At 43.6% G+C, this 144179-nt stretch overlaps 2 protein-coding genes across 4 annotated transcripts; both read left to right on the top strand.

Moving 5' to 3' along the window:
• Positions 1-14059: 14059 nt before the first annotated feature.
• On the top strand, positions 14060-23874 carry mfsd6l (major facilitator superfamily domain containing 6-like). Of its 3 annotated transcripts, none has more exons than XM_078225436.1 (2): positions 14060-14261; positions 18156-23874. In XM_078225436.1, exon 2 carries the CDS (start codon positions 18199-18201, stop codon positions 20110-20112), a length of 1914 nt encoding a protein of 637 aa, XP_078081562.1. In that variant the 5' UTR covers positions 14060-14261; positions 18156-18198; the 3' UTR covers positions 20113-23874. The 3 variants fall into 3 exon arrangements, with proteins under 3 accessions (XP_078081562.1, XP_078081564.1, XP_078081563.1); XM_078225438.1 differs by having other exon boundaries at positions 14061-14167; XM_078225437.1 differs by having other exon boundaries at positions 14080-14113.
• Positions 23875-43480: 19606 nt separating this feature from the next.
• LOC144501954 (bMERB domain-containing protein 1-like) lies at positions 43481-108654 on the top strand. Its single transcript, XM_078225983.1, has 6 exons — positions 43481-43694; positions 56666-56786; positions 89225-89298; positions 90807-90921; positions 92107-92180; positions 106117-108654. The coding sequence occupies exons 1-6, from the start codon at positions 43619-43621 to the stop codon at positions 106233-106235; spliced, it is 579 nt and encodes a 192-aa protein (XP_078082109.1). The 5' UTR covers positions 43481-43618; the 3' UTR covers positions 106236-108654.
• The last annotated feature ends 35525 nt before the right edge of the window (positions 108655-144179 follow it).

Raw genomic sequence — 144179 nt, 5'->3', positions numbered from 1 at the left:
CCCCCTGCACACAGGATCTGTGGGGTTTACAAGTCCCACACATCTCCCCTGTATACCGCTTTTATATTTGCCAATTTGTCCCTTACAGGGTGCATCTGATGTATCTACTGTATATAAGTCATGAGGGATCCACCCAGGGGTGGCTACAAATAGGGCTTCTACCGATTGTGCTAACGGGTAACATATAGTTCGCTTCCCGTGTAACTGTATGTGAGCTTTGTAAAACAAGTTATCCTCCAATCCAGTCAAATTTACAGTCGCGACAAGGCAAAGTTACATACGCGATTACATACATATTCGCAACGATCAAATATCAAACCTAACACTATAATTCATATAATCTTTACAAGTTATATTATCTATTCACCCGCGCACGCCATCGTTCTTGCTTGCAGTCTATGCCTGTGTTGAGGAAAGCAGTTCTGTTAGTTACATTTAACTACATTTCCCCTTCCATAGAAAGCTGAGTGTGAATTAAATAACACTTTGTGCTGGCCTTTTTTAGCTGCAGCTGGACATCCATTCATTTGTATGTAATCTTATCAAAAGACATCGCTTTCCCCATTAAAATCACATGCCATACAGCTCCGATCTTTACATGATGTACTCTTACATTATCTCTAATTTGATCATTTGTTTGCGTGCAAGCGCCGCACCACAGTACTTCACAAAATTATTATGTCTTTATCAATACACAATATATAGTATACAAATATATCATACAAAGTTGGTTCAGGCTTTTCAGGATTTGATTTTATTCTCGGATCTATTTGGCAATGCTATACTGTATAATAAAAATAATCAAGCGGCAGCTGTATCATACCACTTTACACATCGTAACCGTGATATCCAAACCCCTTTAATTCAAGCCGTTTCCATTTTTAAACTGAGCTCCAGATCAAAACCCCCGCACTCTAGGAAAATAACAGGTGCCGAATCAAAATCAAAGTTATTTGATTAGAAACGTTTTGGTTTGATTTTTAACTGACTAGATTTTAAGCTTTGCAGTGTTTTTATATTTGGCAAACCTTGAACAATAGATGGCACATGAAATTCCGACGGCAGTATATAATTTTAACTGGTTACAGAATACTAAACTATCAGACGTTCATAAATCGCGATATCCTGCAGACCTTAACACTGTATTTCACTGACTTGATATATTTTAAACTGACTCAGACAATATATTTACCTTTATTCTTTTGTACCTGCTTTTCTACCTTTCCACAAAAGTACTTATTTTCTTCTCTTAAATTCTCAACTAACTCTTACAATTTCTACTTCAAGACAAAGGAAAGAGCACATGGTTCCTTCCAAGGTTTAAATCCTTTCTTAAATTTCAATTTACTTTCCAATTTTATTTAAACTCTTTATCAAACCCACTGTTGTAAAATCACAATTAGGGTAAGAACATTAACGCAAGCAAAACATCCACGCAACCACTTTGTTTAAACACACACAAACACACATGGAAGCTTCCAACAATCATTCCACAGCACATCCTTTTTCATTCAAACTGGGATGTAAGTAAAACATTTAAAGAGAATACAGAACGTTGATTAAGACAGTCCCTTTTATTCTTCTTTCTTCCAAACTGTGAACAGAAGTAAATTCAAGAAATCTTATCACTTTAATCTTTAACAGTCTTGACACTTCCCTCAGCCTCCCTGAGGCTAAATCGAAGTGCAAAGCACTGCACCCACTGCCTACAACAAACACTCCACAGGAACAAACAGGCTTCAGCTCCTGTTCTCAATCTAATACAGCAACAACCACCTACATTCGACAAGCTACCAGATCACACAAACACACTGAAATACAGAAACTAAGATCTCTCCTATCCACCTCCAGGTACGCCACTAGCCCACTCTACCAACTCATCGTAATCTTGGGACATAATCACTCCCATTTTTAGGATGACCTGGTGAGCACTCGAGAGTCCATCCTTAAAAGCCTGGATGAACGCTCAATCCCCTCGACCTGGGTTCCCTTGTCCTGAGCACCCTTGGTATATCTGGAACAATCGTTCCCCGTATTCAGAAGCTCCTTCCCCTTTTAACTGTTTTGTTGTGGTAATTCTGCTCCAGTTAGTGGGAGCATTCCTTAATACCCTCTGAATCTCTGCTTTAAACTGGGTGAAGGGTGCCTGTTGGGCATCTATCTCCGATGTTAGGGCGACTGCATGTGTCCACCGTCCCCCATTATAATTCTGTGCTGGAGGAGCGGCGGGTCCACCTGCTACCTACCTCCACTTATCTGCTGGACAGGCTGCCCTGACCAGCTGGTGTATGTCTCTCAGGTGTAATTGGTGTCCTACCCAGATTGTGTCTAATTCTTCCCAGAATTTAGTGTTTGCGCTTCTAGGTTGTCATTTACCCAGGGAAGCCATTATCTGCTGTCTCTCACTTGGGGTGAATGGTTTATAAGTTGCTTTTGGTCGCGCATCTGTTCCCCCTCGAGTTACTGGTGCTAAGTTGTGTTCTAGCGTTTCCCACTCCTCTGGGGGAGCGGTTGGTCCCTGCTGTGTGGATTCATAAGGAGGTAGAGGAACAGTTTCCCCTCTCCATTGCTTTTCTTCTACTACCTGGTTTTGCTTCTCCAGTTCCCTCACTCGGGATTCTAATTCTCTAATACTTTCTTTATCTTCTCTCCACTTCTTAGTAGAGGTGACTACTTGCTCAATTAGACCAGCTAACTGATGTGTTAACATTACTCCTATCTTCTTTGTCTTGTTTCTCTTTTCTTTATCTATCCACTCTCTCTGCTGCTCTAAGGTGTGAGAAGTATCCCAGCCATTCTTTTGCATTCTCTTTATTAACTCTTTCCTGTCTGTCATGTAAATTTCAATGAGGGATCCTGCAAATCCCCTTTTAACTTCATTATCTGCCATTTTGCAGACTTCACTAACCCCGGCCACGATTACTCGCTAGTAAAATGTGCTCTCTACTGTAGGGACTTCACTACCCCTGGCCACTATTACTACTCAAGTACAGTGTTTCACTACCGTTACAGGGTTTCAAGTTATACTCACGGCTTCCACTATTACCACCTCGGCAATGTGCTTCTCCACTGGAGTCCGGTTTAGGTCAGAGTTGATCAAGCTCCTTTTCCGCCCCGCTTTTCACAACATTGACAGTACAGTTCCCAACTTTTCAAACTTTCATGCAATCAGATGGCAACTCTGCGTTTGTTCGCCACTGCAGAGTTTGATGTTAACCGACCTCTGCCACTTGTGCTTCACAATCCTAAGTGCCCTTGGTGTCTCTTTCCCCACTTCAATCTCCTGACCTTCGCGTGGGAGGTTCCTCCTCTTAACAACCGGTCTAAGGCAGGGTTTTGAGACGGGCACTACCTTGTCCTCTTTGTCGGTCAGCACAAGCAACAGTTACTTATCACTATCAGCAGTTAGTACTTATCACTATATCATATACAACAATACTTATTACTACAAATACCCCTTAAGTTTAACCCCTTGCAAACTGTATTCTTGACCTTGTCTGACTTCACAGATTCAGTGATCTCTACCCCGGCTCCGATCGTGGCCAATCGATCTCACCAGTAATAGGATCCTAGCCGACTATGCCAATTGTTGTGGGAAAAATGCCACTTGTGAGTCAGGCTTGAAGATTTCAACAATAGTTTTATTTTAATGAAGCTTCGTGGAGAAAAGGGGGGCGGGTTATGTTGGGGGGGGCAGGTTATGTTGGGGGGGGGCAGGTTATGTTGGGGGGGGCGGGTTATGTTGGGGGGGGCGGGTTATGTTGGGGGGGGCGGGTTATGTTGGGGGGGCGGGTTATGTTGGGGGGGGCAGGTTATGTTGGGGGGGCAGGTTATGTTGGGGGGGGCAGGTTATGTTGGGGGGGGCAGGTTATGTTGGGGGGGGCAGGTTATGTTGGGGGGGGCAGGTTATGTTGGGGGGGGCAGGTTATGTGGAGGGGGGCAGGTTATGTGGGGGGGGCAGGTTATGTTGGGGGGGCAGGTTATGTCGGGGGAGGGGCGGGGCAGGTTATGTCGGGGGAGGGGGGGTCAGGTTACCGGGGGGAGGGGGGGTCAGGTTACCGGGGGGAGGGGGGAGGGGGGGCAGGTTATGTTGGGGGGAGGGGGAGGCATGTTACCGGGGGGATGGGGGGGCAGGTTACCGGGGGGCAGGTTACCGGGGGGAGGGGGGGGGTGCAGGTTACCGGGGGGAGGGGGGGGGCAGGTTACCGGGGGGAGGGGGGGCAGGTTACCGGGGGGAGGGGGGGGGCAGGTTACCGGGGGGAGGGGGGGGCAGGTTACCGGGGGGAGGGGGGGGGGTAGGTTAACGGGGGGGGGGGCAGGTTACAGGGGGCAGGTTGGCGGGGGTGGGTGGCAGGTTACCGGTGGGGGGCAAGTTAGGGGGGGCACCATGCTACGGGGGGGGGGGGGGGGCGGGGGGGGGGGAAGGGCAAGGTTATGGGGGTTGGATGTGGGGGGGGCAGGTTAAGGGGGAGGGGTGTGGGGGGGCGGGTTAAGGGGGAGGGGTGTGGTGGGGGGGGCCGGGTTAAGAGGGAGGGGTGTGGGGGGGCCAGGTTAAGGGGGAGTGTCGTGGAGGGGCCACGTTAAGGGGGTGGGGTGTGGTGGGGGGGCTGGGTTAAGGGGGAGGGGTGTGGGGGGGGGCAGGTTAAGGGGGAGGGGTGTGGGGGGGGCAGGTTAAGGGGGAGGGGTGTGGGTGGGGCCAGGTTAAGGGGGAGGGGTGTGGTGGGGGGGGCAGGTTAAGGGGGAGGGGTGTTGGGGAAAAAATGCCACTTTGAGAGTCAGGCTTGAAGGTTTCAACAGTACAGTTTTATTTTGATGAAGCTTCGTGGAGAAAAGGCACTGGCACTCCGCAGTGCTTCTAGACAGCTACCTTCTCTCAATGAGACAATAGGAGCGGTCCATCTTTATACCTTTTACACAATAGATAGACCGGACATCTCACCATTATCACATCATTGTAATCAAGTAGGTGATCGATCGTTAAACACATCGTTATAGACAAATACAGACAGATACAGACATAAGCATGTTAACATCGCATTGTTCTATGAATGGATACATTTCCTACGTCAGTGACTATCAATGACTTTAGTTTCGATCTATTCATACAGTAGTTTACAGTAATTGGTTTTCCTGCATTTTGTATTCCCGATCCCACCTGTAGCTAATCTCTTTACCAGACCCTTTTGTCCCTATTTCCACTGGCTTCCTGCAGTATCTAATTCCTGCATATTTTAATTTACAAGTAGTTGTCTGAGTGTCTTTAATCCTAAATAATTGTCTAGGCTAAGAGTCAGTGCCTGTTTGTGGTCTTAACTCTTTATGTGCCAGGCAGTCATTTTTAAAGTGTACTCTTCTGTATATTTTTCCCACTTCAGGGGGTCAGTTTAAGGGGGAGGGGTGTGGGGGGGCAGGTTAGGGGGAGGGCCAGGTTATGGGGGAGGGCCAGGTTATGGGGGGGGGTGGGGGGCCAGGTTAAGGGGAGGGGTGTGGGGGGGGCCAGGTTAGGGGGAGGGGTGTGGGGGGCCAGGTTAGGGGGAGGGTGTGGGGGGGGGGGGCAGGTTAGGGGGAGGGTGTGGGGGGGGGGCAGGTTAGGGGGAGGGTGTGGGGGGGGGGCAGGTTAGGGGGAGGGTGTGGGGGGGGCAGGTTAGGGGGAGGGCCAGATTTTGGGGGGGGAGGGTGGGGGGGCCAGGTTATGGGGGGGTGGGGGGGCCAGGTTATGGGGGGGTGGGGGGGCAGGTTATGGGAGGGTGGGGGGCCTGGTTAGGGGAGGGGGGCTAGCTCGTGGGGGGCTAGATTATGGGGGGAGGGGGGCTAGGTTCTGGGGGGAGTGGGTGGCTAGATTATTGGGGAGTGTGCTAGGTTATTGGGGAATATGTTATGGGGAAATGATTAGATCATGGGGGGGGCGACTAGGTTATGGGGAGACGTCTAGGTTATGGGGGAGTTAAACTGGGTTTGGGGGAGGGAGTAGGTAAACTGGGAGAGGGGGTAGGTAAACTGGGTGTGGGGGAGGGGGGAGGTAAACTGGGTAAGGGGAGGGGGCAGGTAAACTGGGTGGGAGGGACGGAGGAAGGGGGCAGGTAAACTGGGATATTAGAGAGTGGGTAAAATTGACTTAGAGGGGCTTTCACTGATTAGGGAGAAGGGGGTGAAACTGGGTTATGGGAGGGTAGACTAAGTTATGAGAGAGGAGTTAGACTAGGTTAATAGAGAGGGTGAGTGAAGGAGTTTTACAGGGTTTGTAGGGAGAGGGAGTTGGACTGAGTTATTCGGGGTAGACTTTTTTATTGGGGGGGCAGATTATTAGGTAGAAGAGTGGGGAGGTTGATACTGGATTACTAGAGAGAGAGAGAGAGTGCGGGGTGGGGGGGGGCCAGAGTAGGCTGGGCTATTAGGAGAGAATGAGGGGGTTAGACTGGGTTATAAGGGAGGGGGGAATTGACTGGGTTATTAGGGAGAATTAGAGGGGGGCGTTGGGGTTAGACCGAGTTATTAGAGAGAGAATGGGGGTTAGACTGGATTATTAGAGAGACAGAGGGTAGTCTTGGTTATTAGGAGAGAAGAGTATGAGGGTGTCAGACTGGGTTATTAGGTGGGGGTTTGAGTGGGTTATTAGGGAAAAAGGGGGAGTTAGACTTATTTATTAGATACAGTGAGAGAAAATGAGGGGGTTGGACTGTGTTATTAGAGAGAAGGGGGGGTTAGACTGGATTATTAGTGAGAGAGAATGAGGGGTTAGACAAGGCTATTAGAGAGAGGGAGGGTAAGATGTGGCTATTAGAGAGACAGACGGGTTAGACAGGGCTATTGGAAAGAGGTGAGACAGGCTATTGGAGAGAGGGAGGGTGAGAGGGGGCTATTGGAGAGAGGGTGGATCACGGTGGCACAGTGGTTAGCACTGCAACCTCACAGCGCCAGGGACCTGGGTTCGATTCCCGGCTTGGGTCACTGTCTGTGTGGAGTTTATACATTCTCCCCATGTCTGCGTGGGTTTCCTCTGGGTGCTCCGGTTTCCTCCCACAATCCAAAGATGTGTGGGTTAGGTGGATTAGCCATGCTAAATTGCCCCTTAGTGTCGGGGGGTGGGAGTGCTAGCTGGGGTAAATGCATCGGGTTATGGGGATAGGGCCTGGGTGGGATTGTGGTCGGTGCAGACTCGATAGGCCGAATGGCCTCCTTCTGCACTGTAGGGATTCTATGAGATGGGGCTATTGGAGAGAGGGAGGGAGGGTGAGGTGGGGCTATTGGAGAGGGGGAGGGTGAGGTGGGGCTTTTGGAGAGAGAGGGAGGGTGAGGTGGGGCTATTGGAGAGCGGGGGTCAGATGGGATCATTAGAATGAGTGAGAGAGTTGGACTTAGTTATTAAAGAGAGAAAGGAGAGGGTTAGACATAGTTATTGGAGAGATGGGGGTTTGACTGGTTTATTAGAGAGGGAGAGAGAGGTTTAGACTTGGCTATCAGAGAGGGGGGGTTCAATTTGATTTATTGTCTCATATATGTATTAAAATACAGTCAAATAACTGGGCTTTTAAAGAGGAGTTTATCGCACTGTTCTTACAGAGGGAGAGAGGGTGTTGGCCTGAGTTATCACAGTGAGAAATGATAAACAGTCAGATGGCATCTCAATTTAATATCTTGTACGCAAGGAAGCACCTCCACAGTCTCGCAGTCTATCGGTGCTCCACAGGAATACCTGCTTGATTTTTGTGGTCAATCTGTGGAGTTGGTCTTCATTGCACCCCTTTCTACCTTAGAGATGGTAAGAAGTCTCACAACACCAGGTTAAAGTCCAACAGGTTTATTTGGTAGCAAATACCATAAGCTTTCAGAGCGCTGCTCCTTCGTCAGATGGAGTGAATATCTGTTCTCCAACAGTGCACAGACACAGAAATCAAGTTACAGAATACTAATTAGAATGCAAATCTCTACAGCCAGCCAGGTCTTAAAGGTACAGATAATGTGGGTGGAGGGAGCATTCAACACAGGTTTAAGAGATGTGTATTGTCTCCAGACAGAACAGCTAGTGAGATTCTACAAGCCCAGGAGGCAAGCTGTGGGGGTTACTGATAATATGACATAAATCCAACATCCCGGTTTAGGCCGTCCTCATGTGTGCGGAACTTGGCTATCAGTTTCTGCTCAGCGACTCTGCGCTGTCGTGTGTTGTGAAGGCCGCCTTGGAGAACGCTTACCTGAAGATCCAAGGCTGAATGCCCGTGACTGCTGAAGTGCTCCCCCACAGGAAGAGAACAGTTTTGCCTGGTGATTGTCGAGCGGTGTTCATTCATCCGCTGTCGTAGCGTCTGCATGGTTTCCCCAATGTACCATGCCTCGGGACATCCTTTCCTGCAGCGTATCAGGTAGACAATGTTGGCCGAGTTGCAAGAGTAGGTACCGTGTACCTGGTAGATGGTGTTCTCACGTGAGATGATGGCATCTGTGTCGATGATCCGGCACGTCTTGCAGAGGTTGCTGTGGCAGGGTTGTGTGGTGTCGTGGTCACTGTTCTCCTGAAGGCTGGGTAGTTTGCTGCGGACAATGGTCTGTTTGAGGTTGCGTGGTTGTTTGAAGGCAAGAAGTGGGGGTGGGGGGATGGCCTTGGCGAGATGTTCATCTTCATCAATGACATGTTGAAGGCTCCGGAGGAGATGCCGTAGCTTCTCCGCTCCGGGGAAGTACTGGACGACCAAGGGTACTCTGTCCACCGTGTCCCGTGTTTGTCTTCTGAGGAGGTCGGTGCGGTTTTTCGCTGTGGCGCGTCGGAACTGTTGATCGATGAGTCGAGCGCCATATCCTGTTCTTATGAGGGATATGGCGAACACGAAATGGCGCTCGACTCATCGATCAACAGTTCTGACGCGCCACAGCGAAAAACCGCACCGACCTCCTCAGAAGACAAACACGGGACACGGTGGACAGAGTACCCTTGGTCGTCCAGTACTTCCCCGGAGCGGAGAAGCTACGGCATCTCCTCCAGAGCCTTCAACATGTCATTGATGAAGACGAACATCTCGCCAAGGCCATCCCCACACCCCCACTTCTTGCCTTCAAACAACCACACAACCTCAAACAGACCATTGTCCGCAGCAAACTACCCAGCCTTCAGGAGAACAGTGACCACGACACCACACAACCCTGCCACAGCAACCTCTGCAAGACGTGCCGGATCATCGACTCGGATGCCATCATCTCACGTGAGAACACCATCTACCAGGTGCACGGTACCTACTCTTGCAACTCGGCCAACGTTGTCTACCTGATACGCTGCAGGAAAGGATGTCCCGAGGCATGGTACATTGGGGAAACCATGCAGACGCTACGACAACGGATGAATGAACACCGCTCGACAATCACCAGGCAAAACTGTTCTCTTCCTGTGGGGGAGCACTTCAGCAGTCACGGGCATTCAGCCTTGGATCTTCAGGTAAGCGTTCTCCAAGGCGGCCTTCACAACACACGACAGCGCAGAGTCGCTGAGCAGAAACTGATGGCCAAGTTCCGCACACATGAGGACGGCCTAAACCGGGATATTGGATTTATGTCACATTATCAGTAACCCCCACAGCTTGCCTCCTGGGCTTGTAGAATCTCACTAGCTGTTCTGTCTGGAGACAATACACATCTCTTTAACCTGTGTTGAATGCTCCCTCCACCCACATTATCTGTACCTTTAAGACCTGCTGGCTGTAGAGATTTGCATTCTAATTAGTATTCTGTAACTTGATTTCTGTGTCTGTGCACTGTTGGAGAACAGATATTCACTCCATCTGACGAAGGAGCTGTGCTCCGAAAGCTTATGGTATTTGCTACCAAATAAACCTGTTGGACTTTAACCTGGTGTTGTGAGACTTCTTACTGTGCTTACCCCAGACTAACGCCGGCATCTCCACATCATACCTTAGAGATGACAATGCTACTAATTAGGGCAATGCTGATACTTGGTTTTCTGATTCTTCCATAACATCTCTCCTCATCTCTGTTAGCTTCTGCTGCCCCACCATCCTCCAACATAACTGTGCTCCTCTAATTCTGGTCTTTTGAGCATCCCCAATTGTAAACCAATCCAGCATTAGTCACTTGCCCTCGACTGCCAAGGCCCTCAGCTCTGGAATTCCCTCCCTAAATCTCTCTCCCTCTTTTCCTCCTTAAAACCTATCTCTTTGACCAAGCTTTTGATCTATGACCCTAACATTGCCTAATGAGGTTTAGGATCAAATTTTTTTATCATAATGCTCCCGTGAAGCTTCTTTGGATGTCTTATTGTGTTGAAGCTACTCTATAAATACAAGCTGTGTTCAAGATGGAGTTGCTAGCACATCTTTGCTTAATCACGTAAAAAACAAAAATTATAGAACTACTCAGCGGCATGTTTAGGGAGAGAAAGGCTGAGTGAATGTTTCGGCTCAGTGACCTTTCCTCAATCCTCGTCGCTATCTCTCGATTCAAAGATGATGTCCACTTGGCCTCTTTTAGGGCCAAACAAATAAAACCAACTCAGATTAACTCAGGGATAAAGTAAAAGGGGCAGCTCCCCAAAAAGGAGGGCCTGAACAGAACAGAAACACAAAGGAAACTTAAAACATCAAATTATAATGTGATTATTAGAGTCAATAAAGCACCCCAACCCCTGCGGTGCCCAACGGGCGCAGAAGGCGTCAACTGCGCCCATGGACACCGCATGCTCCCTCTCCAGGGACACCTGGCCGCGAACGTAGCTGCGGTAGAGGGGCAGACAGTCAGGATGGACGGCCCCCTCGATCGCCCGCTGCCTGGACCTGTAAATGGTGCGTTTCGCCAGGCCCAGGAGCAGGTTCACGAGGAGATCGCCATCCCGACCCTCTCCGCACCAGGTGTCCGTAGATCAGGAGCATGGGACTGAAGTGCAAACAAAACATCAACAAAAGGTTCTTCAGGAAATCAAAAAGGGAGTGCAACCTAAGACCCAAAACATAGACATAGTCCACGGACTCCACATGGCCACAGAAAGGGCAAGCTTCGGAGCCCGTGAACCAGTGAATCCTACGATTGTGCGGAATTGCTGCATGCATCACCCTCCACCCCAGGTCCCCGATGTAATTGGGGGAGATCCCTCCGTAGAGGGACCTCCACTGGGGACCTCCGCCGCCCGGCGGCAACAAGGCCCGCCAAGTGTATCCGGGCGACAGGCGAGGATGTGGTAGTGGAAGGTGTGCAGCAGAAGCCCGTACAGGAAACGCCTCCGTGCGGTGGAAAAAGGCATGGAGGACATTTCCGTGAGGCGGCACATGCTGTGGGGCACCTGACCCGGGAGGGGGGGCCATAGGCTTTGGGCCAATGTGGAATTCCGTCTGAACAGGGGAACGCTCGGACGGGATCCCACCGCACGCCTGCACCGCCTCGAGACCACGCGCACATTCGGGGCCGAGCACGACCTTCCTAAGGTCTTGGATGGCCTTGGCCACGCGCCAGATGGGCACCCCCACGTGCTCAGCCAGCACGTGGGGGCTCATCCAGCCCGCTCCTCCGCCATCCAGCACGTCCCCAATCCTGGTCACCCCCATCTCCACATCATCACTCCGGCATCCACAGCCCTCCACTCCGTCAGCCACCTGAAGTTATACGGCTGGAGGAGCGGATTCCTGAGCAGCGGCTCTCGCACGAGAGCCGCCACTCCTGATGGGGGAGAGCTGCGTCGCGAGGCGACTGTGTTCCAGACAGTGAAGATATCCTTGTAAAAGACAGGCAACCCTGCAAGGAGGTCGAATTGCGCCTCAGGTTTATATGCAGGAGCTGCACGTTGTAATTCAGGCCGTGCAACTGGTGGAAGAAATACGTCGCCAGTGCACACCATCGTGGAGGAGGCTCGACGTAAAGGTACCTCTACAGGGTCTGGAGGCGGAAGCTCGCCACCTGTGTGCGAAGGCACACGAGACTTTGACCGCCCTCCGCAAGCGGGAGATGCAAAACCGCGGCAGAGACCCAGTGCAGTCGGTTGTCCTAGAAGAACCGCCCAAGGGTTTTCTGGAGATTTGTGACAAAGCCAGGGGGAGGGGGTCAAAGGGACCATCCGGTACCACAGCATAGAGGCGAGCAGCTGGTTTATGATGAGAACTCGTGCCCTGTAGGACAGCACTCGGAGCAGCCCTGTCCAGCGATTCAAGTGGTCGGAGACTTTGGCCTCCAACTCCTGCCAGGATTCCTCGGCTGGGCAGAGATGGGCCCTCAAGTGGAGGAGGTTGGTCCTGCTCCAGGTGAAAGGCCTGAGCTCCTCCGGAAGGGGTCTGTCTCCCATGGACCGACCAGAAGTCCGGAGCACTTGGCCCAGTTGATCCTGGCGGAGGACGCGGCGGAGTACACCGCCTGGCATTCTCGCATCCTCCGCAGGTTAGCCGGGTCCGTGAACATGAGGAGCACGTCATCGGCGTAAGCCGACAGGACCACCCCTACGTCCGGGCCGCGCAGAGCCAAACCCAACAACCTCCTCCGCAAGAGGCGCAAGAATGGCTCCACGCATATAGAATACAGTTGGCCGGACAAGGGGCAGCCCTGCCGTACTCCTCTCCCAAAGCGAAGAGGCGCCGTCAGGGACCAAATGATGTCCACTTGGGGCTGCCAGTTGCGACTTCAAGTGACTGAACAGGCCATTTCTTGACTGCAGATCCTTCGGGACATGGTGCAGGTTGTCCTACAAGGTAGTGGTATCCGGAATACAGGATCTGATTCCATTATCGCTAGTCTGGATTATTGGTAGCGAGTTCCTCTCATTCATTCATGCCAATGTTGCCACACTTCAATTAGAGCTTCAGAATGTCTTCGAATCATTTTCTTTGACCTCCCCTGAATTCTTAGCCATCTGGGAGAACAGGACCTGATGTGGAGATGCCGGCGTTGGACTGGGGTAAATATAGTAAGAGTTTTAACAACACCAGGTTAAAGTCCAACAGGTTCCGCACACATGAGGCCTGGCAGGGAAGACTTTTGTTGGCCATCCAGGCACTGTATCCAATCCATTGTACTAGATTTTTCAGGAATTTTGACTTTCAGCTTGTTTCTAGACAGATTTAAAGAAGATGTTGAGAACAATACCCAGGAACTCTTCATTGTATTCATCAACCTGACCACAGCATTTCACGTAATAAATCACAAGCCTGTGTAGATTGTGTTCCAGACATTTGGATGCCCATGAAACTTCATCACAATCTGCAATACTTCAGGGTGATATGACTACCACTGTGCTGAGTGGGAAAACTCATGTTGTTTTGTTTCTTAAAGACTTGATTAGTTGTAAGTATTCGCATTCCAACCATTATTCATGTAAATTGAGTTTGTGTCTTTATATGCTCTGTTTGTGAACAGAATTCCCACTCACCTGAAGAAGGGGCTTGCAGCTCCGAAAGCTTGTGTGGCTTTTGCTACCAAATAAACCTGTTGGACTTTAACCTGGTGTTGTTAAACTTCTTACTGGGAAATCTACAACAGTGCTCCTCAAAATCCAGCCTGGTGTGGTGATGGCCCCCATGCTCTTTACAATCTACCTGACAATAACAGTTCATCTCATCCTAGATAATGGTGTCAGTATTAAATACAGTCAACATGGCAAACTCTTTATTTAACCTCAGTCGCCACTGAACAGTTGAGCTGATAAGGACGACCACAGCAGGACGGTGCTATTGTACTGGGAGACAGCAGGTGGTGCTGCTCAGGGAGGTCTGATTCCCCTCTTCGAGAGCAAGAGAGACGCCGGTCCTCCCAGCGGCGGCTTCGCCGGACACCAGCGACAAAGAACCGTTAGCCATTCTCCCAGAGACAAACCGAAACCTTGAGAATGTTAGGAGGGGGGTGGTCACGTGGCAGGCACGTGGGGCGGTGTCAGCTGAGGTCAGCCACCAAGGGCCGGGTCACATGAATGGCCAGGGAAGCCAGGTTCGGCTCACCTGTGTCGCCAAGGGGCGGAGCTGGATGGGGTCAGGTGCTTCAGGGGTCAGGCGGGGCAGGGCCGGATCATCAGGGGGCGGGGCTGCGAATCACGTGCTCTGAGCGGCGCTCGCTGATTGGACAGTTGGCGTGATTGGCAGGCGCCGGCCTCTGACGTGTGACCAGCAGCGAGCGCACCTGGCCGGCCTCGGTGGGGGAGGTGAGCTAGGCCCCGGAACAGCAGCGGAGTGGATCGGGGAACGGAGCTTGTTTGGTGGGAATGTTTTGTGAGCTGAAGCTGAGCGACAGGGATTAACACTTTGTCCACTGGCCTCTCTGAGCGTCCTCATTTCAAACACTGGCTCGGGGTAGGTGACCCTCGATACCCCAACAACGAAGCTGCATTTGTGTCGCGCCTGGACCATCCCAGGGAGCTTCACAGAGATCGGTGTTAACAAACCAAAGGAGCTGTTGGCGGGACGGTGACCGAGAGTTTGGTTTGAAAGGAGGGCCTGAGAAGCCGGAGAGGCCAAGGGCAGGGCCACAGGTTGTTGGGCAAGAGGAGGGAGGAGAACTTCTTCGGTGGAAGTTACAAAGATGGGGAGGAAGGGTGAGCCAGCAAAAACAGACTGAGAAGGAAGGTGCAGGGTGGGATATGGGCAGTGAAGTTCTGGCTGAGCCGTACAGGGAGGATCTGCACACTCTCCTTTATGAACAGTATGTTTTGTCTGTATAGTGTGCACAAAACAATACTTTTAACTGTATATCAATACATGTGACAATAAATTAAATCAAAAGGTTAACTGGGGAAACATTTGATTAGTTTAGACTGGAGGTGCTGAAACTTAAATGAGGATTTCAGTGACAAATAGGGTTGGCTGATAACTGCGACGTGGAGATGGAGAGGAGTATGGAGTTGGAGGATGCAGGAAATATGGTGGGCATGTGCTTTGAAGAACAAAGCTGTGGTCAACTTTGATAAATGGTGCAGGTTGGTTGAGAAGGTATGATAACACAGCACAGTCACATTAATAAAAGCCAAACAAATACTGTGGAAGCTGGAAATTTGAAATTAAACAGAAAATGCTGGAAATGCTTAGTGGAGAGAGAAAAACAGTTAACATTTTGCGTCCATAGGACTCTTCAGATCTAAAGAGGGAGGAATGTGATGGATTATATAATGGATAAGGAGATGGAGTAGCTGGAACAGAGAAGATCAGTGACAGGTGAGAACTAGGAGAGATTGCAACAAATATGTGTAGGGCATGAGACAAGAGAAAGCATTAATGGCAGCTTGAAGGGCTAATCAAAGTGCTGGTAGAGGCAAAAGAGAGATGGCAGAATGTCTGAATGTGAGAACAAAAGCCAGTGCTCTGAAAGCAAAATTAATAAACAAGTGACAGATGGAGTGGGGAGGAAGTTGGGACAAAAACGTTTGGATTTTAAAAAGGTATCAAGACTAAGGAGAAAGGTCACAGTCTAAGATTGTTGAACTCAATGTTGAGTCCAGAAGGTTGTAAACATGGTGGCATGATGGCAAAGTGCTGCTTCACAGCACCGTGGAGCCAGGTTTGATTCCCACCTTGGGTCACTGTCTGTGCGGAGTCTGCACGTTCTCCCCGTGTCTGTGTGCTGCCTTGGCCATGCTAAATTTTCCCTCGGTGTACCCGAACAGGTGCCAGAGTGTGGTGATTAGGGGATTTTCACAGTAATGTCATTGCAGTGTTAATGTAAGCCTACTTGTGTCACTAATAAAATAAACTTTAAGTGTCTAATCAGAAGATGAAGTGCTCCTCCTCCAGTTTACATTGGGCTTCACTGGAACGTTGCAGCAGGCCAAGGAAGGACATATGGGCATGAGAACAAGGAAGCTGAGTTAAAATGGCAAGTGCCAGGAAGGTTGGGGTCATGCTTGCTGAGTGATTAAGGAGAAAGGCAGACTTGTCGGTGGCATTTTCAAAGACGGCATTATCCGTACAGGTGCAATGGAGCTGGAGAAACTGGAGAATGGGATGGAATCCTTGCAGGAAGCAGTAGCTGAGGTAGCTATGGGAGTTGGTGGGTTTGTAATGAATATTGGTGTTTGGTCTATCACCAATCACAGATTACTTTATTGAAGCCCATTGTAGTGCTGTGATAGAGGCAGAAAATTGATTGACAAGATCCCAATGAACATGTGGGAGAAGCTGGGGATGATCTTGTTGTAAGGACAGAATAGTCCAGGCTGGGCTTTTTTGAGGAAAGGAATGATGATGGTATTTTAAATCGAGAGGCCCATTAACTAAAGGGAAGATACTATCGGTCAATATGTAGGACCAGAAAGGAAACTTGAGGTGTCTGTAGTTTAGTGAAAATGGGGTCAAGTGAGATGTAGTAATCTCTCAGACAAGAGCTTGTAAAGGCTATACTAGCGTAGAGGAAAGGAATTGGAGAAACCAGTAGGCTAGGTCAGGGGAGCCTGGGGGAGGTTTTGCTTTGAGAAGAACATGGAAAACAATTGAATAAATGGTCTTGATCATAGTGCTTTAGGAAATAGAAATAGTTAAAAAAATTGTGGATGTTACAAAATAGATATAGTTTTAGGTAATTTGTATTTGTTGGGCATAAGCTATTGTTTTAAGGTTCAGCTTTAAATTTAAGCTTATATTTCTGCAGTTATGTATTAAGGAAATTTGAGTTTTAGTTTGATTTTAATGAGGGTTTACAACCCTTAAAGTAGTGAACCTAGCGACCAGGGGCCCAAAGAGATGGCAAAAGCAGATCAGTTCAATTAGAACCAGAATTCCACAGCTATCACTGGACAAATAAAAAGGAACAGAAAGAAGTCCCAAAACCAGGGAGAGGGATAGAAGGAAGTCCCAGTAGGACCTTCTAGTCCAAGGAAAAGAACAGCAATCTGGTAAAAGATCCTGTTAAATGAAGTTGAGTGAGTAGCAGAGGCTTCAAGTTAAAAGACAAGGCTGCAGGGTGCAGACCTGGAATAATGTGGCTTGTGAAAAGCCAGAAGATCTGAGGAGATGGTCTTACCATGGGCCTGTAGGGCAGTGGTGTTCTGTTGGCACGGCCGAGTATCGGAGAGATTGTGTGGAAGGCGAGGTTTCAATGTGCGTGGCGCTCGGGAGATGAGCACTGGAAGCAGAGATTGAATCCCTGAAGGTGGATCCTTGGTGAAGACATCCAACAGAAAGCATTGTTTGGGAAAAGATTCCATGACATTTTGATTTGATTTATTATTATCATGTATTAGTATACATGAAAAGTATTGTTTCTTGCGTGCTATGCAGCCAAAGCATACTGTTCATGGAGAAGAAAACGAGAGAATGCAGAATGTAGTGTTACAGTCATAGCTAGGGTGCAGAGAAAGATCAACTTAATGCGAGGTAGGTCCATTCAAAAGTCTGACCGCAGCAGGGGAGAAGCTGTTCTTAAGTCGGTTGGTGCATGACCTCAGACTTTTGCATCTTTTTCCTGACGGAAGAAGGTGGAAGAGAGAATGTCCGTGGTGCGTGGGATCCTTAATTATGCTGTTCTATATAATTACATGCTGTTATATAATTATACATGTTCGAGAGCAGAGATTGGAAATCTGTGTGTGAAAGATAGAATTCCAGTGAGACCAGTTGGCTCACAATGTGAGATGCGTCTGGGGAAGTTGATGAATATCTTTAGAAGTTGTTTTGGGTGACATCTGTCACTTGGTTTCAGAGTGTGGTGTGTCTGACCACAGGTCGCCTGTTGATTTACATGAATTGTGTGTAGAGTATAAGATAGATGTTGTGACTTGTGTTATCCTTAGGAATCTGTATCTGTAAAGGAATAATGTATTATAGTTCATCTTTTCTTTAATAAATATGTTCTTTTGAAAAATGATCATCAGCTGACTTCTGTGACTCTGTTCAGTAACCACCCTCCATGTTTCTAAACAAAAAATAAAAATTAGGATTCATCAAGCCGGGTTCCTCGATGTTACTCAAATAGTAACATCAGCTGGGCTCACAACAGTGCTAACAATCTGCTCTCATTTGGCAATAGAGGATGCAGGGTGAAAGGTTCAAGGGTACAACTAGTTGTGGAGAAAATAAACTAGGAGTTGATGCTCTCAAATGATCCAAATATAGTGTACCAAGAAGGCTTTAACATCTTTGTAAGACAGACTTTTCACACTTCAATATTACTTGTGTAATCTGAAAGCTATATTCTTCACACAGACCTTGTATTAAATGCACTTTGTTGTCTAATAAAAGTTTCTGGTTGTTTTTCAGATTGCTAACTGGGAATGTTTGCTGGAAGGTGAACCCGAAAACCATGAAGAGAAATAAACAATGGAATGTCAGCAAAGCACTGGCTCTTGCCAGTCTCTACCACTTTCTTCACTGTGCAGCAACAGCCTGTGTAATTCCATTCCTTACCATATACTTCAGGCAGCTTGGATTAACTGCACCATTTGTCGGCATTATCATGGGGGCAAAGTATTTTATTTCACTGCTTTGTACTCCATTTTGGTCTTACTGTGCTGGACGCCATAACAAAAGAAGAATTCTTGTACTTGGTGCCCTGTTGTCGTCACTAGGAGCAGGCCTTTTACTCACACTCATTCCAGCTGTCGATAAGGAAGTAGAATACAAATTCTGTAATGATAGTATGTATGCAAAAAACAGTTGGAATCAAAATATCAAACCTGAAGACAAAGACCATTTTGGTGATTTTCAGGTGAATAAAATTGCACATACAATTCTTCCAAAAGTAGTGAATGGTGTTTCACCAAGCCATCCTAGTTCAACGCTCCATACTAAAATGAAAGAGAACCTCCAGTTGCTGACCACTTCTGAGCTATCTACTGCAACCAAACCTCCAAACAAGACTGAGCCAAGTACTACTGCAAGTTCCAAATTCTCAACTTTATCACAAGATGTGGGTAGCGCACACACTGCCAATGATCGTCATTCAAAGCGGCACCTATTTCTGCCGATCGAAGACTCTGGCCAGGCAAGAACTTTGGGAAAAGTTGCCAAGCATCTCCCTGTCGCGAGAAACAAAACGTCAGATGTTTACCCAAGTACAGTAAAGAGTCAAGTCATAAAAAGGAATATTGCTTTGGAGACTGGCTCTGATGACAGGAAAGAAAAGCAGCACGTCAAAACTGAGCCTAATCACAGTTTCAAAATTCTGGATAACCAGCACCAGACATTTGTGCTTATTTTACTAGCCATATCTTTATGGGAGGTTTTAGCATCAGCTCAGGATTGGGTTGCAGATGATGGGCTCTATGACTACCTGGACTTTGTTGACTCTGTTGATCGTTATGGCAAACAGTGGATTTGGGGTTACATAGGCAGAGCTGGAGCAGCTTTTAGTATTGGCATCCTCGTGGACAGGCTGAATTGTTTCCTCAATGCACATACTTCTAGAATTGCCGTACACTTTTATAGCTATGCGGCGCTGATAACATTGACGCTTCTTGTTGGTGTGTTCTATCCAATTCATACAGCTAAAAAAAATGACATGGTAAACTACGTTATCAAAGGATTGCACCTGTTGGGAAGTGATGGCCGGGCTATCTTGTATGCAATCACAGTCTTCATTACAGGAGCTATTGGATCTACAATAAACAACTTCCTCTTCTGGCAAATGCAGAACAAAGGGAGCAGTGAGGCTTTTATGGGCACTGCAATTGCAATTGGCTTTATAGTTGAAGCTGTACTTTTTCTTTTCAAGGACAGAGTGTTAAGGATCCTTTCGCTCTCTGGCACAGTGATATTTGGATTAATTTGCCTTGCAGCTCAGCTGCTCTACTATTCATTCCTCTGGTCCTCTTGGGCAGTGTTGCCTATTCAAGTCTTGAATGCTTTTAGCAATTGTGCCTTGTGGTGGGCTGTTTGGAGTCAATGTAATGATCTAGCTACCCCCGGTGTTGAGAGAACACTGCATAAAATCTACCATGGGTTATCCTTTGGTCTAGGTGCGAGTTTTGGCAGTTTTTGCAGTGGCTTCATTGTGAATAGTTTTGGCATAGAAAGGCTTTACCAAGCATGCTCTGCTACTGCTATGCTTTGGGCAGTGGTGTTCCTCATTGCACAATCTAAAATTCCTCGGCAAAAGAGGTTAAACTACTCACGGCTGTTAGCAGCTGACACCAGTGATATGAGTGACTCAGATGATGAGCAAGATAAAGATTGGCTTGTTACAGCTCTGAAAAATGAAGACTTTTTGCAAAAATAGTTTACTAAAGTTTATCTAGGATCTTCTCTGTTGAATATCTAAGACATCCTGATATTTGGCACACATGCTCTGGTTCTTGCTTTAAAATTCAAGCTAAAGTACATAGTAAACATTCTGGAAGGTAACTTTTAAGATGACAATTCTGTAATCCGGATAGGATTAAATGGCTTGTGCTGTTAACTACTGTATACCAACTCTACTTCAGTGTGTTTTTCTTTGTTTGAGGCTGGCTCTTTTAGCTACGTAATTGTAGGATTGAGCTTTTTTTGAAAAGGTAAATGATGGAAATCTGGCAATTTTTGAATAAAATAGAATATTTATTTTCAAGTGGAAATGCTCCTTCAGTAGTTAGACAGTAACTACGATGACTGGATATTGTTGCTTTTGTGTGGCGCCTTCAGTTTATTTAATGTAAAGCTGTTTCATGATACACTTCTGCATCTACTTATTGCAATACAGTGAACACTAGGAGGGCCAGAATGTTCTGCATTAACTGTTTTCTCATTCACTATTCCATTGTTTTTTAATGAGAAAGGGAAGTGCTACAGAGGGCCCACTTCTGTACTTAATATATAAAAATGACTTTAATAGATTTATGCAATACCTCTATCTTATTTTCTCATTCATTAATGTCATCGTAGCCTTACAAGGGATGTTGGAATTATCTTGCTTCTCTTTTTTTTTAATCCTCCCTTAGTTTTTTTAATCCTCCCTCAATTTTAGCTTCAGTTAGGTTATCGGATTTATGTTTCCAATGTCTGTGCTTGACTATCTTTTTAACTGTACTGAACGATTCTTCTGACTACTGAACTTCTACTCTTTTGTCTTTCTGTCCAGCCAGCTGATTCTGAGTATCCTCCACCATACCCACATTGTTTTAAAAAAAAAAGGATATCTTCCCCTCTCCTCCTGCTGCATCCATGGAATGTAACACTCCACACTGGACGTGTTTTCAAACTCATGCTGAAGTTTTTGGACTTCCAATTTCAGATGTTATTTAAGTCACTGACATCTCCTGCCATAGCTAATCTAACCTAGATATTCAATCTAGAGCCAGAACTTGGTCTTTGCCTCAGTTATGTTCAGTGCAGAAGACTCGCTGTGTATTTTGACCCAGGCCAGATATAGTCTCTAGCTCTTCCTTTATTCTGGCATTGTGTGGTGTTGTCTGCATCTGATGTAAAGCTGTTTTATGATATACTTCTATACCCACTTATAGAAATACAATGAACGCTAAAAAGGCCAGAAATATTCTGCATTAACTGTTTTCTCATTTACTTTTCCATTGTCTTAACGAGAAAGGGAAGCACTACAGAGGGCCCACTTCTGTACTTAATATACAAAAATAATAGATTTATGCAACACCTCTACCTTATCATGCTTTCATTCGTTCATTGTCATCATAGCCTTAATGGGGACGTTAATGAAATTTCATATGCTACAGCCTCCTATCATGCAGCCATGTCTCTGGTAACTCTTCCTGCACCATCTTCATTATCTTCTTATGGTCATGCTCTCTTCACAGTCCAAAAATGTCCCCTATCCAACAAATTACATATGTTGTTGTCTTTGTACTCCTATCTTTTTTTTTTCTTCTTTTTCTCTTTAGCTCCATTCCCCAGCATTAGTGGATGCTATTCAAAGCCATATTCACGTACTTCCTCTTGTTTAGCATCATTGGCAGAAGTTTCCATCAAGTTCCCCATTTATTCTTCTTTGGTGGGAAATAGTATATGGCATGGAGGAACATAAAGGGATATCGAGATAAGTTCTTTATTTAAAAAAAGAGGTATGAGCAATTATTCCATAATTTGCATTCTTTAACTTTGTATTTTAAGAATTCTTACACTAGAAAATTTGAAAATCTTGGAGAGTTTACAGTATCGCATGCTCCTTTTGCTAGATTTTCTCATTAAGACTACTGATCAATAGCAATTAAACTCAGGGTTAGATTTGAAATAAAAATGGAACATGCTGGGATACAATAGCATTTGAAAACATGGTGTTTTAGGTGCAAATGTTTTAGAATTGATAGCACTGATGAAGCAGTAGAGCATGAGGAAAAACGTGTAAAAGTCGAGAACAGATGTGCTAATTACAGTTATAAGCAGGCAGCTATTAGCTTCTTACACATAAACTAGAAAGTGATTAAAAAGTGCTAATGATTTTCCAGTGTAATTGAATCAATTAAGCATTAATATGCTGCGCCAGGTGTTTTCTCTGTTGTGCCAGAGTCAGTCAGTCAATCAACAGGTCAATTTGTGTTTCGCTTTTGTAGATTAGCTTAAAATAGACTTGTTATTCTTGCAAAGTACCTGCATAACAGGTTTGTTGGTGACTCAGTTTATAAAGCTAATGTATAGCAGCCATTCAAAAAAAGATGTTCCCATGTTTAATATCTGGTCTTTGCTGAGTTAGTTGATCAAGAAAAGCTGAGATCAAGGAACCCTCCTCAACATTTCAGTTCTTGACTGTGATTCAATGACACCCTGCTTAAATATGGCATGTGAGTGAATGTTTGTTGAGGATTGGATGGCCCAGGCTATATGAAGCCATCTTCCTATGCTCCACTCGCATCCCAAGCCCCTCTGCATAATATTGAATATTGAGACATGAAGAATAGCTGCTTTACCGAGGCTCCAGAGGGAGACCGTTGCCCTCAGTACCGTACCCCAGCAGGAATCATTAATTTCCAGATAGGAAGGGAATTAATGAGAAATTCAGTAAAAGCACATCCTCAGAAGACTTGCACAACACATTTTGAAAGGTTGGAAATTTTGCCTAAAATAGTTACAGATGCAGAATCTCGGCACAAAATAGAGCCATTCATTCCATTATGCATGTACTGGTCATTTGAGAGCTATCTAATTAGCTCGCTCTTCTGAACATTTTCTATTTTCCTACTAGATTCCTTTGCAATTCAAGTTTGAAGCGAGGAACCATTTTATATTTGTTCATGCTGTACATTTTCATTGATCTGCTTCAAGGGCCAATATCACTTCAAAATCAGTTGCAGGGTGCTTCATTCCATGAATCCCAGCTATGAACACTCCGTACTGCAGTACTTTATATTAGTACACTAATGAAACATGCCAACTACACTCGCAACTGTTTGTGAAGTTAAATGTAGCTGCACAATGAAGCTGTTTGATAGCTGCTTAAGGAGGCCTGGAGGAGGGAGTTTTCTTGACTTACAAAATTAAATATACAGAATTTGTTTAGAGAGGTTTTGGATGCAATTTGAAACAGAATCTTTGCAGAAGTATCTTGCGCCTCTGCCTATTGGCATGCAAAGTAATTGCATGTTTGGAGGAGTGAAGAATTTAATTCACACTTCCTTTAAAGAATTAACATTCCAACATAAGCACATTGAAGTGTACTGTACCATTGTCATTGTATTTAGAAACACAGCACTGTGAATGTATAATACCTGAACAATATATTACTCCAGAACTCTACTACATGTCTCTCATACTGATCATCATGGTGGTGTTTCATTATTAAATCAATGCTGAATGCACTGTTTACTTTCGGGGTGGGGTGGTAAGAGTTTCACATTTTTGAAATGACTTTGTTCTAATATAAAATGTTCCCCCTTTGGGAAAAGAGAACAATGAAGGTCAAACAAATGTTGATGTTTTCTTGAAGAAACATCTTAATTCCTGGAGCTAATTTGCTCCTTTTATTGAAGTTAACTAGTAGAACTAGATGCTATCCTGGCTTCATCTTTTCTCCTTTTCTGGAATAAAAATTTTTTTAAAACGTGGCACTATTTTTTTTTAGGATTCTCCATACTTTTGATTGAATCTGGTCAGGCTTTGTTTCATTGTTGCATTTATTGCTAATAAAAGGAATAACCACTTTTTTTAGATGGTAGGAAATGTGTAAAAATCTGCTTAAAATATTTTGTTTGAAGTTTACTTTTGCTTGTATGGGGTGAAACAGGAAATGTTATATACAAATATTCTTTGTGCTTAGACATTGATTAGGAGACACCCTTGCACTTGTAGAATAAAATGGAATGTGCCTTGTTCAGGGAGGGGTGCTATGTTTCTGTCTTCCATATAATATTGCAAATTGTGCAGTGAGTACTTGAAACTGCACTTTTTAATTGGTATCCATTATTGTATGATTGTGTATTTGGTTGTATACCAAAGCTCTGTAAATATCAAAACATATTGAATATCTCTTAGTAAATGTTCTTGTGAATTATTTATTGGACTGGTGACTGGATATATTGATTTTAAATAGATGATTTTATTGAAACTTGGTCAATTCTGTCATTTTTGCCTAGTTTATCAGTTTCTTTGTTAAACTCATAGATAATATATTTTTGGTGAATAAACATAAACCAAATTCTGTTTCAGATCAATGTTGGAATAGTGGCACAGTGGTTAGCACTGCTGCCTCACAGCGGCAGGGACCCGGGTTCGATTCCCAGTTTGGGTCATTGTGCAGAGTCTGCACGTTCTCCCCGTGTCTGCATGGGTTTCCTCCCACAGTCCAGAAGACGTGCTGGTTAGGGGCATTGGCCATGCTAAATTCTCCCTCAGTGTACCCGAACAGGCGCCGGAGTGTGGCGACTTGGGGATTTTCACAGTAACTTCATTGCAGTGTTGATGTAAGCCTACTTGTGACACTAATAAACTTTAAAAGAGATGACATCAATTGCAACTATTCCTGTATTATATTCTTTTTAAACTTCTATCATTTGAAATGATGAATGTAAATTATTTTACCATAATTGAAACCAATTAATTTTGCACTAAAATTGAATTATTCCAAATTAAAAATGCAGCTTTGATTAACAACATTGTGCAGCCACCAATTCGGGAGCTTATGTTGTTTTTATTTCCAACATTTGTAGTTGTTGGCATATAAATTGATCTTTTGAATATGTCAGATACAAAAGTGAACTAACTGTGTAGGTGGTCACAACTTTTGAAATGTCATCAACATCCGGTGCTGAATGGGTGCGTCTTACAACTTCCATGCATCTTTGCAACACCGCCCGTATTGACTGATTTATTGCCCCCAGTTATATGGTACATGTTCGTATGTTTGTTAAAGGTACCGGTAAGTAAAGCATATATCTGTTGGATGAAGGCATCTATTAATGCGTGTACTGCATATCGTGGCTAAAATAGTGGTTCAACTTACACAGAGCATATGCAAAAGCATGTTTTTTTTAGGGCTAGAAAAATGGGGTTGTCTTATATGTGGTGCTGCCTTTAACACTGATTTACAGTCTTGACATCTTTCCATTGGGGGGGTGCTCAATCTTTTGGATCGAACATTGTCTATTGTGATTGTAGAAGCTGATCGTAAGTGACAGTTCCCTCCACAGCTGGCACAGATAAATAGCATTGGCCCAAGGTTGATGTTTTTTCCTTCCAGCGTGCTCTCTTTCATCATCTGGTCATTTCACTTGTCCTCTGCTTTTCCAAGCTCTTCCTGACTGCTTATCTCCAGGCAGCAAGGATTTCCCATGCATTGACTCTAATCCCAGTCAACTTGAAGTCTCACTTGCTGACATTCTAGTATCTCACACATGGCAGACCTGTTTGGTCTCGTGTTGATCACAAGTTTGTCATAGAGCATGTCTTTGGGATGTGGCTGTCATCCATTCAGCTCACATGGCCTGCCCTGTGGGTGGCATGGGTGCATAGTGGTTAGCACTGCTGCCTCTCAGCACCTGGAACCCGGGTTCGATTCCTGGCTTGGGTCACTGTCTGTGCCTGTGTCTGTATAGGTTTCTCCAGTGCTCCGGTTTCCTCCCACAGTCCGAAAGATGTGTTGGTGTAGATGCATTGGCCATGCTAAATTCTCCCTCCTGTGTACCTGAACAGGTGCCAGAGCATGGCGACTAGGGGATTTTCACAGTAACTTCATTGCAGTGTTAATGTAAACCTACTTGTGACACTAATAAACTTAAAAAGGGGTCACCCAATGTTTGTCTGAAGCAGGGGGAAGCTCCCCAGCCACTTTTCTTGGCTTACCTTTATCATCCATGCCTCGCTACTGAAAAGGAGGATGCTGAGAGCACAAGTCTTGTACATGTGGAGCTTTGTATTTTCAATTAGTTTGCTGTTGGTCGACACTCGACTTCTCAACTTTGATGTGACAGCTGTGACCTTGGTAATCCTGGTGCTGGCTTTGGCATCGATGGACAGGTTAATGGGTGATTATTGATGCAAGGTATATGAAACTGTTGATGGCAACTTCACTCCGGTGGGCAATGTTGATGGAAGATGGAGTCTCTACATTTTGACCATAACTTTGATCTTCCTGACTCTGTGCAGGTCTACATGCAGCCACAAGTGGCCGCAAGTGAGCTTCATTTTGGGATAATGCAGGGTAATCAGAAAACAGCAACTCGCACAATAGGATGTTATGCTCTTTGCAATCTTGCCATGTTGGTAGGGGAATCGAGGGTGATGGAGGTAAGGCGGGAAAGTGGAGCTGAGGATTATCAGATCAGTCTTGATCTTGTGGAATGGCAGAGCAGAATCGATGGGCCGAATGGCCTACTTCTGCTCCTACATCTTATGGTCTTATAATGTTGAACAGCTTGCCATCAGCTCTGGTACACAGGTCGACGTCCTCATTAATTAGTGCCAGGGCACAGTACAGCTTTTACCCTGCTGCTGATCCTGAGCCTCTGACGATGCTCCATGGTAACTGACAACTGGGCATGTTCTGGTGAAAAGTAGAAATTGCGCCCTAGACTAGAGTCCAGGTTGGCAGCCTATTTTCCCCAGCAGAGCCTATTTCTGCTGACAAGGTCAAAGGCCATTGTAAGGTCTGTGGCATTTCTGTAACTGCCAAAGTGATGTTAGCTGTCAATCTGCCAACTCTGAAGCCACACTGAGGCTCAGGGTCAATTTGTGATGCCAGGTTCTGCAACCTGGTCAGCACAGCAGATCAAAGACCTTCTCTACAGTACTTAACAAGGAGAAGCCTCTATAATTATCACAGTTACTGCAATCCCCTTGTTGTCCACAGTAACTATTCTTGCATGTCTTGAGGCACAAGTCTTTTGGCAGAGAGAGAAGTTCATGGAGATGCTGCAGTAGTGCTGGTTTTCTAGTTTTGATTATTTCGGGTGGAATGCCACTGTTTCCTGAGGCTTTTCCACTGGCAAGATAGCCAACGGCCTAGTTGAGCTCTACCAAAGTGGGCTTGCTGTCCAGCTCCTCCATGACAGGAAAACATGGAATGGTGCCAAGAGCTTCTTCAGGGACAACATTCTCCATTGTATAAAGTTCGAACTAGTTCTCCATTCGCCTTTCCATCAGCTTGCTATGTTTAGTGATGATCATCCCTGCCTTTGTCTTCAGGTGAGCTGCTTTGATGGCTGCTGGGCCTGTCATTCATCCCTTTAGCATCTCTGGTTTCAGCAGTAGATTTTATACCTTTTGCATAATGTGAACCAGTATTGACTGATGCAGTGCCAAACTGCTGAGACTCGAATCTGGTAGCTGAGAGCATCTAGATTTTGTTTGTTGGGCATTGCTTGTTGTTCATGAGGACTGTCAGTTGCAGTAGCTGGCTCCATTTCAGTCTATTAAGCCTCAAACTGGTCAGCATACCTCTACCTCTTCCCACATAGAGCAAGAGCAGAGTTACGGAAGGTATTGTTCAGATGATCCCACTTTGACACCACACTCTGGCCTTGAGTGTTATTGTCTGAAAGAGTTTGATTGAGGAACTCCTGGGTCCTTTCCTCAGAATTGATCCTTGATACCTGGGATGAAGGTGACTGTCGGGGCATAGATGGAAATGAGGTTAACTGGGCCTTTGCTTGTTGACAAGCAAAGAGTATAAGTTCTTCTATGGGGTGTGGGGGTTCAATCATCGTGAGTGCAATTTTCTTTTAGTGTGAAAACCACTCCATGCTCATATTGTTATGACTGATCCCCAGGTGAGCTGCTTCAAATTTACCAGGATAGGGCAGAGGGGAGGACTTGCGTGAGATGCTCTTTTGGAGAGTTGGTGCAGACCCGCTGGGCTGAATGGCCTCTTTCTGCACTGTAGGGATTCTATGTTTTGCCAGTGAAGAGGGGTGAACTGGTTCCCTTTCTTTGTTCAACCCCTTGGTTGGTCACAAGATTAATTTAAAAGGGATCCCTTCCTTTGCGGAGCCAATTGAACCAGGCTTACTTGAGTTGAAGAAAGAGTGGGTTTATTAGCTACTAAATGTGAGAAAAATGATAAAGCACCTGCATATATATTTATTCTGGTTAGAAATGAGAATGGAGTCCATAAGTAAGATCTAAAAATGCATACAATTCAGTCTTTGCCTTGTCTGTGAAGAGTAGATAGTGGAACGTTGCAGCTATTGCAATTCATGATTTCAGTCACACTGACTTCAGTGGGCAAATTGTCAGTTTCAAGGTTACAATGTTTTGCAGTTTGGCTGAGAAGCTGTCCTGTTTCCTTTTCAGCAGTGGCTTTGCTGACTTGGCTTGTTTATGCAATTAGAGAGTCTTGCCTGCCAAATTTGTAGTGATCTGCTGCTGCCTTTCCTCCTGTGTCACGTGCTGACCCATGCAACACTTATTGACACTAACCAAATTTTGCAGCTGGTTTTTATGAGTCTTTGTAAATACCTGGAAGATGAAAATCCATAAACCGATGAGAAACATTTCTCACAGGCTATCATTTCTGCTGAGATATGCCCCCATTATCTCCACAGGAGATGACAGTTTGTTTCTGTATGGCTTCCATGCTTTTGATGTATCCTTGTTTGGAGACAGTGTGATTCTATTACCCCTCACTCAGTCTTATTTAAAGGCTCGGTATGTCCATATGTAATTCAGGGATTTTCCTCCATCATGACAACAACGTGCCTCTTTTTCCCCTGCCAGAAGAACGTATGGTGCTTCAGTTTAAGGGATCCACTTTGAGTGAATCTAGTTTCTTGTAGCTCGGCTATGTCCACATTGAGCTTTCTAAGTTATTTGTCGATCAAAGCTGCGTTGTGTGCATCATCAGAAGGCAGTATGTAAGGCCAGGACACACTGCCCTTGTGTTCCAGCTTACAATGGAAAAGACTGGTGTCTTCTTTGTTGAGTTTGTCTTGCCTGTTGCATAGATTAGCAAACCTGCTTATTGGGAGATGATTCTCTAAGCTCCAAGCACCCACTGAAGCAAACAGTTTTTGGTGGGACAGCATCTAACTGACTGGGAGCTGCCAAGGTTGAGGCGAGCAGTAGCTATCCAATGAGACTCTATCTTCCACACCCAGAAGTAATCCGGCACTTGCGTCCTACACCAATCGAGTGAAAGGCTTACAGCATTCATTACATAACCAGAAGAAAGCAGTATGATATTTAACCCTGCAAGTGATCTCTTTGCCAGAGCTATATGATTCAGTTACTGTACCCTATTGTCCTTTTGTCAAATGGCTGTTACTCTAAGAAGATAGTTCAGCGATTGTCAGCTTACTAAAGGTGTTGCCACCTGATATCTGCCTGATGTGGTTTCACTTAAGAGATGCACTAATATGATAACAGATTTGCTTCTGATGTTTATTTGTAGACATCCACCGTCATAAATCTGGTAACTTTGAGTTTGAAATCTAATTTTTAAAATCACCTAGTTAAATGCCAGTCAGCATGCCAGCCGGAAAGTTTTATTAAAGAATCCAATTTATGTTCATTCAATTTTGTGATTAAAAGACACCAGGCGGCATGGTGGCACAGTGGTTAGCACTGCTGCCTCAGCGCCAGGAACCCGGATTCAATTCCGGTCTCAGGTGACTGTGTGGTGTTTGCACATTCTCCCTGTGTCTGCGTGTGTTAGAAACATAAAAGAAACATAGAAAAACTACAGCACAAAACAGGTTGTTCGGCCCCACAAGTTGTGCCGAACATATTCCTACCTTTTAGGCCTACCTATAACCCTCCATCCTATTAAGTCCCATGTACTCATCCAGGAGTCTCTTAAAAGGCCCTATTGAGTTTGCCTCCTCCACCACTGACGGCAGCCGATTCCACTCGCCCACCACCCTCTGTGTGAAAAACTTCCCCCTAACATTTCTCCTGTACCTACCCCCCAGCACCTTAAACCTGTGTCCTCTCGTAGCAGCCATTTCCACCCTGGGAAAAAGCCTCTGAGAGTTCACCCAATCTATGCCTCTCAACATCTTGTATACCTCTATTAGGTCTCCTCTCATCCTACGTCTCTCCAAGGAGAAAAGACCGAGCTCCCTCAGCCTATCCTCATAAGGCATGCCACTCAATCCAGGCAACATCCTTGTAAATCTCCTCTGCACCCTTTCAATCTTTTCCACATCATTCCTGTAATGAGACGACCAGAACTGAGCACAGTACTCCAAGTGGGGTCTGACGAGGGTCTTATATAGCTGCATCATTATCCCCGGACTCCTAAACTCAATCCCTCAACTGATAAAGGCCAGCACACCATACACCTTCTTAACCACCACCTCCACCTGCGGGGCCGATTTTAGAGTCCTATGGACCCGGACCCCAAGGTCCTTCTGATCCTCTACAGTACTAAGAGTATTTCCCTTTATATTGTACTCCTTCATCCCATTTGACCTGCCAAAATGGACCACTACGCATTTATCTGGGTTGAAGTCCACCTGCCACTTCTCCGCCCAGTCTTGCATCCTATCTATGTCCCTCTGTAACTTCTAACATCCCTCCAGGCTATCCACAACCCCACCAACCTTCCTCCAAGTGTTCTGGTTTCCTCCCACACTCCAAAGATGTGCAGGTTAGATGGATTGGCCATGCTAAATTGTCCCTTAGTGTCCAAGGATGTGTAAGTTAGAGGGGTTAGCAGGGTAAAATACATGGGGTTGTGGGGATAGGACCTGGATAAGATAATCTGTTGGAGGGTCGGTGCAGACTCAATGGGCTGAATGGCCTCCTTCTGCACTGTTGGGATTCTATGAAAGGTTTGCATAATCTGAAACAGGTGCTATCAGGAGACTGCTGTAAGAAAGCTCAAATCACCAAGACCAAATCTGCAAGTCAGTACCTCCCGTCATATAGAATAGCCTTGTGTAAGTCTAATTTTCAAATATGTACATATTTGTTTGTTTGAGTGGTGGCACTGTGGTTATCACTGCTGCCTCACCGCCAGAGATCTGGGTTTGAATCCTGGCTTGGCTCACTGTCTGTGTGGAGTTTGCACGTTCTCCCCCATGTCTGCGTGGGTTTCCTCCGGCTGCTCCAGTTTCCTCCCACATTCTGAAAGACGTGCTGTTTAGGTGCATTGACCCAAACAGGTCGGACTGTGGCGACTAGGGGAATTTCACAGTAACTTCATTGCAGTGTTAATGTAAGCCTTACTTGTGACTAATAAATACATTTTAACTTTATTTCTCTATACTGAAAAGGCCAGTTTTTGATCAGCTCAACTCATTGAAATGCTGAGTTATAAAACCAACAGTGAAGTTCATGGCAAAGTTAATGTTAATGGTCTTTCTGTTAAGTTTAACAATGAAACCATTGTAAGGAAATTAGGAAACATTTGGGAGTTTATCCTTCCTTCCTTGCAACCAAAATCAGCAATTGTAATGAGCGGTTTCTATTAACCTTTCCATTGTCCTGTGTTTTCTGTATCATTCCCTCTAATTAAATATGTTAAACTCAGACTTTGCATTTATAATATATTGCTGATACACAACAGCTCCAATCTGGTTTCTATAACTAGCAATCCATAATTTTGAGTAGGAGTTACATCTGTTTTCTGTATTTGAGGAATAGCTTGTTCTGTAAAACAGTGCAAGCTGCTGTATTACATTTTCCAGTATTTGGTCACTTTTTTTTCATTAAACCTGTTCTATAGTTTGTAGCCTAATGCACGGTACAATTACTACTTCTACTGCTTTTGGAAGTCTGGGCAATTGTGAAAGGGCTGACAACGTGTATAACAGGTGATTCAGTTTAATGTCCTTGAGGGAAGGAAATCTGCTGTCCTTACCGGTTGTAGCCTATGTGACTCCAGATCCACAGCATGTGATTGAGTCTTAACCACCCTCTGAAATGATCAAGTAAGCCACTCCGTTGTATTAAAATGTTTATAGGAAAGTCAAATAAGAATAAAACTGGATATATCACCTGGCATTGGTCTAGGATCGGAAGCAACACTGACACACCCTGCTCAGTTGATTCTGCAAAATCCTCACTAACGTCTGGAGATTTGTGCCAAAACCGGGAGAACTTTCCCCAAGGATTAGTTAATTTCACTGAGCCATATTTTACAGCCAATATTCCACATCTCCGTTACCATCCTTGGGTATGTCCAATCCAACTAGCAAGACCAGAGATGGCAGAACAGTGCTGCACAGTCAGGTGAGACTGGCACTCAATTTTGACCCCAAACCCCATGAATTCTCATAACATCAAGTCAGATATGGACAAGGAAACTTCTTACTGATGACCAACTATCATCCTCCCTCAGCTGATGGATCAGTGACTCCTCTATCTTGAACATCACTTGGAAGAAGCACTAAGTGTGTCAAAGACACAATGCACTGGATGAGGACTTCAATGTCCACCACCAAGAGTGGTTTGGTAGCACCACTAGTGACCGAATTAGCTGAATCCTGAAGGATATATCTGCCAGATGTGGTCTGCTGCAGGTGTTGAGAGAACCAACAAGAGGGAAGAACCTACTTGACCTCCCCCTCGTCAATTTCTGTCACAGAAGCATCTGACAGTATTGACAGGAGTGAACTCCCCACAGTTGTTGTGAAGCCAAAGTCCTGTTTTCACAAAGGACATCCTCCATCATGTGGTGTGGCACCACCATGGTTGGATTGATTAATTATAGACCTAGCGACACTCAACTGGGCATCCATGAGACGCTCTGGAAAATCAGCAGCAGCAAAACCATATTTAACCACAGTTTGCAACCTCATGGCCCAGTATAATCCTCATTTTATCATTACCATAAAGTCAGGGGATCTATCCTGGTTGAGCGAAGAATGCAGGAGAACATGTTGGAGCAGCACCAGGCATACCGAGTAGCCAACCTGTTGAAGCTGCAACCCAGGACTTGCATGCTAAACAATAGAAGTATCATGCAATGCAGCAAAGCAAACTAGATCAAAGCTCTACAGTCCTGTCATATCCCAGCTGTAACTGGTGGTGGACAGTTATACAAATTATCTAGAGGAGGAGGCTCCACAAACCATCCCTAACCTTTATGATGGGAGAGCACAGCATTTCATTGCAAATGTAAGGCTGATGCATTTGCAACCACCTTTAGCCAGCAACACCAAGTAGGTGATCCATCGCAGCAAAAATGTATGGGTCCTGACAACATCCCAGCAATAGTTCTGAAGATTTATGCTCCAGGACTAGCCACACCACTAGATAGCCATTCAGTAAAGTGACTATGAATCTGCCCAAAAATGTAGAAAGTTTCTAAGTATCCCCTGGAAAGTTGGCCAAGTATACCCTCTCCACATAAAGCAGAGAAAAGCCAATCAGGCCAATTACCGCCCCCTCACACCACACTCAATCATCAGCAAAGTGATGGAAGCTGTTGGCAGTTCTGTAAAGTTGCACTTACTCAGTAATACCCTGTTCACTGATGCTCAGTTTGGGTTTTGTAAGGGCCACGGCTCCAGATTGCCTCACAGACTTTGTCCAAATATGAACAACAATACTTAGTTTGTGAGGTGAGAGTGACTGTCCTTGACGTCAAGGAAACATATTTGACCGAGTGTGGCATCAAAATTGAAATCAATGGGAGTTGGGAAAACCATTCCATTGGTTGGAGCCCTATCAAGCATAGACTGCCTGTGACATCGCTGTTGGATGCCTGGTGAACTCCTTGACTTGGTGCCAGAGTCAAACTAATATTGGGAAAGGTATTACGACTGGGTGAGAAGAGAGGAACTAATCTGTTCAACCTCAGTTGGTCACAAATATTTACATTTTTCACAAGGGTATGTCTTTTCCAAGTATGAATGTATTTAACTCTTTAAGCTTTGTGCACTAAATAAAACAAGGTTTCCTTGACTCAGAGCAAATAATAACTGGAGATCAAGCATTTGGACCTCATGCAGTCATTCAGGCTCAAATGTCCACACACTCTCAGGCATTAGAAATAAAGGGAGATAGAGTTCAGTACAAGTAAAGTAATATGCCGTTAAATATCCTTCGTACGCGAGGCATAGATTTTAAATATTGTGGCTGATTTACGTTAGCTGGTTTCTTGAATGTGGTCAGATCAAGAAGATGTTGCAATTATTAAGAGATCTTGGTTTGCTGGTAGGTTTCTGGTAGAGTTGGTTCTGTGAACCAGGCAACCTGTTTATTCCAGGACAGCGATAATCCTCAATCTGCTTCCTCATCGAAAGGCTTTCTGGCGCCACCTGTGTTATTTTGCAATCTCTCCATAGTGGCTGGAAGCCTTGCCTTGAAATACTTCACCCATTGTGCATTTCCAAGGTTTTGGCAGCCATTGTTCCAACATCCTGTACTCTGCATTTCTAATGTCTCTGAGACGGTTACGAGTTTTGATGGATGTCTGGGTCAAATGAAATGTCTTTCTCTTCACACACCCCTGAGGGTGTTTTGCTGATTTCTCTACTTGAACATAGAATGTGACCTTGCATTTTTAAGCAGTTTGCTCTGACTCAGTTCAAATTGCAGAAGTTCCAAGCAATTAGGTGGAAAAATCATATTTTCATAAAGGGGCATATCGTAACCAAGATGACTTCCATAACACACATTATTAAAGCTTAGTGGGCAACTTTCTTCAAGGTTAGCAATGAACAAACCTGCCTTATTCTGAGGACCACATTTTGTCCCAAAGTATTCCTGATTGGGACTGGATGGGATGGTGACACAGTGGCTAGCACTGCTGCCTCACAGTGCCAGGGATCTGGGTTTGATTCCGACCTCGAGTGACTGTGTGGCATTTGCACATTCTCCCCGTGTCTGCATAGGTTTCTACTGGGAGCTCCGGTTTCCTCCCACAGTCCAAAGATGTGTGGATTAGGTTGATTGGTCATGTTAAAAAATTGCCCCTTAATGTCAGGGAGGGTAAAAACGGTGGGGGGGGGGGGGAACAAAGGGATTGGGCCTAGGTGGAATTGTTATCAATGCAGTCTTGATGTGTCGAATGGCCTGCTTCTGCACTGTAAGATTCTATGATTGTAGTCACTCATTTCCATTACTTCAGAGTTGAACATTCTGACATGGTGTCCAGTATCTCAGTATTGTCACAAACCCAGCTGATAACTGCTTGGAAACATCAGTTTGTGTGGTTTTCTCTACAGGAACGGTATAAGGGGACATGTGTGATACCCAGTATGAACATTAATCAGCCCAGTCATAGTATAATACTTATTAAAAACTATTATTACAATAACGAAAAGACACATACACACAAGCAGTACCAAACAGTTACATACAAGATTACTAAACACACCCACAGCTTAAGTAGGAATTACCCTTCTGATCCAAAATACATTTACAAGATCTGAACTCTTTAAGGACTTCCTTCTTCCCAAACAACATCCAATCCAATAGATGGAAAAGTAAAGGCCAGCTTGTAGTAACCATGCTATACAATTGAGTATTCTGGACAGCGTCTTCTCTTGGCTCAGCAGAGATATGGGTTTTAACTGCCTCCACGAAGGTGCTCTTGCTTATGGTCTGCTAACCAGCACCAGCTTACAGGCTGCTAGATGGATAGTGCTCTCTGCGTCCACAAAGGTTCTAATTATATCATTGTTTTCCTTTGAAGATGCTCTGTATATTTGGCTGTCTGTCCCCTCAGCTTCTATTAGTTCTAACATTAACATGAGTATCTCTTCCCTGAATGGTGCCATTGTCTACTCCAAAATATTTCCCATTAGCAGGATGGGGTATTTGTTTTAGAATTCCTACAGTGCAGAGAGGGGCCATTTGGGCCATCGAGCCTGCACTGACAACAATCCCATCCAGTCCCTATCCCAGTAACTCCATGTATTTACCCTGCTAATTCCCCTGACACTGAGGGGCAATTTAGCGCAGCCAATCAACCTAACCTGCACATCTTTGGCCTGTGGGAGGAATGCAGAGCATTTGGCGGAAACCTGTGCAGACATGGAGTGAATGTACAAACTCCACACAGTCACCCAAGACCGGAATCGAACCTGGGTCCCTGGTGCTGTAAGGTAACAATGCTAACCACTGTGCCATCATGCCACTTTGGGCTGTCTACAATTGCTAATCTTGTTATTGGGATTCACATCCTGTGAAATACCTTTTGGTGACTTCTACCTGCTGGCACTTTCTTGACGGTATATATAAGCAAAACACATACATTTTCTTAATGGTAAGCTTTATGTACTCTATGTACTTACCTCATGTTGTTTTATGTTTTCTGTATCTTTTAAAAGAATGGTTTAATCTGGTGCCTCGCAATGAAAACTGCCTTATCTACATTAACGTTCCAGAGACGCACAATGTTTATGTGAGTGAGGTACAACTGTGGCTGACGTCTTCCAGAAATCTGTTGCTAGCAGGATAGGGAAGTTGGAAAATTGGAGAAGAAAATTCTATTTCAAAGTATTGCAGAAATTACATTGCGACACTGACATCTGAAGGGTAGCAATGCACAATATTTAGCTCTCTACTTTCAGAAATATGGCATGTTTTGAATAAATGAAGTGCAGCAAAGCTGTGATAATCTGTAACAATGTTTTCATTGGAGGCCTATCAAATAGTAAGGAAAGAACAAGCTGTATTTCATTAACATGAATAAGTCAAAAATTACAGAACACAAAAGGGTGATTGTGTTATAGCAGCTTCTATCAGAGAGTACTGAAAGATGAATTAAATCTGCTGCGTTTGTTTTCACTTTAATCTACACCCTTTTTAAATGTTGTCAGTTGATAATACAGCCAATGATTTTATCTGACACATGCTTCTAGAACAGACCCCAGGCTGGACAAGTGACTGAATCCATTAAAGTCACTAGAGGCATTAAAGGACACCATCACCTTTGCTCACCTTGAACAAAGCAGAAAGCATGGAACTGACAAACTACATATACAGATGAAAGGAATGATGAATTATCCAGTATAGAATCTAATCCTTTTAATAACACCTGTAGGTCACAATGGCAAGAAAATTTACAGGTGAAGAAATCCATTTAGACCTGGTTCATTTATCTATCCAAGAGCACCCAGCAACTACTGTCCGCACCACCCCCCGCCCCACCTCCACCCTAACCCTCCGTCTCTCAGCCTCCATTTGCAGCATTCAATAATTCCAGGATTTTTGTCTCCTTTGCTCTCTTGAGAAGTGCGTTCCATTGATGAGCTTTGTTTGAAAATCCCCAAACAGTCCGAATCATGCCACAATGACATTTACTTTAATGTTGTGGATTGATCTTTCACACAGCTTTGTATACCTCTCTAAGATCACATCTCAGCCCACTCCAGGTTGAAGAGCTCAAGCTTTTCCAGTCTTTGCTTGTAACTCTGACAACCAAGATTGGGAATGAGTGCTATGGCTACCTTGGCACTGCCTCCACAGCTTGAAAATTTCCCTTGTTTCTTGGCAACCAAAATTGGATAAAGCACCAGAGATGCAATCTGACCTGAACACATTGCAGTTTGATTTGTATTCAAATGTCACAGATTGGCCAGCTGATTGAAAGACAAGATTTCTGGTCAAATCCTTGGCCCTATTATCTTCAACTTCATCTGTTGCACAACAGATTTTATTCTTTTTCTATTTAATCAAACTATAATATTTTTAAGTTTGCCTCACGCAAGTTGAGCAAGAGGACAATCAGGGGGAATGTTGAGCAAATGTTGTTGGGGTGGCACAGTGGTTCACACTACTGCCTCATAGTGCTAGGGACCGGGTTCAAATCCAGCCTTGGGTGACTGTCTGTGTAGAGTTTGCACATTCTCCCTGTGTCTGTGTGGGTTTCCTCTGGGTGCTCCGGTTTCCTCCCACACTTCAAAGATAGAACATAGAACAGTACAGCACAGTACAGGCCGAGCTTTGTCTGAAACCAAGATCAAGCTATCCCACTCCTTATCAGTCTGGTGTGCTCCATGTGCCTATCCAATAACTGCTTGAAAGTTCCTAAAGTGTCCGACTCCACTAGCACAGCAGGCAGTCCATTCCACACCCCAACCACTCTCCGAGTAAAGAACCTACCTCGGACATCCCTCCTATATCTCCCACCATGAATCTTATAGTTATGCCCCCTAGTAACAGCTACATTCACCCGAGGAAATAGTCTCTGAACGTCCACTCTATCTATCCCCCTTATTGTGAAGTTGTACGAACTAAGGAATAGCATGTTGGGAAAATTGGTCAGCTATTTGGTACAATATAAACAAGGCTGACTCCATGTAACTTAAGGCTGTATGAGTAAATAAAACAAGATAAGGTCAGGGATGATGGAGTCATCGACCTTCTTCTGTTACATCAAAGGACAAGATAAGGCTATGAGTGATGAGACAAAGAGTTCTAGGAGGTCAGCAAGTTATGACATGATTAATGACATTGCTTATGATTCTATTACTAATCGAATTCCTGAATATGCTCTGGTCACGCAAACTGATAATGATTATGTATAAATACTGAACTGATTCTTTGTGTAATGGCGGACTTGAGGAAGAATTAGCAAGTTGTACCAACTGCTCTCTCAACTCGGGTTTCAGCCAAAACTGCATGCAGTCTTTCGTAAATAAAGCCTAGTTATTTTGTCGGAACGAGCTTTGTCGAGTCTTTCTATCACAGTCAAGAAGCAGAAAAGTTTCCACTTCAACATTATCATCTTATAAACCTCTATTAAGTCGTCTTTCATCCTCCTCCGCTCTAAAGAGAAAAGCCCTAGCTCCCTCAACCTTTCCTCATAAGACCTACTCTCCAAACCAGGCAGCATCCTGGTAAATCTCGTCTGCACTCTCTCCAATGCTTCCACATCCTTCTTATAGTGAGGTGACCAGGACTGCACACAATATTCCAAATGTGGTCTCACCAACATCCTGTACAATTGCAGCATAACCCCACGGCTCTTAAAATCAAACCCCCTATTATAGATGTGCAGGTTAGGTGGATTAGCCATGCTAAATTGCCCCTGAGTGTCAGGGGGATTAGCAGGGTAAATACTTGGAGTTATGGAGATAGGGATGGATGGGATAGTTGTCGGTGCAGGCTTAATGCGATGAACGGCCTCCTTCTGCACTGTAGAAATTCTATGAAAAGGAATAATTTCAAATTGTTATGGTATCTTATCAAACAGGCCGTCTATCTGAAAGTGGGGAGGAAATATTTGGAAATGCATGAAAAACCCGATTAGTGTTTCCTGATTGAGAGTAGCACTGTCCTTGATTTGCAATGGTAAAAAAAGCCCCGTTAAATCTGTTTTGGGAGCATGAGACTGGGTGAAGTTACGCTGAAATGCTTGTAAATATCCAGCCAAGGCTAAATCTGGAGACATATTTTACAGCTCCTGTGTTTGTTTGGCAAGCCCTACCTAGGACTTAGCAACATAGCAACAGAAATACCCCGTTTAGGCCTTTGAGTCTATTCTGCCAATTTAATTGGATCATGGCTGACCTCTATCTTAACCTCATTAACCTGCCTTGGTTTTATATCCCTTAATACCCTCGTCTAGCAAAAATAATTGGAATTTTCAAATATTTGGCCTCAGCTGCTTTTTGAGGGAGTGTTCCAGATTTCCACCTTATGTGTGAAGAAATATATCCTGACATCCTGAATGGCCTCGTTCTAAATTTGAGGTTGTGGTCCTTTGTTGGGGACTCTTCCACCAGAGGAAGAGGTTCACTGTCCTATCAAATTCTTAGAAGCAGATCGAGCTAAACAATTTGTGTTATGAAGCCAGAGGTCAGTTGAAGCTACTTAATTATTAGATCTCATATTCAGCCACAAAATAATCACGTTTGAGCCTTAATTCTATATGTTTTGAAATTCATAGAAAATGTATTCCTTTTAAGAAAAGGGATTTGGGTGGCAAGTGTAACAGGGCTGGAAGATTTATGCAATATTCTGGTTTCACGAATAGACATTGTTCTCTGCATACAGGAATGCTGTTGTCATGGTAGCACAGAGATAAAATGCTTTTATAATGAACTGAATTAGAATGATTTAGGAATGTTAGAGGATCTGTCTGGTCATTTAAATTAGACAGTTACATGGTCACATATTAAAATATGACAAAGTGTGAATAGGGAACCAAATAATGCTACGTATAATTACACCATAATTGTCTAATTTGATCCATTTAATTTAGGCCCACGCTTACTGCCTCTGTTAATAAAGGCAACTGTTAATGTAAGTATAAATTGGTAAGACAAAATTTTATTTGTCAGTGTAAAATCTCCATTCTCACCATTAAACATATTAATCTATTAATTGTAATTGGTCATTTTAACTGTCTGCAATATCTTAATGTTAATTAACAACTATTCAAATATATGCTGCGGTAAACTGCACTTGGCCTATACTTTCTAAAATCATATTATGATTTTTTAGTAAATCAAGGGCATGATTACCATGCAAGGGTGGCTCTATCGACATTATCTATACACATGTTACCTTTCTCCTGTTTCTTTCATGCTTCATTCATAGTGTGTTTGTAGCAATGGCATTTCCTGTTCTTCATTGGTCTTAACACTGTTTGGTCACAGCTGGGATCCATATCTGGAAAATACTCAGGTGTTTAATGCATAGATTTGTTTGACATAACTTACATATGCATATTCAACAGGTAAGAAATGTCAATGGTTTGGCAGTTTCACAGATATGGCTCCTGCTGCCAATATAACTTGCCTTGTATGATAAATCTTCTGAGACAGATTTGTATGAGTGCCTCAGAGCTGTAAGTGAAGTATTGGAACATTGTGATCAAATACATAACCTCTGAGATGTAATAGGGCAGCTTGTGCAGAGTAAACAATCTTTTCCAAGCGGTACTAAACTATCCATTTTCTTTAAGTCTTTTATTCCTCTATAGATACTTATGAATAAAAGCATGGGACACAAAGTTAATCTATCGTTTGATTAAAACAAATCCTAATTTAATAATGCTGTATGAGTTACGGCATTGATTTTTTTATTTGGTCACTAGATGTCAGTGGTGCCATGTACAAATGGATTACTAAGGGTATTAGAAATTGTAATCCTACTTCTCACGAGTCAAGTGTTTTATGGTGTGTCCTTTTCAACAGTTGCTTGGAGTGCAGTGTAAATCCTAATGTATTGGTCACACCTCTGGTTTACAGTTGCCACTCTGGTAGTAACATCAATTTATGGGAATGCAAACATTAACTGCAAGTGATGCAATTTCAGATGTCATACTCTGCCCTTTTCCAGATGCTTCCCTTACTGGCTTTACCCCTGACCCCCACCCCTTGCCCTCCCAACAAACCCCCATTAATCCAGAAATCCGCAGCCTGATTTCTCCCACACCTCTACTATGCTTCACACTCTTGAGCTGCCAGCTGACCCTCAAATCTTGACCTCATTGTCAAATCTCTCCACTGTCTTAACTTGTTCTGATGTGGAGATGCCGGCATTGGACTGGAGTGGGCACAGTAAGAAGTCTCACAACACCAGGTTAAAGTCCAACAGGTGAGCTTTCAGAGCACTGCTCCTTCATCAGGTGAGTGAAGTCCGAAAGCTCGTGATACCAAGTTAACTTGTTCTGGTAACACCCCCTAGCCTGCATCTTCCGACTCCACTGCCAAAGAGGGTACAATCGCTCAGTTGTCCTATCTTTGCCTTTCGGCATTCTCTTCCAGGATTATATTGCCTTCTCACCTTTCCTTTCCTCCAAAACTTCTTCAGCATCTACTTCTTCCACCAACCTTTCCCATCCACTGTTTCTGTCTTGCTTGGTGTCCTACTCCTCCTCCCACTCCACTTTAAAGTGTTTATTGAGATATTTAACTACAGAATAGGCATAAAATTAAATGCGAGTTGTTGCTGTAGCATGCAGAGCTGATAATAGTTACACAAATATTGTCAACCTACCGGCAGTAAGAGGGGGAAAATATAAATGTACCTTATGTTGTTTGGGGGGAAAAAAATGAGATGTGGAGTGAGTCACCTCTGTATGCAGTATGAGATTAAACGTTTGATTGACACAACACATATGCTAGCATACAACACGGTGCCAAAGTGGGAAGAAGCGCTCAGCACACAGCACAACATTCACAAGACAGAAAAGATAGATATTAACAGAAAGCGGACCTAGGAATAGATTTTCAGAAAAAGCGGTTGACTTGGGGACCCCTGAAACCTTTTCAAGGGGATTGTTCAATTGAAAGATTATAGAGATTTAAACAGTACAAATAATTACATATCTACTGCGGGTGGAATGGCCATAAAGGAGTGAAAGGCCTTTTCTTACTCTGAATATTCTCATACTATATTTGACATTGCACTTTGCATGAACCCAGGTATCTGCCAGGCAAGGATAAATATTATAATAGTAAAAGACTGCAGATGCTGGAAAACGGAAATGAAAACAGAAAATGCTAGAAAATCTCAGCTGGTCTGGCAGCACCTGGGGAGAGAAAACAGAGTTAAAGTTTCATCCATATGAGGCATACAGATTTGAAGATTAAATATGAATTTAGTATAGATAAATAGATACCTACTTTAGATTAAAATAAACCTACAATAGATTAATATAAACCTACTGTAAAGATATATAAACCTTCTATAGCTGAATATAAGCCGACTATAGCTTAATATGTTAATATAAACCTACTATAGATGAATATAAATCTCCTATAGATGAATATAGACCCACAATAGATTAATATAAATCTCCTATAGATTAATATAAACCTACAATAAGGAAATATAAACCTACGAGAAAATAATACGAACCGTCTATATGTGAATATAAACCTACTATAGATGTTTATAAATCTCCTACAGATGAATGTAGACCCACTATAGATAATATAAACCCACTGTAAAGACATATAAACCTACTATAGATGAATATAATCTCACTACAGGTAAATACAAACTTACAATAGATTCTATAAGGGAGCACCATTATCCGAGAACTCGTTTTGTAAATTTAGCAAATTAAGATCAAATTAAATCATTATGGTGAGAAAGTTCTATTATAATTCTGGAAAATAAGGTGTAACGCGCAATTTTATTTTTCCACTTTGCACATTTATAGTAAAGGCTGTTCCATAAAATATTTTTTATTGGACCGAGCGGAAGATTTGGTGCCGAGAAACAAAAGGAGCCCCCGGAGGCGACAGTTGCGATTGAAGCCAGCAGATGTCTCTGGAAAACTCTCTTCCCCATCAACCTGCTCAGTCTCGCATCTGAATGAACCGAGCAAAACATCAGAAGCACAACGCTCGCGTCCTAAATGCCGCTGCTCTCTCCAGCTAATGTTACTCCAGTGTTAAACACCTCCAAATAATGAGTGTTGTGTAACATCAGTGACCAAAGGAGCTGGGGATAAAGGGAAAAGTACCTGTGTCTTCCTGTTGAATTTAAATATCATGGAGAACGAAAAGGCATGCGCAAAACATTATGGATCTCTTGAATCAACAACGTGGAATGCAGATAATGTAAAAGGTAAAATAAAATGTCAGATCCTAACACGGTGTTTCCTTTATTAACCTTTCTTCCACAGAGAATGAAAAGAAACATTGATCAGTGAAAGCCTGTGTTAAAACCGTGTCTTATCCATCTCACTGTCTGGTATATAACTGCTTCGTTTGCTTTCCTCACAAAGTTAAAATGATCTTGCTGAGTTGCCTTGCACTCGCCATTGCCACGTATCAATGGATTTTATTTGATTTGCTTTTTGTAGATGGATGTCTTGAAATACCTTGAATGGTCTCCTGGCTGGGGACACGAGCTTTACAAGCTGCTGGTATGTTTGTGTTTGGGGAATTGTCGGGAATGCTTACAAGCTGCGTCAGTTTAAAAAAATAAATCACTTCAAATACAAAAAGTTTGCTCTTTTTACAATCTAGTCTCCTTTTTTTCTGATGTTTGACATGACATTCCCTCCCCCTCCCTTTACTATAAAGACTGCAAGTTAAAATGTGTGCGAGGATGAAAAGCGATACAGATGGTGGCAACCCATTCAAAACTCACATCTACACAGGTCCCTGGATGTTATAGGGCAGAGGGACAGACATTACAAACCTGCTGTATTAAGAGTTGGCTCTTTAAACTCAGCCCAAAATAACTGCCTGTGTCATCAAAATCTCGAATAGGATAAACACAATTAATTTCATCATAGGCTCAATGGTAATGTTTGGATCAAACTTGTCCATCATCATTCTCTATTCAACAATGTGAAATTTTACATAGAGGTATACAGAATACAAAATGTGCACACCACCAGCCCTAGAGGAGAGGCAAAAGCAAATTACTGCAGATGCTGGAATCTGATACCAAAAGAGAAAATGCTGGAAAATCTCAACAGGTCTGGCAGCATCTGTAAGGAGAGAAAAGAGCTAACGTTTCGAGTCCAGATGACCCTTTGTCAAAGCTGAGATTTGTTTTCATTGTGACATGAATCTGCTCAGTGTTTCCTGGTTTGGGACCCACCGAACAGCTCTGCTGCTAAGTTGGCAACCTCACTTACAGATGACTGTTAGGATCTGCTCTTTGAAGGGTGAAACAGAGTACTGAAGATTTACAACTGCATGTTCCGGAAACTAAGCTAAAGGCAAAATACTGCAGATGCTGGATTCTGCAGTATGGGGTATCTGCAGAGCGGGTCTGATGAAGGGTCATCCAGACTCAAAACGTTGGCTCTATTCTCTCTCCACAGATGCTGTCAGACCTACTGAGATTTTCCAGCATCATCTTTGTGTGCCGGAAACTAATGTTGGAATTCTTGACATTGGTTTTCTTTAAGATCAGTTTGTGCTTCTTGTCACAGCAGTTTCATTATTTACCTCAATGAGCAGAGAAAATACAATTAATTTAAAACTAACTTGATCAAATAAGTTATAACGTATTTAATACATGGTATGAAATAGTCCACCAAGTAAATCTATTATATCATTAACTCTCTAACAGAAATACAGCCAAAATGCTTTTGAATGCAGAAAAATAGTTTTAGAAAATTGTTCTGGAATGCTCTTGATTGACTTTTGTTACTACCTATTTCTGCTCTCATCTGCACTCGAAACGTCAGCTCTTTTCTCTCCTTACAGATGCTGTCAGACCTGCTGAGACTTTCCAGTATGCACTTTGATAGGAAGAATAGAGGCGTAGACTATTTTCTAAATGGGGAAAGGCTTCAGAAATCTGAAGCAGAAAGGGACTTGGGAGTCCTGGTTCAGGACTCAAGGTTAACATGCAGGATCAGTTGGCAGTTAGGAGACAAATTCAATGTTAGCATTCATTTCTAACATTGTTATATTCTAGATGCTAGAATGCAAGAGCAGGGATGTACTGCTGAAGTTTATAAGGTTCTAGTCAAACCCCATTTGGAATATTGTGACCAGTTTTGGGCTCTATACCTAAGGAAGGATGTGCTGGCCTTGGAGGGTGTCCAGAGGAGGTTCACAAGAATGATCTCAGGAATGAAGGTTTTGTCATATGAGGAGCGGTTGCGGAGTCTGGGTCTATACTTGGAGTGTAGAAGGATGAAGGGGGATCTAATTGAAACTTACAGAATACTGAGAGGCCTAGATAGAGTGAACATGAAGAGGATGTCTCCACTAGTGGGAAAGACTAGAACTCGAGGGCACAACCTCAGAGTGAAGGGACTCTGCTTTAAAACTGAGATGAGGAGGAATTTCTTCAGCCAGAGAGTGGTGAATCTGTGGAACTCTTTGCCACAGAGGGCTGTGGAGGCCAGGTCATTGAGTGTCTTTAAGACAGAGATAAATAGGTTCTTGATTAATAAGGGGATCAAGGGTTACAGGGAGAAAGCAGGAGAATGGGGATGAGAATATCAACCATGATTGAATGGCGGAGTAGACTTGATGGGTCAAATGCCTAATTCTGCTCCGATATTTTATGGTCTTATGGTGTGAAGATGAGCTCACTAAAAGGAATTCTGATGATTGGTTCTGGAAACTGAGGAAATTGCTTTTGATGATTGTGTTAATTTTTCTCCTTTGTCTAATTTCTTTGTTACCTCCTCAAAGAATTCTAACAGATTTGTTAGATGTCTAACAAAGCTGTACTGACTCAGCCCTATTTTACCATGCATTTCCAAGAACTCTGCAATTTCATCCTTAATAATGGACTCCAAGATCTTACCCACAACCAAGGTCAGGCTAACTGGCCTATAATTTCCCATCTTCTGCCTCCCTTCCTTCTTAATAGGGGAGGCCTTTTTCCGGTCATCAGGGACCTTCCCTAACTCCAGTGATTCCTGAAAGATCACCGCCAATGCCTTCACAATCTCCTCAGCTATCTTCTTCAGAATCCTGGGTTGTAGTCCATTCGGTCTGGGTGATTTAACCACCTTCAAACCTTTCAGCTTCCCTAGCACCTTCTCCTTAATGGTGGCCACTACATTTACCTCTGCCCCCTGACTCTCTTGAAGTTCTGACATGTTACTGGTGTCTTCCACCGTGAAGACTGATACAAAGTACCCATTCCGTTTCTCAATTGTAGCACCGTTATATCTGATTCCACACAGATTACATTTGAAGTTGTTTTTGTACTGCTTATGGCTTTCTTGCTATGGGACCAGAAGATTGCATTATAGCCTGGATTTTGTAATCAGTGATGAAGTGACCATGCTCACTGCTGTCTATAAAGATCTAGTGAACTCTGGCATGAATTTCACCTTTGCCAATGTTAATTTATTTCTGGTGCCAAATGTTGGCGATATCTGAAGTCCAGCAGCAGTGATATTGTTAAGCAACAAATCATGTTGCAGTATTCCTACAAACAGCAAACCAGGAAGTAACAAGCACCTTTTATCATTCACTCTTTTATTTTATAGAAAATTATGACTTAGTACACAATTTAGAAGCCCAGTTGCACTTCATTCAACAAGGCATAACTTTTTTCAAGGGTGTTACCAGTGAAACTAATAGCATAAAAAATGAATGTTTCCATCAAGTTAAGTGATTTCTAAAATTTCCAGTGGCCAGGACTTTAACAGCACACCGTGTAGCAGAGTGCAGAATCACTGACAACAATTTCTGTCTTTAATTTGCTGGAACTTGCTGTCACACTTTCACTGGATACTGGTGAACGCTGACAGTTTTGCCATCATTACGACTGCCAAATTTGGGACAATATGATGAAATAATGCCTTAATGTGCAAACCCATTGCACCACACACTGGAAGCATTCTATTTTATGTCTAATTGGTCATTGAGTAAGCAACCTGACATTAACTTACTCATTAGCTCATTGATACTGATAACTGGGAGGCAGTTGCTGATGCCTGTGACTTCCGAAGGCTGTCTGTTTGGGATGGTAGTGGAAGAGGCAAGCAGAAATAAAAAAGATCAACTGGATGACAGGAGGGCCCAGAGAAAAGGGGCCAGCGAATTGTGGACCTTCTCAGCCCGCTGTCTTCCTCTGCAGCCAATGCAGCAGAGACTGCCATGCCAGAGTGAGCCTCCTGAGCCACACCAGGTGATGCTTAATGTACAGTTGACCACCACGGTGCGAACCATCACTTTATGGGACAGAAGGCTGCTGCAATGAGTAAAGGCAGATTCTAATTCACAAACTTATCAGAAGTAAAGTTGAGTAAAGTCTGTATACTCAAAATGAAATCAACTTTCACAGGAGCTGTTATTTTTCAAATGCAACTTTTATATTTGATTTGATTTATTATTGTCACATGTATTAGTACACAGCGAAAAGTATTGTTTCTTGCATGCTCATAGAGAAAGAAACGAGAGAATACAAAATGTAGTTTTTCAGTCATAGCTAGGGTGTAGAGAAAAATCAACCTAATGCAAGGTAAGTCCATTCAAAAGTCTGACGGCAGCAGGGAAGAAGCTGTTCTTGAGTCGGTTGGTACGTGACCTCAGACTTTTATATCTTTTTCCCGACGAAAGAAGGTGGAAGAGAGAATGTCCGGGGTCCTTAATTATGCTGGCTGTTTTGCCGAGGCAGCGGGAAGTGTAGACAGAGTCAATGGATGGGAGGCTGGTTTGCGTGATGGATTGGGCTACATTCACGACTTTTTGTAGTTCCTTGTGGTCTTGGGCAGAGCAGAAGTCATATCAAGCTGTGATATAACCAGAAAGAATTCTTTCTATGGTGCATCTGTAAAGGTTAGTGAAAGTCGTAACTGACATGCCAAATTTCCTTAGTCTTCTGAGAAAGTAGAGGCGTTGGTGGGCTTCCTTAACTATCGTGTCGGCATGGGGGGGACCAAGACAGGTTGTTGGTGATCTGGACATCAATAAGCTGCTTATATTTATTGTAAGTTTTCTAAAGCATACACAAATGGTAGCTATACCATTGTGCTTAACCTCTGACCTTTACTGAAACAATGGTCATTGGATCTCACCATAGGATAGATAGCTATATTATATTAGTGACCGATGCCACTAAATATTAAAATCAATCCTTCTTTGCAGCAATGTGTCGTCTAAACACTCTGACTGTCTTTGTGGTATGTCTTTTTGTGCCCCACCACCATCTGAGTTAGCTATGAATTAGGTTCTCCAATAAAAATACTGCATTGAAAAGGAAAAGTATTTTAAACAACTGAAGGAATAAGAATTAATTTTTAAAAAAGTGAATATTTACTAAGTGAGCTTTGACCAGCTTGTTAAAATTGAGAGTGTGGTGGTATTCCATTTTGCTATGCAAATCCATCATTCCAAAGACCAACAGAATGTAACCTTTTATCTGCATGTAGTGAGTAGCACCTGATCTCAGTGGGAGTTAATCTTGCCACTTGACCTTCAAACACCAACTGAGTTGTTCAACTTGCTGAAAGAAAATCACAAGTCACCTAGCATTTCACAACGTGGTGGGTATGGAGCAGAATGACTTGATTTTGCAAATTATTTCGGGAGAAAAAAATACAGCATAATTCCTGATACTGTAAAAAGACACTTTCACATCGGCCACTGGAACATCCACTCATTAAATTTTGTTTGTTCTCAGAGTGTGGGTGGCATTGGCAAGGCTTCATTTATTGCCAGTCCCTTGTTGCCCGACAAGGTGATGGTGGACTTTCTTAAGAAAGAGTTGTTTTTACAACTTCTTTGAAGACACTAATGAACCAGACAGTTTTTATGACAATTTGGCAGCTTTAATTATCATTGATTTATAATGCTAGTCCATAGGGTATTGGGTATTTGGTAAGATTTGAGCTTTCAACATCTGGATAGATGTTATTTATTACATAAGCTGAAATCCTCATTTCCTTTGTTGGCTCTAGACTTGAGTATTCCTCCGCACTCCTGGCTGCTCGCTCACATTCTACTCTCTGTAAACCTGATGTCAGCCAAAACCCTGCTGCTCTCATCTTGACTTGCATCAGGTCCCATTCCCCTATCACCCAGTGCTCGCTGACCTGGTTCCTGATCAGACAACACCTTGAATTTAAAATTCTCATCCTTGTTTTCAAATCTCTCCATTTGCCTGTCTCTGTAATCTCGTCCGACCTCACAACCCTCTGATGTATCTGTGATCCTCTAACTCTAGCCTCTTGAGCCTCCCCAATTATAATTGCTTCAGTTGCCGAGGCTGCAATCTCTGGAATTTTCTTCCTTACACCCCTTTGCTTCTGTACCTCGCTTTATTCCTTAAAGACACTTTTAAAACCTATCTCTCTGATCAAGCTTTTGGTCATCAGACTTTATATTTCCTAAGGTGTCTCGGTGTCATACTTCACTTTACAATGCTGCTGGAAGCACCTTGGGAGATATAATTACGGTAAACCTGCTCAATAAATATAAGTTGATGTACACATTACACATCTGCATTTCAAAGGTGCCAGCAGTTTATTTTTGTTGTATACATGGTCATCTGGGGCAATGCTCAAAATTCTTCTGTATCGCCTGTATGGATAGAGTCTAGAGAGAGAGAGGACTGGACCTCTCTCTCTATGCCAAAGCATAGAGCCAATGGAAAAGGAAATGGAGAAAATCCCTAGGGTTAAAAGGATAGTCATTGTATGGATAGAAATTAATTTTATTCATTCATGCAATGTGGGCTTCGCTAACTAGGCCAGCATTTATTGCCAATGCTTAACTGCCCTAGAGAAGGTAGTGGTTAGCCAACTTCTTGAACCGCCGCTTCCATGTGGTATATGTACACCCACAGTGCTGTTCGGGAGGGTGTTCCAGGATTTTGACCCAGAAATAGTGAAGGAATGGTGATATATTTCCAAGTCCATATGGTGAGTGGCTTGGAGGGAAACTTGCAGGTGCTGGTGTTCCTATGTGTCTGCTGCCCTTGTCCTTCTAGATGGTATTGTTCATGGATTTGGAAAATGTTATCTGAGAAGACTTGGTGAGTTGCTGTGGTGCACCTTACAGATGGTACACACTATCACTGTGCATTGGTGGTAGAGGGAGTGAATGTTGGTGGATGGGATGCTAATCAAGGGGGCTGTTTTGTTGAGGATGGTTTCAAGTTTCTTGAGTGTTGTTGGAGCCACTCTCATCCAGGCAAGTGGAGAGTATTCCATCACACTCCTGAGTTGTGCCTTGTAGATGGTGGACAGGCTTTGGGGAGTCATGAGGTGAGTTGCTTGCGACAGGATTCCTAGCCTCTGACCTTCTCCCGTAGCCACAATATTTATATAGCTAGTCCAGTTCAGTTTCTGGCCATTGGTAACCCCAGGATGTTGATAGTGGGGATTTCAGTGATGGTAATACCATTGAATGTCAAAGGCCAATGGTTAGATTCTCGCTTGTTGGAGGTGGTCATTGCCTGGCAGTTTTGTGGTACAAATATAACTTGAGGCTTGCCAGCCCAAGCCTGGATATTGTCCAGGTCTGGTTGCATTTTGAAAGGGACTGCTTCAATATCACAAGAGTCATGAATGGTGCTGAACATTGTGCGATCACCAGCGAACATCCCCACTTCTGACCTTATGTTGGAAGGAAGGTCATTGATGAAAAAATGAAGATGGTTGGGCCTAGAACAATACCCTGAGGAACTCCTGCAATGATGTGCTGGAACTGAGATGATTTACCTCCAACAACTACAACCATCTTCCAGGTATGACTCCTCCAACCAGTGGAGAGTTTCCCCCGGACTCCCATTGTCTTCAGTTTTGCTAGGCTCATCGATGCCAAACTTGGTCAAATGTTGCCTTGATGTCAAGGGCAGTCACTCTCACGTCGCCTCCGAGTGCAGCTCTTTTATGCATGTTTGAACCAAGGCTGTAATGAAGTCAGGAGCTGAGGGATCCTGACAGAATCCAACCTGCGTATCAGTGAGCAGGCTATTGCTGAGCAGGTGCTGCTTGATAGCACTGCTGATGACTCCTTCCATCACTTTGCTGATGATCGAGAGTAGACTGATGGGGCAGTAATTGAGTGGGTTGGATTTGTCCTCTTTTTGTGTACAGGACATATCCACACAATTTTCCACATTGCTGGGCAGGTGTCGGTGTTGCAGCTGTACTGGAACAGCTTGACTCACGGCACAGCAAGTTCTGGAGCACCAGTCTTTATTGCCGGAATATTATCAGGGTCCATAGCTATTGCAGTATTCAGTGCCTTCAGCCATTTCTTGATATCATGTGGAGTGAATCAAATTGTCTGAAGACTGATATCTGATGTTGGGGACCTCTGGTGTGTACAAATATCTTGATAGAGTAAATACAAATAAATTATTTCCAGTGGCAGAATGGATGGTCAGCAGAGCACGCTGATCTAAATGAAATGGCAAAAGTGAGCAGTGACTGCATCAGTGACTTCTGATCTGGAATGCACTGTCTGAAAGAGTTGCTTCGTGCACTGAGTCATATGTTGTGCACTCCAGGCATTTACCTCCAAATAATTAGGTGAACAACCACTGCCAGAATTTGTACTTTGATGCTGGTATGTCAGGTTTTTGAGGGCGGTGCAATATGTCGGGTGTGTGAGAGTGGGTGCAGTATGTCGGGGTGGGAGAGCGAGCGGGTGGCATGTGTCAGGGGTGGGTGCAGTGCGTCGGGCGTGTGAGTGGGTGCAGTGTGTCGGAGGATGGGTGCAGTGCGTTGGGCGTGTGAGTGGGTGCAGTGTGTTGGGGGATGGGTGCAGTGCGTTGGGCGTGTGAGTGGGTGCAGTGTGTCGGAGGATGGGTGCAGTGCGTTGGGCGTGTGAGTGGGTGCAGTGTGTTGGGGGATGGGTGCAGTGTGTCGGGCGTGAGTGGGTGCAGTGTGTCGGAGGATGGGTGCAGTGCGTTGGGCGTGTGAGTGGGTGCAGTGTGTTGGGGGATGGGTGCAGTGTGTCGGGCGTGAGTGGGTGCAGTGTGTCGGGGGATGGGTGCAGTGCGTCAGGCGTGTGAGTGGGTGCAGTGCGTCGGGGGTGGGTGTGAGTGGGCGCAGTGTGTCAGGGCGGGGTGTAGTGTGTCGGGTGTGAGAGTGGATGCAGACTATTTTCCCTTTATTTCGAGTTCACAGGAAACACCTTAAGGCATTACATCCTAGTTTTCAGTTTTAAATTGACACCTGTAGCTCAATAATCCAGGTTACAACACATTAACCTCTTCATCTCAAAATATGAAATATTTTTAAGACAGCATGCTCTTGCAATAGAAAATTATTCACTGATATTTACTTCAAGAAAATTAATGGCTCAAAATTTGCTAAATAAAAATTGAAGGATTAAAAATGTGCCGTTTTAGAAGACATTTTTAAAAGTCATTTTATTTTTTTACCATTAATTTTCTCTTTTCTCCAACCCCCATCCTTTCACTTGCCGTCTACCCATTCTCTCAACCTCCCCCTCCCGTTCCCTATCAGTAATGGACATTCTTTTTCCAGCATTTTAGTTTAATTTATAAAACTGTTTTATGCACTGTTTAAAAGCGGCTTTGATTTTTTTTACTTGAAGTTTGCAATTAATACATCACAGAATTCTCTCCAAACAGCTTTCGTTTATTTCTTTCCTTGTGGCTGATGCTGTTGAACTTTGTGAAGACAATCCAAATGCTTCAGATGGACTGTGTACACTTCTCTCTATTATAGAGTCTGCCTAACATGTTAAATCTTACAAGGAGGATAAAAGCTGCAGACAAACTTTCAAAAGTTTATTATCAACAGTCAATATTCTGCTCTAAGGGAAGACAATATGCTGTCCGTAAAAAGCCAAAGCTTAGGGCGAACGGTATAATGGAGAATAGAAACCGTGGACAGGCTAAAAGGGCTTAAATTTCCTGCACTAAATGGTATTTATCTCCCGGTACAAAGGGAAATGGGGAAGATTTTTGTGATAATTTTATTGTTATCATGAGGGTGCTGTTGAACAGATTGCTCTTTGTTTCATTACTGTGGGGTTGCCATGTTTTCCACAATACAATTGTGACTACACTTCAAAAGGACTTCTTTAGCTGCAACATACTTTTGGACGTTCTGTCTTTGTGAAAAGTGCTATATAAGTGCAACTTCTTTTACTTATTTTCTTAAACATAAATGAACTGCACCCCAAAATCAAAGATTCTGATTCCTGATATCTAATTCCTTTATATCCTATCATCACGTTGTGGTGACATAAGAGTAACAGCATGAAAATAATGTAATGCGCTAAGATGTAGCATGCGGGGATATCACTCACGACTTACTGTGTGGCACATAGCTTGAACTTGTCAATTTAATGAAAGAGTGTCTGATCTGCAAGGCATGTTCCAGGAGACTATTGGGAAAGTGGCAATCTGAGTTTGGTGTACCGTTTAAGTGACTGGTCTTATTGTAACACATTCTCAATTAGTTACATCATAAATTAATTAGAATATATCTTTTTAGGACCTTAGCAGCACTTATGTGATTCAATTTAGAGAATTTCTAATTGAAGAATTTGGACTATAAATGGACCTTTCCAAAAGGATACCACTATGCAATAGATGATGAGCTAGATACAGCTAGCACGATCTCTCTTGCCTTTGAATAGAAGTAGCATTCATCAATACACTCCTAGTAGAAACGTAAGTGGAGGAAAAAATAACTTCAGAATGGTGAAGAATAATTAGTACTGTCAAATTGTTTAATAGCTTAGAGGAGTGAATAACATGAACAGTCATTTATATATCACTTTTAAAAGTTAATCACAGCATTCCAGAACTAAATATAAAAAAACCCGCTAACATTTATAGTGTTCAGTTTTTAAAAATATCTGGTCCTCAAGCTACAGAACATTCTTCATCATGAGTACTGTAGGCATTGCTGCTTATGAAGAGAATGACAGTGTAATTTATTTCAGTGTCTTACTGACTCTGCAGGTTAATGTTTATCAAACATTGATTCAGTCAGTCAGCCGTGTTCAGTGTTGAGGAGTTTAACAGTAATGTCAGAACCTGGAATAGCTGTTATTGTCTGTCCAGATGTCAGGGATATTGTTTTGTTGTGATGGTAAATGTAAAAGTGATTTCAAGGCTGAACTACCTTTCTATAAAGAAATTATACCTGGAAATAGTCGAACCAATCAATGTAGGTATTTAGTGTCAACATAGAAATATCAGTAACATGAATTTGAATTTGAATGTAGGCAAATATACTCTGATGATTCAGGGCAGTGAGAATGGATGCTCAGCTGTAGAAGTAGGTATTGAAAGTGTTGAGGAAAAGCTTGGTCAAAGACAGGGATTTTTGGGAGTGTGTTATATAGGATAAGAGTGGTGGAGAAATTGAAGGATTTAGCAAGGGAATTCCAGAGCTTGAGGTTGAGATAGCCAAAGGTACAGCTACCAATGATGGGGAAAAGGGAGAGGGGATTGCAAAGAAGCCAAAGTCTCAAAGAAAGGAGAGTTCAAGTGTTAGTGGGGTGGCAGTTGAGGGTTTGGAGGAGATTGCAGACTTTAAGTTTATTTATTAGTGTCACAAGTAGGCTTACATTAACACTGCAATGTTGTTACTGTGAAAATCCTCTAGTCACCACACTCCGATGCCTGTTCAGGTACACTGAGGGAGAATTTAGCATGGCCAATGCACCTAACCAGTACATCTTTCGGTCTGTGGCAGGAAACTGGAACACCCAGCGGAAACCCACGCAGACACGGGTAGAATGTGCAGACTCCACAAAGACAGTGACCTAAGCTGAGAATCGAACCCAGGTCCCTAACCAAACCATTGTGCCACCATGCTAGTCCTAAGAAGCAAGAGAGATCATGATATCTATATCAAACTCATCATCAATTACATTGTGATAGCCTTTTGCAAAGGTCCAAATTCTTCAATTAGAAATTCTCTAAATTGAATCACATAGGTGCTGCTAAGCTTCTCAAAAGATATGTCCTAATTAATTTGTGATGTAACTAATTGTGAATGTGTGTTACAATAAGACTAGTCACTTAAACAGTACACCAAACTCAGATTGCCACTTTCCTAATAGTCTACTGGAACATGCCTTGCCGATCAGACATGCCTTGATGAAATGGACAAGTTCAAGCTAAGTGCCACACAGTAAGTCGTAAGTGATATCCCCACATGTTACAACATCTTAGCGCCTGACATTGTATCCATGCTGTTAGAATTGTGTCTACAACATGATTATAGGATATAAAGGAATTAGATATCAGGAAACAGAATCTTTTGAGATTGATTTTGGGGTGCAGTTCATCTAAGTTTAAGAAAATAAGTGAAAGAGGCTGCATTTGTGTAGCACATTTCACAAAGACAATGTCTAAAAACATGTTGCAGCTAAAGAAGTCCTTTCGAAGTGTATTGTGGAAAACACGGCAACTTACAGAAATGGGTTGAGGTGAATCTGTAAATTCGGACATCACTCCCACTAGACCTACAAAGCCTTGATGTATACCACAAAAAGGAACAGTCCCAGAACACTCGGATACGTCAATCCTCAATCCTTTATAAATTGTCAAAGTAAATGATTAAAACATTTGTTGGATCATTGAATCATGTATTTGATCTAATGTTAATCCCACAATGTAAAGTTTGACCTCTTTACGATGGTCACGATGGTCATTTAATCATTTTATTGTGACTATTATCCACTGGACAGGTCATTTAGAAGCATGAAGATAATATAAATAATAGGCAACTTGTCATTTTGTGCGGCCATACAGAGTATTTAGCTTTTTGAAAATGTTCCAAGTGTCATCAATATTGGCTAAGTTAACTCTTGACATTTTAGAATTTATAGTTTGAAACACTGGATTGATTTCTTTTGAATTATATCATTTGTGCTTTTCGTTTTAGTGGTGGAATGGTCAGGTGAAATATTTAGAATGATTACACATTTATTATTAAAGGCCATTGATAGGAAAATACATAGAAAACACACAGTTTTCATTCCGCCTAACTTTTTTCCTCCTCCCAGTGAATTAGAAAAGTATTTTCTATCTTGTTTGTGTTATACAATAACTTTTCCTCCAAAATCTGAATTAAAAAGTAACGGTGTGGTTATTTCTAAAAGACACTGTAATTAAAATGTGAAAATCATTCTCTGCTATTGCCTCCATTTCCATTGCAGATACAGATATTGTATCAATGGCTGATTCTACCATAACAGTGGATGACATTGAAGATGAACTTTTTAAAATTGAACGGATAAGAGATATACTGGTTAGAAGGGAATCTGAACTCCGATATATGTAAGTATGAGTTTTTCTTAATCATTAACGGCCCTGATATAAATTGTTCACCACTGGTGCTCTGATAAGCTGTGGAAGGATGCAAGGTTTCCTTCATCTTTGATTGTAACTGTGCCAAGATAATGATGTCTTTTATCCACATTATTTGGAGTAATTTCCTTTCTATCCATGACTTTTTCTGAGCAAAATCTCACAAATACACTGCATAAAACTTTGTACCTGTGGGACTGGTTCTGAGTGGTTCTGTCTTACCAAGCCATGTAGCTGACCTACAAAAAGAAGTTTTGACCCCATCCACTGCCTAAGTATATAAAACAAGTATAAAGTATGCAAACAAGCACCTCATGCACCTTCTAATCACCTCAGGATCATCAGCAAAGACCTGGTTTCGCCCATCTTCTGGATGCCAGTTCAATTCGGGCAGAGGGATGGCAGAGCCAGGGAACAGTGCGTGAGAGCAGATGGGCGCGTGGGTAATGATGGGAGTTTTGGAAGGAAAACAAGAAATGCTTTGAATTGAATAACCTAATTGCTCACCCTACCATTGCAAATGTTGTTAGTTTATTTTTAAAGGTTCTCAAATCCATGGCATATTTGCTGCCAAGTTCATAAAAAGTGCATTTTGAGGGTGTTGCATGTATTTTAGGGAATATATTACATCTGATTAATAAAACTTTGGAAATATCCTCTATAAAACATTTCTGCGGTAGACACAGCATTAATTTCAATCAGTTTTTGAAACATTTGACCATTATTGGCTTGGTTCAAAAACTACTGACTTCAGATAGAACCTTGGAGTCTTTACAGTAATGTACAGATGGATTGGACAAAGGGCACTGTCTACAGTTACAATATTTCTTCCATTTGTATGTGTAATTGTTGTGTTGCTAACACCATATGTTCTATTCAAGGATATTTATTCTTCACAGTACAATAAAATCATTGGGTGTTCTTTCACCTGTACAATATGACACAGTTACCAATTGGTAGAATGGAACATACTCAAGGATTTATCCTTCAATATGAAAGATGTAATTTTAAAATGCTGGAATGAATTGTGTTCTACTAAAAGTCTCTCTAACTTTTAATATCAGACTTTCTTCAAAGATTCTGTAGTTGAAATTTCACAGGCGACATATTCCAATATAAATGCCAGGAGCCTCCATTGATGTCCTTGGCAAACATCTGGGATCAGGGAGTTGTCGCCTCATTAGCCTTAGTAATGGTGGTTGGCCAATGTTATAATCCAGGTCCGAAACTCCAAGGTGTTTTATGAAGTCAGCCTAGATCATAAGTTTTGCACTTTGAAGTTTGGCTGGGTAAGCATAAGATGTTTCACTCCAAGTATGATTCAAACGACCCACTGGGGAACTTTTATCAAACAAAGTTTAATTAAGAATACAGTTAACATATAATACAATTAGCAATAAATTTCACCAATTACAAACAAGAAAACAAAAAAAAACAACCATGATATTAAAGTAAAGTTTATTTATTAGTCACAAGTAAAGCTTACACTAACACTGCAATGAAGTTACTGTGAAAATCCCCTAGTCGCCACAGTTGGGTCAATGCACCTAACCAGCACATCTTTCAGAATGTGGGAGGAAACCGGAACACCTGGAGGAAACCCACGTAGACACGGGAAGAATGTGCAAACTCCACACAGACAGTGACCCAAGCCCGGAATTGAACTTGGATCCCTGGCACTGTGAAGCAGCAGTGCTAACCACTGTGCTACCGTGTATAAACATTAACAGCTATGAATACTGTTCCAACACAAGCACTTCTACAAACAAACATTTCTGTTCCAGGCTTAACACAGAAAGTAAGTATGCTCACGTGATGTTGGATCTTGCAGATTTGCAACACCTGCTGTGACTTGGTCCTTTGGATGGAGAATTGAAACTCTGACTTCCCCATCTTGGATATCCTAGCACACCTCAAGGTAGAGATAGAGCCACTGCTGGCCTCCAGCTTTTACAGTAAGAAGTCTCACAACACCAGGTTAAAGTCCAACAGGTTTATTTGGTAGCACAAACCACTAGCTCTCGGAGCGCTGCCCCTTCTCTAGCTTTTAGCCAGTAAACCACTTCAAGAGACAGAGGCACTCCTTGCTTTTAGTTACTAGCTAACCAGCCACCAAGATCTACATTTCCAAAACCAGAAAGAGAGACAGAAACAGTATTTTTGTTCTGGATTCCAAACAGCTTCTGTTGGCCAAACTGAAAGTGAATCCTGAGATTCCTCTGTGAAGGAATCAGCTGACCATGACCTGTCAATCAGTCTTCCCCCAACAATTCAAAAGGGTTGTAAAACCTGGAAAACGCCAGGACATTGCATGAGGCCCAAATTAAAAATAAACAAAAAGGTTCCATTTATATGGCTGTAGCAGCAATTGAAGGACATCTGCTTATGCATCTCAGTGCCAAAGTGAAAAAATACTGGTGTTGGGTATTCCTCAGAAAGATCAGAGCTATTTCTCCCCTACACTACTTTGTAAGGGACCGTGGCAGGAATTTAGTTGCTTTCGGTTGTTCAGGGGTCCAGGCTGTGATTCATACCCAGGTATCTCCAGGTGTATGACTGCCATCTGCCAAGGCCTGATGCCCACTGGCATCAATGGTCCAACATAACTGATTTTGATTGGGGTGGAGGTTCCGGCCCATACAAGACTCAATGAAGTTCACAGCACAAGGAGCTGGGAACTAATGGAAAATTTTAAATCAATTTGTTTCCAACTGAAAGAGGAAAAAAAGAAAGACATTTAACCCTGAGTTTAACAGTTGAGTTGCAGACAGTTCTCAGGAACTGGTCTCAGAGCAGTTCTTTGAAACGTTTTGGCTCATGAGAAAAGAGAACACAATTCAACAGTTCCTGTCATTAGGTTATACTGAATGGATGGGGTATTTGGAGCAATAGCGTGAGAATTGGCTTGGCACTAGTAGGGACGTTTATTGAAAATACAATGCTTCTGTAATCCAAGCTGGGCATAGCGGCCAAGGGATAACATTCATTTTGAGAATGAGTGTTCCTGCATGCCGAGACATACAAATCGTCTCACCGGGGTGAGAAAGCCATCCTGGTTTGCCCTGCTAGTGTTATTCTGCCTGGGTAACATTGGGAAAGTCAAGCAAACAGTGACGTTTGTAGTGCATGGAAAATCAGTTGGAAAATTCTTTCCATTCTCTTCCTCCTTGAGGATGTTGTTGTTCCAAACTTCCCTGAGATAGGAAGCATTGAGAGCGTTGCTGCTTCTGGCTCCCTGAAGCTGGGCTGTACTGGCTTCTTCATTTTGAGGTTGGGTGCATTGAAATCTTCACTTTGAAGTTGGGGGCAGGTTGACCTCTTCACTGTACCCTCTATTTTGGTGCTCGGGTTTCTCCTCCTCCAGTTCCTCAGTGTTTTTTGACTTCTGCTCCTGTTGTCGTCCTTATTCCTCCTCATCTGAAGTGCAGTGGCTGCTGTTGTCTATTGCAGATGGCAGTCATCTCTTGGTCCCTTCTTGTTGTTGTCGTCTCCTCAGCCACTACCACCAGCTGCCACAAAGCCCATTATCCCTCTGCTGGGTCCTCCTCCATTGGTTTGGTCACCGAAGGGTAGGTAGTTTGGGGGTAATGTGTTGATGTTTGACAATTAGCTTTCGCACCTATTACCAGCTCCATGTCCCACCCTGTGTTCACCTTTGTCCAATTCTTTTCACAGAGGGCTTGCTGAGTGGATGGTTGCAGGTCTCCCTCATGGTAACCACGTTTAGCATTCTGTCCACTTATGTCCATTTAGTTTTCAATATCAGTGCATAACTGAAGCCGTGTTTTGACCAGTCGTTGTAAAGGTGGCCTGTTCCACTTCACTTTGCTTGCAGTTCTTTGCCTGATGAGCTTCCTGTGTTCTTGCAAACGAAAGGTGCTCCAGTTGGCTGTAAAGTTCACCACAAGTACAACAACCACTGGGCTGGCCAGTCTAACTAAGTAGCCCCGTCTTCCCCTCAAAGTGAAGCTGGAAGAAGTGTGGAAGATGGCTCCCTTGGCAGCCACCTTTAAGGTCACTGTGACCTGCCTTTTCCTAGTTCAAATCCCGAGGGTGTTCTTCACCTTGGTGCAGTTCCCAACGCCTCGTCACACCTGGTGAGGAAAGTGTGCACATCCACAACAGGAATATGTAGATGTTGTGGATGTGCTGATATGAGGAACAGCACCGTTCCATTGTGACAGTAGTGTAACTAATGGTTTTCCTGTGAGGATTTTCAGGTCTACTAGGTTTTGTTCCTTCCTGGAACATCTTGTGAAATTTCATGCAGCAATGTTCGTGAAGGTCACTTGAAGTAAACGTGCAGGTACAGCAGGCAGTAAAGAAGGCAAATGGTATGTTGGCCTTCATAGCGAGAAAATTTTTGAGTACAGGAATAGGAATGTCTTACTGCAATTGTATAGGGCCTTGGTGAGGACACACCTGGAGCATTGTGTGCAGTTTTGGTGTCTTTATCGGAAGGATGTCCTTGTTATAGAGTACAGCGAAGGTTTACCAGGCTGATTCCTGGGATAGCACGTCTGTCATATGAGGAGAGTCTAAATTGGTTAGGATTATATCCACTGTAGTTTAGAAGAGTGAGAGGGAATCTCATAGAAACTTATAAAATTCTAACAGGGTTAGACAGGGTAGATTCAGAAAGAATGTTCCCAATGGTGGGGGAATCCAGAACTAGGGGGTCATAGTTTGATGAGAAGGGGCGAACCTTTTCAAACTGAGGTGAAGAAAAATTTCTTCACCCACAGGATAGTGAATGTGTGGAATTCACTACCACAGAATGTAGTTGAGGCTAAAACGTTGTCTGATTTCAAGAAGAAATTAGATATGGGGGCAAAAGGGATCAAGGGATATGGGTGGGAGGGAAGAATTAGGATATTGAATTTGATGATCAGCCATGATCAAAATGAATGGAGGAGCAGGCTCGAAGGCCAAATGGCCTACTCCTGCTTCTAGTTTCTATGTTTCTACGTATCTTTGTTTTGTTTAGAAAGGCAATCAAGCCCCAACCAGAAGGAAAACAACAACCGTGGTTGAATTCCAAACACCAAAGGGTGAAAGGCCAAAGCCTCTGCTGAAACCCTCACAAATGAAGCAAAACCCAAAGAACTATAAATGTGCACTCATCTTGGAAAAAGCACCTTCATGATCAAGGCCTCTGTCCTGTTTGTGCATTGATATAATATATAAACTAAACCTAATTGCAGTTTTGAGCATTGATTGGTTTTTAACATTTTATTCATTTCTCCAAGTCTAGGTTTGTTGGCACTTTCACCTTTATACATCTTTGTTATCTTGCATCTGTGTGCACACTCGTACAAGTGTTTTCGCCATTAGATTAAGTTATTATAGAAAGATAACAAAGATATATAAAGGGCGAAAGCGTGCTCTCAGATTTATTAACCAAGGTATTCCTTTGCTAAACACAGTTCCTTTCGACAGATAATCAAATGTAATGTTGCTGCTAATAGTTTGCTGATCTGCATATTTTTCAATCGGAACACATTCAGTGAATCTGTGTACAGTGTTACACAACATTACAACATCTTGTAAAATTTAAGTTCAATTTGCCATTTTTCGAGTTCCCGTCTAATTCTCTATATCTGAGGCCTTGTGATCACATCAAACTTGAAATATATTTCCTATGACCCTTTCAGTTGATTATTTTTTATTCCTGACCATCTTATACATAAATAGCAATGTCCTACCTGATCACTCCTAATCAAAGCAGTACCAAATAACAGCAAAATAAATAGGTAGAAATGAGCTTTACAAGAAATCGCTGCTCATTAAAATGAAAGAGAGTAATGTGCTCTTTGACTCAAAGCAAGTAAGATAGCAATACAGTGCTTCAATGTCACTGGCAAGAAAAGTGTTTCCTGAGACTAAAATAGTAAATCAGCAATCTTTTTCTAGAGTGCTTATAATTAACGTCTTCCAAATCTGCAACATACAAGCTCCATGCTTCTGTTTAACTGCAGTAACTTCGACAAGTGTCATAACAAATGAACTGGAACGTCTAGAGCTCCAGTTTAGCTATACCTGGTACCGGTGGTTTTTATATTTACTTTTCTTTATGGAGCAAGTTTCTTTTAGTAAGCCCGAGGTCTTTTCATGATAGGCAAGTATGTAATTTTTAATCTATTGTATCAGTCAGACAGATCTGGCAGGTGCTGATTTCCCATCCTATCATTTGCTTCATTACCAGATCAATCACTCTTGTTCCCCTGCATAAAGCCTGAATGTCACATTCACGTCTCTGGGATTCCCTCCCTAAACATTTCTGCCTCTCCAGCTCTCTGTTCTGTTCAAGATACTCCTTGAAGCTAACCTCTTTGAATAACATTTTGGTCGCCTATCCTAATGACTCTTTCTTTGGGGTCTGTGTCAATGATATTTGTCTGATAATGCCCCTGTGAAGCTTCTTGGGATGTGCAAGTTATTGCTAGTTTTCCAACAGATAAACTGGAATTAAATGAGAGATTGTAAGCATGCCTGCTTCTGTCATTTTAGACACCAGGATAACATTTTTGCAATGTCCACATGGCTATATGTTAACAAGCTGGGCTCAAGTATATGATGTGGAGATGCCGGCGTTGGACTGGGATGAACACAGTAAGAGTTTTAACAACACCAGGTTAAAGTCCAACAGTCTGTGCGGAGTTTGCACATTCTCCTCGTGTCTGCGTGGGTTTCCTCCGGGTGCTCCGGTTTCCTCCCACAGTCCAAAGATGTGCGGGTTAGGTTGATTGGCCATGCTAAAAATTGCCCCTTAGAGTCCTGAGATGCGTAGGTTAGAGGGATTAACGGGTAGATATGGGGGTAGGGCCTGGGTGGGATTGTGGTCAGTGCAGACTCGATGGGCCAAATGGCCTCTTTCTGCATTGTAGGGTTTTTATGATTCTATCAGGTTTATTTGGTAGCAAATACCATAAGCTTTCGGAGTGCTGCTCCTTCGTCAGATGGAGTGGAAATGTGCTCTCAAACAGTGCACAGAGACTGCACTGGTAAGTGCACTGGTGTGCACTGTTTGAGAGCACATTTCCACTCCATCTGACGAAGGAGCAGCGCTCCGAAAGCTTATGGTATTTGCTACCAAATAAACCTGTTGGACTTTAACCTGGTGTTGTTAAAACTCTTACTCAAGTATATGAGGCATACTTTTAAAGTTTGCAGATGACAAGAAACTCTGATGTGCCAAACAGCGAAAAGGCTGGTAATAGACTTCAGGAGACCATAGAATGATAAGAAAAAAATGCGCAGACACATGGCAGATGAAATTTAATGCAGAGAAGTGTAAAGTGATTCATTTTGGTAGGAACAATAAGGAGGGACAATATAAATAAAATCTTTAAAAGGTGGTGAAAGAGCAGAGAGTACTAGGGGTGTGCTTACACGTGACAGGGCAAGTTATTAATCCTGGATCCTTTAGACTTTATAAATAGTGGCACAGAATACAAAAACAAGAAGTTATGCTAAACATTTCCAAAACATCAATTTAGCCCCAACTGGAGTATTGTGGCCAGTTCTGGGCACTGCACTTCATCAAGATTATCAGTTGATGAGAGAGGGTGCAGAGGAGATTTATTAGAATGGATACCATGGATGAAAGACTACAATTACGTGATGAGACTAAAGGACCTGGGATGATTCTTCTTGGCGCAGAGAAGGTTAGGGAGATATTAGATAGCAGTGTTCAAAATCATGAAGGTAAATAAGTTGATTTCCATTGGCCAAGGAAACAGGTTTAAAGTGATTGGAAAAAGGCCATATGGAGACATGAAAAAAAAAGTAGCAATTTATGATGATTGCTGTCTGAAAGGGCAATAGAATTTTAAAAAGAGAATCGGACAAATACTTGGTATGGAAAACATGTCAGGACAATGTGGAAGAGCAGAGGAATGGGGCTAATTGAATAGAGCTAGCATGGATATGATGGGCTGAATGGTCTTGTATATTGTATTATTCTATGATACTATGATCTAGAATAATGGTCTGTCACAAATATGTAGTTACATCGTTTCCATTTTGTTACACATGGTCAACTTACCACCATTGAGAGGATCATGGGTTCCCTGCAGTTTGGGCTAATTTGCAGCAAAGATATGTTTCTGCTAAAACTCTTTGGGTGGGACTTTCCGACCGTGCTCGTCCCAAGACCAGAAAATACCACCTGAGGTCAACGGACCTTTGCGTGGTCTGTATCCCACCCGCTATGATTCCCGTGGCGGGCAGGACAGAAAAATTCCACCCTTTGAGTCATGGTCGCTGACTGTCTTCTCACACAATGCTTCATGATTAGTTCACATGTTTCAACTTCGCTGCAAGTGGAGTTTGATTTGTTGAAGGTGTTGCATGAATTCTAGCTCACTGTCACCAACACAACCTGTCTTTTTGGAAGTATATTGTAGTGGTTGTAATTGATCAATTGATATTTGGTGGTAATTCATTTAAAATAAGGAGTGACAAGAGGGTTTTTCTGTAGCTATCTGTCTAAATGTTAAATAAAACTTGACGTCAAATAACTCCCTGGTAATTAAAGTCAAGGCTCATATCTAAATAATGATCACATGGAGACGGGCACATGGGTGCTCCTGGAACTGTAACCCAGAAAGCAGTCAATGGGCAGGAAATTGTGATTATTTGCACTTGTGTTTTGTGCCCTTGGAGGTGCAGAATGGCCTCTTTTGCATGAATGCACATTTTGCAGGTGAACCGCACCAGGCACCGTAATGGTGAGGATGTTAGCGAACCTGCAATGAAGATTTGTTAGAAGAATGTAGAGAGGGGCGATTATGACATCACTTGATGGGCAACACTGACATAACACCAGAGATGCCATTTTGGAGTTTAATGCTCCATCCAATGTCTCCCCTCAACTTTGTACAGCTGAACACGTAACATGAAGGATATCCCCACTGGTGCTATTCAAAAGAATGATCTACCACTTACAGGTTAGTAGCTGGCTGATTTATGCAAGTGTTTGGTGATTTGCATAACTGGTTATTGTTGCAAAGGTTTACAGGAAATGGTCTGATTGGTATAGAAGGAGGTTTTGCTGGCTTCATGGCTTCTGCACAAACTGGTCACTCCCAGACATGGGTGTACGAGTAGGCATTCCCCTTGTCATACAGCATGATTTGGAGAATGGGCGGAGGCTTTACAGAGCAGGACAAGCTGCTGGAAGAGGGAGGTGGAGAAGAGGAAATTTCTCTCGGCAGGAGGCCATAATCTACCCTGGGTGTTCACGGAGCACTTGTACCTGAACTTCAGCAAGGGACAATGCATGAGACATACGTCCTTTAGGAAGATCATCCACACTGAGATCTGCCACTTGTTGTAGACTAAACTGCAACCTCAGAGTGGGGAAAGAACCACATTGCCGGTGGTTTTGGCAGTGGCTATGGCGATGATCTGTTACGTGTCTTGCTCCTTCTAGGCTAGGACTGGTGTTATTTACTCTCCACTATTGTATAAAGGAAGTCATTGAGAGAGAATTACATTTTATTCTCTCTTTCCAGGAAGAAGCAGGTGGGGTGAGCATTTTACTATGCTTGTGTTACAGGCTCCCCCAAGGCTCAAGGGATCATTGACGGCACACACATTTCTTTGCAGTGATTCTGAGCTCTGTGTCCAGCTTCTGTTCACCATAGGCAATGAGTTGTCCCAGCAACAGTCATGATGCCTTCATTCTGTGATAGCTGTATATGAGCCAGTGAAACAAATGAAAGGATGGCTACTGAGGACCAAGGGCTAACCATTGACACATGGTTAATGACTCCAGTAGTAACTGACCCATAGAAATCATAGAAACCCTACAGTACAGAAAGAGGCCATTCGGCCCATCGAGTCTGCACAATCCCACCCAGGTCCTACCCCCATATCCCGACATATTTTACCCACTAATCCCTCTAACCTACACATCTCAGGACACTAAGGGGCAATTTTAGCATGGCCAATCAACCTAACCCGCACATCTTTGGACTGTGGGAGGAAACCGGAGCGCCCGGAGGAAACCCACGCAGACACGAGGAGAATGTGTAAACTCCACACAGACAGTGACCCAAGCCGGGAATCGAACCCAGGTCCCTGGAGCTGTGAAGCAGCAGTGCTAACCACTGTGCTACCGTGCCGCCCACATGTGTGCGGTGTGTAAACAATGAAAGTCATACTATCCGACACAATGTAATAGAGCAGACCACTGACAGATTGAAATGCTTGTCCTGCCAGGACTGCTCTGAAGGGGGCTTGCAGTCTGCTGCATGCTTCAATACCGCGACATTGAGGGGACAACCCTTGGCACAATCAATCCAGTGAGCAGCTGAGGAGCAGGAGGAAAGGATGAGCCAGGATGTCCATGAAGATCACCACATACAAATCCTGCCTTTGTACTAACCTAAATTAGATATAGTGTCAGTATCTGAGCTGGTGGCTCCATAAGTGGAATGATGGCTGGAATCATTGAAATTAACCCATAAGATCAGGTTGGCGTGCTGCTTACCAGTAATCTACTGGCATGGGTTAATCACTCATTGCTTTTCTTGTGTACATTATCAAGAAGTTACATTATGTAGATGGTGGGCAGACTTTAGTGAGTCAGGAGGTGAGTTACTCTCTGCAGAATTCTCAACCTCTGCAGTTATGATATCGCAAAACATTAGTGTGCAGGTACAGCAAGTGATTAGGAAGGCAAATGGAATATTGGTGTTTATGGAATATAAAAATAGGGACTTTTACTACAGCTGTACGGGGCCTTAGTGAGACCACATCTGGAATACTGTGTACAGTTTTTTGGTCTGACTTGATAAACTATTTAGTTGCATTAGAAACAGTTCAGAGAAGGTTCACTTCACTTATTCCTGAGATGAAGGGCTTATCTTATGAAGAAAGGCTGAACAACTTGGGCTTATAACCATTCTAGTTTAGAAGAAAGAGAGGTGATTTTATTGAAACACCTAAAATCCTAACAGGACTTGATAGGGTGGGTACCGCCTTGTGGGGGAGACTAGAACTAGGGGACACAGCTTAAGAATAAGCGATCCCCTTTTAAGACGGCAGAGGAATTATTTCTCTCGAGGTAATCCGTTTGTGGAATTCTCTTCCCCAGAGAGCAGTGGAGGCTGGATCAATGAATTTATTCAAGACAGAGTTAGACAGATTTTTAGAAACATAGAAACTAGAAGCAGGAGTAGGCCATTCGGCCCTTTGAGCCTGCTCTGCCATTCATTTTGATCATGGCTGATCATCAAATTCAATATCCTGGTCCCCTCCTTCCTCCCGTATCTCTTGATCCCTTTAGCCCCAAGAGCTATACCTAATTTCTTCTTGAAAGTAGACAACATTTTGGCCTCAATGTTCTGTGGTAATTAATTCCTCACATTCACCACCCTCTGGGTGAAAAAATTTCTCCTCACCTCAATTCTAAAAGGTTTATCCTTTATGACCCCTAGTTCTGTTGGGAAAGTTCTTTCTGAATCTACGCTGTCTAACTCTGTTAGAATTTTGTAAGTTTCTATGAGATCCCCTCTCACTCTTCTAAACTTTAGTGAATATAATCCTAACCGACTTAGTCTCTCCTCATATGACAGACCTGCCATCCCAGGAATCAGCCTGGTAAACCTTTGTTGTACTCCCTCTATAGCAAGGATATCCTTCCTCAAATAAGGACACCAAAACTGCACACAATACTCCAGGTGTGGCCTCACCAATGCCCTATACAATACAGCAAAACATCCCTATCCCTATACTCAAATTCTTTTGCTATGAAGCCCAACATATCATTGGCCGCCTCTACTACCTGCTGTATCTGCGCGCTTACTTTAAGCAATTTTTGATTGAGAAGGGAATTGAGGGTTATGGGAGGCAGACTAAAAAGTTGAGTTGAGATACAACCAGCTCAGCAATGATCTTATCAGATGTTGGTACAGGCTCAAAGGGCTGAATGGCCTCCTCCTGCCCCTACGCCCTATGTTCCTAAAATTGGGTTATGATGTTTAACCACGATGGAGAATCATTTGTTTCATCATTCATATACTGTCCTCTAATTGGTTTTATTATCTCTACAATAGCTCGAAAGAATCATGAACCTTAACGCAACTTCCAACTCTTTGGCTGCTGTCCCACTCCATATTTCATTATTTCACGCATGAAATAGGTATTTTTTAAAAATCTGCAAATATCATTTTTGTATCAAAGATTAATAATGGGAGGGAAGATGGGAACTGGCAAAAGGGAGGTGGGAATAATTATAGTTTCTTTTTCTGACAACTGTTGTATTCACAACTTCACTGTGATCTGGCACAGTGGGGATGTCTGTGGGGACGGGGACAGCGGTGGGATGGGAAGGAGTGGATGGTGGGGGTGTTGCTGGGGGGTGGTGGTTAATTAGTGCAAATGCTGTGCTCAAGTTGCGGTGCTAAGTCTCAGCATACAAACAAGCTGTTTCCTCGCTCTCTGATTCTATAAGCTGAGAGGGTGGGCTACTAGACCACTGGCATGATGCTCGGAAACCCATTATTCCACATAGTTTGTCCTGTGCTGGCAATTTTGTGGTAATTGAAGTAATATTGAAATAACGTTAAATGAAACCCTGATGCAGGAACATCTCAGCAGGTCTGACAGCATCTGTGGAGCGAGAATAGAGTCAACATTTCAAGTCTGGATGACCCTTAGTCAGAGCCCGGATTAGAAACGTTAGCTGGTCATCCAGACTGGAAACATTAGCTCAATTCTCTCTCCACAGACGCTGTCAGACCTGCTGGGATTTTCCTGCATGTTCTGTTTCTGTTTCAGATTCCAGCATCCGCAGCAATTTGCTTTTATCTTAAATGAAACCCTGTGTTTTCTAGCTGTACTGATTGTTAGAAACATATGCTGTCAAATTAGTAAGAACAAGGTGAAATAGAATTGTGTAGAGTTAGCTCTTTTTAGAATGAAAGATTGTTATAATCTGAAAAATGTTGGGCTTTTTGAAAATCTACAGGATGCTGTTACTCAATAGGCATGATTACTGTACTCAAAAGTTTTCTAATATCCAGTGAATACATCTATCAGATAAATGGTTTATTAGATTTGTGACTGAATGTAAGTTTATGTCAATATTCTCCAAGATATTTGCAATGCTCGCTTCCTCTATGATTGCTATATTTAGAAACCCTACAGTGCAGAAGGAGGCCATTCGGCCCATCGAGTCTGCACCGACCACAATCCCACCCAGGCCCTACCCCCACAATATTTCATGTTTTACTATCCATAACTCAATGCCTGGGAATACAGTTGCCATATAATTCTGTAATTGTTTTATATAGTTCCTGCCATCACTCATGTGGCTAAAATAATACAACATCATGAAGTCAGATTTTATGAAACCCTGTAGTATAGTAAGATTGTATTGCTGGTGCACAAGTGTATTTTTGAATAATATTAGATATCTATATTTTATTTCATAAAGTAAAAAATAAGATACACCCTGTTATGATCCTGGGTCAGACGCCCAGGTTTCTGATAAGATTCGTTTAGAGGCCAATAACATTTTGGTTAAAGTGGTTGAGGTTTGAGATTCAAGACACTTACTAAGGGAATAAAGCCACAAGGTTCCATGGATTTTGAACAAACAAAAATCAACATTTATTATACAAGGTTGGAAAGATAAAACAATTTACAATATATATCTATACTCTAACATTCAGGACAAATATGAGGTATATGTGAATTAAGAAGCCAACTGTAATTGAACATAATACACTACACAATAAATGGCAGATGCAACCAAGACAGAGTGCATGGATTTCTTAACTCACCCAGATGTCAGTAAACAACAAGTCAGATTATCTAATTAAAACTCTCTCACAAGGGATTCCAATCTTCACCTTCAAAGATCTAACCTGGGAATTCTCTTCAAAAGATGCTCCAACTTGGAGGCATCAACAACGGCCCCCCTCACAGTGCTTCACTCTTGTATCCTGAGATTCCGTTCCTCCAGATTCCCAGTATATTCACAAGATCTTTGGCCACGATGAGCAGAACATTGCTGTTCCAAAGTGATACTTTTTACCCCAAAGGTCTGCAGCACAGGATCATAGTATAATAGAATCATAGAATCATACAGTGCAGAAGAGGCCCTTTGGCCCATCCAGTCACACCCTTTCTTCACTTAAAGTCTGCTCCCTACTGCCCTTTTTCTGTTTGAAGCCAAATTCACTCCTTTTATTTTACTGAACTGGGATCTTTACCTGTCCTTGTCTCCTGCCTGGGACTCTTGCCTTCTATGTCCTCCCACCCCCGAGTCAGATGACCCTGGTTTTCATGTCAGTTTTCATGACAGGCCCAAGGAATGTAAAAATGCCAGTTTGCGCATATGCGAAAGCTCCGAGGTCAGTTGGGAGTTGAAGTTCCCGATCTGTGCTGTCATCGAGGCAAGTATAGTTTTCGTAATAACCTACTCACTGTGTGTAGTGTGTGGTGATCACAATGCCAGTCTCCTTATCTGAACAAGCATTGAGTTTATTTATAGTTATCTCTCCATCTCCGGCTGATCGACCTGAAATTGCAGAATACTCCAGTCTATCTATTATTTTAATACAAAACTTTTACTCAGACCAACTGTATCCCTGATACTAAGGCATGATTTAATTTGATAAATATTTGTACAATGTAAAAGAATACATTTACTCTACTTTGTAGCTTTATTACTGGATTCAAAGCTCAAACTATTCCTTTTTATTTGAATAGTGCTAAATAATATACATTACATTGTGATACGTGTAGTGTTCAATCTTATTGGGCAAATCACAGGTATTCTTAATAAAAATGGGACAGATTCCATCCTTCTACCTGAGGTAGCGAGATCTGAAATTGCAAGATGCTCCAATATTTTTGGCTGGTTGGTGGAATAGTCACCATTTACCTAAATGTCCATCCAGCTGGCAGACACATTCACTGGATATTAAAAAACATGTGAGCCCAATAACCATGCCTTTGGTGTAACGTCACACTGTCTTTACTAATCTGACAGCACATGTTTCTAACAATCATTATAGATGGCAATTTATATTATTTTAAAAATAATTTTATTATAATCTCGGAGTTACAAAGCCAATGCTCAGCGTGGACAGGGCAAGCCCCTAATCCATCTCTTTGCTTGCTCCAAAAAAAAATTCAAATTCAAATTGAATCCAATTCATCGCCTCCACATAAGAGACATACTGGGTGGGATTTTATGGCCTCACTTGGGCAAGACTGGAAATTCCCACTTGAGGTCAACGGAGATTTCCGTCTCGGACCCTCGCCTGCGCCAATTCTGTGGCAGGCGAGGTTGTAGAGTTCTGGCCACTAGATCCAAGCTGACAAGATCAGGCATTGCACCTGATCTCGAGCTTGATCTTGGCCAAAAGGCCAAGAATTGATTAATTATCAATTGATCTGCACGAAATATAGCAATTGGATTTATTCTGAGATATTCTGACTGTAATTCCAACTCTCCACAGTTTAATGGACGGAGGCTACAATTTCTTGATTCTTGGATGCCTCTGAATGGGAATAACTTTGGGATTTCCTCAAGAATAACCTAAAATATTCCAGTCTTGAACTTTTGGTAGCGATTTGGAGGATTTGCAGGTTGATTCTCAGTCTGTCTGGCTGCATTATGAACACATCTTCCTTGGCAATCAAGCCCTGGGTTGGGTGTCAAACCCGGAGCTTCTGTCTCAGAGCCAGAGACAGTACCCACTGCACCACAAGACCCACTACAAATACCACTCTGAACTCTTACCAACCTTCCTTAATTTTTTTTGTATATTTTTGCATTCTTTTTGGCTGGCTGTGTACACATAGTAATTTAGAGGGGCCAATTTGCGCTTGACCTGCACATGAACTCTGGATTGGCCATGCAGCTTTACATCTTTCAGAATTCACTGTCCAAAGCTAAAGCGGTTCTATTTTTTGTGTTGCCCATAATTCCTAATTTCTGTGTCTCCTGCTGGCAATTCATAGCATGGGGGCCAATGTTCTTATTCAATATTCTGATTAAACGGATTTCTCTAATAATGACATATTTTTTAAAAAGCCTCTTTCTTCATAATTAGCAGCTCTGGGATTTTTAAGTGACTACACTGAATCAGATTTTCTGATTCAAAAATAAACAGGCCTGAAATTTTTTTTTCCTCAGGCAAGTTTTCATAGAACTGCACGGTGGCACAGTGGTTAGCACTGCTGCCTCACAGCCTCAGGGACTTGGGTGTGAAGTCTGTCTGTGTGGAGTTTGCACACTGTTCCTGTGTCTGCGTGGGTTTCCTCCAGGTGCTTCGGTTTCCTCCCACAGTCCAAAGGTGCGCTGGTTAGGTGAATTGGCCACGCTAAATTTCTCCTTAGTGTCCCAAGATGTGTAGGTATATGTGGATATAGGGGCTACGGGGATAGATTGGGGGAGAGGGCCTGGGTAAAATACTCTGTCAGAGAGTGGGTGCAGCCTAGATGGGCTGAATGGCCTCCATAGGGGTTCTGTGTATTTTTTTTAATATTGTGTTCTATGCAATGCCAGATAATAAGGTTCTCCTAGCATTCCTAATGTTTAGGAATTGATTTCTGCTCACTGTGTCTGAATGGACTAATTTTCTGGAGCAGGACATTCGGATCTTGGTGAGACATTCCAAGGGAAACATCTGTCCTTAAATGAGATTTCTTTGTTTCAATAGTTTTGTTTGAAAACCATCAAAAAAATCAACAACAGCCTATTTGAGATGCAAATTACTTGATGCAACTGACAATTGTAATCTCTCTGCTGAACTTTGAAGGAAAATTATGGAGGAATTTTTAATGCGATGCCAAATGAAGGATAACAGGAATTAACATTTAATGCCTCGCCTCGCAGGTCTGAATCTGACAAAAGTTTAATCTAGATGTCAAAAACATGAAAAACCTACAATGACATGACTCGCGGCTTGGTTGTTCAGCTGTAATTCTGGTGAGATTTCTGACTAGTATCGATGAACCAAGGTACTTATAGTTCAGTTTACGATACGATAGTTTATTTATTAGTGTCACAGGTAGGCTTACATTAACACTGCAATGAAGTCACTGTGAAAATCCCCTTGTCCACAAACGATAAGACAAACAACATTCTTTCATTCAAAAGATCTGCCAACAAAATGCAATTTGCGTGTCTATAGCAATTGAGCAAAAAAAAGCCCCATAATCCTTCACAGATGAATGCAAAACCATGAAGGAAGAGATTGGCAGCCCTGGCCGTTTAGACAAAAAGATAAAGTTCTTGAAAATGTTTTAAAGATAGAAAGAGGAGAAGCGTGGATGAGTTTAGGGGAGGGTCCCAGATGTTGAGGTGAGGGGGTCAGGAGAATGCACAGAGTATTTGGGGTTAAAAGGCTAGAGGGGTTATGTAGACATGGTGGGATCCTATTATGGTGATGCTTGAACGCAAGGAGGTAGAACGCTTGTTGCTATGAATGTGATCGTGAATGATATCATTGAGAAACAGCTTGTAGATAATGAAGAAATGACAAGGATATTTTGGGGACTCAGGGGTTTGGGGGTAAGTGTGATGGAGGACAAAGAAATAATCACTGGACATACCCTGGCAATGACTGGAATAGGGTTCTGCAAACACAATTTCACAGAGTTGGAAATGGAGGTGGAAAGCAATGACGTGATCTACCACATTAAATGCTAAAGAGGTCACGAGAACGACAAAGGTTTGTATTATCTTGGGCACAGAGGATGAATTGTGAAACTTGTTTAGGATTGTTTCAGTGCTGCAAGCAGGGCTGAAGGCAGAATGAAAGAACTTGAACTTAGCTATAGGAGAGATAGGCATCATGTTGGATCTAGTTAGAGGAGAAATGGGCTTCAGAAAGAAATGTGAGGTTGGGAATGGGGTGGTAGTTGGTAAGAACTTGACAGCCAAGGGATGATTTTCATTTCAGAATGGATGATGGCATTGGCTGTAAAGTGGAGATGGGCAAGACCTGAAGAGAGGGATTCATCCACAACATCTTGTTAGCATGGCATCAGAGTCATAGAACCATAGAATTCCTACAGTGCAGAAGGAGACCATTTGACCCATTGAGTCTACACCAACAACAATCCCACCCAGGCCTTATTACTGTAACCCTAAATATTTACCCTGCTAATCCCCTGACACTGAAGGGTAATTCAGCATGGCCAATCAACCTAACCCGCACATCTTTGAAGTCGGAGCGCAGTAGTAAAGGGATTGAGGAAACAGGTGTGTTTCTTGGATAGACAAAGAGGAATGAGATCAGAGCAAAACTATGGAGAGGAGGTTCAGATCTGGAGTCCCACACACTCTGAGAAGGCTGGAACTCTAGAATATGAACTAGTTGAGGCAGTGGCAAAGGTAGGTGCACAGATAGTGACAAACATAATCAGCTATTTACAGTTAAGTGAGTGGCAAGGCAGTGAGTGATAATAAATGTTCAAAATAAAATGGGAATTCAACCTATGCTCACCCATCAGAATGATCCTGGAATAGTTGATTGTTGTTGGTACTTAAGGCAGATCTGATAGATGGTTTAGCCAGTGGCAACCTGGGTATACTTGAGTTTGCTTTCCTCAGACTGAGAGAAATTCCCTTCAGAACCACAGAATCTTTACAGTGCAAAAGGAGGTCATTCAGCCCATTCAGTTTGCACTGGCTTTCTAAAAGCGCATTCTAACTAATCCAACTCCCCTGCCTTATCCACTTTTCAGATAGCAATCCAATCTCCTTTTGAATACCTCTATTGAATCTATCTCCACCATCCCCTCAGGAAGCTGGTTCCAAACTCCATCCACCACCTGGGTGAAAATCTTTTTTCCCATATCACATTTACTCCTTTTGTCAATTATTCTGAATCCGTCTCTCTAGTTCTTGATGCTCCCTTGAATGGGAACAGTTTCTCACTATTTTCCCTGTCCATGCCCTCCAGGATCTTGAGTATATGTCAAGTTTCCTCTCAGCCTTTGTTTCTTCAAGAAAAACAGCCCAAATGGGATATAGCAGTTCAATAAATTATTTTAATTTTATTAGTTTTGTGCTTTTTCAAAATATTGCAGTACTATTTAGCTTCAGTGTATGAAACCTGAAATTACATCCAACTAAGAAGGTTTTGAGGCCTACCCATTAGTTTATTGTGTGCTATTTCTGATTTTTAGAAGGATTTAGTGGATATCTTGTATGATCGTTCCATGATTAATATCCTATGATTAACGGTTAACTATTTAATCTGGGCATGCCATGCATAGCACATAAACAACACTCAGTTGTTAGGGTGGCATGGTGGCACAGTGATTAGCACTGCAGCTTCACAGTGCCAGGGTCCCAGGTTCGGTTCTGGCCTCAGGTCACTGCCTGTGTGGAGTTTGCACATTCTCTCTGTGTCTGCGTGGGTTTCCTCCGGGTGCTCTGGTTCCCTCCCACAGTCCAAAGATGTGTGGATTAGGTTGATTGGCCGTGCTAAATTGCCCCTTAGTGTCAGCGGGCTTACCAGGGAAAGTACTTGGGGTTACGGATAGGGCAGTGGATGTTGTCTACATGGACTTCAGTAAGGCCTTTGACAAGGTCCTTCATGGCAGACTGGTGCAGAAGGTGAAGTCGCATGGGATCAGAGGTGAGCTGACAAGGTGGATATAAAACTGGCTCGGTCAAAGAAGACAGAGGGTAGCAGTGGAAGGGTGCGTTTCTGAATGCAGGGCTGTGACAAGTGGTGTTCCTCAGAGATCAGTGCTGGGACCTTTGCTGTTTGTAATATATATAAATGATTTGGAGGAAAATGTAACTGGATTGATTAGTAAGTTTGCGGACAACACAAAGGTTGGTGGATTTGCGGATAGCGATGAGGACCATCAGAGGATACAGCAGGCTATAGATCAGTTGGAGACTTGGGAGGAGAAATGGCAGATGAAGTTTAATCCGGACAAATGTGAGGTAATGCATTTTGGAAGGTCTAATACAGATAGGAAATATACATTAAATGGCAGAACCCTTAAGACTATTAATAGGCAAAGGGATCTGGGTGTACAGGTACACAGATCACTGAAAGTGACAATGCAGGTGGAGAAGGTAGTCAAGAAGGCATACGGCTTGCTTGCTTTCATCGGCCGGGGTATTGAGTTTAAAAATTGGCAAGTCATATTGACGCTTTATAGAACCTTAGTGAGGCCACACTTGGAATATAGTGTTCAATTCTGGTCGCCACACTACCAGAAGGATATGGAGGCTTTGGAGAGGGTACAGAAAAGATTTACCAGGATGTTGCCTGGTATGGAGGGCATTAGCTATGAGGAGAGGTTGGAGAAACTTGGTTTGTTCTCACTGGAGCGATGGAGGTTGAGGGGATAGAAGTCTACAAGATTATGAGGGTCACGGACAGAGTGGATAGTCAGAAGCTTTTTCCCAGGGTGGAAGAGTCAATTTCTAGGGGGCATAAGTTTAAGGTGCGAGGGGCAAGTTTTAAAAGAGATGTACGAGGCAGATTTTTTACACAGAGAGTGGTGGGTGCCTGGAATTCGTTGCCGGGGGAGGTAGTGGAAGCGGATATGGTAGTGACTTTTAAGGGGCGTCTTGACAAGTACATGAATGAGATGGGAATAGAGGGATATGGTCCCTGGAAGCATAGGGGGTTTTAGTTAAGTCAAGCAGCATGGTCGGTGCAGGCTTGGAGGGCCGAAGGGCCTGTTCCTGTGCTGTAATTTTCTTTGTTCTTTGTACGGATATAGGGCCTGAGTGGGAATGTTTTTGGTGCAGGCTCGATGGGCTGAATGGCACCTTTCACCACTAATGATTCTATCATTCTATGATTCTAGATTCTCCCACATGAGGTAACATCCTTTCCAAATCCACCCTGTCAAGACCCTTCAGAAGCTTGTATGTTTCAATCAAGTCACCTCTTACTCTTCTAAACTCCAGCGAATACAAGCCTTGCCTGTCCAACCTTTCCTCATAATGGTTTATACTCCATCATTAGTTATATCTGTTGTAAGGCTTAATGCTGTTGGATTTTATTTGTAATGTGTTGCTGTGTGGAAAAGATTTACACTACTTTTAGAAAATGTAAGAGGGACATGCTTATGTAATTTTCTTGAAATAAGTTTATTTTCTGATTTGAAAAGAACATTGTGTTCATAGAACCCAGAGTGGTTAAGTAACGTGTACAATTACCCATTTTGTTCTTGAATCAGGAGAAGAAAATCATTAATCACCTTTCCTAAAGTTACTGCAAAAATTACATGCAACCATACTAATGGCATGGAAGTTTGAAATTAACATTGGAAAAGGTCAATGCTTTGAAATGTTAATGGAATGTAGAATATTACATTTAATTGTAATGCTCTTGTTAGCTTTACGAAGGGCAAGTCCAAAGAATAAAGAAACTGACCACAAATCCATTTGTACCCATCTGTACAGCCCAGGTATCACATACAATATGACTAGATGATAAGGAATTAATCAAAGAATTTTTGGACACCTAAGTCCTAAAGTTTCAATAAAGAGAAACATAGGAACATAAGTGTGGGCTATTCAGCCTTCTGAACTATTTTTGGCAGTTTATCATATCTGATTTGTACTTCAGTTATTTTTATCCAATGACCTTTGATCCATATCCCTTGATGCTCCTACATAGCAAAGAGCTGTCAATGTACATTTAGAAATTTCAATTGAGCTAGTATCGCAGGTCTTTTGGGGAAATGAGTTTCAGATTTTCACTTCCCTTTGTATGAAGAAGTGCACTCTGATTTCATTCCGACGTGGGATTGCTCTAATTTTAAGGTGAAGCCTCCTTGTTTTGGAGTTCCCCATAGTGAAAATTACTCCTCCGTATCCACCTTATTAAATCCTTTCTGCATTTTAAGCACCTTGATTAGATATTTCCTCCGCCTTCTAAAGTCAAGGAAATGTAAGACAATCTAATTCAATCTGTCCTCCTAATCTAATCCTTTAAGCCTGTTTATCATTCTGGTTAAACTGTGCTGTACCCTTTCCAAGGCCAATGTATCTTTCCTGTGGTTTGGTGGCCAAAAGCAAGTACAGTAACTCCAGATAATGTCAAATCAAGGCTCTGTAATTGAAGTATCACTTCCTCACTTGTGTGAGGTGTTGGCTAAAGGCCAATGCTCCATTAGCAAGAATATTTGACGGCAAGAGAAACATTCCTCCCATTACTGGAGTATCATCTCATGTTTTTGTTGCCCTCTTTACTTTAGTCAAACATAAAAGGAAATCCAAGTGTTTTTTAAACTAATTGGCCTGGATTTACAATAAGCACAAAGTGATGTGCTAGCCATTGACCTTGAAGAAAGTTTGTTGCAAAGATCTTACCATTTCTTTTGGTGTGAATTTCGCCATTTCCAATGTTGACTTAATTCTAGCACCAACTACAGGAGGGCTCTGGCATCCGACCACAATCATGTCATTCAACAAGCTAAGCAGCCAATCACATTGAAGAATTCTCACGGTCAGCAAAGCAACAAGTAAAATGCATTGACAATCCTTCACCTTTCAATCATTTTACAGCGAATAAAATAAAGATTGGATAAACACAGGATTATGACCGGAGCTGAAATCTAAACATTTTTCAAAAATTGTTATTTGAAAAGCTATGTAACTTTAATCATAAAGGATTTTCCATAAGTATAGAATCATTTTTCAAGGCCAGAGATGTTCACTAGTAATTACAACTTTGTATGCCATTAAAAACCCAGTAATACCTCATTCAGCAAGATATTATTTTAGGTGCTTTTACAACAAAATTAGAGTGCAAAAGATGGACGTTGACATTAATTCTAATGATTTCTATGGTGCAACCCATGGAGACATAGAATCACTGACAACAGCATCTGGATTCCCATTCACAGTTTTGCCATCACTACAACTGCAAAATCCAGGTCATTGAATTTGATTTGATTTATTATTGTCACATGCATTAGTATCAGTGAAAAGTTTTGTTTCTTGAGTGCTCTATAGTCAAACCATACCGTACATAGAGAAGGAAAAGAGAGGGTGCAGAATGTAGCTTTATAGTCATAGCTAGGGTGTAGAGAAAGATCAACTTAATACGAGGTAGGTCCATTCAAAAATCTGATGGCAGCAGGGAAGAAGCTGTTCTTGAGTCAGTTGGTACATGACCTCAGACTTTTGTATCTTTTTCCTGACAGAAGAAGATGGAAGAGAGTATGTCTGGTGTGCGTGGGGTCCTTAATTATGCTGGCTGCTTTTCCAAGGCAATGGGAAGTGTAGACAGAGTCAATGGATGGGAGGCTGATTTGCGTGATGGATTGGGCTTCGTTCGCGACCTTTTGTAGTTTCTTGTGGTCTTGGGCCGAGTAGGAGCCATACCAAGCTGTGATGCACCATAGAAAGCATTCTTTCTGGTTGTACCTGTAAAGGGTGGTGAGAGTTGTAGCGGACATGCCAAATTTTCTTCGCCTCCTGAGAAAGTAGAGGTATTGGTGCATTTTCTTAACTATGGCATCTGTGTGGAGGGACCAGAACAGGTTGTTGATGACCTGGACACCTAGAAACGTGAAGCTCTCAACCATTTCCACTTCGTCTCTGTTGATGTAGACAGGGGCATGTCCCCCACCAACCTTCCTGAAGTTGATGACTATCTCCTTTGTTTTGACATTGAGGGAGAGATTATTGTCATCGCACCAGTTCACCAGATTCTCTATCTCTTTCCTGTACTCTGTCTCATCATTGGGTATATAAGGACTATAGCAAGGGGCTTAGGACACAGCCTTGTGGGGCACCAGTGTTGAGGATGATTGTGGAGGAGGTGTTGTTGCCTATCTTTACTGATTGTGGCCTGTGGGTTAGGAAGTCTAGGATCCAGTTGCAGAGGGAGGAGCCGAGCCCCAGGCCACGGAGTTTGGAGATGAGTTTTATAGGAATAATGGTGTTGAAGGCTGAGCTATAGTTTTTCATAATGAAACATCTCTCTATGGTAAAATATGAAGAGACACGGGTTCAATCTCTCTATTACACTGATTTTGCAATTTTGGTGATAGGGAGATGATGCACACTGGCGTCTTGCTTCTGCATATCGTAAAGGTTTGTGGTGAACAGGATTCATTGAATCCCAGAACCAGGTTGCCTTTCTGCCTGCCTGTCTAAATGAGGTACATTGCCGAGCAAGATTTACATGAGGAGGAAGATTCATGACGAGGGTAAAGGGATTGTGTACCTTTCTACAGTTATACAAAATAAGCAGAGGAACTGACATTAAACTCCAGTGACTCTGAATTTCACTTCCACTGGGAAACAACACCAGCTGAGCGAAAAACACAGATGAAAATGAAATTGTTTCGTGAGGGAGCAGCTGAACTATTTTACTCTGTCTTGTTCTTAATCTATCTATCTGACTCAACACATTTCTTCTGATTGATGAAATGAATGTAAGTCACCATAGCCCCAGAAGACCATAAGCTGCTCTTCCCTTTGAGAGAGAGAGAGAGAGAGAGCTTACTGGTGGTGATCTTTAAAAATTTATTCATGGGGGATGTGGGTGTTGCCAGCATTTATTGCCCTTCGTTGAGGGCATTTAAGACTTGACCACATTTCTGTGGATCTGGAGTCACGTGTAGGCCAGATCAGGTAAAGACTACAATTCCTCCCCTAAAGGACATTAACCTGAGGGTCACCACATCTCAGACATAGGGCAAGGTCGAGAAGATGGGGCGGCACGGTAGCACGGTGGTTAGCACTGCTGCTTCACAGCGCCATGGACCTGGATTCGATTCCTGGCTTGGGTCACTGTCTGTGTGGAGTTTGCACGTTCTCCCCGTGTCTGCGTGGGTTTCCTCTGGGTGCTCCGGTTTCCTCCCACATTCTGAAAGACGCACTGGTTAGGTGAATTGACCCGAAAAGGTGCAGGACTGTGGCGACTAGGGGAATTTCACAGTAACTTCATTGCGATGTTAATGTAAGCCTTACTTGTGACTGATAAATAAACTTTACTTTACTTTGTGACATAGGAACATATGGGTGGGATTTTCCGCTCAACCCACCACCTGTTTCGCTGTTTCAGGGGTGACTCGCAATTGGCTTGCAGCGGAATTTTCTGGTCCTGCCATTGGATCCTGTTGAATGCCCCCCCTCGCTGCCAGGAAACCCGCAGCCAGTGGTGGGACCAGAAGATCCTGAACAGCTGGAAATTTCCAACCATAGAGATTGTACCTTGTTTTCTCGGCTAGATAGTTGTTGTAGCAACTGCATACAGATGTGTATGGTTGTATGGTGGAAAGTAATAAATTGATGGCGTATCAGAAGAGACAACTCACCCCAAGTGCTTTCACCTCCTGATAACCTTGTGCCCATTAATGTATTTTTTGCATTTACTCCGTCCAAAGTTATTAATCAGCGTGCATGAGACATGGTGACAAAACAGTGTTTTCTCTTATTATCGATCACCCTAGAGATCGAAAGGTGGAACCAAAATAAAATCTCTGGGTCAAAAATGATCTCCTGCAAATAATTCCTTCTATCAGCCAAAGTGACATTTAAAAACAAAAATAATTAGAAGTTTAAAAAATCTGAATAAAACTATTAATTACCCTCCAGCTTGCGTGGAGAAGTTAGATTAGTGAAAGTGTGGGTCAGGTGAAATGATTATCATTCTGAAGATGAAGATGATGTAGCTTTAATTCCATCAGAATTTAGTTCAGAATGCTCAGTAAAATTGGAGGAAATGTTTCGCGTTATAGAATGAGTTGGACAAAACATGGAAATGCTCAGAAGAATGTTAGAGAAAACTTAACACAGGCAAGCGTAGAGTAATGTCCATCAAAAGAATAAACAGGTGATCCATGTGCTTCATGCTGTTTAAAGAATTAAGCCGGAATCTTTGTAACATCTGATGTGTTCAATCAGTACATAGCAACAATCAACAAATCCAATACAATGTAGAACTAGATTCCTCTGCTTTGGCAAAGTGAAAGCAAGTTGTAACCAAACTATACAGTACTTGATGAGATTACATCTCGACTATGGTTTTGGGTTCTGGTCGCCAAGAAGCGAGGGAGATATGAAGGTACGAGAGGCAGCACAGGAAAGAAGCACAAGGTTTATTGTTAAGTGTCTGAGTTATGAGGAAGGACTGAAAAAACATGAACGTTTCATCCTGGAAAAGAGATATCTGAGCAATGATCCTTTAGCACAATATAACATTACTGCAGAGAGTGAAAATGGTAAACCCAGAATTTTATTTTAAATTAATATGAGATAAGACAAGGAGTCACCGTTTTAAACTAGTGAAAGGAAAATTTAGGACTAAACTCTTTTTCACAAAATGATCAATGTATGGAATGATCTTTCAGGAAGAATAGTCACGGGAACAAATCTGGAATTTTTGAGACAACTTGATGTTTTGAGACCACTTGGGGTCCTTCTGGTTGAATAAATTAAGATGGGCTAAATCAACTTCCTCTTTCATAATTATCTTGTGGAATCCATGTTTCAGCGGCTATATTATTTTTTGTAGTGCACTTTCATATGATGACACTAATCTCTCCCTCAGTGTCAGTAAAACGAAGGGGATAGTCATTGACTTCAGGAAATGTAGTGGAGGATATGCCCCTGTCTACATCAACGCTGATGAAGTGGAGATGGTCAAGACCTACAAGTTTCTAGGTGTTCAGATCACCAACAACCTCTCCTGGTCCCTCCACGCTGACGCTATAGTTAAGAAAGCTCACCAACATCTGTACTTTCTCAGAAGGCTAAGGAAATTCAGCAGATGCACCATAGAAAGCATCCTATCAGTATGTATCACAGCTTGGTATGGATCCTGCTCTGACTAAGACCACAAGAAACCACAAAGGGTTGTGAATGTAGTGCAGTCCATCACGCATAGTAGCCTCCCATCCATTGACTCAATCTACACTTCCCTCTGCCTGGGGAAAGCAACCCGCATAGTCAAGGACCCCATGCACCCTGGATATACTCCCTTCCACCTTTCTCTGTTGGGAAAAAGATGCATAAATCTGAAAACACGTACCAAAATGTGTACTCAAGAACAACAGCTTCCCTGTTGCCAACAGACTTTTGAATAGACCTACCATATATTAAGCTGATCTTTCTCTTCACTCTAAGCAACACTATATTCTGCACCCTCTCCTTTCCTTCTCCCCATGTACTCTATGAACAGTAAGTTTTGTCTATATAGCATGCAATAAACAATAATTTTCACTGTATCCCAGTACATGTGGCAATAATAAATCAAATCAAAATCAAAAACTTCATCTCAAGAGTTTGCCAAATGAATTGTAACATTACCTCTGGGATGGGGTATCCTCTTTTATAGATGCACACCCAGGTTTTTCACACAGCGAGTGGTTTGGATCTGGAATGCAGTGCCTGGAGCCGTGACATGGGCAGCTTCAATTGAAGTATTGAAGAGGGCATTAGATGGTTACTTGAATCGAAACAATGTGAGGGGTAAAGGGGCTGGCACTAAGTCATAATGTTCATTTGGAGAACCAGTGCAGACATATGGGCTTCCTCCTGCGCCGTAACAATTCTATGATTGTGTAATGAGATAATTTGGCAATTGGAATGGTATTGCAGGATCGGAGTTTATGAATGCTGAACAATTTCACATGACATTCAACTCTTTAACCTCTGCTTAATGAAGAATAGTCATGATGTGAAGATGCCGGCATTGGACTGGGGTAAACACAGTAAGAAGTCTCACAACACCAGGCTAAAGTCCAACAGGTTTATTTGGTAGCAAAAGCCACTAGCTTTCGGAGCGCTGCCCCTTCGTCAGGTGAGTGGGAGTTCTGTTCACAAACAGGGCATATAAACTCAATTTACAAAATAATGGTTGGAATGCGAGTTCTTTACAGGTAATCATGATGATGATCATAATGATTACCAATGAAGAATAGCACAGAGGTGGGAGTGTGTTTCATGGGGAATAACTCGTAGATGACAATTTGATAGAAGACACAGTGAGTGGTTGAGTTGGAATTGTTAACTTTAATAGCCATGGACAAATCACTGTCAGCTACCAAAATATTTGTTACTGCAACAAAACACACATATTACCTTTGATGAAGTTTGTGTGCGTGAATAAATTGGGCAATGAATAGGATTTTCATGCATATCTTGTCAGTTGTAAACAGTAATTTACAGCCTCAAGTTCTTCCGAAACCTGGGAAGAATTGCAGAATACTTCTTTTGAAAAGGGATGAGTGACTTTATTATGAAGAGAGGTGAGAGACTTTGATGTGGTTCTTGGAGTAGAGGAGGTTAAGGAAGACTTAATAGATGGGTACAAGATTCAGAGGGGTTTTGATGAGAGCCAGCACAGGTTTAATGGACTAAATGTCTTCCTTCTGTGCAGTAAGATTTTATGAAAATAAAATTACCAATTTAATTTGTAGATCTTCAGTTGTGAAGAGGAACAAGTGATCATTCATGTTTGTTAAAACAGACAGTTCTACCCTAATTACTGAAATGGTGAAACCCACTAGCAAACCACAAAGTAAAAGAATCCAGTTCAGACGGTGATGTAGAGCCAGATAAATTGTATTTTCAATTAACTTTTTATGGCTGGGGCCTCTACTCTGCCCAGTTTCTGGGGAATTTCCTACTTTGACACATTATAGAAGAAGATATTTCATAATTAAACATTCCCATTCTGTAATATTCCATGTGTTAAGACCCAGGCCAGAAACTCCAAGGTGTTTAATGAAGTTAGCCTAGACCCGAAGTTTTTACATTTGATTTTGGCATTAGGGTGAGCATAAGGTGTTTCACTCCAGGTATGATTCAAGTGACCCACTGGGAAGCTTTTATCAAGTAACATTTATTTAAGAACACAGAATATAACAAAAAAAATTACGTAACTTTTACCAATTACAAGACTTAAACATGACCCAGTATAATCTGAACAGCTAGCTAGCTATCTATGTTGTTCCAATGTAAAGCAACCCCTTAGACATACATCCTTCTTCAGACTAAGTTAGCACTAAAGCAAATATTCTCATGTGAGTCTGGATTTGTAGCTTTTAGTACCTATGTGAATTGGTCATTTGAATGTTGGATCAAATTTTTGAGACTCCCCAGTCTTGGACCTTTCAAAAAGCCTCTGGAGAGAGAGAGAGATAGAGACACTGCCTTCTTCCACCAGCGTCTGGCAGCAACTGAACCGAAACTGAAACTGGACTTTTCTGTGAAGCAGAGCTGTCCTTAGCCACATGACATTAACTGTCAATCACCCCTACCAAGCTCTACTCAGCAATCCCAGGGCACACATTAAAACCTCAGAGCATTGCATTAGTCCAGATTATAATCAACATAATATCAATTATACTGCCTCAGCAACAATAAAGGACATCAGCTACAGACAATACGGTGCCAAGGATTGCAGAAACATCCTGCAGAGAAACATGATTAAAATATATTTATTAAAGACACAGTACCATCAAACATGCATTAATTCCAAAGAGCACTTTATTTTAGTTGAAATTGGTACCTGGAATGAATGGGTTGTCTTATGAGGAAAGGTCAGACAGACTGCTTGTTTCCACTGGAGTTTAGAAGAGTGAAGGGTCACTTGATTGAAGTAAAAAAGACGCTGAATGTTCTTGGAAAGGATGTTTCCTCTTGTGGATGAGTCCTGAGCTCGGGGCCACTGCTTTAAAATTAGGCGTTGCCCTTTTAGGACAGCAATGCGGAGAATTTCTTTCTATGAGGGCTGTGCTTCTTTGGAACTCGCTGCATCAGAAAGCAATGGAGACATGGTCATCGAATATTTTTAAGGTGGAGGTAGGTAGATTTTTGTTAGGCAAGGGAATCAATGATTATTGGGGGTAGATGGAAATGTAGAACTTGAAACACAAACAGATCAGCCATGATATTGAAGGGAGAAATAGGCTTGAGGAGTTGAATGTTTGTATGTCTGTTCTTATTGATAAGGAGAAAAATCTTATTCTTATCTAGGAATGATAATGGAGGCTGGTTTGCTTCTCCTTTATATCTTATACACAACACAAGGCAACAAATATTCGGCCTGACAAAGAAAATAAATCATAAACTCAACTCCAGTGTTTATTGAACGCTAGCCAAAGCCCCTAAGCTTTTTGTCTTCTCTACTAATCTATTTCACAACATTGAATTGAATCGCTCCTGTGAGTCCACACTCAGATCAGAGTATTTTTTTGTTGCGTTTAATTACAAGACATTATTCTAATAGAGGCTTTGAGATGACAAAGAACCACAAGGGTGAAATTGAAACAATATAAAACAGATATCGGCACTTGGCTAGATGACTGCTATGTAATCATTTCCAACAATTATAATTGAACACCTCTCGGAGGCCCTTCTGCTATGATTGGGATTGGTTTATTTCCCCCACTGTGCATCATTACTGAAGTTGAGACTCTTTAATTGAGGCAGAAGCTTGAAATCGAAAGCTGGGAGTCCTTTCAAACACTCGGTTTACGCTTTTCTTTACCCACGAGAGAAATTAAATGATGATTGTGCTCATTGCGTCGTTTGCCCTCCAGAGAAGGAGTATGGTGCACATGCAGCGAATTGGCAAGTCAGTCACATGTCTGAAGGTCGGCACGTTAAATTTTTCCAGTTCTTTTAACTATAGATTTCTTTAAGCTTGAAAATATCCAAAAATACAAAAATGGTCCCGATTTTGCCATTATAAGGAGTCCAAGTTTATCTTTTAGAACCTGGCTGCGTGGGTTTCCTCCGGGTGCCCCGGTTTCCTCCCACACTCCAATGATGTGCGGGTTAGGTTGATTGGCCATGCTAAATTGCCTCTTAATGTCAGAGAGATTAGCAGGGTAAATACATGGGGTTACGGGAATAGGGCCTGAGTGGGATTGTTGTCGATGCAGGCTCGATGGGCCGAAAGGCCTCTTTCTGCACTATAGGGATTCTATGATTCTATGCTACTGATTTAAGCAATAAAGTGCATGTGCAAATTAATTTATTATTAGATTAAGCTCTTCAAATGGAATATTTGAACTTCGGGAATTTTTAAAAGCTATTCACTAGTTATTAAAGTTATAATTTTATTTCCTATGTCAGTCGACATTTAAAGTTTATTAGTGTCACAAATAGACTTTCATTAACACTGCAATGAAGTTACTGTGAAAATCCCCTGGCTGCCACATTCTGGTGCCTGTTCAGATACACTGAGGGAGAATTCAGCATGGCCAATGCACATAACCAGCACATTTTTGGACTGTGGGAGGAAACTGGAGCACCTGGAGGAAACCCACACAGACACTCACACAACTGGGAATCGAATCTAGGTCCCTGGTGCTGTACTTTTTAACCCTGAAATTCCTTTTGATCCTATCTTGCAAAACCTCGGAAAATACAGGCCGAGCAAGATCTATGCAATGCAGCACATCCCTGGGGCCAAGTGTTGAGGGGGAAAGGGTCAGATATAAGGAGGCCACACTCCCTTCTTGACAGCACTAACTGTTGTAAACTAGGTAGGTTAAAGATGCAGCCAAGCTGAAAGGTCATGGAGAAGGTAAGTGTTTATGGTAAGAGAGTAGGATATGAGGGATGGGAGTGGGAGGTGGTATTTGGTGAGGGGGGATTTTGGGGGGTTGTTGGGTGGTCACACCTCAGTGGCCGGGAGGGATGTTGGCTCAGGTTGGGCCTCGGGGTGGGATGAGGGAGGGCAGTGAGGGATATGGGCAAGGAATTGTGTTGGGCCCGATGTGAGGTTGGGTCTCGAGGAGGGAGGGGAGAGTTGGGCAGGGGTAGTCAGGGATGGGTGGGAGTCTTAGGGAGGGTTGTCGATGTAGGTCTGTGCAATAGTTATCCAGAAGTTAGAAGTGGTTTATTCCTTCTAGCCTTTTCTGGGTGACTATTGATGTAACATAGTCGAGATGGTTCCAAATGCAGGGAAATCTCCCAGGTTTGCACTTCCCAGTCATTTGCTGTGCAAACCGAACTAGGAACTTTGGGGTTGGGAGGGCTTCCAGATGCTTCTTTGGGTACGCCACCAAATACAACACCCCAGAGCTTTGAAGTTACAGCTTATTATGTCATGTAAAACCAAATAATATTTATGTTCATCCACTGTTAGGCTATACCAAAGATAAATATTGGTGAGGTAAAGGTTGTTTACATTTCAATAAATGTTGCCTGCAGTTTTGATTGCCTTTAAGTTTATTTATTCATGTCGCTAGTAGGCTTACATTAACACTGCAGTGAAGTTACTGTGAAAATGCTAATACTAATTAGTTAATACTAAGTACTTAATACTAATTAGTTAATTCCCCATGTATTTCATTGTCTCAGTTTCAGAGATCCAATACTGTACAATCATTGGGAAGCTAACACAATTAAGAAAATATCTTTTTAATACATTTCTGCAGGTTAACACATTGTCAATCTGTTTTCTGACATTTATTTGCAGGATGGATGATATGCAACTGTGTAAGGAAATAACCCGACTTAAGAAAGAGCTGCAGAAACTGGTGTCAATACCAGGTGGGTATCTGAATCTGCCTAAATCTTGTCTAGTTTGGCATGAAAAGATAGACCGACCAACTAACCATGAGTTAAGTGGAAATCGAGAACCAGTGCCACTAACAGTTCAAGCACGGTGATTGAGATATTGTCTCATTGCCCATATAGTTAATCTGTGGAAGTCAACTGAAGTGATACATAAAACCTAAATGGAAAAACGAGCAACTTGTATTGATTTAATGCTGACATTAGTCATAATTTTGTGTGTTGGAAAAAGTGGAGAGCGTGCCTCAGGTTTTGGTTGTTTTTAGTTTCCTGGTAACACAATTCGAAATGATGTTGGTCAGATGTCACTTAGCAAAATGCACAAAGCTGGCGTAGCCTGTGGTTTCTCCAGCTTAGGCTTGAATTTTCACTGTAAGAGTTTTAACAACACCAGGTTAAAGTCCAACAGGTTTATTTGGTAGCAAATGCCATTAGCTTTCGGAGTGCTGCTCCTTCGTCAGATGGAGTGGATATCTGCTCATAAACAAGGCATACAGAGACACAAACTCAAGTTACAGAATACTGATTAGAATGCGAATCTTTACAGCTGATCAAGTCTTAAAGATACAGACAATGTGAATGGAGACAGCGCTCACCACCACCACCCCCCCGCCCACAGTCCCCATGGCCCATCCATGCCAACTCATGCCCCTGTAATCAATTGTAATCCATACAACCTGCATTGTAATGCATCCGCCCTACATGCCTTGACCAAGCAGTTGACTTGCCACCCAATCAGCACCCTTTTCTCCTGTAGTATCAAATTAATGTGATCTTTAGAATTTTGACATTCTTGCATTTGCCCTGATGAGTGCAACTGAAAAGCTTCAGCAACATGTTTTCAGCAATGCTCAAGCTCTGTACTAGCAAGTGATTGCTTGTAATCTGTTTTTGTGATGTTCATCATAGAAACCCTACAGCACAGAAAGAGGCCATTCAGCCCATCGAATCTGCACTGACCACAATCCCACCCAGGCCCTACCCCCATATCCCTACATCATGTTGATGGAAGGATTAAAACTACTCAGGACACTTGAGGATAATTCCCCTGTTCCTCTTCAGAATGGTTCTGTGGGATCATTGACATCCATCTGTATGGACCTTGGTTTAACATCTCACCCTAAAGACAAGGCAGCACCTCTGACGATGCAGCCACCCCTCAGTGCTGCATTATGTATCAGCTTAGATTTTGTCGGCTATGAGTCTCTGGAGTGGGATTTGAACCAACAACCCTCTGATTCCGAGGCAAGAGCTTACCACCTAAGCCACAGTTGGTTCCCCCTTCCTAAGGTAAGGTGGTGTTAATGGTAGCATTCCCGTTGTCACTGCAGCTCCATTAATTATCTGCAGACCAAGGATTGAACCGTTACTGTTCTGTGTGTGTCAGCTACTTCTGGAAGAGCTCTCAGTCACCAGTAGATAAGTTAAATGTAATTTTCCTCTGTAAATACTGACCTAACAGCCATTCTCATTTATAAATCCAGATAAGGACAAATCAAATGAGGATAAACAGAAGGAAGAAGAATTATTGCAACAGATCCACAAGCTGGTGGAAACGAGAGATTTTCTTGTGGATGATGTCGAATTTGAACGTTTGAGGTACAACAACTTCATTCAAACAAGCCTTTCAAATGAATTTTGACACAGGATAAAGGTTGTGAGACTTGAATGAGAAAATCTGGGGTGATAAAGTTACAATAAAAATGTTGGAAAATCTCAGCAGATCTGGCAGCATCTGTGGAGAGAGAAAGCGATAATGGGGGCAATTCTTCCACCTTGCCGTGCTTGGCGCAGGGCATGCCAATTCTGGAGAATAGCGTGCGGGCCTAAACATCCGTTTCATGCCCAACGCCAAACAGTTTGCGAGTCTCCTGGCCCCTTCCTAATGGCGTTAACTGGATGGGTGTGAGGCTGATTAGTATATTTAAATATGTATAGCCCACTCAAATCCCAGCGCACGGAATTCACCAGCGTTCAGGCACAGCGTGATAAAGGTGAGAATCACTACTGGGTCTCCACTAACAGAGACCTGGCGCGATGGTCACGCTGGAGGGCTCAGAGGCCATTGAAGCCCCCGAACACCCTAGCAGTGCCAGTTGGACACTGCCTGTGTGCCAGTTGTGTACCACCAGTGTGCCAGAGGCAGTGCCAAGAGGTTTGGGCCTGAGTGGGTGTTATATCGGGGGGTCTCTGTGGTGGGGGGGTCGGGGGGTGGTTCTTGCAGGGGTGGATTGTGAAGGCAGTTTTGATGGGGAGGCATGTCGGGAGTTGGGCAGATGGACCCTCAGGAGCGCCCCAATGTCCCGATGCCAGTGACCCATGTCAGGGAGGAGATGGGCGAACATGTTGCTGATGAAGTGGAGGGGGGGGGGGTCCCAATGTCCATGGGGTGAGGGAGGGGGTCTCCCAGTGCACTCTGAGATCGGGGCGCCCTTGTGAAATGGCGCTCGAGCGCTCTGAAGTGGGACACTGGCGCGTATAGGCTCCACCGCCCTCAGTAGCAGCGCGAAATTCCCAACTATTCAAAAAAGCGACTGAGTGTGGGAGGGTTGCGATGCGGAGCGTGCCTGAGAGACCGGCACGGATCAGCCCGTTATTCTCCCTGTTATGACGCGTTGAAATTTTCTGGGAGAATTTGAATCCGTATGGCTCGATTTCAGATTTTATTTCAGATTTCCAGCATCCGCAGTATTCTATTTTGATAAAGTTGCAGTTGCTCTGAATACATGGGCAAGGTAATGTTTGATAAGTAGTGATCACTGAATCTCATTGCTTTTACTACAGAGAAAGGGAGGAAGACAAAGAAATGGCTGATTTCCTGCAGGCAAAATTATCAAAGGCCAGCTCCAAAAAAACAAGTAGGTGGTTTGATTGTCATAAAAGCTGCTTATTTTCCTGCTCGTCACCTCTGTACATTTCTGCCTCTATGGAAAGAAGAAATGTTCTCTGCACATCTCCAATTTCCTCGTTGTTACACCCCCCCTCCCCCCCCCCCCCCTCCCCCCCCCCCCCCCCCCCCCCCCCCGGTCCCCCCTCACCCCAGGGCGGCACGGTAGCACAGTGGTTAGCACTGCTGCTTCACAGCTCCAGAGATCTGGGTTCGATTCCCGGCTTGGGTCACTGTCTGTGTGGAGTTTGCACATTCTCCTCGTGTCTGCGTGGGTTTCCTCCGGGTGCTCCGGTTTCCTCCCACAGTCCAAAGATGTGCGGGTTAGGTTGATTGGCCATGCTAAAATTGCCCCTTAGTGTCCTGAGATGCGTAGGTTAGAGGGATTAGCGGGTAAATATGTAGGGACATGGGGGTAGGGCCTGGGTGGGATTGTGGTCGGTGCAGACTCGATGGGCCAAATGGCCTCTTTCTGCACTGTAGGGTTTCTGTGACTCACCCCCCCAGTCCCACCATCCAATCTTTATTTCTGGTTCTAGTTCACTTGGAAAAAGTTTGTTGCATCTAATACTGAACCTTCATAAAGTGATCACTGCCTCCAAATACATCTTGGCTCATCCTAATGGCTCCACCCCCAAGCTAACTGTACAGGTAAACTTTATACTAATTTGGAAGAGTGTACATATACATCCTCTTTACAACCAGCAGCATAATTTTTGTTTCCTTGCATAAATCATATTAAAAGTGGAAATTCTTCCATAATTAAATGTTTTGAACAATGCTGTGCCAAATGTATATGATTGATGACAAAATAATTTGAAACTGAAACTTGTGAAGAAGGAACATTCGGCCCACGTTCCTCACATTCCTCAGCTCGTTGTACTGGTTTCCATTTGTTTGTGGCATTTTTTATGTTCTGCCATACGCTGTTGTGATTGACAGGGAAACTTGGGTGTAAATTCATATCCCAAAATGAGTGCCCAAGGCATAGTTTCGGGAGTAACTTCCCATAAACCCTGGGTTTTGAGAAGGGGCCTTAACAGCGAGAGCAAAGTGGAGGGGGTTTTCTGAAAGAATTCCAGAGAACGAGTCTGAAGTGGCTGAAAACATCTGTCAGAAATGGTGAGGATGATGGGAGCCAGAGGTGCACCAATGGCCAGAGCTGAAAGCGATCTGGATATAAGGTTGAAGGAGGTTGATGAGAGAACATGGAGCGAGCCCATGAAGATATTAAAGATGAAGATGAGGATTGTTCCAGCAATTCATTGGGAGGGATGCAGGGAACTAACATGGGTGATTGGAGAGAAGGGTAAAAGTAAACAAGATCTTGTGTGGGATCAGATATAGGCTGCTGAGCTTTGGGCAAATTTGTGTTTTTAGAAAGAGAGGAAGAAAATCCTGCATTTATATAGCACTTTTCATGACCACCAGGTACCTCAAAGAGCTTTACACCAATGAAATATTTGTTGTAATGTAGGTTGCCAATTTGCGCAAAGTTAGCTCTCACAAACTGCAATGTGGTAATGTCCAGATCATTTTTATTGATGATGAATGAAGGATAGATATTGGCCAAGGCAGTCGGGTAACTCCCCATCTCTCCTTCAAAATAGTGCCATGGATCTCTTACATCCACCTGAGCAGGCAAATTTGATCGTGGCTCAACATCTAATGAAGGATTGGAGGTCAATAAGGAAGACTCTGGGAAAAGGTGACTAACAAAAACCTGAATAAGGAATTTAGTAGGGAGATTGTGCATTAGGAACTTAGGATTGTCATATGATATAGGTGAATGTATCAAGGTAAGCAATATTGGTTGGGATGTGGGATTTAGCTGAGCTATAGGTTCAGTTGGACACTAAGGCTTTACAGTCTTGTTCAGAACACATACGTCACCTTTCGTGCCGGCAGGATCTTCCAGTCTCGCCAATGGTGCACCCTCGGCAGTGAGGGGTGCATTCAACGGGAAACCCCAATGGCAATGGCGGGACCAGAAAATCCCGGGTGAAAAATTCCACCCAGTGATTCTGATTTTCCAATGTGCAATGTAATGTGTACCCCAAAGTGACCATGAAGCAATTCATTGGTTGGCATTAGGAAGATAATAAAGGCAAACAAGAAACAGGAATGGACCATTTGACCCCACAAACCTGCTCCATCATTCAATAAGATCATAGCTGACGCCTTAACCCCACTTGCCTGCCTCCACCCCACATAACCTTAGACAGATTTGTGATTTACAAGCGAGTCAAACTACAAGACATAAGATACAAACAATTTGCATGGGATTAAAGTGGAAAGCAATTGGAAGGACAATACTGAACCAGAACTCAAATTGAGTGAACAAAGGTTAGAAATATTGATGGTTCTGTCATGCAGAAACAGAATGCTGAATATCACAAGAGAAAACTTACCACCTATCCCCGATTCCGGCCAGCTATCTCCATTCTGGTTGGCTGGAATGCCTGCCTCTTTCAAGCATTCAGCCATTTTAACATCTACCTTTGAGTCCATCACATGTATGAGATCCCAGCCGCCATTTTAGCAGAGTAAACGGCAGATCAACAACGGCATACTGAAAATTCCTTTTCAAAAACAGAAAATGCTGGAAAATCTCAGCAGGTCTGACAGCATCTGTGGAGAGAGAATAGAGCTAACATTTCGAGTAGGGTCATCCAGACTTGACGTTGGCTCTATTCTCTCTCTCCACAGGTGATGTCAGACCTGCTGAGATTTTCCAGCATTTTCTGTTTTTGTTTCAGATTCCAGCATCTGCAGTATTTTGCTTTTCTCTTGTATGAAAATCCACTTTGATGGGGACAGTTCTCCTCTGACTCTGCATGGAGTTCAACAACTTCAGAGCATTAACTCCTCTGCCCTTCACCCTATTTCCATTCATTTTATTTCATTTCTTTTCATCTCATTCCTCCATCTTTATTACTTTTATTAATTCATATTTTTATTTTCATTTTTCCACTTCTGAAATCTCGCCCTCCATCTTGTCTTCCAACACATTCCTTCAGTTGTCCTCTGACAATCTGCACCTTTGTTTTGCAATTCACACATTCTGATCTCTTAATGGACGCTCTTAGCACCTTACTCAGCCTTTATCTTCACTATTTACATTCCCTTTGTCCAATTACAGCCCCCCCCCCCACCTCATAGTCTAAATTTTATCCTGTTTTCTTTGTCTTCAGCCCTGACGAAGAGTCATCCAGACTCGAAATTTTGGCTCTACTCTCTTTCCACAGATGCTGTCAGACCTGCTGAGCTTTTTTCCAGCATTTTCTGTTTTTTTTCTGTCTGCATGAATAATGTTGGCTACTGCTGTCTCCTGTCCATGATTGCTATCTTCTCCCACCCCTGCATCTCCCTTGTTAAAGCTTGGGGTTGGGTTCCAAGCTGCCTGATAGTTCAGGGAAGCTGCAGCAGGGAGTATGTCTGGCACAGGCAACCTAACTTCAGAATCACCATCATACTCTGCAAACCAGTCCCGCAATAGTTAAAATCTAGCTTTCTCAATGTCCAGCTCCTGTTACACAGGAGACCATACACCGGGTTCTGTGTGAAGCCAGGACTTTGAAATGAAGGTCTATGGAGGAGAAATCTGAGGTCAATGTGTCTGACTTCAATCAGCTATGACTCAGTGTTTGGAACAAAACTAGTCAGAAGAACTGAACACTATTACATTTAATTAGTGAACTGTATCAGTGTTGCAATTGAGACGATTCTGTGATTCACCCTGAAGTACAACATCAAAGTTAGAGGGTAAAATATTACAATGCTTTCAGTCGTAATCTGCAGCACTAAAACATCTGTTGTTGAAATGAAACTCATTCATGTAGCAGCTTTAATCTAATGAAACTTTAAGGTGCTTCACAGGAACATTTTAAAACTAAATACGACATTGAGCCAGAAAAAGTGACGTTACAAACTTACAAACATGCGCATTAGCATGCAAAAGGTTGGTCAAAGAGGTAAGTTTTAAGCAGTCTCTTAAATGAGGAAAATGAGGCAGAGAGTCAGAGAGGTGTAGGGAGGGCATTCCAGAATGTGGGGCCCAGCTAGCTGAAGGCAAGCACGTCAATGGCGGAGCCATTATAATTGATGAAGCACAAGAATTAGAGGAGTGTAGATATCTCAGAGAATTGTGGGGCTGGAGGAGATTCCAGAGTTAGGGAGAGGCAAGGCTATGGAGAGAACTAAAAATGAAGATGCTGCTTTACTGGGTGCCAGTGTGGGTCAGTGAGAACAGGAGTGATAGGGAAACTGATCTTGCTGTGAGGAAATCTCTATGGATGACAGCTGTATAGAAATAAGATCACTTACACAGCAATTGGAAGTGTATTTGACAATTGCCTCCTGAATAAAAAGCTCCCCATGTGGAATTGTGACAAAAATTAAGTATTATATTCACTGGCGCTCAGAAGAATGGAAGTGGGGGTGGTCTCACAGAAACCTGTAAAATTCTAACAGGACTAAGCAGGATAGATGCAGGATGATGTTTCTGATGATGGGGGGGTCCAAAACCAGGGGTCACAGTCTGAGGAAACGGGGTAAACCTTTCAGGACAGAGATGAGGAGAAATCTTTTCATCCAGAGAGTGGTCAATGTGTGGAATTCGCTACCACAGAAAGCAGTTGAAGTCAAAACCTTGAATGTTTTTAGAAGCAGTTAGATTTGGACTCGAGGTGAAAGAGATCAAAGGATATGGGGGGAAGGCGGGATCAGGCTGTTGAGTTGGATCATTATGGTGATCATAATGAACGATGAAGCAGGCTCAAAGGGCCGAATGGCCTCCTCCTTCTCCTATTTTCTATGTTTCTCTTCTTTACTTGGATGAGTTGGGTTCTTAATAGTTTTGACATAACAAGGGTTTTTTTCAAACTATAGATAATGGCTAACTGATTTGTTACATCACTCTGCTGATCAAAGGTGAATTGTCCTGCTGATGATTGGTAGGACATGCCAATGTAATGGTGATGGGGTCTATTGTCTGGTTGAATTCTATCTCAGATGGGAGACTATTGGTTCATCACCACGTCAATCAGATGGGACAAGATGGTTTGTTAACAGGTGATGGGAGAAGAGCCTTAATGATTACTCTCATAAACAAGCGTGGGAATGTTTATTAAGACATTTACAGATTTTTTATTTTTGAGAAGTGCAAAATACTCTAAAACTTCTGAAAAAGTCTGAACAAATAATTAGCAAAAGTACAATCATCGTTTAGTTAACTCCTCCTCTGGACAGTGAGGAGGACACAGTAAGAAGTTTAACAACACCAGGTTAAAGTCCAACAGGTTTATTTGGTAGCAAAAGCCACACAAGCTTTCGAGGCTCTGAGCCCCTTCTTCAGGTGAGTGGGAATTCTGTTCACAAACAGAACTTATAAGACACAGACTCAATTTACATGAATAATGGTTGGAATGCGAATACTTACAACTAATCCAGTCTTTAAGAAACAAAACAATGGGAGTGGAGAGAGCATCAAGACAGGCTAAAAAGATGTGTATTGTCTCCAGACAAGACAGCCAGTGAAACTCTGCAGGTCCACGCAACTGTGGGAGTTACAAATAGTGTGACATAAATTCTGATTCTAGGATCGCATGATAAAGACTCAGGAGGAAAAAAGCAGAAATATTTATGTGAAATAGTGTGACATAAACCCAATATCCCGGTTGAGGCCGTCCTTGTGTGTGCGGAACCTGGCTATCAGTTTCTGCTCCGCGACTCTGCGCTGTCGTGTGTCGCGAAGGCCGCCTTGGAGAACGCTTACCCGAATATCAGAGGCCGAATGCCCGTGACCGCTGAAGTGCTCCCCAACAGGAAGAGAACAGTCTTGCCTGGTGATTGTCGAGCGGTGTTCATTCATCCGTTGTCGCAGCGTCTGCATAGTTTCCCCAATGTACCATGCCTCGGGACATCCTTTCTTGCAGCGTATCAGGTAGACAACGTTGGCCGAGTTGCAAGAGTATGTACCGTGTACCTGGTGGATGGTGTTCTCACGTGAGATGATGGCATCTGTGTCGATGATCCGGCACGTCTTGCAGAGGTTGCTGTGGCAGGGTTGTGTGGTGTCTTGGTCACTGTTCTCCTGAAGGCTGGGTAGTTTGCTGCGGACAATGGTCTGTTTGAGGTTGTGCGGTTGTTTGAAGGCAAGAAGTGGGGGTGTGGGGATGGCCTTGGCGAGATGTTCGTCTTCATCAATGACATGTTGAAGGCTCCGGAGGAGATGCCGTAGCTTCTCCGCTCCGGGAAAGTACTGGACAACGAAGGGTACTCTGTCCACTGTGCCTTCAAACAACCGCACAACCTCAAACAGACCATTGTCCGCAGCAAACTACCCAGCCTTCAGGAGAACAGTGACCAAGACACCACACAACCCTGCCACAGCAACCTCTGCAAGACGTGCCGGATCATCGACACAGATGCCATCATCTCACGTGAGAACACCATCCACCAGGTACACGGTACATACTCTTGCAACTCGGCCAACGTTGTCTACCTGATACGCTGCAAGAAAGGATGTCCCGAGGCATGGTACATTGGGGAAACTATGCAGACGCTGCGACAACGGATGAATGAACACCGCTCGACAATCACCAGGCAAGACTGTTCTCTTCCTGTTGGGGAGCACTTCAGCGGTCACGGGCATTCGGCCTCTGATATTCGGGTAAGCGTTCTCCAAGGCGGCCTTCGCGACACACGACAGCGCAGAGTCGCGGAGCAGAAACTGATAGCCAGGTTCCGCACACACAAGGACGGCCTCAACCGGGATATTGGGTTTATGTCACACTATTTCACATAAATATTTCTGCTTTTTTCCTCCTGAGTCTTTATCATGCGATCCTAGAATCAGAATTTATGTCACACTATTTGTAACTCCCACAGTTGCGTGGACCTGCAGAGTTTCACTGGCTGTCTTGTCTGGAGACAATACACATCTTTTTAGCCTGTCTTGATGCTCTCTCCACTCCCATTGTTTTGTTTCTTAAAGACTGGATTAGTTGTAAGTATTCGCATTCCAACCATTATTCATGTAAATTGAGTCTGTGTCTTATAAGTTCTGTTTGTGAACAGAATTCCCACTCACCTGAAGAAGGGGCTCAGAGCCTCGAAAGCTTGTGTGGCTTTTGCTACCAAATAAACCTGTTGGACTTTAACCTGGTGTTGTTAAACTTCTTACTGTGTTTACCCCAGTCCAACGCCGGCATCTCCACATCAGTGAGGAGGAGGCAGTGGAGGAAGCGAAAATTAAGATCCCCCTACTCCTTCAAGACACCAAGCCCTCGAGCTGCTGGCCCCTGCTGTGGCTGGTGTGACTACCCCATCGTGTGGATGAACTGTTTAAAGTTTATTTTATTATTGTCACAAGTAGGCTTATATTAACACTGCAATGAAGTTACTGTGAAAATCCCCTAGTCGCCACGGTTCGACGCCTGATCAGGTATACTGAACGAGAATTTAGCATGGCCAATGCACCTAACCAGTACGTCTTTTGGACTGTGGGAGGAAACTGGAGCACCTGGGGGAAACCCATGCAGACATGGGGAGAGCGTGTAGACTCCGCACAGACAGTGATCCAAGCCGGGAATCGAACCCGGGTCCCTGGCGCTGGGAGGCAGCAGTGCTAACCACTGTGCCATTGTGTCGCCTATACTGTGAAGCTGAGATTCATTGACTCTTATAATCTGGAGCCGAGATGTTTCTGTCTGCACCCCAGGATTGAGGACATGATCTTACTCGTGCAGCCTGTCATAAACAGATAACAATGGCTGTGTCCCTTAAAAGTTGGAATTCAAAATAGTGCTGTCACAGAGAGGTGGAAGCATCAGCCACATGGACCCTACAAACCAATCTGGCAGTGTGGATCTTGCCCACAATCTCACCAACCCACTGTGATGGGTGAAATAATGGCACCCATGACGGATGGAAAGCCTCTCTTATAATGTCTGTCACTGAAGGCCTGATCCTCACTTGGGAGTTCTGGTATTTAATTCAATGTCTCCATTCCAGATGCCTCAAGACAGCAGACAACTCATGAGTCAACTGCTGGATGGGCATTTGCACTGTCACTGTTCCTTGTCTAGCGATGTGCAGATTGTGAAGCAGATACTGAGACCAAACCAGCAAGGCTATTCACTGTGTCCTGGATGGAGGCCATGGAACTCATGCCCTTCCCTTCTGCCCCATCACCAGATGCTGCCTCATTTACAGTAAGCTACATTTAAGGCATTCCTGACTCACTGTCCCATGTTGCCTTCTGACCAGTCTCATTGGTAAGGCAGGTACATCCCCCACCTCACTCCAGTCTTCCAACACCACACTGCTGCTGGAGTCAGATGCCCAGGAACTATTGTGGCACAGAGTTATTCTTTGAACACAATGATGCAGCTCTACACTGCTGTCAGCCTGAGGAAAGTTGGTCACTGCTTGAGAGTGGCCTAAGAGTGGGGTTGAGAGTTTAAAGCAGGAAGGAACATTGATGGGGTATCCTGGCTCCCCATCAGGCCATCATTGTAAGGCACAAGCTGCCTTCTGAAGCGCAGGCCCTTTCCCTTCACCTCTAGTTGGGGCTGCTCACACACACTTGCCCTCTACTCCACATTGTCGGCCTCTGCCTCCTCCAGTGGACCTTCCCCCCTACCTGAGCTGCCAGAAGAAAACCAGATGTGTGACCAATACCACCTTCAAGCCACATGTACCTGCTGCACTTGTCATTCTAGGTAGTTGTGGTGACAGGTTTGGGATGTACTATTGAAGAAGCCTTGGCATGGATGGTCTACACTGCAGGAAAGTTGGTGGAGGAAGTGAATGGTTAAGGTGGTGGATGAACAAGCAGCCTGCTTTGTCCTGGATGGTGTCAAACTTCTTGAGTGCTGTTGGAGCTGCACTCATCCAGGCAAGGGGAGAGTATTCCATCGCAGTCCTGACTTGTGCCTTGTAGATGGGGGATAGGGATTGGGGATCATTGGAGACGCATGATTTGCACTCAGATTCCTAATTGTACCTCAGGTGGAAGTCCCATCCCAGTGAGCAGCAAAGAATGTACCTTTGTTAGTGCCCTAGCATGATCAACAACTAGAGAGTTGGCAGCTGTGCCACAGTGCAAAATATCTTCATTTATACACTTCTCGTACGACAGGACAGTTAACAGTTGGAGATTGATGAGCTGTGTTTGTGCTTGAATTGTCTAATCAATCGTCCCAGCAGAACTGTGAAATCTGACCAGCCCTGGGTCATGGACTTTGCTCCGAGTCATCATTTTGCTTTAAGTTGGCAGAAGTATGGACATGTTCAAGCAGGAATCTGCCAAGTCTATATCTACACAGTAAAATTCAGAACCAAGGTTTTCACAATGTTAAGGTGTAATCTACTCAGTTCTCCCTCCTCCTCCCCTTTCCAAACACAGTGAATGTTAATGAGTAAATTCAGAACCATAGTTGCTGTTCATAGAATCATAGAATTTCCTACAGCACAGAAGGAGGCCATTTGGCCCATTGAGTCTGTAACGGCTCTCCGATAAAGCATCTTACCCTGACCCTATTCCTGGAACCTCACATATTTACCCTGCTCATCCCACAAACCTATACATCTTGGGACACTAAGGGGCAATTTAGCAATTAGCAATTTAGCAATTTAGACACGGGGAGAACATACAAACTCCACATGGACAATCACCCAAGACTAAATCATCCAAGACAATTGATGAAATCTTAACTGCCCTCTGAAATGGCCGAGCAAGCCATTCAGTTCAAGGGCAATTAGGGATGGGCAATAAATGCTGACCTTGGCGGTGATGCCCACATCGAATGAACAAATTTTAAAAATACTGTCCGGAATTCTCCAGTCGTTCATGCCCCGCTACTGTTACCAACACGAACAGAGAATTTGGAGCTCAGCCAAATCTCCTTTCACTGCAGCGGAACTGGAGAATCCCAGTTGTAGGCGAGGTTAGAGAATCCAGCCCATATTCGTAAATAGTAAATTTCTTAAATGGCCATTGACCCCGATGTGCCAATCCCACAAAGTCAACAAGGCTGGCTAACATAAGCAGACTAGTTTCCATGCCGTGACAGCAGGAGAGAGAGACATTTTTTTTCCACTGGCTACCACCATCTCCCACTGATAGCTTCGCAAACTTGTTGCATCAGTTCAGTACGTCAGTGTAAAAACCCAAAATGTTGGAAGCAGCTCAGGCGACATCCGTGGGGAAAAGTGCAGAGACTTCTCAATGTTTTGCTTTTCTGTGAGGATGTCTATTAGATTTTTCTTTAAAAAAATCAGTTAATCAGATTCAACAAGAGGATTGCAATTATCCACTTGCATCTCCATGTTCTATAACCCCTTTAGAGACCAATGTGGAAAATAAATACGTGTAGAAGGTTAGGTCTTTCTGAATCGGAATCCTGTAGGCTGGAAGAGGACAGATATATATACGTGGGGTGGAGCCATGCACAGACTTGGATTCTACATCAGTGACAGCTTACTGAAAGATATAACTTTTTCCATCCTGTCCTTTCATTCTTTTTGCGATTATTATAAATTTGTGCTGCTTCATTTTCATTCTGTTAACCAGTGGACTAATCTCATCATTTAATCACATCTGTTCAAAATCTTGATTTCTATCAGGTCATTTCTTGACTTTTTCTGGTCCCATATGAAGAAAGTTCTCAAGCCTATCTTCATAACTGGAATGTTGCATGCCTGCTAATGTCCTATTGAATCGATACCTGCATCTTTCCTCTTGTTTTTGTGTTCTATGGAGAGCCTGGAACACAGTGCATTCTCAAAATGCTCATTAAGATTGCCAGAAAGATTATCTTATTGAATGCAACATCCTATGCTGTGTAATACTTGGAACTCAGTGAAACCATTTACACTGCCAAGCTGTTACAAAAACTGCAGGTGAATTTGATTGTTGGTTCATGTCCCTCAGACTCTGGTCTGCAGACTCATAGAATCACTACAATGCGGAAGGAAGCCATTCGGCCCATCAAGCCTGCACCGGCCCTCCAGCAGAGCACCTTACCCAGGCCCACCCCGCCACCCCCCACCCTCCCCCCCACCCTCCCCCGCACCCCCCCCACCCTCCCCCCCACCCTCCCCCACCTCCCCCCCACCCTCCCCCCCACCCTCCCCCCCACCCTCCCCCCCACCCTCCCCCCCACCCTCCCCCCCACCCTCCCCCCCACCTTCCCCCCCACCCTCCCCCCCACCTTCCCCCCCACCCTCCCCCCCACCTTCCCCCCCACCCTCCCCCCCACCTTCCCCCCCACCCTCCCCCCCACCTTCCCCCCCACCCTCCCCCCCACCCTTATCCCAGTAACCCCACTGATTCCCCTAACCTACACCATCTTCAGATACTAAGGGGAAAATTTAGTGTGGCCAATCCACCTAACCTGTACATTTTTGGGCTGTGGGAGGAAACCGGAGCACCCAGAGGAAACACACGCAGACAGGGGGAGAACACAGGCAATCTCCTGAGGCTGCAATCGAACCTGGGTCTCTGGCACTATGAAGTAGGAGTGCTAACCGTTGTGCCACCATGCCACCAACAGTTCCAGAACTGTCAGATAAAGAATTTGTGAAAGTTGCTTTTAAGCAAATCGGGATGGATGGATATCAAGTTGAGAATAGGAATCTAATTCCCTCCTGATGTTGCTGTAGATTCTGTGTCTTGTATGACAAGGGGCTGATTACGGAGCTCTACCTCTGCCTGAGTAAAAATGCTTGAACTAGAAACTATTAAATGGCTGGTTGGCAATTTCAAATCCAAACATAGCAGCATCATATTTTTAAAACAATGCATTTTTAAAAATTAGCCAAGTGTTCCAGCTTTCCTTTTGAACATTTTAACATTGTCTGAAAACGTTACAGCATTATCGTCACTGATGGAATCTGTGTAAATGATCAATTTATCAATGAGACAATTGGTTCTTTGGAACAAAATGTTTTTTTGGAACAAAAGCCGCAGTAGTTGATTTCTCCCTTTCCAAGAATCAATTTCCTCCTGCAGCATATCAAATCGAATAATTTGCATGTATGGAGCACCATTCACGGATTGAGCAGTATGTGGGAGAGAGGAATATCCAGAAGGTATTGTCTGCAGAGGTTAGTTCTAAAGAGGCTCTTAAAAGTAGGGAGAGATGCAGCAATGATAGTGGGCTAGTGTTACGGAGAGTCAGAGAGAGCCTCTGTGTGCAAGCGACTGAGGATGACTTCATGGCTTGGTTGGTGGTGCAGGTTGCTCAGAGTATTCCAAAGGCCAGTGTGATGTGTATATTCTGTCCAGTATTTAAACCTGATCTAGAGTTAAGGGGCTGAATATTATGGCCCTGTCACAGAGAGAGTGGGGATGGAAAATGAGGCAAGCCTTTCAAAAGCCAGACTTTGGCGGGAGCAGAAAATCCCACCAGCAGAAAAATCCACCCAACATTTCGCCTTCACTTGACCCTCAATTTGATTCGAACCAGCCTGGAACTGTGAAATCTTCAGGAATGTCGAATGAGCTAATAATTTACTGACAGTAATTCAGGTTGACTGAGATCAGAAATTTACATTTGAGGAATTTGTACAAAGTTCAACAATGTTCTTTATTTGAGGTTCCTGCCCTTTTATGTTATGTCAGCAGTCAGAAGCTGCTAGTCCCAGTGTTCACTCACCTTCTCATCAATCTATCACTGGCTGTAGGTGATTAACGTTGAGTGTCTGTCATTCCACTTTTAAACAATGTCACTTAAACCTGCTCAGAAAATAATTGAGTCTTAAACAAGAAATTCATTGGAGATATAAATTATACGAAGGACATTTAATCACACATTTTTGAACTGCAATTACGTAATAGAGCATCTTCAAGCTTAATGTGCAGAGTAACATTAAAGTGAGCAGATAAAGTCACATTTCTCCTGCTTTAATAAGAATAATATCCAAATCAGACCTACAGGGTAGAGCAAGACTTTTATTTGACAAAATTGACACAGGACAAAGGCAATTGTTTTACCAGGGATTGTTTGAGATTTAATTTTAGAACTCGTCTCAACGGGTTTTAATTTTTTATTAATGATCTGGTATCTCAGTCAGACATCCAGCACCTGAACCTAAATGAAGTTTCATAATAGCCTGCATCTATTGTGGTTAGCACTGCTGCCTCACAGCGTCAGGGTCCTGGATTCAATTCCTGACCTTGGGTGACTGTGTGGAGTTTGCACAGTCTCCCTGTGTCTGCGTGGATTACCTCTGGGTGCTCTGGTTTCCTACCAAAGATGTGGGGGTTAGGTGGATTAGCCATGATAAATGTGCGGGTTTTGGGGATAAGGTGGGGGAATGGGCCTAGGTAGAGTGCTCTTTTGGAGGGTCATGCAAACTCAATGGGCTGAATGGTCTCCCTCTGCACTGCATGGATTCTATGGATTTTCTGTGGATCTTATTTTATCAGACTTTATTGGTTATGGTAAGAAGTCTCATCACACCAGGTTAAAGCCCAACAAGTTTATTTGGTATCACAAGCTTTCGGAGCGCTGCTCTTTCATCAGGTGAGTGGGATGAAGGAGTGGAATGAAGAAGCAGCGCTCCAAAAGCTCGTGATACCAAATAAACCTGTTGGACTTTAACCTGGTGTTGTGAGATTTCTTACTGTGCCCACCCCAGTCCCACACCGACATCTCCATTTTATTGGCTATGAAAGCATATTTCGGGGAGGGAAGAGAAAACTCCTCAAATCTTCTGCTATTATGATTTTGATTGGAAAGTTATATTTGGTGCTTGGATTTGGTCGTAACTTTACTCATTATTACGAATGGAATCCATTATACATTTGTGGGAGAAAAGGGACGTTCAATCCTCTTGTGTTGCAGCAAAATGCTCTGTTCCGACAGATCACCAAGTGTGTTATTATCTCATCTCAGATGCTGTAAAGGAAAGGAAGATGACATCGAGAGCACAGCAGACATCGACACCTTTCATGGCAAAGACTGGGCTGACGCTACTGAAGGAATGTTGCGGATTCACCTGCTCCATCATGTAAAATCAAAGGCTTGAAAACAAATCCTGAATGTTATTTTGCAGGAATCTCTGCATTGGTGGTGCGTTGGATTATAAACATTTCTGTGAAATATCATTTTGTCACAGGTGAATTTAAAATGTTTGCTTCAAGCTGCATCCTATTCTAGTGCAGCAATGTAATGTATTTATGGGATTAGCAGTCATTGACCTAAGAACAGGAGTACTCCATTCAAACCTTGAAGCTTATCCTGACATTCAATTAGATCATGGCTGATCTGTATCTCCGCTCCATTTATTGCCTTTAATCCATTTCCTCAACGTCCATACCTAATAAAAGTCTCATTCTTGGAAATTTCAAATAAACCCAATATGGTTTGGTGGAGGAAATTTCAGACTTGTACTGTCCTTTGTGTAAAGCAATGTTTCCTTATGTCCTTCTGAAATGGCCAGACTGTCATGTTAATATGGGTCTCATTTGTTTGGATTCTCCCACCAGAGGAACTAATCTGATCTATCATTTCTCATTAACATACTTTGATTAGGACGCCCCCTTAACCTTCTAAAGTCAGAGGAATAAAAACCAAGCTATGCAATCTGTCCCTCTATTCTAACCCTTGAAATCCTGGTATCATTCTGGCGAATCCCCAGCATGGTCCTTTGCTATGAATGCAGCGCTCCAGATAATGTCAGGACATGAATCTATACAACAGAAGCAGAACTCCCTCCAAACCCTTTGTGATAAAGATTAACATTTCACTTTTCTGATCATTTTGTCGTACCTCGACTAGCTTTTAGTGAATTCTGTACCTAGGAACCAAAGCCCCTTTGCTCCTCTGTAGTCCCTAGTCTCATTAAGTTTCATCTGTGACATTTTTGCCCACTCACTCAATTTGTTTATGTCCCTTTTGTGACTTACCGCTCCCAGCTATACAACTTCCTGAGCCTCCTGATTCTGTAACCTGAGTATACAGCTCTATTCCTTCATTAATATCTTTGATATATTTGGTGAAAAGGTGCGCCTCCAGTACAGTACATCGCTTGTCACATTCCACTAATCAGAGTAAATTCCATTTATCTTTGCTATCCCACGCCGAGCTCCTAACCAATTGCTAACCCCTGTCACCCTCAGAAGAAGGATGGAGAGGAGTTCCTAGGATAGTGGCATGAGCGGCTGATGGAACTGGAGGGCCTACTAGTCACCTGTATCTTTCTTGGACTCCCAAGCACCTACCTTTTTAGACTTTGTCCTTAGTTAAAGCCTATAAAGAAGTTAATTCTTTAGAACTCTTCTGCCTCAATCCTTTCGCCTCGTGTTCTGCAGATGCTGCAGTCTGGCTGCATTCCCCATGAACTCCAACCGAGGGAAATGTAGCATGATTACTGCTGGGTGAGAATGGCAGGAGAAAGTCCCACCCTACTGCTACCCCAGCAACAAGATGAAAATCCAAACCTTTGCGACCTTGGCTTTAACCAGTCTCGTAAACCATGATATTCTTCATACACTTTGTGTCAAATCAGGTTCTGTATATATCATTCATTACGCTCACAAACACACACCACGTGTTTCTACAGAGTATCTTGTGTTTGCATGTAATTTCGATCCAACTTTTTTTTCGAATGTCACGCTGCCAGTGTGGTTAAAAGAATTTGAGCATCTCACAAACATAGAATCCCAACAGTACAGAAGGAAGCCATTCGGCCCATCCAGTCTGTACCGACCACAATCTCACCCAGGCCCTATTCCCGTAACCCCACATATTTACCCTGCTGATCCCCCTGACACTAGGGTCAATTTAGCATGGCCAATCAACCTAACCCGCACATCTTTGGACTGTATCGCCTCCTGTGCTGTTACATTTTTACATGATGTGGAGATGCTGGCGTTGGACATTTTTACATGTCATGTGTGTTGCATGGACATTCTTAACTAACCATAAAGGGCATTCGATTGCAGTAATAGGTAAACTCAGGATAAGTGGTGGCAATAGTGAATAGATATCTGTGGAGCATCTCTGCTTACGACTATTTTGCATTTCTTGGGCTCCTCTGTGTTTACTTCGGACAGCAAACTGAGTGCTAAGCAGCAAAGGCTCTGCTCAGTATCTCTGCTTGGTCATCTCATTTCTATCCAGTATTTGTTGTATTTCAGCGTATCTGCTTCAGTTGTACTGGCCAATAAGTGCACTGAGAAAAAGCAGATTTCCTAAAAATTTGCAACTATAAAAAATAACCCATAGATTAGTGTTCACCACTGGTGGAATTTATCTATAGAGTTAATATCTCCTTTAAGTAAAATCTAACTTCCACCCAAACAAGCACTATTAACTACTCATTACAACTTGCTAGCATTTTATGGTTTGCAGACGACACCAAGATTGGTGGCATAGTGAACAATGAAGAAGGCTATCTTGGATTGCAACGGTATCTTGATCAATTGGGTCAGTGGGCTGATGAATGGCAGATGAAGTTTAATTTAGATTTTAACAAAGAGGTTGTGCTGGAATCTTTGAATGGCATCAAGATAGATAAGTCGCCGGGTCCGGATGGGATGTACCCGAGGTTACTGTGGGAGACGAGGGAAGAGATTGCAGAGCCTCTGGCGATGATCTTTGCGTCGTCGATGGAGACGGGAGAGGTGCCGGAGGATTGGAGGATTGCGGATGTGGTTCCTATTTTCAAGAAAGGGAATAGGGATAGCCCAGGAAATTACCAACCGGTGAGTCTAACCTCAGTGGTTGGTAAGCTGATGGAGAAGATCCTGAGGGACAAGATTTATGACCATTTAGAGAGGTTTAGTATGCTCAAGAATACTCAGCATGGCTTTGTCAAAGGCAGATCGTGCCTTACGAGCCTGGTGAAGTTCTTCGAAAATGTGACTAAACACGTTGACGAAGGGAAAGCGGTAGATGTGGTTTATATGGATTTTAGCAAGGTGTTCGATAAGGTTCATCATAGAAATCATAGAAACCCTACAGTACAGAAGGAGGCCATTCGGCCCATCGAGTCTGCACTGACCACAATCCCACCCAGGCCCTACCCCCATATCCCTACATATTTTACCCACTAATCCCTCTAACCTACACATCTCAGGACACTAAGGGGCAATTTAAGCATGGCTAATCAACCTAACCCGCGCATCTTTGGAATGTGGGAGGAAACCGGAGCACCTGGAGGAAACCCACGCAGACACGAGGAGAATGTGCAAACTCCACACAGACAGTGACCTAAGCCGGGAATTGAACCCAGGTCCCTGGAGCTGTGAAACAGCAGTGCTAACCACTGTGCTACCGTGTCGCCCGTTAGGTTGCAAGGTTGCAAGGCTTCTAGAAAAAGTGAGAGGGCATGGGATCCAAGGGACTGCTGCCCTGTGGATCCAGAACTGGCTTGCCCAAAGGAAGCAGACAGTGTGTATAGATGGGTCTTTTTCTAAATGGAGGTCGGTCACCAGTGGTGTGCCCCAGGGATTGACCTGGATGAGGAAGTGGAGGGATGGGTTGGTAAGTTTGCCGATGACACAAAGGTTGGTGGGGTTGTGGATAGTCTGGAGGGATGTCTGAAGTTACAGCGGGACATAGATAGGATGCAAGACTGGGCGGAGAAGTGGCAGATGGACTTCAACCCAGATAAATGCGTAGTGGTCCATTTTGGCAGGTCAAATAGGATGAAGGAGTACAATATAAAGGGAAAGACTCTTAGTACTGTGGAGGATCAGAAGGACCTTGGGGTCCGAGTCCATAGGACTCTAAAATCGGCCCCGCAGGTGGAGGAGGTGGTTAAGAAGGCGTATGGTGTGCTGGCCTTTATCAATCTAGGGATTGAGTTTAGGAGTCTGGGGTTAATGATGCAGCTATATAAGACCCTCGTCAGACCCCACTTGGAGTACTGTGCTCAGTTCTGGTCGCCTCATTACAGGAATGATGTGGAAAAGATTGAAAGGGTGCAGAGGAGATTTACAAGGATGTTGCCTGGATTGAGTGGCATTCCTTATGAGGATAGGCTGAGGGAGCTTGGTCTTTTCTCCTTGGAGAGACGTAGGATGAGAGGAGACCTAATAGAGGTATATAAGATGTTGAGAGGCATAGATCGGCTGGACTCAGAGGCTTTTTCCCAGGGTGGAAATGGCTGCTACGAGAGGACACAGGTTTATGGTGCTGGGGTGTAGGTACAGGGGAGATGTTAGGGGGAAGTTTTTCACACAGAGGGTGGTGGGCGAGTGGAATCGGCTGCCGTCAGTGGTGGTGGAGGCAAACTCAATAGGGTCTTTTAAGAGACTCCTGGATGAGTACATGGGACTTAATAGGATGGAGGGTTATAGGTAGGCCTAAAAGGTAGGGATATGTTCGGCACAACTTGTGGGGCCGAACAGCCTGTTTTGTGCTGTAGTTTTCTATGTTTCTATGTTTCTAGATAAATGCGAACTGATGCATTTTGGTAGATCGAACCAGGGCAGGAATTACTCAGTTAATAAGAACATAGGAACTAGGAGCAGGAGTAGGCCATCTGGCCCCTCGCGCCTGCTCCGCCATTCAATAAGATCATGGTTGATCTTTTTGTGGACTCAGCTCCACTTACCCACCCGATCACCATAACCCTTAATTCCTTTACTGTTCAAAAATTTATCTATCCTTGCCTTAAAAACATTCAATGAGGTAGCCTCAACTGCTCCACTGAGCAGGGAATTCTATAGATTCACAACCCTTTGTGTGAAGAAGTTCCTCCTCAACTCAGTCCTAAATCTGCTTCCCCTTATTTTGAGGCTATGCCCCCTAGTTCTAGTTTCACCCGCCAGTGGAAACAACTTCCCTGCTTCTGTCTTATCTATTCCCTTCATATAATCTTATATGTTTCTATAAGATCTCCCCTCATTCTTCTGAATTCCAATGAGTATAGCCCCAGTCTACTCAGTCTCTCCTCATAAGCCAACCCTCTCAACTCTGGAATCAACCTAGTGAATCTCCTCTGCACCCCCTCCAGTGCCAGTATATCCTTTCTCAAATAAGGAGACCAAAACTGTACACAGTACTCCAGGTGTGTCCTCACCAGCACCTTATACAGCTGCAACATAATCTTGCTGTTTTTAAATTCCATCCCTCCAGCAATGGAGGACAAAATTCCATTTGCCTTCTTAATTACCTGCTGCACCTGCAAACCAACTCCTTGAGATTCCTGCACGAGGACACCCAGGTCCCTCTGCACAGCAGCATGCTGCAATTTTTTACTATTTAAATAATAGTCCATTTTGCTGTTATTCCTACCAAAATGGATGACCTCACATTTACCAACATTGTACTCCAGCTGCTAGACCCTCGCCCACTCACTTAGATTATCTATATCCCTTTGCAGACTTTCAGCGTCCTCTGCACACTTTGCTCTTCCATCCATTGTAGTGTCATCTGCGAATTTTGACACACTACACTTGGTCCCCAACTCCAAATCATCTATGTAAATCGTGAACAATTGCGGTCCCAGCACTGATCCCTGAGGCACATCACTAATCACTGATCGCCAACCAGAAAAACACCCATTTACTCCCACTCTTTGCTTTCTGTTAGTTAACCAATCCTCTATCCATGCTAATACATTACCTGTAATACTGTGCACCTTTATCTTATGTAGCAGTCTTTGGTGCGGCACCTTGTCAAATGCCTTCTGGAAATCCAGATACACCACACCCACAGGTTCTCCATTGTCCACTGCGCATGTAATGTTCTCAAAGAATTCCACCAAATTAGTCAAACATGACCTGCCCTTCATGAACCCATGCTGCGTCTTACCAATGGGACAATTTATATCCAGATGTCTTGCTACTTCTTCCTTGATGATAGATTCAAGCATTTTCCCTACTACAGAAGTTAAACTAACTGGCCTATAGTTACCTGTCTTTTGTCTATCTCCTTTTTTAAACAGTGGTGTCACATTTGTTGTTTTCCAATCTGCGGGAACCACCCCAGAGTCCAGAGAATTTTGGTAAATTACCACTAGTGCATTTGCTATTTCTCCCGCCATCTCTTTTAGTACCCTGGGATGCATTCCTACCTTTAGCCCCATTAACTTGCCCAACACTACCTCTTTCGTGATAATGATAGTTTCCAGGTTCTCACCTGCCATAGCCTTCCTGTCATCAATGTTTAGCATTTTATTTGTGTCTTCCACTGTGAAGACCGACACAAAATACCTGTTCAATGCCTCAGCCATTTTCTCATTTCCAGTTATTACATCCCCCTTCTCGTCTTCTAAAGGACCAATGTTTACTTTCACCACTCTTTTTTATTTTATATATTTGTAGAAATCTTTGCTATCTGTTTTTATATTCTGAGCTAGTTTACTCTCATAATCCATCTTTCCTTTCTTTATAGCTTTTTTCGTGGCTTTCTGCTGACCTTTAAAGATTTCCCAATCCTCTGATAGCGCGCTGGGGAGAGTTATAGAACAAAGAGATCTAGGGTACATGTTCATAGCTCATTGAAAGTGGAGTCACAGGTGGACAGGGTAGTGAAGAAGGCATTCGGCATGCTTGGTTTCATTGGTCAGAACATTGAATACAGGAGTTGGGACATTTTGTTGAAGTTGTATAAGATATTGGTAAGGCCACACTTGGAATACTGTGTACAGTTCTGGTCACCCTATTATAGAAAGGATATTATTAAACTAGAAAGAATGTAGAAAAGATTTACTAGGATGCTACCGGGACTTGATGGTTTGAGTTTTAAGGAGAGGCTGGATAGACTGAGACTTTTTTTTCTGGAGCATAGGAGGCTGAGGGGTGACCTTATAGAGGTCGATAAAATAATGAGAGGCATAGATCAGCTAGATAGTCAATATCTTTTCCCAAAGGTAGGGGAGTCTAAAACTAGAGGGCATAGTTTAAGGTGAGAGGGGAGAGATACAAAAGTGTCCAGAGGGGCAATTGTTTCACACAGAGGGTGGTGAATGTCTGGAACAAGATGCCAGAGGTAGTAGCAGAGGCGGATACATTTGTCTTTTAAAAAGAATTTAGACAGTTACATGGGTAAGATGGCTATCGAGGAATATGGGCCAAATGCAGGAAATTGGAACTAGCTTAGTCGTTTAAAAAAAAAAGGGCGGCATGGACAAGTTGGGCTGAAGGGCCTGTTTCCATGCTGTAAATCTCTATGACTCTATAACTCACGATACGACAACATAACCAACTCCAAGATGAATGTTGTTCATTCTGGTTACAAGTGTGCCATCTTTGCAAGCAATGATTATCTAATACAGGAAAAACTAATGGAATGACCACTGTTCTTTAGGTGTTAAAATCACGATGTTGAATGGGTAAGTTGTTTAATTTGATAAACCAGGTAATTGTACACTAACTTGTCTCAGACTGCATCAAATGTTTGACAGTGTACCCCCCTCATTTTTTTGAGGGATTGTTCAATATGTTTTTGGGTAAATTACTCTAATCCATGTTCAATAAGAGTGCTTTGAGCAGGTGGGGAGGGACAGATTGGTTTTCTCTTTCCCCACTCACTATTCGGTTATAGCATTGGTTTTGAATTTTATAAAGGATGCTGCATTGCCGATTCAGTATGGACTGGATTGTGTGCAGTTTGTAAGGGTTAATTCAGAGAGGTATTCTTGAGTTAAACACGCATGGGGTTAGTTTTATTGTACTATAACCCACCTAAGTAAAAAATATTAAAAGTGTTAAAAATATACAAATATGTCCGACTTCCCACTAATGTGCACAACCACAGATTCAATTCCCAAGCAAACAGACAATAGCAACAACTTTACAGAGTATTGGAGGTTAAACGTGGCCAAGTTAAAGTGCAGATTCTCAAAAGGAAAATCAATAAAGATTCATTGATTGTAATCAGAGGCACGATTCTTCAGCTGAGGCAGTCAGCCTGGTATGTTCCTTTTCTCCTGGAAACACTGTTGTAGAAATCCAATAATATTCAGAGTCTGCTGTAGGAATGTAGACACTCTTTTTAACTCAGCAGAACAGGGTTCAAAGTTTAGATGGAATACTGCAGAGAGAATGGCAGCTGCGCTTTCCTGCAGCTGGAATATCTCTGCCAATTCCCAAATTCAAGCATCCACACAAAAGGTTGTATCACATGACCCCTCTCCGTGTCAGTTGTATATTCTAAAAGGAAGTTAATTGCCTCATGTCTGTCACAGTCCTTCTTAGCCATCGTGATAGCTGAGGTGATTATTTTTTAATGTCCCAGCAATTAATTATTGAATGCTTCACCCTTCCATTTGGATGAGATCGGAGGGAAGCTTTTCACTCCTCCAGGGAGGTCGTTGTCGGTTGGAGCCTCCATAGATCCCACATCTCCATGAAAAAGATAAAGCTACACTGATGCAAACTGGCAGCAATTTTAAGTCAGTGTTTTTTGTGTTCTAGTGAAATGTTCCTTTTTAAAAAGTTGAATATGTGAAACTAGCCAATGGGATATTAAATTTCAGATTCCAGCATCTGCAGTATTTTGCTTTTATCTGAGATATTAACTTAATTCCATTTAACACACCTTCATGACAAGATGTAGAATAAATTCACACCACACTGTGCAGAGTTACAAACACTTTATCAACAGATGGAAGCATTGAAACAATTTATTTCTATTATAGCTCATTGACCACTCATTTGAAAAATCGATAGTGAAGTATCCACTTAATTTATTATGAAAAATGCACAACTAATAGCTATTATGAGGAACAGATGTTTCACCGAATGGGAGGTTACACATTTGAACAAATCTTTGGCCTCAGGTTAGTATTGTATACAATGGGGAATATCTACTGATTATCTGTGTAATGCAAATCCTGTGACTGTATATTATTAACAATGGTGTATTTTAAAGCTTGTTCCATCCAGTTCAAAGCCCAAGATGCATAACATCAAATAAAATTTGTTGCCTTTCGTGTAAGTCTGAAATTAAAGTTTGAATTTGGGCATTTGATGACATGGTACCTCCTGCATTTTTGTATGATTCATTCACCATTGCAAAGATTTCTCCGGGTTCCTTGTGTCACGGTGTGGTCTAAACGGTATTAAATTGTACAAAAAGACACTTTTGTTTCTATATTTATAGTAATGCAATCAGTATACTTATTTCAGGATTGACGTAGCCGTCATTTCCTCCCAGCTTCCTGAGATACTGCTTGTGCATCTTTTATTGTTCATTTGTGCTAGCTACGCACTGTATCCTTCTCTTACGTGCAAGTCAAGATGACATTCAGCCAAACCAACTCAAAATCAGATTGACATAATTGCATTCCCTTGCAAGCGTGTTTTGTATTTGGAAGTGTTTGAAATATTCAGCACATTGTAAAACGTTGCAGTATTATGCCTGCCATGCAGCTGCGTCTTGTTTCAAAGTCGTATTTTTCCTGTGTCCAGAAAATCTAGCTTGTGAATTCAAATGGTGTTCATGTGTAGATGTGTTGCTAAGTGTGCGAAGTAATGGACATTGTTAAAATCAGTCCGCAGAGTGTGATAACGTGATAGTGCCTTGATCTTGCAGGAGTTTGTCAGTGGAGTCACTTGAAAGGCACAGACTGTTTTTATTCAGGAAAGGAATGCTGCATTTGCAGAAATTATTGGAGGCCTGTGCGTGCCCCACCCTATCCAGAATATTTTGTACTGCTTGGACTGTGTCTTTTTCTCCTCTGCCCCACTGCTACTGTCACCACGTCTGCTGGCGATGCTGTTTCTACGCCACAGACACCTTTGGGTGATGATGAGGCAAAAGATGCAAAATCTCGCAGGAAATCGGATTGCAGGGACAATGAAACGCAGAACTTGCGATTGATTCAGAGAGTGAATTCCAAAGGGAAGAACCTCCATCTGAACAAATCCCCAGGACTTGAGAATGAGAAGAGAGAGCAAAAATGATCACCGTGAATTCAGTTTCATTTTATGACTGGGATCAGATATCCGAGGCGTAATTGTATTTGTAAGGACATGCTCAAAATGATAAAATTGTCTCGCAGCAGATAAATTCCTCCCTTAACCATCCGTCACACATCTCCCGAGAAGAAAATATGATTTTCCTCTTCTCCTTTTCCCCGGGTGCTGAGGATATTGTTGAGCATATTGGAAGAATGTTCCGTCTGCACTGACCTGAATTTGCCTGTATTTTCAGCCATTCCCCTCATAGAGACGTTGCTGCAATTTTCCTGCCTGGCGCAGATTGTGCTAATCTGGGAAAATTGTGTGTGGGCCTAAAAATGGGTTTTGTGCCCATCGCCAAACAGTTTGCAATCATCCCGGGCCCTCGCTGTTGGTGATCTCGCCCAGAAAGGGCACAGGGTCGATCAGCATATTTAAAGTACATTCAAAGTATGCTTGGCCCGTTCGACGCCAGATTTTCCCAGCTCCCCGGATCTTCTGACCCTCAGGCGCGGTGAGAATCACTACTGGTCTCCACTAGCAGAAATCAGGCGTGATGGCCATGCTGGGGTGGGCTCGGAGGGCATCTGGCAGTGCCCACCTGGAGTGCCAGTTGGGCACTGCCAGTGTGCCAGGGACAATGCTGTGGGAGTGGAGCTTGAGTGTGGGTCATGAAGGGGCTTGACAGTGGAGCATGAATGGGTGGGACATGGAGGGGAGACTATGACAGGGAATTATAAAGGGAGACCCAATGGGAGGACCCCAGTGCTGCTGTCCATGTTGAGGAGGGGGGGGGGAAACATGCCACTGATGGGATGGGGTCCCGATGTCCATGGGGGTAGGGTGGGGTTCTTCCAGTTCACTGAGATCAGGGCACCTTTCAAAAGGGCGCCCGATCGCTTTGCAGCTGGGCTCACTGACACGTTTAGGCTCTGCCCCTCCCAGAACTGGCACAAACCTCGCCACTCTCCCAAAAGTGTGGGACGTTTGCTGTCGCCGGACTGACTGATGCAGATTGATCTGGTTTTCTCGTTTTTATGACACTCAACCATCTTTTGGGAAAATTCTGCCCTTTGCCTCCAACATAGGCCCACGCCTGGAAACTGGGAATCAAATTCCGAGCTGTTTGTGTCCTTTCCGGCCTGCAAATTTGGGAATGGTCACTGTCATCAAAAATTATCCAAAATGCAGTGAGTGGCTTTGATCTGAAATCCATGTCCCTGGAAGAGAAGAGGTGATTATCTCTGGTTCTGTTTTAGCTTTTTCCTCTCTGACTGGTGGAGTTTGGGTCTAAAGCCCGTTTCTTCTGGATTTCTCTTGAAATAAGTGTCTTTCCAGCACTTGGAGAGTGAAATGAGATGGTCGAGTTGGGAATGTCACCTTTGGTCTCATTACAGAGGCCAGAATTTGCCCAAAACATGGCTAAGGGTGAAATTTTACAAAGACAATTCTAAATGCAGAACAAGTGAGAAAACAGGAGAATTTCAGACTCGTTTTTTGGGTGAGTTTGAAAATGCAATCTGGGGCACTGAGTGCAGTAAAGGAGCCAGGATGTGATTCTCGCCAGTGGGGGGAGTGGGGAGGGGGGGGGGGGCGTGGAGCCTGAGCTGGAAGGGGAATCTGGCTGCTGAGCTCTCGTGCTGCCACTGCGCGCGCGTCCCGATCTCCAAGTGTACTGGAAGAACTCCTGCTGCCCCTCCATGGACATCCGGACCTCCCGTCCCCACCGACATCACCACACACCCTGCCGATTGCCCCCCCCTGCAGAGTTCCCTTCCTCCCACCCTGATTGACACTCCTTCTGGAGAGTTCCCTCCCTCTCCCACCCTTCGCCGATGCCCCGCCCCCAGCAGAGTTCCCCCTTCCCTCCCACTCTGGCAGAGATCCCTCCCTCCCCTGCGGAGTACCCCCCCTCCCCTTGTCTCCCCCCATCATAGCTGTAGGCTTCATCCCCTTGACATTGCCCTAGCTCAGTTATGATACCCGATGGGCACTGCCAGGTTGACACTGCTCCATGGACACTCACTGCCCTGCCCTGCCTCTGATCACCTGGGGGTGGGGGCTTCAATGGCCTCTGATCCCACCATCCCCCCCACCCCCCCCCCCTCCCCCACCGGCGAGGTCACCATGTCTGGTCCCCATTGGTGGGGACTATATGTGATCCTTGCCAGGGAGAACCTCGGCCTCGAGGTGGTAACGGTAAGTGAGCCTGGACCATCGCGACCACGAGTTGCTAATGACGTTTGAATGATGTCATTAATATTTCAATTGGCTACGCACACGGGCCGGCAAAACAAGGCCGGTACGATCGGGGGAAGTGAAAAACCGAGCGCTTTTCTCACTTTTCGCCTCCCGCCCGATCTTATCACCTCGCCTCGCCAGAAGCCAGGCAGGACAAAGTCGTAAGGTCGCGCCCTAAGTGTCATAAAGATGAGAAAACCGGAGTGATCTGTGGCAGTGTGTGCGGCGCAGTCTGGACTGCAATTGTCCCACAGTTAGTCATTTTTTGGGAGCGTGGTGAATTATGTGCCGGTTCTGGGAAGAACAGAGCCTTAACATGCCGGTGAGCCCGGCTGCAAAGCACTTGGGCACTGTTTTGAAATGGCACCCTGATCTCACAGTATACTGGGAGACCACCTCCCTCCTCCCACTGACATTGGGACCACCCCCACTCATCACTGGCATGTTTCCTCACCTCCTCCCTGACATGGATAGCCGGCATCAGGGCATTGGGGCCCTCCCAATAGGTCCCACATCATGCCCCACCCTTTGACAGCATCCCCTACATAGCTCCCTCTCCACAGCCTCCCGTCATAGCTCCCCCATTATACCCCACCCCCCTCATCATGGCCTCCCCTGCCCCCCCCCCCTTCCCCAATCATACTTCTCCATTGTCTCCACTGTCATGGCTCCTCCTGTCTTAGCACCCCCCCCCCCCCCCCCGCTCCCCCACCCCCCCCCCCGCCATTTCAGGACCCTTACTTAAACCGCCAACTCAGGCTCCACCATCTTGGCACTGCCCTTGGCACGCTGGCAGTACCCAACTGGTGCAGCCAGTGTGTGCCATCTTGGCACTGTCAGACGGGCATTGCCCAGCTATGTCACCCACCATCAGGGGGCATCAATGGCCTCCAAGCCCCCCCAGTGTGACCATCACGCCTGATCCCCGCTGGTGGAGACCAATAGTGATTCCTGCTATGTTCTTGCTACTCCCGAGGGTTGGAAGGTCCCCGGAGCTGGGAGAACCCGGCGTTGAACAGGCTAAGTATATTTAAATGCTACTTTAAATATGATAGTTGGCCTTGCGCCTTTTCTGGGCGAGATCTGGTTTGTGCCAGTAGCCATAGACCTGGACGATTGAAAAATCCGTTTGTAGGCCTGCGCGCAATTTTCCCGGCTTAGTGCGATCTGCGCCAGGCATGGCCGGAAAATCCCAGCCAGTGATTTTTGCCGTGCCCTAGTTATAAGTGCAGCATCCCACTCCAGCTTGGTACAACTCCCAGGACAACACAGACGGTGGGGACCCAGTACCAGGAGCCTCTGCCTTTCCTCTACATCTCATTCCCGGGGAATTAGGCCAGTCATCCCCAAAAATGCACTGGAATGTCAGCTTCCTGCTCTTTTGCCTTGGTGATGTCTACAGTGGCAATGTAAAAACAGTTCTGTGATGCTGGTCATTCTTACTGGTAATAATGAGTAATAAATAGTTTTGAACTAAAAGTGCTATGGTAAAGTTTCTTTATTTTAAATAAACAATGAGAAGGCAAGGACAATGTCCCATTATTTCTGGAACCTGATTATGAATCCAGTCCAGCAGATGCAATGATGATTTTGCGCCTTTGCCAAGCTACGTGTCCTGTGAGGTGAGTTGAAGATATTTCAGAATTACTGGGGGCAGAACATAACTCTTTTTTTGTGTGGAAGAGTTGGGTCGGATTGCATCAGAATCCGAGAGAATTTTGCAATGTTGTACTCTCTGGGGGTGAGACTGGGAATGTGCAGTCAGAAAATTGATTTGAACTTTAATCTCATTTTAATAAGAATCTGTAGAATATCAGCTTTGCTGCCACTCTGACATACGCTTGCAAACTGCACTGGAGCAATGGGGGGGCGGGGGTAGGGGATGACATAATACTGAGTGCAGACTGGAACCAACCAGATCCTGTGTGGCGGATTAGGCAATCTGATATTGCCACACAGGCAGTGACCCAAGGCCGGAATTGAACCCAGGTCCCTGGCGTCCAAAGATGTGCGGGTTAGGTTGATTGCCCAGGTTAAAAACTGCCCCTTAGAGTCCTGGGATGTGTAGGTTAGAGGGATTTGCGGGTAAATATGTGGGGGTAGGGCCTGGGTGGGATTGTGGTCGGTGCAGACTCGATGGGCCGAATGGCCTCCTTCTGCACTGTAGGGTTTCTATGATTTCTATGTTTGAGGCAGCATTGCTAACTACTGTGCCAGCGTGCCACCCCTACGTTTCCTCTGGGTGCTCCAGTTTCCTCCCACACAGGAAGATGTGCAAGTTAGGTGGATTGGTCATGCTAAACTGGCCCTTGGGGTGTCCCAAGGTATATATAGGTTAGGGGGAATTAGCGGGGTAAATACTTGGGGTTATGGGATAAGCCTGAGTATGAGTTGGTGAAACTCAATGGGGTGAATGGCCTCCATCTTCACTGTAGGGATTCTATAATTCTATTGGGGTTTTGGTGGCATCTGCCTTTGCTGGGCTAACCAATAAAAAGGTGAAAGAATTGTATTTGCAGTTGTCGGTTGCTGAACCAGCACCGAAGAAGGCCACTCGCCCCATCATGTTCGTACTGATTCATTGCTCTAGCAATCCAAAACTAGTCCTACTGTCCTTCTCGCAAAGGTTTATCCAATTTCCCTGTAACAATGTCTGCATCACTTATTCCCAGTGGAGGAATGTTTCCTCTTCCAACAATTATCTGCTATAAAGTGATTTTTCCTTTGTTTATATGTGTGGGGATTCATTCCTGGGAGTCAACTGCAACTGCATGTAATTCAGTCGGGTAAGATCAAAAATTATGGGGAAGCTTTCCTGTGTGTGTTGGCCTTGTGACGCAGCGGGTAGCATCCCTGCCTCTGAGCCAGAAGCTCTGGGTCCGTGTCCTACCCTGGACCTGTTGGCCAAGGAAGGTGCGTTCATAATGCGACCAACAGATGGAGTATCAAACTGCAAATCCTTCCAACACGCCAATGGCAGGAGGTAAGAGTGGGAGAGGTTCCTGGTGTAGGACACTCAGTAGAAAATACCCCATTTTCTTTTCACAAGGTAATTTCTGTAACAACTGTCCGTCCTGTAAATGCGAGATTTACACATTCGCTGTTGATTCTAACTTAGCCCCAAAGATTCGAGGTTTCAAAGTAACTTGGCCATTTGTTGCAGTTCCCAGATGACTTGATGTGATCAAAAGGCTTGCAGAATCCCTGAGGAAGATTCCAATCTCACATGACGAGCCCTGTTGCACAGAAATATCGAACAAGATAGGCTGTACATGATTCAGTATGTCGTGTACAAAGGACAGGCTGGAACCATTATTTTCAGTTTTGTAAGTAACAATAACCTTGCTTCAGCTGCAGAGATAATCATGTTACATAACTGGTGATTAGCCATATTGTGTGTGAGTATAATTGGAGAACGATGCAGTCTCCTCAGAAACAAAACGACTGCTTCGAGGAGTGAAGCTTTAGGCTCCCAGGGGAATAGATTGCCTCACTGAAGCAGGTGTATGTGAGGGGGGGAAAGCGACATTATTATTTGAGAGCGATGCAGGTCAGAATGCTGATGGCAAAGTGATGTGGAAATCTTTTCATTCCGAACAATGATAATCCATTAAAAGATCTTGAAGGACAGATTGCTGTCCTCGCTGGCTATATAATACAAAGTGAGGTTTGGTGTTGTATTCACTGCATGCATCGGAGGTAGGTGTGCAGTTAGAGTTAAGTTTTTTTTTGATCTGAAGAAGGTGAAATCTTGAGCAATGTTAGTTTTTAAATTTTGTCAGCCTGGATTATATTCTTTAAAATGAAGTGTAACTTGTCCAGTTGAAACGATTTGGATACCAGATTTTGATAAAATGTTCAGTGCAGCATAACTCCTCGCATTACTTGAAATTCTCCTTTTCTCTTAAAAAAAAATATTTACTCGTAATTTACTGCTTCCCATAATCATCTGTTGACTGTGGCGTTTTGCAGGCAGCTCTAATGCCACCTTTTCCAGATCTCTCCCCCCCCCGCCCCCCGCCACCCCATACATTATCTCAATCCACAGTCCATCCAGCAATTCTGATCAGAATCAGTAATTGACACAGGCACAAACATGATAAACTTGCCACACAGAGCCAGGTCAGCTTATTTGCATAATTACTTGACATTTTGGCCACATTCTGGACAGGTGACAGCTTGCTTGAAGGGCAGCAATTGAACAAACATGTTTCCAAAGGGCAGGATGGCAAATTATCTGTTTTACTCAACAGTAGTCAACCCTATCTCCCCAACACAAACTTTCTCACTTTCTTCAGTGTTGAGTCAAATACTCAGGAGTTTGTAAATGCTGCAGGCACGGTGTCCCAGTGATGGAGGGGATGGAACTGGATTCAGAGGGGGTGGGGTGGGGGCTCTGATCATGTGAATTCCACCTCTTCTTGATGGCGTCGAGCATTTGAATGTGTTGCACTCACCCCAGATGAGTGGTGAATATTTCATCACCCTCTTGACTTGAGCCTTATAAATAACAGAAAAGCTTTGGGAAACCACGAATTAAGCATCTGATCAAAGTGTGCGCAGCCTCTCTCCCCTGCTCTTGTAGACATAATATTATTATGATCAGTCCAGGCATCTTGTGGCTATTGGTGACCTCTCAAGATGAAGAAGCCAAGGACTCAGCAATGAGGGTTAAGGGGAAGGTGACTGGATTGTCTCCTGTTTGAGATGGGCATTTGTTGCCCGACCCTAATTGCCCTTGGGAAGGTGGTGGTGATTTACAAGGCTTGAATTTTGCCTGAACCTCTGGATTCATGATTGGGCGGCACGTGAGTGGAGCTAAACACTGTGGAATGACCAACAAACAAACCCACTCCCGACCTTAGAACAGAGGTAGCCTATTGACAAAGCCAAGTGTTTGCACTAAGGCTGCTCAGCTAAGATTCAACTGCCTCTATTTCCATGTCTATGACCTTATTTTCATTGGTGAAATCGAAATGGCAATAGCAGGATTTAATTTCACAATACCAGATTAAAGTCCAACAGGTTTATTTGGAATCACGAACTTTCGGAGCGTTGCTCCTTCATCAGGTGAGTGGTGTTTCCTCACTGATGAAGGAGCGGCGCTCCGAAAGCTCGTGATTCCAAACAAACCTGTTGGACTTTAACCTGTTGTTGTGAGACTTCTTACGGTGCCCACCCCAGTCCAACGCCGGCATCTCCACATCAAGATTTAATTTGAATGTGGTACTTTTCCTCAGATCAGTATTACTTAGTTTTAAACATTAATCACCAAAATATGTCAGCCGTTTATAGATATTTCTATATTCTTGAACTTGCTTGTCTTTCTCTGTTGGTCCACATCCTTCAGCATCTTAAAATTATCCTTATGAAGGTTGACCATTGTGAAAGAGGGAACCAGCACAAACCTCAAAGCCAACTTTGCCCTTGTGCTCTGGCGTTTGCCTTAAAGCAAACTTGACCATTTGTAATGTTGCTATTTAGGGTAGGTGTATTGACATTTTCAAACTGCTCCAAGTCCCTGAGTGTCAGGACTTTATTGCTCAATACCCTAATGTGGTTACATTAATTATTATAATCCTCTTATTTATTCCAAATTGAACAATTTACAAATCCCCTGAAGATATGATTTGCAGATGGCTTATTAAAGGAATCACTAAAGCTGCTTACTTGAGTTTATTCCTGTAATTATAGATAGAAATCAAACACTTATTATAGTTATTGCCATTCAGACAAATTAGATTGACAATTATTTTCTGACTGTTAATTTATCCTGTGTAAAATCAGTGTTCTGGGGATAGCTATGAACTGGAAGAGATATCAGTCATTCTTCAGAATAGCATTTTCATGAGCTCGAGGCTGTGTTGTGAACGTTATACTGTCATTTAATAATATCAGCACAGTGGTAAATATTTGAATAAGTCACATTAACTGGCACTCTCATGGCTCACTATGGAGAATTGCCCAATATTAGAGCAAGTTTGTATGGTAAATACAGGCACTTTACAGAGAACGCTTTTCCCAATGGTATGGTACCTTTGGAACCTGATTATTATGAAATGAACCATATAAACAAAACCTTGTTTCCTTCTGACTCATTTGTTTGATAAGCACAATAGGTTAAGGAATAACTTTGATTTATATTGGTCCCATAGTGCGTCAGAGACCATGAGGTCATTTTGTGAGAATTTAGATAAACACAATTTGTGCACAGCAAGATTCCCCAAAGAGCAATAAGATAAAATCCGCAGCTAGTGATGGTGGTTGACGAAGGCCAGGGCAGCAGGAGTTCCCTGCTCTTCCTCCAATCATCTCACCCAGTCTTTTACACCCACCTGAGCAAGCAGACTGGGTTAACATCTTAACATCTCCTCTGAGAAGCAGCAATCTTTCCACAGTGTCATGAGTTCTAGATCATGCACCTGGCACAGTGGTTAGCACTGCTGCCTCACAGCACCAGGGTCCCAGGTTTGATTCCCGGCTTGGGTCACTGTCTGTGTGGAGTTTGCATGTTCTTCCCGTGTCTGCGTGGGTTTCCTCCGGGTGCTCCGGTTTCCTCCCACAGTCTGAAAGACGTGCTGGTTAGGTGCCGGAGTGTGGCGACTAGGGGAATTTCACAGTAACTTCATTGCAGCGTTAATGTAAGCCTTACTTGTGACTAGTAAATAAACTTTAACTTTAACTATAGTCTCATAATTCTTGAATCCAAAACCTTCTGACTCAGAGGGTATGAGTGCTGCATCTGAGCCAAAGCTGACACCTAAATCATCGTTAAAACTATTTATTGTGCAGCTGTTGTCAGGCCGGGTTAGAATGGATCGTTCAGCCCTGTTCTGCTGGCAGTTTGGATTATGGATGGCAGTGAGTGAGGTTGAGGAAACAGGGCCAGTGAGCCCACATACCTGCTTCATGTCACATCTGATTTTCTGAGGCAGGGTTTTAATAGGAAGTAGCAGACCTCAGTGAAGGGCATTATTTGCTCTCATTCTAATATTCTAATTATGGTAATTAGGTCCCACGTTGAAGCAGAATTTTCCCGTGCCAGGAATCATAGTGGATGGGACATGGACGCAAAGGTCCGTTGACCTCGGACAGGATTTTCCGCCTTTGGGGCGAGTGCAGCTGGACCTGATGAGGTTCTTGCACCTAGTGTGTTTCTTGCACATATTAAACAGCCCTGACCTGCCATTGAGATTCCCTTAAAGGTGACAGTTGGATAATAGCTGGTGATTTTTGAGGCGTTTTTGTTAATCGAGTATTTTTATTTGTGATACATTTTAATTTTGCCTCTATGCTATTCCCAAAGCCTGTATTTCCCAAGAGTTACATTCCTGCTGTCTCAACCATTGTGTAAATGACAGCTTTGGAATGTGGATGGGTGAAAATTCATTTGGATCCAGTAGATGTGATTGGGGAGATTAGAGAGTTGTGGCCCTCTCAGTTTCAAGACCTAACCTCTCCAACAATCCCAGTAGCTGCAAGGAGCACGTTGTATCTGCACCTTGCTTCTGTCAGTGACTGGTGTACATGTACCATTGGGCAGGACTGCAGGAGGTTACATTGCCCTCTGAGGGCCCAATACTCCAGTCTACCTTTGATTACAAATTACCCTTCACCAATGTTTGCCAAACAATGAGAATACAGCTCCAAAGATGTGCAGGTTAGGTGGATTGGCCATGCTAAATTGCCCCTTATTGTCAGCGGGGCTAGTTAGGGTAAATGCATGGGGTTATGGGGATAGGGCCTGGATGGGATTGTGGTCAGTGCAGACTCAATGGGCCAAATGGCCTCCTTCTACACTGTAGGATTCTATGATTCTATGATTCAGCTGTTGCCTGGTGCAGGCTCGATCTTCAGTTTGGGATCTCACTAACTAAATGCACATTGATGTTCATCCATTGCAGTATATTGTAAGGGGCCTCAACATCAGGCAGCCTTATGTCCTTGCTGAACTCCATGCTTTCCTGACACTTCTAAATGAGTTGCTAGATTCTGGATCTTTCCAGAGAGACACAGTTGTTTAAGGCTGTCTTCCACCATTTGCACATTACGATTTCCCACACATCCCCTCCTGGCAGGGTCTGGTTCTGTGATGCAGAACATTCCCAGAAGGAAAAAACAGTTCTCATTTCCCTGTTTGACTGTTTTTCCCTTCTGGGTTCTTTATTTTGTAGGTGGTGGAGGGAGGGTGAAGGAGTTGGTTAAGATTCCTCCTGTGGTACTATCTCAGAATACTTACCATGATCAGGCAGGGGACAAGGCTAGCCCATTGCACTGTGGATGTACTGACGCCTGCGATCGTGGTTTGCCCGAGCTAGGGTAGAGTAAGGGATCAGGGTAGCCAATGAGGTTAAACCAAGGCTTTAACTGATGCAATTTTTCAAAATCACCTCGGCCTTTTGGCTAAGGTGAAACGTTAGGCCAAGCCCGGGAAGGGGTGCGATGCCTCACCCTGTCAGCTTGGATCTTGTTTGATTGAGCCTCAGATGGGATTCAATGTCTTGTCAGCTTGGATTTGGTTTGTTCCTCCCGTGGGGACCATGATTCAACTTAATTTGAATTGGGTTTTTTGGTTGGAATAGAAGTACCGAAAGGTACCAAAAATGAAATCAAAATGTAATTCACCAACTGTCAAAACTAATCTAGTTCTGCTCCTTAAGTCTGGTGGCACAGCAGTTAGCACTGCTGCCTCACAGTGCCAGGGGCCCGGGTTTGATTCCCGGCTTGGGTCACTGTCTGTGTGGAGTCTGCATGTTTTCCCCATGTCCTCCGGGTGCTCTGATTTCCTCCCACAGTCCGAAAGACGTGCTGGTTAGAGTGCATTGGCTAAGCTAAATTCTCCCTCAGTGTACCCGAACAGGCGCCGGAGTGTGGCGACTACCGGATTTTCACAGTAACTTCATTGCAGCGTTAATGTAAGCCTACTTGTGACACTAATAAATAAACTATAAACTTTAAAACAGTTGGGTATTGCATTCACTGGAAAACATTGTCAAATACTTCACCAAAACCCAATCAGAAAATAACACAACACATAAACACATTGTTAATCACAAGTCTATTTTCCATATGGCACCAGGCTAGAGTTTATAATGCTGATGCTCAGGAAGCAGCCTATTTGATAACAAGTTGTTGATGGTAGAATCTTTTTGAGGGATTCATCGTATAATGTACACTTAGTAAATTGCTGAGGAATATTTGATGCTGCCAGCTTGGTTCGGGTAGAAGCCACTCCTGTCTCTGAAGTGCCGCTCATGCCCCAGAATGAGCTTGAATAGTCTGGTTTTACATTTCAGTTTAATCCAAAGGAGTAATGTATTATTGGGAGGTACCATCTTTCAGACGAGACATACAGTAAACTGAGACTCCATCTACCTGTTCAGGTGTACAAGATCCTATAACATACAGGGAGTTTTTTTCCCAGTGTTCCTCAAAAAGCAGGCTTTCTGGTCAATGATTTATCTCCTGTTTATACCATCTTACTGTGTGCGGGTTACCTGCTGTATTACCTTACATCACAAAGTGACTGACTTCAAATGTAATTATTAGTTGGTAGTCACTTTGGAATGTTCAGATGAGACGATTAAGTGATATAAAAATATTCTTCACATAGCTAGACCCATAGAAAACATCTCAGTTACATTATTCCCCACAGGAATCCCTCCATTCATTGGGATAATCCATTGCATAGACAATTAAACCTATTTGTAAGATTTTTATTTTATACCAAAGTGTAAAGCTATTTTACACAAACATTTCTTGCCCAAAGAGACAATTTGAATAGATTGGAGTTCATCTTGATCACTGCCATGTTACTTGGATGTTAGAAGTGCTGATCTCCCGATTTGCTGTAAAGATAGCTTCTGAAGTGAAAATCTAAAATAAAATAATGTATGTGCCTTTATATCTAACAACTATCTTTGCTAAGGTCAGAAATTTATTATTTATAAGAAGCGTTACCAAGGATTCACCCAGAATGCACAAGCATTTATACAGTTCCTTCTTAAGTTTTATGGTCAATTCCAATTCATTGGAGCATAAAGATACAAGTTTGTATCTTTAGAACAGGAACAAGAAAGTCTCAGAGTATAATCCAGACAGTGGCATTTATCCAATGTTCGTCTGCTGGGTTAGGTAACTTTAAGGAATTATTGTGAGCGAGTTAACATTTTTTGCAATCTGAATCTATAGCTTGTTTATTAATTGGGAGTCCAGAACAGGCTGAAAGTGGGTTGTTGGAGAGGGGAATGTCTGTCTCTGTGAAGTACATAAAGATAGGCTCCAGTCCTATCCTTCATTGCCTGACCATCATAGTTAGAACACGCATGATTTTATTTTCATATTGGTTCTGTCACCACAACAAAGCAATATAAATCTGTTCGCATCCCATGAAGGCAGTGTCTTTTTTTTGGTGATATTGCAGTTAGCATTCTGGAACAAGAAAGTTCTGGGAGGAATGGTTGTTAAGGTTTTGCTCCAACCAGTGACTGGTCATTTACCATTGCCAGGTATGTGGACAGCTCAGCATTATTGTCACTGGCAGGAAAGTGCATTCGATATAAGATGATTTACTACAGCACCGATTCACGCAAGCCCAAAGCAGAGGCAGAGTACTGCAAGTTGACATAAATGAATGGAAAGTTTTGGGGGGAGGGTGATATTACCAAAAGGTTTTGAGTGCCAAATGAGCGTGAAAACAGGAGAGATTTGTGCTGTTTTTTGGAATCTGACCTCACTCTGTGAAAAAAAAGAAGCAAAATCTGGTTCTCGCCAGCAGGGGGAGACAAACACAGACCACAGAGATCTGTCATTCACAGCCTCCCCCCAGCTACAGCTGGCCTTCGTGGCTGATCGCTACCCCATCACCCCCCACCCCCCCACCCCTCGCTACCACGAGGCCTCTGCAGCAGATTTCACCACCCCAGACCGATCACCAACCCCCTGACATGGGCCTCCCCCCTCCACCCCCCCCCCCCCCCCCCCGCTCCGCCCCCACGCTATTGCGTCAGGCAATGAAGGATAGAACTGGAGCCTATCTTTATGCACTTCACAGAGACAGACATTCCCCTCTCCAACAGCCCATTTTCAGCCTGTTCTTCATGAGCTTAAGTGCAGCTGAGCGTCCCCACCCCCGCCACACATAGACTAGCCAATTGCCAGTTGCAGAGCATGCGGTGTGCCACCCCACCCCCAATCGCTGTTGCAGAGTGCGCAGCATGTCCCCACCCCCCTTAGGCCCCATCCCCTTGGCACTGCCCAGTGCCCAGTGGGCCAGTAGGCACTGTTAGTATGTATGCCAGGGTGCCCAGTGGACAGTGCCAGGCTGCCAGGCTGGCAGTGCCAGGGGACAGCCCCTCTGCCCCGTGACCTCCTGGGGAGCCTCAATGGCCTCCGGTCCTACCGGCAAGTGCATCATGTCTGGTCCCCATTGATGGAGACCATACGTGATCCTCTCCAGAGAGATTCTTCACCTGTGGGGTTGATAGCGTCCCTTGCTGAGCTCACCACATATCCGTTGCCGTTAAGATCGCAAGAGGCAAGAAATCTGGTGCGAACCCAATTTCCTGGCTCTCTCGTGATCTTACCGGCTCACCCCGGCCAATCAGCCGGCAAGGTGAAATAGTAAGATGGCGGCCCTAAGTTGGAGCTGGGAGAGGGATATTAAGTGAGCAGGTTAAAAGAGCTCAAAGGCCGGGCTGGAAATTGAGCTGGTTTGACTGGGAAACATTTGAGATGGGATTGGGGAAGGAGGTATTTGAATTGGGTTGGACAAAACAATAACACAGTTGTGCTTGGGAAACACTGGGGTTGGGCTGAGTTGACCTGGAGAGGGCAAGCCAGACAAGGCCGTGGACCCAATGGAGTGTACCAAGCCAGCAGGAACAGACCTGATTCAAATTCATCTGTTGACGGCAGCAACAGTACTGGGACAAAGGAACATTAGCAAACTTTGTGTGGAGGAGGTGGAAGGGGTTTACTTGGGGACTTACTTTAATGTTGCCGGACAGTGCAGTTGTGAGAACCAGAGCCTTAAAAATCTCAGAAGGGAAGATTCATTAGAAGAAAGCAAGCTGCGAGAAAGGAGCAACATTTCAAATTCCAGATAGCTGTACGCCCAGGGAAAACTTAATTGAATAGAATTCCAACTGAGCACGCATAAGGTTAAAGTTATTTTTGTAAATTAATTTACATTTTTAGCTGCATATCTTTGGCTAAATAACAGTGTGGTCATAAAAAAAGGTTGATTCCGACATTGAGTAAAAACTAACCTTTTTTTCCAATTTCAGCATTCGGTCAGGTTCAACTCAATTCCAAAATATAAGAGGAACCAATTCTCAATGGGAAAGTGACCAATTTCAAACCGAGTAATTAGAAATTTTTAAAAGGGCATTGGCTGGCATTACTGTCCCTCTTACACTTCCTACTGTGAAATAACACCACTGGTGGGCACTGTAATGTTTGCAGGAAGAGTGTGGGTGCCTACCCCCAGTGTGCTAATATGCCTTTAAGGTGAATTTGGGCCTGGCGTGGACAGCATCCATCTTGTAGGCAGAAGGTCCAGCATACACTAAAAGTCTTCCTGGGAGGAAAGAGGTGGTGAAATACTCAAAGGTGGTTGAAGGGGTTAAAATCATTGGATGCAGTCGAGTTCCCCTGTGAATGAAATACAGTCATGATGTGGAGATGCCGGCGTTGGACTGGGGTAAACACAGTAAGAAGTTTAACAACACCAGGTTAAAGTCCAACAGGTTTATTTGGTAGCAAAAGCCACACAAGCTTTCGGAGCACCAAGCCCCTTCTTCAGGGGCTTGACCTGAAGAAGCTTGTGTGGCTTTTGCTACCAAATAAACCTGTTGGACTTTAACCTGGTGTTGTTAAACTTCTTACTGAATTAAATACAGCACAGTTCCCTGGGAAGCTGCTGTGAAGGTGTTTCAGTGCATTTCTCACCCTTTCAGGTGGGGAGCACAAACAAGCTGACCAAGGGACAGAGAGTGGGACTCTGATAACCGCAAGCAATAACAGCAAATGTGGATGTTTGGATGGTGTAACCATCCCTCAGTCATTAAACATCATAATTAGACAAGTGTGTAGAGGATATAGCTGGTTAACTATATTCACTGAACATCGAATCATAGCTTCCTTCTGCACTGTAGGGATTCTATTTGACTCATTGAGTCTGCACTGACTCTCTGAGAGAGCATCCCACCCAGGCCCTCTCCCCCATCCTATCCCCATAATCCCACATACTTACCATGGCTAATCAAAAGATTAGACCACATCTTGGGACTCTAGAGGGCAATTTTACTATGGCCAAACTGCCTACTCAGCGAATCTTTGGGCTGTGGGAGGACACTGGAGCACCCGGAGGAAACCCACACAGACATGGAGAGAATGTGCAAACTCCACACAGACAGTCACCCAAGGCCAGAATTGAACCTGGGTCCCTGGTGCTGTGAGGCAGCAGTGCTAACCACTGTGCCACCTTGCCACCTACGTCAATTCTTTGGCTGAGATAGGCGTTTCGCTGGATAACGGTGAAATTCTGTATCAGTGGTGTAGGTTTATTGTTGTTGTGGTTAGAAAATGTAATGATTTGAAGAGGACAACACATTAAAGGAAAAAATAATTTTGCAGACACTCTGCTCTATGCTGAGCAGTGTTTCACCAGATATTACTCTATTCACTGATGCTCACAGATGAAACGCTTGACTCTTCCATTCCTGATGGTTAGTGTTCAGGTTGCAGAAATGCTACAGCACCACATTGTAATTTCATTAGTTACAAAATAGACTGACTAATAATTGAAAGAAATGGAATGTCGATTTCTCTGAGAGCCAACTGCAGGCAATTTCACAATGTACCTCAGACAATCCTGCCAAAGACTATAAATATTTTCAGGTAAAGTCTCAGCATCATCACTTTGCGAGGATTTCTACTGCACAGATTGTGGGGCATTGCGTAGAGCTGGAAAATAAAGAATGATGCACCATTCACTTTCATGTGCATATGAATGAATCTATATATGTTAAATGCAGAAAATAAAGTGCAGGTTCAATGATGTGATTAGGACACGAAGAGAGATTTAGCAAATCATAAAATCATCTGTACGTGTTGATTAGGTTGCATGTTTGCCATTATTCTGTGTTCTACATATAAATCCTGCAAATGACTAAATTAGTCATTCTTACTGGAATGATATTTGCACAGATACTGGAAGATACCAATCAGTAATTAAACAGGATTACAGCTTCCATTAGACATTCCATTGAAAATTGTGCATTTCATGTTGATGGGAGATGAACAGCCCACTAGCAGCTGCGAGGAACATTGGTCTGGCTTTGCAGTAGCAGGTGTCTCTCTCTCTTCCTCCTGATCCATAAATTGGACTGACTAATAATTAAATCATGATGTATATTCTGAATCGTGGATGTTCCATGTTAACGATTATTCAGCATTAGTGTAAATTAAAACATAAATCTCCCTTCTCTATCCATCCATTCTTGCTGCCTACAATTTTAAATTGCAATTTAGCTAAAGATCGATACAAATTAATGTTATCAGTGTCAATACACCTTTATTGATCTGTCCCCTATTCTTACCTTGCCAACTGCAAACTAAAAGGGTTAAGTATACTGTGGGGGAGAAGTTCATTAAGCGCTTTTACAGGCGAGGCTGTTACAATTCACAATCTGCTTGTGTCCATTCCCATTAAGGCAGCATCCCACTCCTGACACTGATTTAGAGGCAGCACGGTGGCACAGTGGTTAGCACTGCTGCCTCACAGCGCCAGGAACCTGGGTTCGATTCTGGCCTCGAGTCACTGTCTGTGTGGAGTTTGCATTTTCTTCCTGTGTCTGAGTGGGTTTCCTCCGGGTGCTCCGCTTTCCTCCAACATTCCAAAGATCTGTGGATTAGGTTGATTGGCCATGCTAAATTGCCCCTTAGTGTCAGGGCGATTAACAGGGCAAATGCATGGGGTTACGGGGATAGGGCCCTGGGTGAGATTGTTGGCGGTGCAGACTCAATGGGCCAAAGGACCTCCTTCTGTACTTAGGGATTCTATTCTATGATTCAATGATTCTAAATTTAATTCCGCCCTTTCTCTCTGCGATGCCTGCGTGGAGACCACTGTGACCTGCACTGCTGGCTGGCTACATGCTCAACAGCTTGCATGATTAGTACATGTTGTAGTTAGTCTCCAGCTCTTAAATACGGTCTATCCCTTTTAAAGGAAAACTGCATTGAATCAAAAGAGGTTGCTGCTAACTGTAATTGGTGAAAATTGAAATGAAAATGGAGCGCTTGGGCAGACAGCAGGCACCCTGATTCAGCGGTGTAATGCTGGAAGCCTTAGTCATGGAGGTGAATCATAGAATCATAGAATCCCTACAGTACAGAAGGGGGTCATTTGGCTGATTGAGCCTGTACCGACCACAATCCCACCCAGGCCTATTGCTGTAACCCCACACATTTACCCTGCTAATCCCCCTGACACTAAGGTCAATTTAGCATGACCAATCAACCTAACCCACACATTTTTGGACTGTGGGAGGAAACCGGAACACCCGGAGGAAACCCACGCAGACATGGGGAGAAAGTGCACACTCCACACAGACAGTGACCCGAGGCTGGAATTGAACCCGGGTCCCTGGCACTCTGAGGCAGCAGCGCTAACCACTGCTAAGTGAAAGAGACATGCCATGTTTCCAAGGGGCTCCAGGTGGCACTCAACATCCGCCCTCTGAAGGAAATGGGAACAGGTAGCCCGGGAGATGAGCTTGCAGGCTGATTCCAAGGACCTGGCGGCTGTGCCGAAAGAAGTTCAATGATCTCACAAAGGTGGTCAAGCTCTAAATGCATTTTCATAAAACATTTCATAGCCAACGCATCGCCAACCTCTCATGCTACTGACTGAACCATAGCATTCAACACTCGCACAATCAGTGCTCCCCCACAACCAAGACTCAGGCCTAACATTCAGATCCTCCACTCACCCTCACTTGTCTTCCAATGTTGCTCACCCACACCCACCAAGGCAGGCACATCAGCCAAACAGAGTGCAACACATTCACCGGCACTTTGCCCTCTCTGTTGCAGGTCAAGAGCACAATAAGCAATCAAGTAGCAGAGAACTGACAGGGAGTGTGCACGACTTCATCCCTTGAGCTCCATGGTGTTCTGCATCATGCAGCTGGCTGTGATAGAGACTGCAGCATCCAGCATTACTGAGCATTCAGGATGATGGTATGTTACTGCCCTTCTGTCTATTACTTTCTTTCCCATATGTTTATCTAGCTTCTCCTTGTACTAGTCACTTCTACTCCTTGTGGTAGCAAGTTCCACACATTCTAACCATTCCCTGTACAAACAGTCTTCTCCTGAATTCCCAGTTGAATTTAACAGTGGCTATCCTATTTATGGTCTGTAATTCTCTCTTCTCTTCTCTCCCTTTACAACTGTAAAGACCTCTATCCGGTCACATCTCAGTCTTCTCTTTTCTGAAGAAAAACACCACAACCTGTTCATTCTTTCATGATAGGTATAACCTCACAGTCCTGATTTAATCCTACTAACTGTTTTGCACCTTTTCAGTGCCTCTAAGTTCCTTTTACAATACAAAGAGTGGAACTGTTGACAATAATCCAAATATTTTCTAACCAAGGTTTGATACAAGTTTAACTCAACTTCCCTGTTTTTCAGTTCTATCCCTTTCAAAGTGTACCGAGTGTTTTGTTTGTTTTTGTAATTACCTTGTTAACCTACATCAGTCCTTTGTTTTTTTAAAATTGCTTTATTAACCCGCATCAGAACTTTTCATGATTTATACAAAGAACAAAGCAAAATTCAGCACAGGAACAGGCCCTTTGGTCCTCCAAGCCTGTGCCAATCATGATACCCTACAATGTATCTGTATCCCCAGCTAGTTCTCCCTGTCTATCCCATTTGGACACTTAGGGCTAAATTCTATTAGCTCTCTGGATCACAGGCCAGGGAGGGGGAGGCCTCATAAACGGTGGCAGATAGCGGGGGTCAGAGGGGAGCTCAAAGTCTTCCTGCCGCAATGGACTATTCTCATTGGTGAGGACATCAGTAGCATGGCTGTCCACTGACTGAAGGCGGGTGGACAATTCAACCAATGAATTGGTCAGTTAACGACCCACTTCCCAATCCTGCCCAACATGCAAGGTTTCAAGCCCAAAACATTAACTCTGGGTGGAATTTCCCCCCCTCCCCCCCCCAAATGGGAGGGATCTTCTGGTCCCGTTGAAGTTGACCCCTGGTGGTGGGTTCCCTGGCAGCAGGGTGGGCGAGTCACACGAAAGCCCAAAGACAAAATTGTGCTTGTTTTTTTCTTATTAACTTCTTTGTTTTATTATTTCCTGAACTCTTATAATTCAAAATTTGAAAGCCTTAATGTTGATATCTTCTATTTAGTTCACTTCAATTTTATCCCCTGAGATCTTATCCCTTAATTAGTCACTTAACTTGATTAGATAATCAATGAAACACTTTGCTTTAATTTCTCAGGTTGCACTGTTCTCCTGACAGTGATTTTTCAGATTCAGGTTTTTTTTTCAGTTTCTTCTCTGTGTCACAGAACGGTTTCTGTTCCACTGTTCCTCCCAAACTTCATCACCTCGTGTCACAGTCTCTTCACCCGTCTTTTATACCTGCTCCTCCCAGCTGTTTCTCTTGCATTTCATAGCCTCCACTGGGGCAGCATGGTGGTCATGATGTGGAGATGCCGGCGTTGGACTGGGGTAAACACATTACCCGAAATGCGTTCTCCAAGGCGGCCTTCACGACACACGACGGCGCAGAGTCGCTGAGCAGAAACTGATAGCCAAGTTCCGCACACATGAGGACGGCCTCAACCAAGATATTGGGTTCATGTCACACTATCTGTAATCCCCACAGCTTGCCTGGACCTGGAGAGTCTCACTGGCTGTCTTGTCTGGAGACAATACACATCTCTTTAGCCTGTCTTGTTGCTCTCTCCACTCATGTTGTTTGTACATTAAAGACTTGATTAGCTGTAAGTATTCGCATTCCAACCATTATTCTGTAAATTGAGTTTGTGTCTTTATATGCCCTGTTTGTGAACAGAATTCCCACTCACTTGAAGAAGGGGCTTAAGGCTCCAAAAGCTTGTGTGGCTTTTGCTACCAAATAAACCTGTTGGACTTTAACCTGGTGTTGTTAAACTTCAGCATGGTGGCACAGTGGTTAGCACTGCTGCCTCACAGCGCCAGGGACAGGGGTTCAATTCTGGCCTTGGGTGACTGTGTGAAGTTTGCACATTCTCCACGTATCTGCGTTGGTTTCCTTCGGATACTCCGCCCCACACTCCAAAGATGTGCAGATTAGGTGGACTGGCCCTGCTAAATTGCCCCTTAGTGTCCCAAGATGTGTAGGTTAGATGGGTTGGCCATGGGAAATGTATGAGTTTACAGGGACAGGATGGGGGAGAGGGCCTATGTAAGATACTCTATCAGAGTCAGTGCAGATTCAATAGACTGAATGGTCTCTTCTGCACTGTTGGTGTTCTATGTTGGTTGATAAATATTAAACAGGGCTTTGGGAAAAATTCCCCTGTTCTTCTTCAAATAGTACATTGGATCATTTATCTGTGCCTGAGAACAGACGTTGACCTTGACTTAATAAGTCCTCAGAAAGATGGCATCTCTGACAATGCGGCACTGTACCAGCCTGTGCTCAAATAGAACCATAGAAAAGTTACAGTGTGGAAAGTGGCCATTCAGCCCATCATTTCTGCGCTGGCCTAAAAAGAGGAAAAATAAACTAGATGCTCACTTTAATCTAATTTTCCAACATCTGGTCCAGAACCTTGCCGGTTACAGCACTTTAGATGCAAATCCAGATACCTTTAAATGAGTTGAGTGTTTCAACCTTAATCACTAACTTAGGTAGTGAATTCCAGACACTTGCTGCCCTCTGGGAGAAAAGGTTTTTCCTCAGTTTGCCTCTAATCCTTCTGCCAAGCACCCTAAATCTGTGCCCCCTGGTAATTGGCCCCTCGGCTAGGGGGAGCAAGTCTACGCTCTCCTTTTTGGACTGAACCCAGAACTTTCTGATTCAGAGTTGAGAGTGTTAATGTACTTCACATGCTTTAGAACATACTGAGATCATGAAAGGCGTTACATAAATGCAAGTCTTTTTATTTCTTTCAAACCATGGCATGCCATAAATTCTGGCAACTCCTAGACTATGTAAACCTATGCCAATTTTAGCATAAATGTGAATGTTAGTCAACAGAGATTCCAGCACCCAACTATTATCATGTAGATAATAGAAATAGAAGTGATACTAGAAATGCCCATCTAACTCTATTAGGCTTCATATTCAACTGAGTTGAAAACACTTAACGTTTCTGTGCAATCTGCACCATGACTTGTCCTTTCATAATGCACAGTTATGAGTTGCATCTGTCACTAAAAATCAGAGCTACATAAATAAAGCCTGCCTGATTGGCACGATGAAAATTATTCCTTTTATGAGTGAAAGTCAACGATTATCTTTAAGCACGTTCCCACACACATCTTTCTTTTCCACATCCATTTCCTGACAACCATGAAGTACAGTTACTCGTCGCTGTACTTCAATTGCATTTTCATTTTATTATCTAATAGAGGACATTGTTCCCTTAAACCGCAAAATACATTGCATCTTCCCATTCGCTTTGCACCTCTTAGTTGTGCTCTGTTCTGTATTACCAAGTGGCACGGTGGCAGAGTGGTTAGCATTGCTGCCTCATGGGACCAGGGTTCGATTCCCACTTAGGTCATTGCCTGTGTGGAGTTTGCACATTTCCCCCTTGTCTGTGTGGGTTTCCTCTGGGTGCTGGTTAGGTGCATTGGCCATGCTAAATTCTCCCTCAGTGTATCCGAACAGGCACCAGAGTTTGGTGACTAGGGAATTTTCACAGTAAGTTAATTGCAGTAAGTCTACTTGTGACACAAGCAAACTTTATCAAATCAATTATGTTATTTTCCTCTGACATTGTACATGAAGAGTCAAGACCAAATGAAATGGGATTAGAAGGGCATTAATACACCAGCAAGGTATTTAGTGGAGACAAGGAATCACAGTAAGTATAAATGTACCTGTGCAGATGAAACTTGGACCCAATTTTAATTTAATGCATTCTATCCCAATTTTTCTATTGTTAGGATGGCAGCGCCTCCACTGGCAAGATAGTCCAATTACAGCAGACAAACGTGCATATAAATTAATTATAAATAAGGGCACGGTTGACAGAAAATGTTCACGGATATAACATGTTGAATATTTTAGTGATATATTACAACTAGGGCCTCTAGGGTGTTAAAAACATCCATACAGGACCAAAATCAAAGTGCTGTGTGTGCATCACAGCTGGATTCAATGGATTTTTGAGCATTATAATGGTGGTGCCAGTTTGACTGCTTTCAGAATGTGAGATTAGGTTACTACAGATACACCATGAATAACCACTTCCCAGACGCTTTTACTGATGAAATTGAGCATCACATAACAGCCTGCAGCTGATGTCTCAGCTCTCACATCTGTTTGAGTTTAGGAAAAAGGGTATTAACTCGCTCTGTGCAAATGGATAAAATAACATCCCCTGCATTCATACCTTAACTTAAAAAAAAAATGGAATCCTGTCATGTTATCTCATCATTTGTTAAGACCACACAACAGTGGCGTAGTGGTACTACCACTGGACTATTAATCCAGCGACCCAAGGTAAGTCTAATGATGACTAGGAACCTATTGGCAATTGTCATAAAATCCAAGCTGCTTCACCAATGTCCATGAGGGAAGGAAATCTGCCCTCCTTCCCTGGTCTGGCTTCGATGTGACTTCAGACCCAGTGATGTCGTTGACTTTAAACTGCCATCTGAAATGGCACTCAGTTCAAGGGCAATTAGGAGTGGGTAGTAAATGCTGGCCCAGCCACCGAGGCCCATGAATGAATAAAAAGCAAGTTGGCTTTGTTTTATTTAATGTCAGGGAAATTTCTAGAATTTGCAATTTGATATCTCTCATAGTCTCTTGTGGGATTAGTCAAAGCCGCTGTTTATTATCAGACCCATGCTTTCAACTGTTTCAATGCTGAGGTAATCTTCAGTATAAGATTGGAAATAATCTTTTAAGAAGTGCACAAGACTTCTAACCTTTATCATTGAAACTTTATGTATGCTGGATCAGTTCTCATTCTTGGCATTTTCCTACATTATTCATAATACCTGCCATGTCTCTCCTACTTAGACTAAGGGTCTGAATGGCAGTTCTTAGTGGAGTTGAACTCCCTTTGATTTACAGTCACTGGGATGCTTTGTCTCCACCAAACACCTAGCTGTATTACTAAATTAAATTCCTCAGTAATAGTTTTAAAGCTATTTGTGCCACGTTTAATGTGGCATTAAATCAAAGTCTGCACAGTTTTGAAACATTTTATAAAGTGTATAATTCATTCTGACATGGCTGCCTGTCCTTGTAGAAAAATAATCTTCGGATAATTTGAAAATGGCGATTTTCACAGAAATCCCATGTATTATAAATAGAGAATATTCCATTTTGCTGGTTTGATATTGTTTTAAATCTATTAGTAATGTTCACATGACTATTTAGGAAGGACAATACTATAAATCAATTGCTCTGATTAATATTCTGAAGAATGGTATGGAAAAAATCTTATTTAAATTGGTCTGCATTATAATATAATGAAATCCATTTTTCACCCTCTGCTGAAGAATTATTTCTCTGACTGATACCTTGCCCCAGTCCTCCAGCTCGGCATGTTTAAAGTCTATTTGCTATATTTAAAATCACTTCAGGGCCTTGTCCTTGCTTATCACTGTGATCATCTCCAGCCCTACAAACCCTGATCTTTCCATTCCACTTACTCTGGTTTCTTGTGCATTCCATACCATTGGTAGTTATGCCTTTAGCCTCTGAGATTCTACGCTTTACAAAGAACAAAGAACAAAGAACAATACAGCACAGGAACAGGCCCTTCGGCCCTCCAAGCCCGCGCCGCTCCCCGGTCCAGGATTGAATCCTGAATCCAGGATCCCCGCCCAATTTTCCAGCCTATGTACATACCAATATCCTATCCACCGAGCTGTCCCTCACAGCTACGATGCTTTGTTCATTACAACCTATTAACTCACCCCCACCCCCCCATTCCAGACCATGTGATCTCCAGGGAGAGGCGAAAACCCAGAGTGAAAAACCCCAGGGCCAATATGGGGAAAAAAAATCTGGGAAATTCCTCTCCGACCCCATGAGGCGATCGAAACGAGTCCAGGAGATCACAATGGCCCTGATCGGAAAATGCTTCCCAACCCTAGTCATTTCCACTTCCACGAACACCATATGAATTCCCTGCCCCCGAGACAGGTTCCCAACTATCCGGAGTCTCGCTCTGTACTGGCACCAGCAAGATGATCATAGAATGAGGCCTTGAAACGAGAAACAAGGAACAATTAGCCCGCGCCGCTCCCTGGTCCAAACTAGACCACTCTTTTGTATCCCTCCATTCCCACTCCGTTCATATAGCTGTCCAAATAAGTCTTAAACGTTCCCAGTGTGTCCGCCTCCACCACTTTGCCCGGCAACACATTCCAGGCCCCCACGACCCTCTGTGTGAAATATGTCCTTCTGATATCTGTGTTAAACCTCCCCCCCTTCACCTTGAACCTATGACCCCTCGTGAACGTCACCACCGACCCGGGGAAAAGCTTCCCACCGTTCACCCTATCTATGCCTTTCATAATTTTATACACCTCTATTAAGTCTCCCCTCATCCTCCGTCTTTCCAAGGAGAACAACCCCAGTTTCCCCAATCTCTCCTCATAACCAAGCCCCTCCATACCAGGCAACATCCTGGTAAACCTCCTCTGTACTCTCTCCAAAGCCTCCACGTCCTTCTGGTAGTGTGGCGACCAGAACTGGACGCAGTATTCCAAATGCGGCCGAACCAATGTTCTATACATCTGCAACATCAGACCCCAACTTTTATACTCTATGCCCCGTCCTATAAAGGCAAGCATGCCATATGCCTTCTTCACCACCTTCTCCACCTGTGGACTTGCACACCCAGATCCCTCTGCGTCTCTACACCCTTTATGGTTCTTCCATTTATCGTGTAGCTCCTCCCTACATTATTCCCACCAAAATGCATCACTTCGCATTTATCAGGATTGAACTCCATCTGCCATTTCCTTGCCCAAATTTCCAGCCTATCTATATCCTTCTGTAGCCTCTGACAATGTTCCTCACTATCTGCAAGTCCTGCCAGTTTTGTGTCGTCCGCAAACTTACTGATCACCCCAGTTACTCCTTCTTCCAGATCATTTATATAAATCACAAACAGCTTTACTTTTCTTCCCCTAAATCCTCCTGCATTTCTCCATCCCTCTCCTCCTCTAAGCTCCCTCTTAAAAACTCTCTTTGATTTTTTTTTGGGATTCTTCTCCTAATATCTCTTTCTTGGGATCAGCACCTTTGGTTCTGCCTCCATAAAGCATCTTGGGATGTTTTTTCTAAGTAATGGGTGTGACATAAATGCAGGTCGTTGTTGAATATTCCCCAGCCAGGGGAAACAATCTCTCAGTAAGTACCCTGCCAAGTCCCTTCAGTGGGATCACCACTCATTCTTCTAAATTCCAAAAAGGATTGGCCCAATTTACTCAGCTGCTCATCATAGGACAACCCTCTCATCCCAGGAACCAATCCAGTGAGCCTCCGCTTTACTGCCAATGCAAATACATCTTTCCTTAAAGATGGAGACAAAAACTATGCAAAAGTATTCCTGATGTGGTCTCACCAACACCCTGTATAATTGTAGCAATACTCCCTTATTCCTGTGCTCCAATCCCTCTGTAATAAAGGCCAACATGCCATTTGCTTTTCTAATCACTTGCTGTACCTGCATGTTATTTTTTGAAGTGTTTTGTACAAGCTCTTCCAGATCATCAACATTTAGAAATTTCACCCCTTGTAAGAAATATTCTGCTTTTCTATTCTTGCAATCAAAGCGAATAATCTCACATTTCCCCATCTGCCACCATGTTGTCGGTTTATTTAATTTTCTTCATAGAATCATAGAAGCCCTACAGTTCAGAAAGAGGCCATTTGGCCGATCGAGTCTGCACCGACCACAATCCCACCCAGGCCCTACCCCCATATCCCTACATATTTACCCGCTAATCCCTCTAACCTACGCATCTCAGGAAACTAAGGGGCAATTTTAGCATGGCCAATCAATCTAACCCACACATCTTTGGACTGTGGGAAGAAACCAGAGCACCCGGAGGAAACCCACGCAGACACGAGGAGAATGTGCAAACTCCACACAGACAGTGACCCAAGCCGGGAATCGAACCCAGGTCCCTGGCGCTGTGAAGCAGCAGTGCTAACCACTGTGCTACCGTGCCGCCCTATATCTTGTATCTCTTTGTAGGCTCTTTGTATCCTCCTCACAGATTAAATTCCCACCCTAGCTTTGTATCACCAACAAACATGGATACATTCTCTCTCTCTCTCATCCTCCTAATCCCAGCTGGGACATAAGGCCACAACAATGTTCCTCCAACAGGCCCTGTCTGGTGATGTGGCTTGTGCCTCGTCCCATGTAAGCCCCCCCCCCCCCCCCACTGTTGTGCTGTGACCTTGTTGTCTAAATAATGAATATAGATTGTGATTAGCTGAGCTCCAAACACTAGTCTTTGTGGTACTCCACTCGTCACATCCTGCCAATTTAAAAAAGACTCTCGGGCAGCACGGTGGCACAGTGGTTAGCACTGGGCCCCAGGTTCAATTCCGGCCTTGGGTCACTGCCTGTGTGGAGTTTGCACATTCTCCCCGTGTCTGCGTGGGTTTTCGCCGGGTGCTCCAAGTTTCCTTCCACGGTCCAAAGATGAGCGGGTTAGGTTGATTGACCATGCTAAAATTGTCCCTTAGTGTCAGGGGGATTAGCAGGATAAATATGTGGGGCTGCGGGAATAGGGCCTGGGTGGGATTATGGTCAGTGCAGGCTCGATGGGCCGAATGACCTCCTTCTGCACTGTAGGGTTTCTATGATTCTATGATTAATTAATCCCTACTCTCTGCTTCCTGTCCAATATGACATGATGTAATCCAGTTTGTCTAAGATGGGTTGCTGTGATCCATCCTGTCCCATTTATTGAACCTCCTGAAGGAAAAATGTTGTGTAATTACTGTTCCCTAAATTGGTAATATTCTAGATAAAATACTGAATCATTGTCATTATTGAACATCAGTTTTCTATCCTTCTGACAATACTCGCCCTTTCCGACTCATTGCATAGATTCAAAGCCATTTCAGCTCAGGTTTATTGTCAATAATTTCAATCCTTTTCAGATAGTAATTTAGGTTCTTTTTGAAGGAATGAATCTTCTCAGTCTCAGTGTCATTGATAGGAGCCTATTCCAAATAGGATCTATCCTTTGAAAGAGATTTTCTTTCCAATTTCTTGTCACCGTTTGAGGCTTGTCCTCCAGAAATCAGGTCATTAAGAGTTGACAACATTTGTGGGGAATTTGCAATCCAGTCATTTGCCAAGGAGACATTCCAGATTTGGTGCAGCAAGATAGGCCAGGTAGGGCGAATCTCCCACCTACTATTTGGGCAAAGATCCTGGATAACAAATCCCCTTATCAAAAGGTAGTGATTAATTGGTATTGCCAGAGCACAGTTAACTCGTATGTACGAGTCTGGATCTTGTTCCATATGACTATATTCCTTAAATGACTGCTGATATAAAAGTGATGCAATTTCAAAAGATACTTTTTTTTATCGATTTGTGGGACATGGGCATCG

Source organism: Mustelus asterias, chromosome 12 (assembly GCF_964213995.1).
Source record: "Mustelus asterias chromosome 12, sMusAst1.hap1.1, whole genome shotgun sequence".
Classification (NCBI taxonomy): domain Eukaryota; kingdom Metazoa; phylum Chordata; class Chondrichthyes; order Carcharhiniformes; family Triakidae; genus Mustelus; species Mustelus asterias.
The sequence above is the reverse complement of the archived record's forward strand: the minus strand, read 5'-3'. Positions and strand labels throughout refer to the sequence as shown.

Bases quoted from the DNA above. Each gene is read 5' to 3' on its own strand.
- mfsd6l (XM_078225436.1), top strand. From the start codon at position 18,199: ATGAAGAGAAATAAACAATGGAATGTCAGCAAAGCACTGGCTCTTGCC.
- LOC144501954 (XM_078225983.1), top strand. From the start codon at position 43,619: ATGGAGAACGAAAAGGCATGCGCAAAACATTATGGATCTCTTGAATCA. The intron at 90,922-92,106 runs GTACAACAACTT...CTTTTACTACAG, and splicing joins GTCGAATTTGAACGTTTGAG to AGAAAGGGAGGAAGACAAAG. The intron at 92,181-106,116 runs GTAGGTGGTTTG...ATCTCATCTCAG, and splicing joins GGCCAGCTCCAAAAAAACAA to ATGCTGTAAAGGAAAGGAAG.